At 46.9% G+C, this 139789-nt stretch overlaps 7 protein-coding genes, 1 long non-coding RNA gene, 1 other non-coding gene and 1 pseudogene across 12 annotated transcripts; 4 read left to right on the top strand and 6 right to left on the bottom strand.

Annotated features, from left to right (window-relative positions):
• Positions 1 to 19478: 19478 nt before the first annotated feature.
• Vamp8 (vesicle associated membrane protein 8) lies at positions 19479 to 23402 on the top strand. Its single transcript, XM_045152102.1, has 3 exons — positions 19479 to 19619; positions 21301 to 21459; positions 22984 to 23402. The coding sequence occupies exons 1-3, from the start codon at positions 19617 to 19619 to the stop codon at positions 23125 to 23127; spliced, it is 306 nt and encodes a 101-aa protein (XP_045008037.1). The 5' UTR covers positions 19479 to 19616; the 3' UTR covers positions 23128 to 23402.
• Positions 23403 to 31811: 8409 nt separating this feature from the next.
• Positions 31812 to 47927, top strand: Vamp5 (vesicle associated membrane protein 5). The gene is made up of 3 exons (XM_045152469.1): positions 31812 to 31909; positions 46264 to 46401; positions 47491 to 47927. Exons 1-3 carry the CDS (start codon positions 31907 to 31909, stop codon positions 47659 to 47661), a joined length of 312 nt encoding a protein of 103 aa, XP_045008404.1. The 5' UTR covers positions 31812 to 31906; the 3' UTR covers positions 47662 to 47927.
• LOC123461571 lies at positions 39285 to 54448 on the bottom strand. Its single transcript, XR_006637721.1, has 2 exons — positions 53926 to 54448; positions 39285 to 39597 (listed from the first exon to the last, which is right to left on the bottom strand). It is a non-coding gene; the product is annotated as an uncharacterized LOC123461571 (long non-coding RNA).
• Positions 54449 to 54602: 154 nt separating this feature from the next.
• On the top strand, positions 54603 to 56340 carry Rnf181 (ring finger protein 181). Its single transcript, XM_004660523.2, has 5 exons — positions 54603 to 54754; positions 55328 to 55458; positions 55623 to 55732; positions 55881 to 55955; positions 56199 to 56340. The coding sequence occupies exons 1-5, from the start codon at positions 54669 to 54671 to the stop codon at positions 56256 to 56258; spliced, it is 462 nt and encodes a 153-aa protein (XP_004660580.1). The 5' UTR covers positions 54603 to 54668; the 3' UTR covers positions 56259 to 56340.
• A 774-nt stretch (positions 56341 to 57114) lies between these two features.
• Positions 57115 to 61957, bottom strand: Tmem150a (transmembrane protein 150A). Of its 3 annotated transcripts, none has more exons than XM_045152467.1 (8): positions 61870 to 61957; positions 61130 to 61346; positions 60710 to 60757; positions 60328 to 60414; positions 58846 to 58913; positions 58382 to 58509; positions 58076 to 58253; positions 57115 to 57857 (listed from the first exon to the last, which is right to left on the bottom strand). In XM_045152467.1, the coding sequence occupies exons 2-8, from the start codon at positions 61192 to 61194 to the stop codon at positions 57616 to 57618; spliced, it is 816 nt and encodes a 271-aa protein (XP_045008402.1). In that variant the 5' UTR covers positions 61195 to 61346; positions 61870 to 61957; the 3' UTR covers positions 57115 to 57615. The 3 variants fall into 3 exon arrangements, with proteins under 3 accessions (XP_045008402.1, XP_004660579.1, XP_045008401.1); XM_004660522.2 differs by having other exon boundaries at positions 61130 to 61311; positions 61870 to 61939; XM_045152466.1 differs by having other exon boundaries at positions 61130 to 61580; positions 61870 to 61896.
• Positions 61958 to 66908: 4951 nt separating this feature from the next.
• C6H2orf68 (chromosome 6 C2orf68 homolog) lies at positions 66909 to 71331 on the bottom strand. Of its 2 annotated transcripts, XR_006637705.1 has the most exons (5): positions 71146 to 71331; positions 70945 to 71069; positions 69609 to 69757; positions 68985 to 69251; positions 66909 to 67182 (listed from the first exon to the last, which is right to left on the bottom strand). XR_006637705.1 is itself a non-coding variant. In XM_045151884.1 (4 exons), exons 1-4 carry the CDS (start codon positions 71247 to 71249, stop codon positions 69129 to 69131), a joined length of 501 nt encoding a protein of 166 aa, XP_045007819.1. In that variant the 5' UTR covers positions 71250 to 71331; the 3' UTR covers positions 66909 to 69128. The 2 variants fall into 2 exon arrangements, 1 of the variants encoding a protein (XP_045007819.1); XM_045151884.1 differs by having other exon boundaries at positions 66909 to 69251.
• A 2143-nt stretch (positions 71332 to 73474) lies between these two features.
• Usp39 (ubiquitin specific peptidase 39) lies at positions 73475 to 113144 on the top strand. Its single transcript, XM_045151883.1, has 13 exons — positions 73475 to 73776; positions 75110 to 75179; positions 80467 to 80561; positions 81439 to 81575; positions 82154 to 82306; positions 82802 to 83027; positions 90031 to 90108; positions 93732 to 93799; positions 94246 to 94434; positions 100314 to 100456; positions 104799 to 104934; positions 109619 to 109705; positions 112636 to 113144. Exons 1-13 carry the CDS (start codon positions 73524 to 73526, stop codon positions 112681 to 112683), a joined length of 1683 nt encoding a protein of 560 aa, XP_045007818.1. The 5' UTR covers positions 73475 to 73523; the 3' UTR covers positions 112684 to 113144.
• LOC123461868 lies at positions 98545 to 98647 on the bottom strand. Its single transcript, XR_006637928.1, has one exon. It is a non-coding gene; the product is annotated as a U6 spliceosomal RNA (small nuclear RNA).
• A 3045-nt stretch (positions 113145 to 116189) lies between the features above and the next one.
• LOC101611304 lies at positions 116190 to 117062 on the bottom strand (annotated as a pseudogene).
• An 8898-nt stretch (positions 117063 to 125960) lies between these two features.
• Positions 125961 to 138728, bottom strand: Sftpb (surfactant protein B). The gene is made up of 11 exons (XM_004660570.2): positions 138665 to 138728; positions 138255 to 138382; positions 137782 to 137853; positions 137316 to 137441; positions 136202 to 136366; positions 135919 to 136008; positions 132056 to 132239; positions 131687 to 131847; positions 126921 to 127001; positions 126362 to 126438; positions 125961 to 126034 (listed from the first exon to the last, which is right to left on the bottom strand). Exons 1-10 carry the CDS (start codon positions 138726 to 138728, stop codon positions 126376 to 126378), a joined length of 1134 nt encoding a protein of 377 aa, XP_004660627.2. The 3' UTR covers positions 125961 to 126034; positions 126362 to 126375.
• Between the last annotated feature and the right edge of the window lie 1061 nt (positions 138729 to 139789).

The raw sequence follows: 139789 nt of genomic DNA, 5'->3' as shown, positions 1-139789 counted from the left end.
AGACCTTAACATCAGACCTGAAACTCTGAAATTACTAGAGGAAAAAGTAGGGGAAACCCTTTTAGCAGACAGCTCCAGGTTCGCTGAGATGAACTTTCAGACCAGGCACGGAAACCCATCACCACAACTTAAGATCCACCCAGTGACATTGCCTCCAGCCAGGTAGCCAGCAGATGCAAACTACAAACAAACAACTGAATATATTGGGGGCCATCTATTCTATTCAAACCACCGCACCCTTCAACATATTGGTCTTGGCAAAGACTTTCTGAATATAACCGAAATTGCTCAGGCAATCAAACCACAGATTAACCACTGGGACCTCATGAAATTTCAAAGATTTTGTACTGCAAAGGACACTGAATAAAGCAAAGAGGCAACCTACAGAATGGGAAAAAAATCTTCGCCAGCTATATATCTGATAGAGGATTAATATCTAGGATATACAAAGAACTCAAAAAGTTAAATAATAAGAAATCAAACAAGCCAATTAAAAAATGGGCTATGGAGCTAAATAGAGAGTTCTCAAAAGAAGAAATACGGATGGCGTATAAGCATCTAAAAAGTGTTCTACATCCCTAGTCATCAGGGAAATGCAGATTAAAAGTACACTGAGATACCATCTCACTCCTGTCAGATTGGCCACCGTCATGAAAACAAATGATCATAAATGTTGGTGGGGATGTGGAAAAAGAGAAACTTCTACACTGTTGGTGGAAATGCAATCTGGTCCAGCCATTATGGAAATCAGTGTGGAGGTTCCTAAGACAGCTAAAAATTGATCTACCATATGACCCAGCTATAGCACTCGTAGGCATATATCCTAAGGACTCATCCCATTTCCTGAGAAGTACGTGCTCAACCATGTTTATTGTTGCTCAATTCATAATAGCTGGGAAATGGAACCCGCCTAGATGTCCCTCAACTGATGAGTGTATAATGAAGATGTGGCACATTTATACAATGGAGTTCTACTCAGTGGTAAAGAAAAATGAAGTTATGAAATTTGCAGGAAAATGGATGGACCTGGAAAGGATTATACTAAGTGAGGTAACCCAGGCCCAGAAAGCCAAGTGCCGCATGTTCTCCTTCATATGTAGATCCTAGCTACAGATGATTGGGCTTCTGTGTGAGAAGGAAAAAGCTCAGTAGCAGAGACCAGTAAGTTAAAAAGAAGATATAAAGGGAAGAGAAAGGAAGGGAGGAGGGTACTTAATAGGTTGGTATTGTATATATGTAAGTAGAAGAATAGATTAGTGGGGGGGAAGAGATTGAGTAAAGGAAAGGTGGAGGGAGGGTGTGGTGGTTTGATTCAGGTGTCCCCCATAAACTTAGGTGTTCTGAATGCTAGGTTCCCAGCTGATGGAGATTTGGGAATTAATGCCTCCTGGAAGGGGTGTATTGTTGGGGGCGGGCTTATGGGCTTTATAGCCAGTTTCCCCATGCCAGTGTTTGGCACACCCTTCTGTTGCTGTGGTCTATCTTATGTTGGCCAGAGGGTGATGTCCACCCTCTGCTCATGCCATCGTTTTCCCCTGCCATCGTGGAGCTTCCCCTCGAGCCTGTAAGCCAAATAAACCTCTTTTTCCCAGAAGCTACTCTTGGTTGGGTGATTTCTAACAGCAATGTGAACCGGACTGCAACAGTAAAGTGGTACCGAGGAGTGGGATTGCTGCTAGACACCTGACTGTGGCTTTGGCCTTTTGGAGCTGGTTTTCAAGAGGAATGTGGAAAGAGTTGAAACCTTGGCCTAAGAGATGCTTTGCAGTGCTGTAAGTACAGCTTGATGGTCTATCCTGGTCAGAGCTGAAAGACCTGAAGGCAGTAAGAACTATGGACTGTGAGGTCTGGTTTATGAGGGCGAGAAAGAGCTGTGCCTGGACTGGGCTAGCAGTTTGTGTGAGAAGCTTGCTCTTGTGCCCATGTCCTGAGAAGTTGTGCAGGGTTGCTTTGCGTAGAAATGAACTGGTGTGTGCAGAGGGATATGGCACAGAAAGGAAAATCTTTGGGTGAACTGTTGCCCGTTCAGCTGCAACTGAGAGATTACAACCTTTGAGACTGGGCTAGCTGACCTGTGCTGGGGCAACAAAAAGAATGTCGACTCTTTTGAAAGGGCCTGAGTGCTCAAGGAGTGTCCTGTTCTTCAAAGTCTGCTTTATTCCCCCCTGGATTAACAAATTGGCACCCTACCTGTTATCGTGGAGTATAAGAAATGCTGGAAAGAGAGTCATTGAGTTTGCAACATGGTCTTGGGTTTTGGAAATGGCCATGGGCAGTGTGAAGCAGGTTTGCTGGTTGCCTGCATAGAGACCCCATGGGGCCATGAGGATGAACCGTGGCTTGCAGTGGAGACCCAGTGGAGATGCCGGGACCATGAGATGGCTGCCGAGGAGCTGCCGGCCCCGATGAAGTTTTCCAGGACTGTGAGTAGCCTAGCTGGAGGGGCAGAATTGGAATGCCAGAGACTTGCTGCTGGTTAGAATTATCAGACTTGAAGATTTGTCACTGGCTAGAGTTGCTGGACTTGAAGCTACAGAGTTTGATGTTTGCCCTGGTTGTTTTAAATCTTGTATTGGTTGAATGTTTCTTTGCTATGCCCAATGCCATCTTTTGCAGTGTGAATATTTATTCTGTGTCATTATGGGTTTTTTGAGGTTATATTTTGGTATTATGGCTCAGTTAAAAGATCTCGAACTATGGGGATGTATGAACATCATTGAGATTGATAAAAACTATGGGGACTTTAAAAGTCAGACTGAAAGCATTGTATTTTACATCATGTATGGATATCAGTTTATGGGGGCCAGGGGCGGAATGTGGTGGTTTGATTCAGGTGTCCCCCATAAACTTAGGTGTTCTGAATGCTAGGTTCCCAGCTGATGGAGATTTGGGAATTAATGCCTCCTGGAAGGGGTGTATTGTTGGGGGCGGGCTTATGGGCTTTATAGCCAGTTTCCCCATGCCAGTGTTTGGCATACCCTTCTGTTGCTGTGGTCTATCTTATGTTGGCCAGAGGGTGATGTCCACCCTCTGCTCATGCCATCGTTTTCCCCTGCCATCGTGGAGCTTCCCCTCGAGCCTGTAAGCCAAATAAACCTCTTTTTCCCAGAAGCTACTCTTGGTTGGGTGATTTCTAACAGCAATGCGAACCGGACTGCAACAGAGGGCTAATCAAAATCTAAGAGGATGCAAATAAATCATATGGAATCCTCCAGTTTTGGACAATGGAATACTCAGGAGCCATAGATCGTTGTTAGAAAATTTACAGTGCCAGGGATGGGATACCTCCAGTGAGTTGTTGGCCAGGGAGGTCCCTGATGCCCCCAAAACATTATAGGCCATTGTCAAGACCCTTGGTTTCCCACCAGGAATCAATGGTAAAACCCTATTGCTGAAGACTCCACATACTTGGGCTGCAAGGCCACTGAAAAATCCTGCTGGAACTGAGCTGATGACCTCCTCCATGTAGACCAGCTGACAGAAAGCTGGAAGAAGCCATTCTACATGTAGTTTAATGGGAGAAAGAGATACTACCAGTGAAGATACTCAACCATGGACATTGCAAGCCTTATAAATAGCCAGCCAGCCCAAATGAGCCAATGGGTGCAATAGTGGCACATCTGTCATGGTGGAAACCAACTGCCCTCTAATTGGACTGGAGGCCCGCTACATGGGTGGAAACACATCCCTGATACTGAAAATTTAAAACAGGGGTAGTCATGAGCCCTAGGGGTGTAACATCTGCTGATGTCTGGAAAAATGTATATACTATACTTATCAAACTGCCTAGTAAGCACTTCTCTTAATATTTATACCCTTATATTAACGCTACTCTCACTTTGGGTAGAGAATCTTCTCTTTTTGGGATGACTCAGAAGGTATCATAGTGCTGGAAAGAAATAACTGGAGTACTGAGTAACATCTCAATCACACCTTCCAAGGCTCAGGGTCTAATGCAGAAGAGGTGGCTGTAAGAATATAAGAGCCAAAGGAAGGGTAGGACTCTTTACAACATGCTCCCTCCAGACATAAAATGGCCTGGATATCCATGACCTCACAGTGTCTGACATTACCTACACAAGACCATCATAAGAGGAGGAAAAGACCATGACATCAAAATAAAAGAGAGACTGATTGAGATGGGGAGGGGATATGATGGAGAATGGAATTTCAAAGGGGAAAGTGTGGGGGGTATTACCATGGGATTTTTTTATAATCATGGAACATGTTAATAAAAATTGAGAAAATAAAAAGAATTCTTGGGCCAGGCATGGTGGTGCACGCCTTTAATCCCAGTACTAGGGAGACAGAGGTAGGAGGAGTGCCATGAGTTTTGGCCAAGCTGAGACTACATAGTGAATTCCAGGTCAGCCTGGGCTAGAGTGAGACTCTACCTCAAAAAAAAAAAAAAAAAAAGAATTCTTGGGCTGGAGGGATGGCTTAGCAGTTAAAGCATTTGCCTGCAAAGCCAAAGGACCCAGGTTCAATCCCCAGGACCCACATTAGCCAGATGCACAAGGAGCGCACACAGCTGTAGTTCATTTGTAGTGGTTGGAGGCCCTGGCGCACCCATTCTCTCTCTCTCCCCCTCCCTCTGTCTCTGTCAAATAAATTTAAAAAAAAACTTTAAACAAGAATTCTTTGCTTAGGGAGCTGTGCTCTGTAGCAGAGGACATTTTAGCATTATCTTTGGCCTCTACACAGTAGATAACTGTAGCAGCACCCAGTCAGGACAACAAAAATCTCTGGAGCCATTATCAAAAGTCCCCTTAGGGCTGGGGAGATGGCTTAGTGATTAAGGTGTTTGCCTGCAAAACCAAAGGATCCCAGTTCAATTCTCCAGGACCCACAAAAGCCAGATGCACAAGGGGACGTACACATCTGGAGTTCATTTGCAGTGGCTGGAGGCCTTGATGCTCCCATTCTCTATGACCCCCCCCACTGCCTCTTTCTCTCAAATGAATAAATTATTAATGTTATTAGTTTATTTTGGTTTTTCAAGGTAGGGCCTCACTCTAGCTGAGGTTGACCTCGAATTCACTATGTAGTCTCAGGGTGGCCTCAAACTCACAGCGATCCTCCTACCTCTGCCTCCTGAGTGCTGGGATTAAAGGTGAGCACCACCATGCCCAGCTTTCAAGTAAGTATATAAAATATATATATATATATTTTAAAGTTGCCTTAAAGCCAGACAGAAGCCAGGTGTGGTGGCGCGTACCTTTAATCCCAGCACTCAGGAGGCAGAAGTAGGAGGATGGAGGTGAGCTCCAGGTCACTCTGAAACTGCAAAGTAAATTCCAAGTCAGCCTGAGGGGAGACCTTACCTCAATGCACCCTCCCCCCCAAAAAGTCCTTTTGCGGCAAAATCATGCCCAACAATAACCACAGCTTTAGGAAAAAGTGCAGAGCCAGGGAAATAATGGCCAAGGGTAGACACAAAGAGGAAGAGGGCGTATCTGCAGAAGTGAGGGGTGATTGCATCATAGGGAGGTAGCCTGCAGTGTATCAGGTGACATTCAGAGAGCAACATGGAGGAAGAAAGAGATCTTGGCAGTGGTGTAAACTTACGAACCTGCAATTGAGCCTTGTGAATGTGCCTTTTCCTCATTTTTTTGTTGTTCCAGCCTTTTTCCTGTGAGACACATGACTACACAGTCCCCCTGGACCATAAAGAAGATTGAAATATACACCAACATTTTCTTGGATGGTTTCCAGACTATAATAATCTCCTTCCCCTATTTTCTCATTCTGCTTTCTCACCAAGTCTTTGCTCTCATCTCCCTTCCCTCCCCTCCCCTCCCCTCCTCTTTGCTCTCTCTCTTCCCCTCCCTTTCTTTCCTTTTTTTTTTTTTTTCTGACTTTGAAGTGGCTATGAAGCCTCCCAAATGTTGGGATTGCCATATCATGCCCAGCTTGTTCAGTGCTCATTTAAATTTTTATTTTGGAGGGGGGAAGGGTCTCCTCTGTAGTCCAAGAGATTCCCCAAGTCTTCATAGGCGTCACAAAGAGATTGAAGACGTCTTCATCATACCACCACTGGTTCTTTAATTATAACTGTGTGTATGTATGTTTAACCTAGTGTTTTTATTCCTCAGAAAGTTACTAGAACTTAAACCGAGTGTGATGGCACACGCGGGGGGCAGAGGTAGGAGGATTGCCATGAGTTCAAGGCCACCCTGACATGACAGAGTTAATTCCAGGTCAGCCTGGACGAGAGTGAGACCCTACCTCAAAAAACAAAAAAAAAAAAAAAAAAGAAAGAAAGAAAGAAAGAAAGACAAAGAAAAAAGTTACTAGAACTCAAAAGTGCACACCTTTCCAGGTGTGGCGGCCCACTCCTGTAATCCCAGCATGTGGGGAGTACAGGCAGAAGTCATGCTCAGCTATGGAGTAAGCGCCAGATCAGTCTGGGCTACATGAGAGCCCATCTCAAAACAGCAAAAACAGACAAGTGTGGTGGCATGTGCCTTGGAACCTAGTACTCAAGAAAGCAGAGGTAGGAGGATTGCTGTGAGTTTGAGGCCACCCTGAGACTACATAGTGAATTCCAGGTCAGCCTGAGCTAGAGTGAGACCCTGCTCAAACAAACAAAAAAAAACAATGAATGAAATGTCTAAAATTTCAACAAAAATCATTAGATCTATGTGCAAAGAGATCAAAGGAATCAAAGAAGAAAACCAACTCTGGAAGGAATACCAAGGAAAGTAACTTAATGAAATAAGTAGGTCAATACAAAACATGAGTAAGGAATTAGAAATAATGAAAATATACCAATCATAACTAGAAATTCTCACCAGTAGAATGGGTGAAGAAGAGGACAGAAAAGCCAGGTGTGGTGTCACACACCCTTAATCCCAGCACTCGGGAGGCAGAGGTCAGAGGATTGCCATGAGTTTGAGGCTACCCTGAGACTACATAGTGAATTCCAGGACAGCCTGAGCTAGAGTGAGACCCTACTTACCTACAGAGAGAGAGAGAGAGGGAGGGAGAGAGAGAGAGAAAGAGAGAGGGAGGGAGAGAGAGAGAGAGAGAGACTATAATATGAAGGCATGAATGAGAATTTCAAGACATTCAGGACCCTATGAACAGATCAAACATAAGAATCCAGGGCATAGTAGAAGGTGAAGAAATTCACTCCAAAGGCATAACAGGTATTTTCAGCAAAATCATAGAAGAAAACTTCCCCCAAGTAGGGAAAGTGATGCCAATGCTGATACAGGAAGCCTATAGAACTCCAAACAGACAAAATCAGGAAAGAACCTCTTACCATCATATTATAAGTAAACTACAAAACACACAAAGCAAATAAAATATATTGAAAGCAGTTAGAGAGAAAAATCAAATATACAAAGGCAGGGCCATCAGGATAACAACATAAATATTAAAAGCCAGAACAGCTTGGAATGATATACTCCACATTCTGAAAGGTAACAACTGTCAACCAAGGTAACTTTAAAAAAAAATACCTTTATTTTTATTTATTTACTTATTTGACAGAGAGAATAGATGCACCAAGGCCTCCAGCCACTGCAAACAAACTCCGGACACATGCGCCCCCTTGTGCATCTGGCTAACATGGGTACTGGGGAATCAAACCTGGGTCCTTTGGCTTTGCAGGCAAATGCCTAAACTGCTAAACCATCCCTCCAGCCCCAACCAAGGTTACTTTATCCTGCAAAGCTATCCATGCAAATAGACAGAGAAATAAGGACATTCCACAACAAAAGCAGACTAAAGGAATATTTGAAGACAAAACCAGCTCTACAGAAAATACTTGAAAGAATCCTCCATGCTGAAGAGAAAGAAAAGCACACATATAAGGAACCTGGAATAAACAAACCATACTCAAATACTAGCTAATACAAGAAAGCAAAGGTAAAACCAGAAGAACTACAAAACAAGAAAAATGGAAAAAAAAAAATACACACCTCTCAATAATTATCTCTTAATATCAATGGCCTCAATGCCCCAACCAAAAGACATAGGTTTACAGACTGGGTTCAAAAGCAGGATCCTTCAATTTGTTGCCTCCAAGAAATTCACCTTTCTACAAAGGATGGACACTATCTTAGGGTGAAAGACTGGAAAACAGTGTTTCAAGAAAATGGTCCTAGACCTTGGTTTCCCTTGAGAAACAGATGGTAAGAACCTATTGCTGAAGACTTCACATGCCTGAGCAGAAATGTTACTGAGAAATCAAGCTGGTGCTGAACAGAAAACCTCCTCCCTATAGACCAGCCAACTGAAAGCTGGAAAAAGTTGCACTGTATGCAGCCCTATAGGAGACAGAAATCATCACTGGTGAAAACAGTGGAGGCTGGAAGCTACAAGTTTGGCCAGACAGGCCAAATGACCGAAGGAGTGCAATAGTGGCATGTCTGCTATGGGGAAAACCAGCTGCTCTCTAATTGGACTGAAGGCCCACTCTATGGGAGGGAATACATGCCAGGTACAGAAAACCTAATCAAAAGCCTATGGCAGCCGGGCGTGGTGGTGCACGCCTTTAATCCCAGCACTTGGGAGGCAGAGGAAGGAGGATCTCTGTGAGTTCAAGGCCACCCTGAGACTACAGAGTTAATTCCAGGTCAGCCTGGACCAGAGTGAGACCCTACCTCGAAAAATAAAAAAAATAAAAAGCCTATGGCAGCGAGCGTGGTGGCCTTTAATCCCAGCACTTGGGAGACAGAGGTAGAAGGATCACTGTGAGTTCAAGGCCACCCTGAGACTACATAGTGAATTCCAGGTCAGCCTGAGCCTGAGTGAGACCCTACTTCAAAAAAAAAAAAAAAAAGTCATCACAATAAATAGCATTGTTTGTTTGTTTGTTTCGGCTTTGTTTTTGTTTTGTTTTCCAGATAGGATCTTGCTCTAGCCCAGGCAGACCTGTAATTAGTCTCAGGCTGGCCTAGAACTCACAGTGATCCTCCTATCTCTGTCTCCTGAGTGCTAAGATTAAAGGTATGCATACCATGCCCAGAAGAGAGAAAGACACACACACACACACACAGAGAGAGAGAGAGAGAGAGAGAGAGAATGGGTGCATCAGAGCCTTTAGTCTCTGCAAGGACTTCAGATCCATGCCCCATGTTGTGCATCTTGCTTTACATGGGTACTGTGGAATCAAACTTGGATTGTTACACTTTATCAGCAAATGCCTTAGCTACTGAGCCATCTCCCCAGCACCTTGTTCTGAGACAGGGTCTTGGATCTAGCTATGCAGCCTAGTCTGGCAGGCACTCACTGGAAACCTATCTCAAGTTCTCAAATGCTGGGATCACAGGCATGGACTACCACACTTGGCTTTTTTCTTCTTCTTCAAGTGTCGTGCATAGATGAGGTAACTGAGACTTCAAGTTGTTAGGCAAGTTTGTCCAAGGTCATGCAAATATGATTTGAGAAGCTGAATATAAATGCCTGTAGTCCCAGCACGGGGGAGTCACAGACAGGAGGGATGTGGCAAGTTTAAGGTCAGCTGGTTTATATAGTGAGATCTTACCTCAAAACAATAATTACACATCTGTATGATTTGGCCACATGATAGTTTAACATTTTTGTGGGGTTGGGAGTGAAGTAGGGTTTCACTCTAGTCCAGGCTGACCTGGATTTCACTATGTATTCTCAGGGTGGCCACCACACCCAGCTCATAGCTTAAATTTTTTCAAGTTGATCTGGAGAGATAGCTCAGTAGTAGAATTTTTGTCGAGCATTGGAGATGCCCTGGGCTTAGTCTCTAGCACTGTAAATAAATAAATATACATATACATACTTATGTATATATATGTATGGATAGAGAGATGATAGATAGGTAGATAGATAGATAGATAGATAGATAGATAGATAGATAGATAGATAGATAGATAGGCTGGAGAGATTTCTTAGTGGTTAAGGCACTTGCTTGCAAAGTCAAAGGACCAGAGTTCAATTCCCCAGTAACCAACTAAAGTCAGATGCATAGGTGGCACATGCATCTGGAATTGATTTGCAATAGCTAGAGGCCCTGGCAAACTTATTCCTCTCTCTCTTGCTCAGTCTCTCTCAAATAAATAAATAAATTTTTGCATTAGGGTCTCACCCTAGCCCAGGCTGATCTAGGCCAGGCTGGCTTTGAATTCATGGCAATTCTCCTACTTCTTCCTCCATGTGCAACCATGCCCTGTTTAAGTAGAATATTTTAAAAATAAATAAATAGGGGAACGGAGCATGGTGGCACGCACCTTTAATCCCAGTGCTCTGGAAGCAGAGGTAGGAGGATTGCCTGAGTTTGAGGCCACCCTGAGACTACAAAGTGAATTCCAGGTCAGCCTGGGATAAAGCAAAACTCTACCTGGAAAATCCTAAACAAATAAGAAAACAATTAACAGCCAGACATGTTGGTTCACACTGTAATCTCAGCACTTAAGAGTCCAATGCAGGGCTGGTGAGATGACTTAGCAGTTATGGTGCTTGCCAGCAAAGCCAAAGGACCCAGGTTCACTTCCCCCAGACCCACGTAAGCCAGATGCACATGGTGGTGCATGTGTCTGGAATTCATTTGCTGTGGCTAGAGGCCCTGGTGTGCCCATTCTTTCCCTCCCTCCCTCTCTCTCTCTCTCTCTAATGAAAAAAGAAAATATTAGAAAGAGTCCGAAGCCAGGCGTGGTGGCACATGCTTTTAATCCCAGCACTTAAAGGAGGATCGCCATGAGTTCAAGGCCACCCTGAGACTACTACGTAGTGAATTCCAGGTCAGCCTGGGCTAGAGTGAGATCCTACCTTGAAAAAACAAAACAAAACAAAGAGTGAGTTATAGACCAGACTGATGATCTGCATAACGAATTTCAAGACCGCCTGAGCTACACCATGAGATCCTATCAAGACGGGAAAAGCAGGGTCTACCTTCTTCTGCTGTGACTAAAACAGGCAGTTCCAGGTAAACCTTGTGCGACAGCATGGTTGTCAGCTTGTGCCCATTTTAACTCTTAAGTGCCACTTTCCCAATTGCTGGCTGCCCCAACAGTCTGGGACCAGAGGACCCTTCCTTCCTGAGGAATGGTAGGAATGTGAGCAGGGAACGCCCTTCACTGCTTCACCCTCCACTACTTAGTGGTAGTCTTGGCACCAAGGAAAATTGAGTGCTTGGTGGGAATTTTTTCCATTGTGCCCAGTGAACAATTTTGCTACTGAAATTTCTTATTTATTTACTTTATTATTACTATTATTGTTTTGATTTTTCAAGGTAGGGTCTCACTCTAGCCAGGCTAACCTGGAATTCACTATAGAGTCACAGGGTGGCCTCGAACTCACAGCAATCCTCTGCCTCCCGAGTGCTGGGATTAAAGGCATGTGCCACCATGCACGGCCTTTTTTTTTTTTTTAGAAAGAAGAGAGGCACAGAGAGAGATATATATATACACCACCTTGTGTATCTGGCTTATGTGGGTCCTAGGGAATCGAACCTGGGTCCTTTAGCTTTGCAGGCAAGCACCTTAATTGCTAAGCCATTTTTCCAGCCCTTCTTTCTTTCTTTCTTTCTTTATTTTAATTTGGGCTGGAGGGATTGCTTAGCGGTTAAAGCATTTACCTGCAAAGTCAAAGGACCCAGGTTCGATTCTCCAGGACCCACATTAGCTAGATTCACAAGGGGGCACACATGTTTGGAGTTCATTTGCAGTGGCTGGATGCCCTGAAGCACCCATTCTCTCTTTTTCTCTCTCTCCCCATCTTTCTCTGTCAACTAAATAAATAAATAAAAATACAATATTTAAAAAAATTATTTTACTGGTCATGGTGGCACACACCTTACGCTCAGCACTTGGGAGGATCATTGTGAGTTCAAGGACACCCTGAGACTATATAGTGAATTCCAGGTCAGCTTGAACTAGTGTAAAACCCTACCTTGAAAAACAGAAAAGAAGGGGGGGGAAGTATTTTCTTTTATTTTTATTTATTTATTTGAGAGCAAGGGAGAAAGAGGCAGGTAGAGAAAAAGAATGCGTGTACCAGGGCCTCAGCCAGTGCAAACACACTCCAGAAGCGTGTGCCACCTTGTGTATCTGGCTTACATGGGTCATAGGAAATCAAATGTCCTTTGGCTTTGCAGGCAAGTACCTTAACCACTAAACCATCTCTCCAGCCTATCTAGATCTATATATCTATATCTATATGGACATATATATATATATATATGTGTGTGTGTGTGTATATATATATATATATATATATATATATATATGTATATATATATGAATGATTTGTTTTTGTTTTTTTCTGAACAAGGGTCTCACTCTAGCCCAGGCTGTCCTGCCTGGAATTCACTATGTAATATCAGGATGACCTCGAACTCACAGCGATCCTCCTACCTCTGCCTCCCAAATGCTAGGATTAAAGGCATGCACCACCACACCAAGCTCCCCAAAATATATATATATATATATTTTCGAGGTAGGGTCTCACTCTGGCTCAGGCTGACCTGGAATTCACTATGTAGTCTCAGGGTGGCCTCGAACTCTCGGAGATCCTCCTACCTCTGCCTCCCGAGTGCTGGGTTTAAAGGCGTGCGCCACCATGCCCGGCTCCCAAAATATTTTTTTAACATATGTATTTATTGGATTCATAACTATTTGCTGGCTGACTGTGAAATGCAATGTGATCAGATGCCTCAAGTTCCTCCTGCCATCCCTTTCCCACCATGATGGGCTGTAACCGGAAACTGTAAACTGAAATAGACCCTTCCTACCTTAAACTGACTTTTGTCGGGTATTTTGTCCCAACAAAGAGAAAGGATGGAACTGCAAGCAGGTCGGTGATTTTGCCGAGAGACAGCAGAGATGTAGAGCAGAGAAAAGTGAAAAGACAAGCAGCCCTTCCTCCTAGTTCTTCGTCCCCCGTCTTGCCGGTGTGATGTCACACACAGTGACAGGAGGTCAAACAGAAAGGATGGGATTTGTGCTCAGATGTACATAGTTTAGAAATGCTCAATTTCCAGGCACACTTTGGTCGTCTTCATTCCATCCCACTTAGACTGGCATGACCACAGCTGCCATTTTTCTCTTTCTTTTTCTCCAAGGCAGAGAAAAAATACAGTCCTAGGTTCATGAAGAGTTTAAAGAGTGAGTTCTGCCAGGGACCGCACTGCCGCCTCCTTTAGACGGGATTTCCGCCGGATGCTTTCTGTCATTTCATCTGCTCTCCATTTGGTCCTTTGCTCTATCAAGAGGCCCCTGTTTTCCTGTAACCAGCACTTCCAGCCAATCAAAAGGCAATGAAGGCTCACCCGCCCGCCCCGCCGCTAATTTCCTGGGCTTCGCGATCTCTAACGGCGCTGCCTAGGAGCGCAGCCTCCGCTGTCAACGTTCACCCAGCTGGGTTGCGGCCGCCCCGGATTCCGAAGGCGAGAAAGCCAGACTGAGAAACATGGACGTGAGCATCTGCCCTCGCTCCGCGCCTGGGACGGTTTCTTCCTGGGCTCCGACCGCTTCGCCTGGCCGGACTTCAGGGACTTTTCCAAATGGAACAACCGCATAGTGAGCAATCTGCTCTATTGCCCGACAAATTGCCTGGCAGTGGTTGCCCTGATGATCCGGTGGCGTGAGCCACTGTGAGGTCATGAATATCTGGGCCACTTGGTATCTGGATGACAGACAGCGTTGCTGTATAGCTCTTTCCAGTATCCTGACGGCTAGTCAAGAAGAAAGAGGCTTCCAGCTCAGCTCCATCTTGATTTCTCAGTGACCTGCAGCCCAAGCATGCACAATCTTCAGCAGTAGGGTCTTAATCTGGTTCTGGTGGGCAATCAAGAGCCTTGGCAATAATTTTTTTTTTTCAAGGCAGGGTCTCACTCCAGCTCAGGCTGACCTGGAGTTCACTCTGTGTTCTCAGGATGGCCTAGAACTCGTGGTGATCCTCCTACCTCTGCCTCCCAAGTGCCACCATGCTGGGCACAGCTCTATTTTTTTTTAAAGCTTTTAAAATTTTTATTTATTTATTTATTAGAGACAGAGAGAGGGAGAGAGGTAGTGAGAATGGGCACGCCAGAGCCTCTGGCCACTGCAAACGAACTCCAGACGCATGTGCCACCATGTGCATCTGGCTTACATGGGACCTGGAGAATCGAACCAGGATCCTTAGGCTTCGCAGACATGTGCCTTAACCACTAAGCCATCTCTTCAGCCCCCCCCCCCACTTTTTAAAGATGGCTGGGTTTTAAAAAAAATATTGTTCTTATTTCAAGCAGAGAGAGAGGAAGAGAGAGAGGGGGAGAAAATGGTCACATCAGGGCTTCTAACCACTGCAAACAAACTCCAGATGCACATGGCACTTTGTGCATCTGCCTTTATATGGGCTCTGGGGATTCAAACCAGAGTTGTTAAGTGAACCTCCTACCTCTGCTTCCCTAGTGCTGGGAATAAAGGCAGGCCTTGCCAGGCTCTATTTTTGTTTGTTTTTGTGAGGTAGGAGTCTCACTGTAGTCTAGGCTGACCTAAAATTCACTATGTCGTCTTAGGGTGGCCTCCAACTCAAGGCAATTCTCTTACCTCTGTCTTCCAAGTGCTGGGATTAATGGCGTGAGCCACCATGCCTGACTCTATTTTTGTTGTTCTTCTTGTTGTTTGTTTTGTTTTGTTTTTTGAGGTAGGGTCTCATTTAGCTCAGGCTGACCTGGAATACACTGTGTAGTCTCAGAGTGGCCTTGAACTCATGGCAATCCTCCTACCTCTGCCTCCCAAGTGCTGGGATTAAAGGCATGGGCTACCATGTCTGGCTCTTTTTTTTTTTTTTTTTTTTGGTTTTTCAAGGTAGGGTCTTACTCTAGCCCAGGCTTATCTGGAATTCACTATGGAGTCTCAGGGTGGCCTTGAACTCATGGCAATCCTCCTACCTCTGCCTCCCAAGTGCTGGGATTAAAGGCATACGCCACCACGCCCAGCTAAGGTAATTCCCAAAACTCAGATACAGGGACAGGTTTGACACCAAACTTTTCTCCACCCCGCGACCCCCCCCCCCGCCCAGAGGTATGCTGTCCAGACAGCGCAAGCTCTGGCAACCTTGTAACCTTTATAGAATCCATTTTTACAGTAAAGGCCAGATCCAATCCCTTGACCAAGACCATATGGTTTTAGGTCTGGGACAGTCTGAGGGGTGTTGGTCCTCTCTTTCTATTTCAGATAAGAAGTGTTGACATCTATGGAGAATACAGTGAAAAGTACTCGTAAAATATGTATTTATTTATTTGCACATGTATGTGCACACACATGCACATGCCTTTATGCACACCAGGGTCTCTTGCCCCTGCAAATGAATACCCATTCAGCTTTATGTGGGTTGCTGGGGAATTGAACCCAGGGTGGTAGGTTTTGCAAGCAAGCATCTTTAACCACCAAGCCATCTCTCCAGACCCCTGGTTATAAAATATTGAGGGTTGGAGAGACGGCTTTGCAGTTGGGGCACTTGACTGCGAAGCCTAAGGACCCATGTTCAACTCTCCAGATTCCATGTAAACCAGACCCACAAAGGTGAGGCAAGTGCAAGGTCACACATGCCAACTAGATGGTGCAAGCATCTGGACTTTGATTACAGTGGCTGAGGCCCTGGAGAGCCTATCTCTCTCCCTCCACCTTCTCTCTGTCTCTCTCTAAAATAAAAAAGTCAATACAATATTAATGAGATTAACATTCTTTTTTCATACTAAGTCTGAAATCTGATATGTATTTTACATTTACAACACTTCTCAATTCTGACTAGCCATACATAGTGGAAATGCTTAAATGCTACATGTCATTAGTGGGTGCTTTACTGGACCACACAGGTAGAGAGTAAGGATTTGGGGGCAGGGGTCTGGAGATTGTACCCTGGGTTCCATGCATTCTAAACAAGTGCTGTACCACTGAGTTCCATCCACAGTTTTTTTTTTTTTTTTCAAGGTGGGATAGTTCTGTAGCACAGGCTGACCTGGAATTCACTATGTGACCTTAGGCTGGTCTTGAACTCACAGAAATCCTCCTACAGTCTCCCAAATGCTGAGATTAAAGGCATGCACCACCACACCTGGCTTGTCTTATTCTTTTTTTTTTTTTTTTTTCCGAGGTAGGGTTTCACTCTGGTCCAGGCTGACCTGGAATTAACTATGTGGTCTCAGGGTGGTCTTGAACTCTTGGTGATCCTCCTACCTCTGCCTCTTGAGTGTTGGGATTAAAGGTGTGTGCCAACACGCCTGGCTTTTTTTTTTTTTAATTTTTATTTATTTATTTGAGAGCGACAGACACAGAGAGAAAGACAGATAGAGAGAGAGAATGGGCGCGCCAGGGCTTCCAGCCACTGCAAACGAACTCCAGACGCATGCGCCCCCTTGTGCATCTGGCTAACGTGGGACCTGGGGAACCGAGCCTTGAACCGGGGTCCTTAGGCTTCACAGGCAAGCGCTAAGCCATCTCTCCAGCCCTTTTTTTTTTTTTTTTTGAGGTAGGGTTTTATTCTAGCTCAGGCTGACCTGGAATTCACTATGTAGTCTCAGGTCAGGCTGGCCTCAAACCCATGGTGATCCTTCTACCCCTGCCTCCCAAGTGCTGGGATTAAAGATGTGTGCCACCATGCACGTTGGGTTTGTCGTCTTTTTTTTTTTTTAAATGAGAGAGACAGAGAGAGAATTGGCATGCTAGGGCCTCTGACTGCTGCAATCAAAATACAGATAGGTGTGCCACCCTTTGTGCATGTGTGACCTTGTGTGCTTGAGTCACCTTGTGTGTCTGGCTTACATGGGATCTAGAGAGTCAAAGATTAGGCTTCACAGGCAAGCGCCTTAACTTCTATGCTATCTCTCTAGCCCTGTTTTTTTTTTTTTTTTTTTTTTTTTTTTTGTTTTTAGAACAAGCATCTCACTCTAGTCCAGGCTGACCTGGAATTTACTATGTAGTCTCAGGGTGGCCTGGAACTCATGGCAGTCCTCCTACCTCTGCCTCCTGAGTGCATGCACCACCACGCCTGGCATTTCCAGCCCTGTTTTTTTTTGTTTGGTTTGGTTTGGTTTGGTCTCACTCTCCTTCAGCCTGACCTGGAATTCAGTATGTAGTCTTAGGGTTGTCTTGAAATCACAGTAATCCTCCTACCTCTGCCTCCTGAGTGCCAGGATTAAAAGTGAGTGCCACCACACCTGGCCTTATTTACTTATTTGAGATGGGTGGGGGGGAGTTGGGGAGAGAGAAAAAAAGAGAGAGGCAGATAGAGAGAGAATGGGCATGCCAGGGCTTCCAGGCAACTGCAAAGGAACTCCAGACGTATACTCCACTTTGTGCATCTGGCTTGCATGGATACTGGGGAAATGAACGTGGGTCTTTAGGCTTTGCAAGCAAATGTCTTCACCCCTCATTTGGCATATTTATTTAATTGTTACATTTTTTGACCTCCTTACAGTTTAAGATGACACTTTAAATTATTTGGGGGCTGGAGAGATGACTTAGCAGTTAAGGTGCTTGCCTGTGAAGCCTAAGGACTCAGGTTCAATTCCCCAATACTCACATAAGCCAGATACACAAGGTGGCACATGTGTTTGGAGTTCATTTGCAGTGGCTGGAGGCCCTGGTATACCCATTCTCTTTCTATCTGCCTCTCTCTCAAATAAATTAATAAATAAAATATTTTAAATTCTTTGTGACAATTTAAGCCCTACCACTTGATAGGTGAATCAATGGAACCTGTAGGATCTTGTTTAGAATTGACATGCTCTATTATAATCTTGTTCCTGTTTATTTTAAATTTTCATTTTGCTTCACTGGAAAGGAAAGGTATTATTCAGTTTTAAAGTATGCTAGATAGAGGCTGCTGAGAAGGCTTATTGGTTAAAGACACTTACTTGCAAAGCCTACCATCCTGGATTTGATTCCTCAGTACCCACATAAATCCAGATGCAAAATGTAGCACAATGTCTGGATTTCATTTATAGCAGCAAGAGACCCTGGCATGCCCATTTTCTCTCTCTTTTTTTTTGGGGGGGGGGTTCAAGGTAGGATTTCACTCTAGCCAAGGCTGACTTGGAATTCACTTTGTAGTCTCAGGGTGGCCTCAAATTCCCAGGGATCCTTCTACCTCTGCCTCCCGAACATTGGGATTAAAAGCATGTGTCACCACGTCTGGCTTTCTCTCTCTTTTTCTGTCACTAACAAATAAAATTAATTAAATTAAAATAGATAAAAATAAAAAAGTGTGCTTGAAACCTTGTTGTACTAAAACTAAATGGGTGTTGTTTCTGGATTATAGCTCATTTATAAGATTCTGCGTTCAATTTTCAGCATCCCACAGCACCAAAAGAAAAAGAAAAGAAAAAAATGGTGTACACAAAGGAAAGACAATGTATCAAAATGATGCAGGGGTCCAAAATTCATTAAGGAAAGACATAACGTCTCAAAATGATGCTGGGGTCCTAAATTCATTAAAGCCTTTAAAAAATGTATTTGTTTAAAAAAATGTATTTGTGGGAGAAGCTGATATTTCTCCTTTGGAGCTATTTGTTTGGGAATGGGAAAGAATGTGTTTGCTCTCTGCGTGTCTTTGTTATTGTTCTGCTGTCTTGATAAACACCATCCGGTGAAGGGTAGATTTTCTCTGGCCCATAGCCATGTGGAGTGGAAAAATCCTCTGCCTGGGGTCCCCTTGTAGTCCATCGGATAGTTCTATGACAATGGCCCAGGTCACCAACTCCCACGGTGACCCTTGAAGGGAAATTCAAGGCAGCTCACCTCTAAAACGAAAGGAGAGGTTGTTGAGCCATCACTTCCCATCTTCATCTTGGAAGACTCGGGGCTAGGCTGGCTCATTGCATGTGCAAAGGTTTTGCTTTTCCACCACTGGCTGAGGTCGGCATTAGTGCCTGCAAAACCCAGAGAGGGTGAACAGATTCCCTAAGGGCCACCCAGCTAGCAACCCCAGTTTTCTGACATCACAGCCCTGGGCCAGAGCACTCTGGGCTTCCAGACTTAGAGGATTTTAGGATTTTCTACTTTGCTCACCCAGAGAGTCTCTGGCGACAAGGGTTACCCAATGAAAAATGTTCACATCTAACATTCTGTTTACCTCTGAACCGGGCCTGGTTGATTTGGATCTCCAGAAAGTAGAATTAGTTATTCGAGATATAGAAAGCTCTCTCACCGGGGCATGTTGGCGCACGCCTTTAATCCCGGCACTCACGAGGCACAGGTAGGAGGATCGCCGTGAGTTCGAGGCCAGCCTGAGACTCCATAGTGAATTCCAGGTCAGCCTGGGCTAGAGCGGGACCCTACCTCAAAAAAACAAAACCACAACAAAACTAAAAGCATTCTCTGGAAATCTAGGGGAGTTTTTTTTGTTGTTGTTGTTGTTCTCTTTTTCCTCCTACCTGACCAGTCTGAAGACCTTTGAGTCCCCAGTGGAGGTGATGTGTTGCTTTAAGCTTAAGTCTTTGTTTGGGAGGAGACTGGGGAGGGCAGTGCCGGGCGCCCGCCTACCTGGAGCAACCTGCGCGAGGTGTGGCCGGCGCGGGGCGGCGGGAGCTGCGGGATGGGCCGGAGGCCGGCTGCGAGTGGGAGCAAGCAGGAAGTGGAGCGCGGGCCGCCCGGGGAGGGAGCCGCCCGGCGAGTTCAGGCTGTTGACAGGCCCGAGCGCCCCGCGACATGGTGAGTGACACGGGCGCGCGGGGGAGTGGGGGCTGCGTGGCGGGGGTGGCCCGCGTGGGCGGAGGACGGCGAGGTGGCCGCGGCCAGGCGGGCGAAGTTCCGCGGGCCGGCCCGGGGCAGGCAGCGTTCGCGGGGCCTCGCTCCGGCTCCCAAAACTCGGCGCCCAGCCGCGCGCCGTCGGGCCCGGGCTTCCTGGCGCCCTGGCCTCGGGGCCGGGTCGCAGCCGGGCGGGGGGCCGCGGTCCGAGAGGGGCCCGCGGGGACCCGAGCCAGGCCGCGCCCGCCCCGCCTCCGGCTGGGCCCGAGCCGCGGCGGTGACCCTACGTCGTCACCTGCCCGCGCTCCCGCGGGGCCGGGCCGGGCCGGGCTCCCGTTCCAGGCCGGCGGCTCCCAGCCCGCAGCCCCTTCCCCGTAGACCCGGGGAAGGGGTTGTAAAAGCCCTGGACGTGGGCACGTCGAGATAATCTGCTTTCTGCCCTCACTCGAGGAAGGGGTTGTAAAAGCCCTGGACGTGGGCACGTCGAGATAATCTGCTTTCTGCCCTCACTCGAGGAAGGGGTTGTAAAAGCCCTGGACGTGGGCACGTCGAGATAATCTGCTTTCTGCCCACACCCATGGCCGGTGTCGAGGGCCCCTGGGTCCCAATAGGATTTCTTCCCTCCTGGTTCAAAAAAAAAAAAAAAAAAAAGAAAAAGAAAAAGAAAAGAAAACACCTTATCAACAAGAGACCTCCTTGGGTAGGGAGGTACCCTGCAAGGAGGATTTGGTCTTCATCCCTGCCCTGCCCACCTCCCACCAACGCCCTAGAAGGCGGGTGTTTTCTTTTCTTAATTAATATCTGCCAGCAAGTGCCTTCAACCACTGAGCCCTCTTCGTAGCCTTTAAAAACAATTCCTATCTGCATATTGGGTGCTGTGGGGCCGGTCCCCAGAGAGCGACGTGGTGGCGAAAGCAGAAGTGCGGCCCAGGCGAGCGTGGTGCTTGGTGGGGGACCCGCTGGCCCTCTGCTCCCAGTGCCAGCACCGAACTGCCAGCTAGCTGCCCTGCTGCCGGGGCTGGGGAGCAGAGTAGCTCTTCAGCAGCTGTCTGGAAGCAGCTGGGTTAGGTTAGAGCCCAATTACCGAGAACCCAGCAGGATCAAGGAAGGGGGTGGTTGTAGGGATTGGCAAATAAGTTTAGCTGTGTGCTGTGGGGAACGGTGCCGGTTCCCAGCTCGGCGATCTTCAGAACCTTCTCTGGGGAGTGTAGAAATAAGTCAGCTGTTGCTTTTCCCTCGTTAGGGGCCCTGACGAAGGCTGATGATCATTCAGCATCTAATCTCACCTTCCGGGGCTTTAAAATGCACTGACGTGGGGCTGGGAATGTAACACATTTGGTACAGTGCTTGCTTAACATGCCCGAAGCCCTGGATTCCATCCCTAGTGTCTGTAAAACCCATACAGTGTCACCTGCCCGTAATCCCAGCACTGGGGAGGTGATATAGTAAGTTCGAGACTAGCCTGGACTATATGAGATCATGTCTCCAAAAAGAAGTATTTGTGCTTGGCTGAAGGGATAATCCAGCTAGCATTCGCTTTGTGAACAATGGAAGCACTGCCAACAGTTAAAAATTCACTTTAGACCTCCCCACCCCTGGTCTCTTGAATCTTCCACAACTTGGCCTAATTAACTGCCATGTCCAGGAGGAGGCCGGCGGAAGCGCAGGAAATGACCGCGTGCGGAATCTGCAGAGTGAGGTGGAGGGCGTCAAGAATATTATGACCCAGAATGTGGAGCGGATTCTGGCTCGTGGGGAGAACTTGGACCATCTCCGCAACAAGACAGAAGATTTGGAAGCTACGGTGAGCCTGGAGCCCACTGGGGCTGGGGCGAATACAAGGGAGAGGTGCTGGAAAAGACCTTTCTTTTTGCAGGACAGTGGGGGTGAACTGGGGGGATGGAAGGCTGCCATTTCAACAGTCTTTTGCCTATTTGAGGAATTGCTGAGTTCCCACTTCCGGTTCCTTTCTACCCTACTGGTTGGTACAGAGCCACCCAGAGAGTGGGTCAAGTGGCTGTGGCTTGGGTGGTGGCCCACCCACGGAGGCATTTCTGAGACCGTGCAGTCAGCCCTGCATTCTTGGGCTTTTTTTGGTATGAAACTATTTTTCTTTTTAAATCCTGCCCATGACAATCCTTTGGACTTGATCTTCCCCAGAGCAAAAATATGAGCCCCTGGAAAGTCCTCCTTAGGCCTTTGGCCCTTTCCACAGGTTATTAGGTGGGATAGGGGGTGGTAATGGAAAACTAGCCTTGCTTAGTCAGCCTTAAAAAGAAGCTGGGAAGAGCAGTGACATTCTTTGATCCCTGGGTCATCTGCCAGCCAAAGGGTAGAATAATATTTCCCACACGTCTTGTCTTGCTGGGCCTCCAGCTAGAGACCCAGGCCAGCTGTTCAGGGAGGAAGGAAGTCTATCATTCAGCTGAGGCTAGAGCCTGGTATTCCATGTCCAGCGAAGAGTCTGGCTCTGGCTGTTTGAATTCTGTTTGTGTTGGAACTTAGTGCCTCCTGTCTCTGCAGCTTAAGCTGGGTCTATGTCTTTGGGAGACTTACTGTCTTCAACTTGAGTTGGGGGAGCAAGAGTTTCCTTCCCTTTTTACCCCCCAACCCTCTGTAGTACCTTGGCCCTTCTAGCTTCCACAGTCCCTGGAAGACAAGGTATCATGGAGTGGGGAGATGTGCCCACCTGAATCCTGTACTCCTCAGTCCAAAGCTCTGCCAGTTTTGAAAACCTGGGTATGAGCATGTGTGAAAGAGCCCTCAGTGTGTGGGATGGCACAAGGATAAGAAAAGGGGGCATCTTGGCTTCCCACCACATTCAGATGGGGAGCTCCCAGGCGCTCAGAAATTTTAAATTAAAAAAAAAAAAGTTTGAACTTGGCCCACATATTGTTGTGAAGGAGTATTTGTCAAGGTTGGAGAATAGAGTATTTCTCCCTCTCTCTTTTAAAACAACTTTCCCTTTCCAGTTGTGACAAGAAATAATTACTTTTATTTATTTTGAAGAACTGGCATTTGAACCCAAGGCCTCCTACATGTTAAGCAAGTAAGCTGCTACTGAGCTATATCCTACTTAGTTCAAGCACCTTTCATTTCACAGGTTGTTACTTCAACTTATAAATATTTCAACATAGCCAGGTTTGGTGAGTCATGCCTTTAATCTCAGCACTCTGGGAGGCAGAGGTAGAAGGATCGCTGTTAAGTTCATGGCCAGCCTGGAAATAAAGATAAATAAAATTCAACATATGGCATTTAGGCCTCTGTAGTTTTGTTCTGGGGAAATAGCCGCTGGATCACTCACTCTATCTTATCTCATCTCCAACAGTCTGAGCACTTCAAGACAACGTCACAAAAGGTGGCCCGGAAGTTCTGGTGGAAGAATGTGAAGATGATTGTCCTCATCTGTGTGATTGTTTTTATCATCATCCTCCTTGTGGTGCTCCTTGCCACTGGTGCCATCCCCACTTAGGGAGCCCCTCCTGCTCCACTTTCCTCTTCAGGGGAAACCCTACATAATGAATGCCAAGAGGTGCCCTCTCCTATCCTCCTCCACAGGAATGCTGCTTGGTCCCATGAGTAGCCATTGTACACCATAGAAGCACGTTGATCTCCTGCAAGGAGACAGATGAACTGTGGCTCTATCTCATGGGTCCTTCGAGTCGGTTGGAGAGACCCAGAGGTCCCTGCGTGTGGCTGGGAGACTGTTGGTGGCTGGTGGGCAATAAAGATCTTTCAGTACCCCAATGTGTGTGAGTGAGGCACTTCCTTCCTTGCCTTTGCCCTTGGCCCTTCTGTTTCTTTTCCTCCTAATTATACCCTATGGCTAAGGTTCTCCCATTCCAGGACCAGGATACTGTGGGAGTAGAGAATGCAGGGTTTTTGTGTGTGTGCAGGGGTATGGAGGCCCGGGGACAAGCACCAGTGTTGTTCCTTATGTGCTATCTACCTCTCTCTCTATCCCCCCCTCTCGTTTTTTTTTTTCTTTTTGAGTTTTTCAAAGTAGGGTCTCACTGTAGCTTAGGCTGACCTGAAATTCACTATGGAGTCTCAGGGTGGCCCTCAAACTCACAGTGATCTTCCTAACTCTGCCTCCTGAGTGCTGGGATTAAAGGCATGCACCACCACACCTGGGTTCTCTCTCTCTTTTATTTTATTTATTTTTTTAAAAAATTTTTATTTATTTATTTGAGAGCGACAGACACAGAGAGAAAGACAGATAGAGGGAGAGAGAGAGAATGGGCGCGCCAGGGCTTCCAGCCTCTGCAAACGAACTCCAGACGCGTGTGCCCCCTTGTGCATCTGGCTAACGTGGGACCTGGGGAACCGAGCCTCGAACCAGGGTCCTTAGGCTTCACAGGCAAGTGCTTAACCGCTATGCCATCTCCAGCCCTCTCTCTTTTATTTTTAGAACTTTTTAAAGGTTTTTTTAAATTTTTATTTCTTTGAGAGTGACCGACAGAGAGAGAGAGAGAATGGGTGTGCCAGGGCCTCTAGCCACTGCAAATAAACTCCAGATGCGTGCGCCCCCTCGTGCATCTGGCTAACATGGGTCCTGGGGAATCGAGCCTCGAACCAGGGTCCTTAGGCTTCACAGGCCAGCACTTAACTGCTAAGCCATCTCTCCAGCCCAAAAAATACTTTTTTTTCCTTTGAGGTAGGGTCTCACTCTAGCCCAGGCTGACCTAGAATTCACTATGGAGTCTCAGGGTGGCCTTGAACTCACGGCGATACTCCTACCTCTGCCTCCCAAGGGCTGGGATTAAAGGCATGTGCCACCATGCCCAGCCTTCTCTCTCTTTTAAATAAATATTTTTATTGTCATGGTGGCGCATACCCAGCACTTGGAAGGCAGAGGGAGGAGGTTCTCAGTAGTTCAAAGCCAGACAGAGACTATATAGTAAGTTCCAGATCAGCCTGGGCTAGAGTGAGACCCTACCTTGAAAAAAAGTGTGTATTTATTTGCAAGCAGAGAGAGATAGATAATGGATGTGCCAGAACCTCCAGCCATTGTGAGTGGACTCCAGACACATGTGTCACTTTGTGCATCTGGCTTTATGTGGGTTCTGGAGAACTGGACTCAGATTGTTAGGCTTTGCAGGCAAGTACCCTAACTGCTGAGCCATCTCCAACCTTTTTTTTAGGTTTTTATAAGTTTTTAAACAAATATTTATTTATTTAAGGGGGGTATAGAGAATGGGTGCACTATTCATAGTCACTGCAATTAAACTCCAGATGCATGCACCACCATGTGCATCTGGCTTATGTGGGTTCTGGGGAATCAAACCTGAGTCCTTAGGTTTCCCAGGCAAGCACCTTACTTAACCCCTAAGCCATTTCTCCAGCCCTAGTTTTCTTTTTTTTTTTTTTTTTTGGTTTTTTCAAGGCAGGGTCTCACTCTGGCTCAGGCTGTCCTGGAATTCACTATGTAGTCTCAGGGTGGCCTCGAACTCACGGCGATCCTCCTACCTCTGCCTCCCGAGTGCTGGGATTACGAGTGCTGGGATTAAAGGCGTGCGCCACCACGCCCGGCTTTAGTTTTCTTTTTTTAAGTTTATTTATTTAAGAACAACAGACAGAGAAAGAGGCAGATGCAGAGAGAGAGAGAGAGAGAGAATGGGTGTGCCAGGGCCTCCAGCCACTGCAAATAAACTCCAGACGCATGCGCCCCCTTGTGCATCCGGCTAGCGTGGGTCCTGGAGAATCGAGCCTCGAACCGGGGTCCTTAGGCTTCACAGGCAAGCACTTAACTGCTAAGCCATCTCTCTAGCCCCCCTTTTTAAAAAATTTGTTTTTTACTTATTTGAGAGAGGCAGGTAGCAAGAGGGAGAATGGTCACACCAGGGCCTCTATCTGCTGCAAACGAACTCCAGACACATGTGCCACCTTGTGTATCTGGCTTACGTGGGTCCTTTGGCTTTGTAGGCAAGTGCCTTAACCACTAAGCAATTTCTCAATCCCCCTCCCCCACCTTTTTTTTTTTTTGGTTTTTTGAGGTAGGGTTTCACTCTATGTATGTCTATGTAGTCTCAGAATGGCCTTGAACTCATTGCGATCCTCCTACCTCTGCCTCCCAAATGCTGGGATTATCTCAAGCCCTTTTTAAAGTTTTTTGTTTGTTTGTTTTTGTTTTTCAAGGTAGGGTCTCAGTCTGGTCCAGGCTGACCTGAATTAACTATGTACTCAGAGTGATCCTCCTACCTCTGCCTTCTGAGTGCTGGGATTAGAGTACACCACCACCTTTTTTTTTTTTTTTTTAAGAGTCTCCCCTCTGTCTGGAGCTCATTAGGTAGAGTGGCTGGTCAAGCCCCAGGAATACACCTGCTTGGTCCAACACCCTCCCTCCCCACCCCCTGCACTATAATTATTAGCACTTACCACCATGCTTGGCTTTTTTTACATGGGTGCTGGGGATTGAACTCAGGCCAATTTTAACAACTGAACTCTCTCTCCAGCTGATTGATTGATAGATAGATAGATAGATAGATAGATAGATAGATAGATAGATAGATGTGTGTGTGTGTGTGTGTATCTTTTTGATTAATATTTTTATTTATTTGAGAGAGATTCAGAAATAGACAGGTAGAGAGAAAGAATGGGTGTGCCAGGGCCTGCAGCCACTGCAAATGAACTCCAGATGCGTGTGCACCCCCTTGTGCATCTGACTTATGTGGGTCCTGGGGAGTTGAACCTGGGTCCTTTGGCTTTGTAGGCAAGTGACTTTAGCCCAAGGTGACCTGGAATTCACTATGTAATCTCAGGCTGGTCTCAAACTCCTGGCTATCCTCCTACCTCTACCTCCCAAGTGCTGGGACTAAAGGCGTGTGCCATCACGCCTGGTTTAAAATATTTTTATTTAGTTATTTGTATATGAGAGAGTATTGGGCTTGCCAGGGCTTCTTGCTGCTGCAAATTAACTCCAGACACAATTGCTGCTTTGTCTGGAGTTCTGTGGGTACTGTGGAATCAAAGCAAGACCTGCTGTGGAATTGAATCCAGGAATGCAGGCTTTGCGAGCAAGTGCCTTTAACTACTGAGTCATTTCCCCAGCCCTAATTTTTCTTTTTTCTTTTTTTAATTTTTATTTATTTATTTGAGAGCGACAGACACAGGGAGAAAGACAGAGGGAGAGAGAGAATGGGCGCACCAGGGCTTCCAGCCTCTGCAAACGAACTCCAGACGCGTGCGCCCCCTTGTGCATCTGGCTAACGTGGGACCTGGGGAACCCAGCCTCGAACCGGGGTCCTTAGGCTTCACAGGCAAGCGCTTAACCGCTAAGCCATCTCTCCAGCCCCCTAATTTTTCTTTTGAGACATGGTCTTAAGTAGTTGGGGCTAGCCTTAAATTCCTGATCATCTCTATGTCCCAAGTGCTAGAATTACAGGCATGCGTCACCGCTTGCCTTCCTGTCGTCTTTCCTTTTTTTTAAAAGCTTTTTATTTGTTTGTTTATTTGCAAGGACAGAGAAAGGAAGGAATATGAATAAGTAAATATAGGCAAGTCAGGGCCTCTAGCTGCTGCAAACTCCAGATGTATGCACCACTTTTATTTTCATAGAGAAAATTTTTTTTTTTTTCCGAGGTAGGGTCTCACTCTAGCCCGGGCTGACCTGGAATTCACTATGGAGTCTCAGGGTGGCCTTGAACTCATGGCGATCCTCCTACTCTGCCTCCCAAGTGCTGGGATTAAAGGCATGCGCCACCATGCCCGGCCGAGAAATTAAGTTTTTACTAACCACAAAGGTTTTAAATTCATGTAAGTTCACTTAAATAGGGTTAAGATGCTCAAGGCTGTGTATGCACCACTTTTTAAATTTTATTTTATTTTATTTTTATTTACTAGAGACAGAAAGGGAGAGAGAGAGAGTGAGAACGGGTGTGCCAAGGCCTCTAGTCACTGCAAATAAACTCCAGACGCATGCACCACCATGTGCACTGGCTTATGTGGGACATGAAGAATTGAACCTGAGTCCTTAGGCTGGTAGGCATGTGCCTTAACCGCTAAACTATCTCTCTAGCCTCACTGCTTTTTAAAATATATTTTATTTATTTATTTATTTGAGAGAGAGAGAGACAGAGGAAGAGGCAGAGAGAAGGAGAAAATGGGCACACCAGGGCCTCCAGCCACTCCAAACGAACTCATGCATGTGCCCCCTTATACATCTGGCTTACGTGGGTCCTGGGGAATTGAACTGGGGTCCTTAGACTTTGTGGGCAAATGCCTTAACTGCTAAGCCATTTCCCCAGCCCCTTATGCACCATTTTTTTTTTTTTTTTGCATTTGACTTTATGTGAGTACTGGGGGATCAAATCTGGGTTGTTAGGCATTGCAGGCTAGTGCCTTAGCCACTGAGCAATCTTTTCAGTCCCCCTTCTCTCCCCCGCCTTTTTCAAGGTGGAGTTTCACTCTAGCTCAGACTGACCTGGAATTCACTATGTAGTCTCAGGCTGGCCTTCAACTCCTATCTCTGTCTCCTGAGTGCTGGAATTAAAGGTATGTGAAACCACTCCTGGATTTTCTTTTTCTTTTTCTTTTTGAGATAGTGTCTCACCCTAGCCAGGGTTGACCTGGAGCTCTGTAGACCAAGTTAAGCTTAGTCATGGCAATCCTCCTACCTCAGCATCCCTAGTGCTGGAATTAAAGGTGTGAGCCACCATGCCCAGCCTATATCATTACCCTTTTCCATTCATTTTCACAGGTTTCATGAATGTTTAGGGTCTTTTGAGGTGTCTTTTTCCAGCACACATTTTCCAGATTGCTCTTTTGTTTTATGAGGCAGAGGTTCACTCTAGCCCAGGCTGACCTGAAACTCATTCTGTAGCCCAGGCTGGCCTCAAACTCATGGTGATCCTCCTACCTCAGCTTCCAGGTGCTGGGATTAAACATGTGCACTACACAACCTCTGTTTTGTTTTTAAGGAATTTTTTAGGTGGCTAGAGAGATGGCTCAGCAGTTCAAGGTGCTTGTTTGCAAAGCCTCTCAGCCCTGGTTTGATTCCCTAGTGCCCACATAAAGCCACATGCACAAAATAGCAGGTACAAATGTCTGGAGTTTGTAGTGGCAAGAAGCTCTGGCATGTCCATACTCTGCATGCCAGGGCCTCTAGCCACTGCAAATGAACATCATATGCATGCATCACTTTGTGCATCTGGCTTTACAGGATACTGGGGAATCGAACCCAGGTTGTTAGTCTTTGCAAACAAATGCCTTAATGACTGAGCCATCTCACCAGCCCAGTAAAAATACTTTTAAGGATTTCCTAAACTGGGCATGGTGGTGCACTCTTAACCCCAGCACTCAGAAGGAGGAATAGGTAAGAGGATTGCAGTGAGTTTGAGGCCAGCCTGAGGCTACATAGTGAATTCCAGAATTTTCTAGGGATCTTGATATAAAGAAAATTAAAACCTTCATAGCATTTTAGGGTAGAATGAAAGATTAAGTGTCCCTCTACCCAGCATTTTTGTCTCCCAGCCCCCCTCCCACCTCTTTTTGAAGTAGGGTCTTGCTGTAGCCCAGGCTGGCCTGGAATTCACAGTGCTCCTACCTCAGTCTTGTTAGTGCTAGGATTAAAGTGTATGCCACCACCATGACAGGCTATGCCATCTCTCTTCTATGATGAAGGAACTAGCCTGCTTTTCCTTCCCTGGTATCTCTGTATGACCTTTTTAAAAAATATATTTTATTTTATTTATTTGATAGAGAGAAAGAGGCAGAGAGAGGAAGAGAATGAGTGTACTGGTGCCTTCAGCCACTGCAAACGAACTCCAGATGTGTGTACCCCCTTGTGCATCTGGCTTAGGTGGGTCCTGGAGAACTGAACCAGGATCCTTTGGCTTTGCAGGCAAACACCTTAACTGCTAAGCCATATCTCCAGCCCTCTGTATGTTCTTTTTATTTTTTTTTATTATTTTTTTGTTCTGTCTTAAAAAAATATTTATTTATTCATTTATTTATTTGAGGGGGGAGGGGTAGCTAGACAGAGATAATGGGTACACCAGGGTCTCTAGCCACTGCAGACAAACTCCAGTTGCATGCACAACCTTGTGTATCTGGTTTATGTGGCTACTGGGGAATTGAACCTGGGTCCTTATGCTTTGCAGGCAAGTGCCTTAACAGCTAAGCCATCTCTCCAGCCCTCTGTTTGTTTTCTCACTCCACCTCCAGCCCTGGCCCCTGTTCTCCTGGGAATAATTGAGTATAATAATTGAGTATAATAATATAATAATAATTGAGTCCCAGGTCTCAGCTGCCCTGAGGGGGTGAGCATCTCTCTCCACCTCTCAGCTGGCCACAGTCAGTGTCACAGGACAGTCCTCCTTCCTCCTCTTGCACAATGAGCTTTCTGTCTTCTGGTATTCCTCCTCCCCAGCAGGTTCCACAGTCATGCCACCCTTTCTGTGCAGGGACAAAGGTTTGGTGATGTCATTGCCCTTTCCAGAGTTTGTGGGGAGGGTTCTTGCCCCTCTGTACTTGTTTCCTCCTCAGGCTTTTCAGAATTGGGAGGAAGTAGGAATGGGAGAGTTTGCAAGACAGGGATCGGGACTGGAGCAGAGGTCAGATTCTGGAATCATGTTCTGGAGAGGGCAGGGAAAAGCACCAAAATATCCCTGCAGGTTCATTTTTTTTTAATTTTTTTTGGTTTTTCGAGGTAGGGTCTCACTCTGGTCCAGGCTGACCTGGAATTAACTCTGTCATCTCAGGGTGGCCTTGAACTCATGGCAATCCTCCTACCTCTGCCTTCTGAGTGCTGGGATTAAAGGCGTGCGCCACCACGCCCGGCTCCTGCAGGTTCATTTTGACATGACTACATTCATCTTCCTTCCCCCTGGCCCACTCCTGGATGCAAAGTTCAAGCGTGAGAACCAGTCTGTCCAAAATGGAATAGGATCTGGGCTTGATGAGGTTTAGTCCCAGGGAGGGAAGTTCCTGATCCTGGGCTAAGAGTGGCCTCATTTGGGATGTCAAGAGTAACCTGAGGATGGAGTTTAGTGATTCCTATGCAGCACAGAGAAAACTCAGGGAAGTTCTGTAGTGGCAAAACATAACAGCATCTCCAGAAGAGGAGCAGGACAGGGCAGGGCTGCAAGTCACTCCTAGAGTCAAAATACAGAGCCAGTAGCCGGGCATTGAGGCGCACGCCTTTGAGCCCAGCACTTGGGAGGCAGAGGTAGGTTGATCTCTGTGAGTCCAAGGCCACCCTGAGACTGCACAGTGAATTCCAGGTCAGCCTGGGCTAGAGTGAGCCCCTACCTCGAAAACCCAAAAACCAGCCAACCAACCAACAACAACATAAAAAGAGAGCCAGTACCCTCCTCATGTGGGGGTCCTACCTCTGCTCCTGCTGGATCTGGCAAGGAATTCCTTCCCCTCACCCCCAGGTGACCTGGAATTCACTATGCAGTTTCAGGGTGGCCTCGAACTCCTCCTATGTCTGCCTCACTGTGCTGGGATTAAAGGTGTGGGACACCATGCCTGGCTCCTTTTTAAATTGGCAGGAAAGTCACAAAACATGTAATTTACCTCCCCCCTCTTTTTTTTCTAACTCACTATGTAGCCCAGACTGGCCTTAAATTTGAGGCAGTACTCCTATCTTATCCTTCTGTGTTGGGATTACAGGTATAAACTACCACACCTGGCTCAATGTATCATTTTAAGGTCCACAACTTGATCCCAACCTGTGTATTGGGAATGCTGTGTGCATCTTCGATTTAGTTTCAGAACTTTTGGGAAAGATCTGCTTTTGTGGGTGAGATGCACTCACCATGGTGGCCCAGATCCCTCCTGGTTGGTTCATGACATCTCGCCAGCACCTTAGCCCAGTGCCTGACAATGGCAACAGCTGCTCCATGCCTGAGTGAATGACACCTCCCCCGCCAATCTCACCTACCTGCCGCCCCCCACCAGCTCAGGGCGCACAGCACTCTGCCCGGTCACAGACTGAGCTCCCAGGAGTGATCAGCGTGCAGACCTTGGCACCAGGCATGGATCATTCCGTTAAATTCACCAGGCCAAGGTGTCATCCGAAGTCGGGCGTCTGTGGCCCAGCAGGAGGCGCCCCAACGACCCTGTCACTGTCGCCGGCCGCTTTCGCTTTGGCCGGGTCTGGGGCACCGCTCTCTGAAGGCGCGCCCCCCGCCCCCGTCGGGCTTCGGGCTCCGCCCCGCCTGGCGGCTTCCTCCGGGCCCCGCTGGCACCGAGGCGGCTGGCAGACAGCGGAGCCGGGAGCCCGGGAGCAGGCGGTGGCGGCAGCGATGGTGAGAGCCCGGGCAGGGTCGGATTGGCTGTCCCCTGGGGCAGAGAGCCGGGCGGGAGTCCCTTGCCCCGGGCGCGGGCCTTGCACGTTTGATAGGGCAAGGTGACCCCAGCGGGGCAGGACCCGGGCCAGGTCCCCTACCCCTCGCGCAGCCTGGGAGGGACTCTGCGTGGTGCGCCCCATCGCGGCGGAGTGAGCCGGGCTCTGTGGGTTCCCACGCTCCAGTGGCCAAGTACCGGCTTCGGAGTTTATTTAGGGCTATGATCCCTGCTGTGACCCCCAGACAAGCCACTTAACCTACCCGAGCCTCCTTTTCCGCAGAGTAGTAAAGTGGGGGCAGCAATACCTGCCTATTGGGTCCTTGAGAGGTTAAAGGAGAGTTTATGGGCGCGGAAGCCAGGCACTCAGTAAGTACCCTTTGCTAAGAGGTGGTATGACCTCTTTAGCCCTTCCCGAGCTGGCCCAGAGGTGGAAACCTGAGCAGATTGCCAGTGCAGACGGCTCCAGCTCCATGCTGGAGGGCTACTCTTTTCCCTACGCAGAGAGAAAACAAGTTGTTTACTGTAAAAGTTCCACTAAAATTATCAGCGTGTGCCACAGGCTTGACTCTCTCCTAATCTCGCTACCTAGTGACATATTCGTGAGTTGAGTCACCCCCACGCCTGTTGCAGACTCTGGGCTCTTGTCCTCACTTGCCATCTCCAAGGCAAAGGTGTGGGGACAGTTGGTGCCAGGATCCCCCCCTCCTCTGGTGCTCCTGGGAACATGGGCCAGGCAGGAAGCAGGTTTGGTGCTTTAAGACTGGCAGAGGTGTGATGGATGTAGCCTGGCCAGGGCTGGTGATGCCTGGATGGCTTCATCTCCAGGGAGCTGGAGGCAGGAAGGGGAAGTGGGGCAGGAAGGTAGCACTAAGCGCTGAGGCCACACCAGGAAACTAAGGGAGGCTCGGAGAATGGGACGCAGCCAAGAGCCCACTTCCCAGAGCACAGGGCAAGAGATGGGAGGGGGCTCCTCGTTGGCCCTTGGAGGGAAGGGGAAACTGAAGTGAAGGCTGAGGCCAGGATAAAGTATGTGGCTGCAGGGAAGAAGCTTGGAGTGCTTACAAGTACCCTTCAAGGCAAACAAAAGCTCGGGCGTCCTGATCTCGACCTCCCGCCACAATCTCCCAGACCCAGCCTCCCTCTGTGCTTTCATTCTTGTCCCTTTCCTTATCCCATCCCCCCTTTCGACACGGTCCTCCCTCCTTTCTTCTCTCCCTCCTCTTCTCTGTGACTCATTCAAATAATGAGAATCTTTTTGAGTATTCCTTTGTCCCAGTAATGGTGAGAAGTGTAGCAACGACAGTAGGAACAAAGCAGTGATGGGCGATGGAAAATGAGTAAGTCTTAAAAAAATGATTTAGAGCCGGTCATGGTGGCGCACGCCTTTAATCCCAGCACTTGGGAGGCAGAGGTAGGAGGATCGCTGAGAGTTCGAGGCCACCCTGAGCCTATATAGCAAGTTCCAGGTCAGCCTGGACTAGTGTGAGGCCCTTCCTGGAAAAAAAAGATTAGCTGGATGTGGTGATACATGCCTTTAATAAATGGTACCTGAGAGGTGGGCAGTGAGTTCCAAGTGAGCCTGAACTCGAGTACCACGATTCTACCTCAACAAACAAACAAAAATTATGTACTGGCTTTTTAAAAAAGTAAAATAGGGGCTAAAGAGATGGCTTAGTAGTTAAGGCACTTGCCTGCAAAGCCTAAGGATCCAGGTTCAATTCCCCAGTACCCACATAAGCCAGATGCAGAAGGTAGTGCATGAGCCTGGAGTTTGTTTGCAGTGGCTGGAGGCCCTAGCATGTTCTCTCTGTTTCTCTTAAGTAAATAATATTTTAAAAGTTAAAATATTTTATTTATTTTCAAGGAGGGAGCGAGAGCAAGAGCAAGAGAGACAGAAAAAGACAAAAAGAGAGACAGAAAGAGAATGGGTGCACCAGGGCTTCCAGCTTCTGCAAATGAACACCAGATGCATGTACCACTCTGTGCATCTGGCTTTATGTGGGCATTAGGGAATCAAACCTAAGATTGTTAGGCTTTGCAGGCAAGTGTCTTAACAGCTAAGCCATCTCTCCAGCCCATGTATTTTTTTTTTCCCCAAGGTAGGTTCTTGCTCCAGCCCAGACTGACCTGAAATGCACTATGTAGTCTCAGGCTGGCCTAGAACTCACAGTGATCCTTTTACCTCTGCTGGGATTAAAAGTATGTGCTACCATGCCCAGCAATGTATTGTTTTTTTTTTTTTTAATTATTATTATTGTTATTTTTTTTAGAGAGAGACAGGAGAGAGAGAGAGAGAGAATTGGCATGCCTGGGCCCCAGCCACTGAATGGAACTCCAGACGCCTGCACCACCTAGTGGGCATGTGTAAGCATGTGCTTGTCTCACCTTTGCGTGTCTGGTTTATGTAGGATCTGGAGCATCGAACATGGGTCCTTATGCTTCCCAGGCAAGCGCCTTAACCACTAATCCATGTCTCCAGCCCACTATTTTTTTAATGGTTTTTCAAGGTAGGGTCTCACTCTAGCTCAGGCTCTCCTGGAATTCACTATGTAGTCTCAAGGTGGCCTTGAACTCATGGCAATCCTCCTACCTCTGTCTCCTGAGTGCTGGGATTAAACACATGCACCACCACACCTGGCTCCAGCCCAGTTTTTTTTTTTTTTAAATATACTTTTTTTTTTTTAATTTGAGAGCGACAGACATAGAGAGAAAGACAGATAGAGGGAGAGAGAGAGAATGGGCACGCCAGGGCTTCCAGCCACTGCAAACGAACTCCAGACGCGTGCGCCCCCTTGTGCATCTGGCTAACGTGGGACCTGGGGAACCGAGCCTCGAACCGGGGGTCCTTAGGCTTCACAGGCAAGCGCTCAACCGCTAAGCCATCTCTCCAGCCCCAGCCCAGTTTTTAAAAAAAATATTTTAATTTATTTATTTGAGATTAAGAAGGAGAGAGACTATGGGTATGCCAGGGTCTCTTGCTGCTGCAAATGAACTCCAGACACATATGTCATGTTGTGTATCTGGCTTTATGTGAGTACTGGGGAATTGAACCTTGGGGTGACAGGCTTTGCAAGCAAGTACTTCTAACTGCTGAGCCATCTCCCCAGCCACTGCTGTTTTTGAAACAGGGTCTCTCATGTAGCACAGGTTGGCTTGCAAATCACTGTGTAGATGAGAATAGCCTTGAACTATTGATCCACCTGCTTCCACCTCCCAAGTGCTGGGATTACAGGTGTGTAAAATCAAGTATGGCTCTTTCCTCCCCCACCCCCGCCTCTATGTATAGTATAAATAATCTCACTCTATAGTCCAAGATGGCCTTAAACTCAGGGCAATCCTTCCACCTCAGCCTCCCAAGTACTGGGATTACATGTGTGAGCTACTATGCCTAGCTAGAACAAATCTTTTATTTTTTTCTTAAGGTTTTTGTTTGTTTTGGAGGCAAGTTCTCATTATATACATCTGGATAGCTTCAAACTCACATACATACAGTATAGACCAGGTTGCCTTCAAACTTGTGGTAATTCTCCTGCCTCAGCCTCCCAAGTGCTGAGATTGTGTGTGACACTATGTCTGGTTTTATGACAAGTAATTTTTCTTTCAAGATAGGGTCTTGCTCTAGCCCAGGCTGACCTGGAATTCACTATGTAGTCTCAGGGTGGCCTCAGACTCACACTGATCCTCCTACCTTTGCCTCCCAAGTGTTGGGATTAAAGGTGTGCACCACCAGATGCACAAAGTGGTACACACATCTGGAGTTCTTTTGCAGTGGCTGGAGGCCCTGGTGCACCTATTCTGTCTGCCTCTCTTTATCTCTCTCTGTTTGCAAATAAATAAATAAATGAAAATTTAAACAAAAATTTAAAAAGATATAAAATCATGGCCAGATCTGGTGGTGTATGTCTATAATCCCAACACTTAGTGGGCTGAAGCAGGAAGATCAAAAGTTTGAGGTCAGGGCTGGAGGGATGGCTTAAAGGTTAAGGTGCTTGCCTGCAAAGCCAAAAGAGCCAGGTTTGATTCCCCAGGACCCACATAAGCCAGATATACAAGGTGACGTATGCATCTGGAGTTCATTTGCAGTGGCTGAAGGCCTAGCATGCTCAGTCTCTCTCACTCTCTTTCTCTCTCAATAAATGAATAAATACATAAATAAATAATATTTTTATTGACAACTTCCATGATTGTAAACAATATCCCATAGTATAAATTTAAGGGCAGGGAAAAACAGCTTAGAGATTAAGGTGTTTGCCTGTAAAGCCTAAGGACCCAGTTCAATTCCCCAGGACCCACGTAAACCAGATGCACAAGAGGGCACATGCATCTGGAGTTCATTTGCAATGGCTAGAGGCCCTGGCATGCCCATTCCCTCTTTTTCTCTATCTCCCTCCCCCCCACCATTCTCTCTCTATTAAGTAAAATAAAATGAATAATTAAATTATTTTTGGTTTCTCGAGGTAGGGTCTCACTCTGGTCCAGGCGGACCTGGAATTAACTCTGTCATCTCAGGGTGGCCTTGAATTCATAGCAATCCTCCTACCTCTGCCTCCCGAGTGCTGGGATTAAAGGCATGCGCCACCATGCCTGGCCCCAAAAATACATACATATATATATATATATATGTATATATATATATATATATATATTTTTTTTTTTTGAGGTAGGGTCTTACTCTGGCTCAGGCTGACCTGGAATTAACTATGTACTCTCAGGGTGGCCTCGAACTCATGGCGATCCTCCTACCTCTGCCTCCCGAGTGCTGGGATTACAGGCGTGTGCTATAATGCCTGGCCAAAAAATAAATAAATAAATAAATAAATTAAGTTTGAAGCCAGGGCTGGAGAGATGGCTTAACAGTTATAGCATTTGCCTGCAAAACCAAAGGATTCTGGTTCGATTCTCCAGAACCCATGTAAGCCAGATGCACAAGGGGACGCATGCCTCTGGAGTTTGTTTGCAGTGGCTGGTGGCCCTGGTGCACTCACTCTCTCCCTTTCTCTCTCTCTCCCTCCCCCCCACCTCTTTCTCTCTCATAAATAATAAAATATTTTTTAAAAAAGTTTGAGGCCAGCCTCGGCAACTTGGCAGGACCCTGTCTTATGACTGAAAAAGGCACGGCTGGAGAGATGGATTAGTGGTTAAGGCACTTGCCTGTGAAGCCTAAGGATCCATGTTCAATTCCCCAGTACCTGCGTAAGCCAGATACACAAGATGGTACATTGATCTGGAGTTTGTTTGCAGTGGCTAAAGGCCCTGAGTGCCCATTCTCCTTCTCTCTCTCTCTCTCTCTCTCTCTGCCTCTTTCTCTTTCAAATAGACAAATAAAAATAAAACATTTTTATCCAGGCATGGTGGCACACGCCTTTAATCAATCCCAGCACTCGGGAAGCAGAGATAGGAGGATTGCTGCGAGTTTGAGGACAACCTGAGACTAATAGTGAATTCCAGGTCAGCATGTGCTAGAGCAAGACCTGACCTTAAACGACCCCCCCCCCCAAAAAAAAAGCCAAAAAGAGAGGAAAAGGCAGGGGGTGGGAGAAGGAGTGGGAGTGTGGCTTTGTTGGTAGAGTGGCTTGTCTGGCATGTCTGAGAGTTGGATTTCTAAGCATCACATGAAACTGTGTGGTGCTGCATGCCTCTAATCCTAGCATTCTGGAAGTAGAAGCACAAGGATCAGTTCAAGTTCAGGCTGGGGCAATGGCTCAGATGTTAAAGGCCCTTACTTGCAAAGTACTCACATACAAAGTGGTGCATGCATCTGGAGTTCATTAATAGCGGCAAAAGGTCCTGGCATGCTCATTCTCACACTCTCCTTCTTTTACTTTTTTTTTTTTGGGTTTTTCGAGGTAGGGTCTCACTCTAGCCCAGGCTGACCTGGAATTCACTATGGAGTCTCAGGTGGCCTCGAATTCATAGCAGTCCTCCTGCCTCTGCCTCCCGAGTGCTGGGATTAAAGGTGTGCGCCACCATGCCTGGCATCCTTCTTTTACTTTTTTTAAAAATTATTTTTTGAGAGAGACAGAGAGGGAATGCTAGGGGCCTTCTGCCACTCCAAAAAAACTCGATGCATGTGTCACTTTGTGCATCTGGCTTTCTGTAGGTACTGGGGGCTTGAATCCAGGCCATCAGGTTTTGCAAGCAAGCACCTTTAACCACTGAGCAATCTCTCCAGCTCTCTCTCTCTCTCTCTCTCTCCAGTCCCCTTTCTCAAATACATAAAAAAATTTTTTTTTTAGGTCTGTGAGGCCCTGAGTATAGCAAGAATAAATAAAGATTTCAAATCTCATCAGTAGCATGTAGTGACTGCTGGGAATAAATTAGATACTGTTTCTAGATGCTAGGTCTCAAAGGCCCATGGAAAGTTGTTTTTTAACATTTCATATATATGCATACATGTAATGTATAGGAAAGTTCTTTTTTAACATTTCACACACACACACATATTATAATTTTTTTATTTATTTAATTTTTTGTTTTTCAAGGTAGGGTCTTACTCTATCCCAGGCTGACCTGGAATCCACTCTGTAGTCTCAGGGTGGCCTTGAACTCACAGTGATCCTCCTACCTCTGCCTCCTAAGTGTTAGGATTAAAGGCGTGCGCCACCATGCCCGGCTTACATTTCTTATATTTTTATTTATTTATTTTCAAGGAGAGAGAGGGAGAGAGAGAGAGAGAGAATGGGTGTGTCAGGGCCTTCACCTGCTTCACCTCCAGACACATGTGCACTTTGTGCATCTGGCTTTACATGGGTACTAGGGTATCAAACTCCAGTTGTTAGGTTTTGCAGGCAAGCACCTTAACTGCTAAGCCATCTCTCCAGCCCCCTGGAAAGTTCTTTATTTAGGTGAGGAACAATTAAATACATAAGCATACAGTAGGGAAGACCTTACCTGTTCATACATTTTTTTTAATCTTATTTTATTTTATTTTTCTCAATTTTTAAAAATATTTTCCAGATTATAAAAACTGGTCAGACATTTTGTAAACTGGGGAAAAAAAACAAACAAACAGCTGGGCATGGTGGCACAGGCCTTTAATCTCAGCACTCCGGAGGACAAGGTAGGAGGCTTACTGTGAGTTTGAGGTCAGCCTGAGACTACAAAGTGAATTCCAGGTCAGTGTGGGCTAGAGGGAAACCCTACCTAGAAAAACAAAACAAAAACAAAGAGGTAGGAACTGTGGTGCATAACTGTGATCCTAACACTTGGGGGTGAAGGCAGGAGGATCAGGTGTTTAAGGTCCCCCTCAGTTACATAAGCAAGTTCGAGGCCACCCTGGGTTACTTGATACCCTGGAGTGGGCGGGTGGGCAAAGAGAAAGAGAAATTTGGTATCTATTAATCATACCTTCTATTTATTGAACATTGAGTATGTGCCAGGCATTATGCTAGGCTTTTTGTTTACAGTATGTCACATAATCTAAGCTAGTATTGTCAGGTTTATGAGGTAAGGTTTGTCATTACCACCACTTCGTAGAGGAGGAAGTCAAGGGTCAGAAAGGTCACATCCTCGGGCTCAGTCACTAGGTGAGCAGCAGCAGCAGGATCTGAAGGGGCGAAGCACTGCAGAACAGGAGACATCTCCCTCCACGGCGAAGCCAGGCCTGGGCAGTCAAGGAGGGCTGGGGCCTAAAAGAACACATGAGCTCCTGGGAACACAAAGATGCCAAGCTCCAGTCAACCAGAGGTGAAAAGGACCCCAACCATGTACACACGCCTCTGTTTGGAGCATGAGATAAATTGTTGTGCCAAGGAGGAGATGACACAGTGGTACCTGTACCGGTCCATCCTTCCATCTTTCTTTCTTTTTTTTTAATTAATTGGACTTTTAATTTAATTTAATTTTTTAAAAATTTTATTAACATTTTCCATGATTATTAAAAAAATCCCTCCCCCCCCCCACTTTCCCCTTTGAAATTCCATTCTCCATCATATTTAATTTTATTGTTTAAAAAATATTTTTAGCTGGGCATGGTGATAAATGCCTTTAATCCCAGCACTCAGGAGGCAGAGGTAGGAGGATCATCATGAGTTCCAAGCCAGCCTGAGACTACATAGTGGGTTCTAGGTCAGCCTGGGCTAGAGTGAGACCCTACTCTGGAAAAAAAAAAAATTATTTGCAAGCAGACAGAGAGAGAGAGAATATGAGAATGGGAGTCAAGATGGGCTGGGGATCCTCAGCTGCTAGAATTGAACTCCAAATGCAAACGCCACTGTGCATCTGGCTTTATGTGGGTACTGGGGAATTGAACTGAGGTCCTCAGGCTTTGCAGGCAAGCATCATAACAGCTGAACCACCTCTCCAGCTCTCAATTTTATTATTATTATTATGTTTTTACATCTAGGGCTGTTTTTGTTTGTTTTTGCTTTTCGAGGTAGGGTTTCTCTCTAGCTCATGCTGACCTGGAATTCACTATGTAGTCTCAGGGTGGTCTCAAACTCACAGCCATCCTCCTACCATTGCGTCCTGAGTGCTGGGTTTTAAAAGGCGAGCACCATCATGCCTGGCTACATCTAATTTTTAAAAACATTTTGTTTTTCAATTTATTTGAGATAGAGAGATATAGAAAGAGGGAGAGAAAAAAATATGGGCACATCAGGGCTTCTAGCTGCAGCCAACAAACTCCAGATGCATGGCTACCACTTTGTGCATCTGACTTTATGTGGGTACTGGGGAATCAAACCTTGGTTGTTAGGCTTTGCAGGCAAGTGCCTTAACTGCTGGGCCATCTCTCCAGCCTCCATCCTTCCATCTTTTTGTTTGTTTTTTCAAGATAGGGTCTCTAGCCCAGGCTGACCTGGAATTCACTATGTAGCCTCAAGGTGGCCTCAATCCTCCTATCTCTGCTTCCAGAGTGCTGGCATTAAAGGTTCATGCTCCCATGCCCAACTTTTTTTTTTTCTTTTCTCTTTTCTTTCTTTTTTTCTTCTGTGTTTGGAGGGAGAGGTCCCTGCCACACTCCTTCCCAGAAATGCCCATCATGGGAGGAGGGAGCAAAGATGCAAGTTGTGGGGAACATCTTCAGTTGTTTATTTTTCCTCTCTCTCTCTCTTTTTGGAGGTAGGGTCCCACTCTAGCCCAGAGTGACCTGGAATTCACTATGTTTTTCTTTTCTTTTTTTTTTTGTAGGCAATCACAACAGACTGGCCTTTTTTTTTTTTTTTTTTCTTTTGAGGTAGGGTCTCACTCTAGCTCAGGCTGACCTGGAATTCACTATGCAGTCTCAGGGTGGCCTTGAACTCGTGGCGATCCTCCTAGCTCTGCCTCTGGAGTGCTGGGATTAAAAGCTTGTGCCACCACGCCCGGTTTTGGAATTCATTATGTAGTTACAGGCTGGTCTTGAACTCACAGTGATTCTTCTACCTTTGCCTCCCAAGTGCTGGGATTAAAGGTGTGCACCACAATGCCTGGCTCAAATAAGTATTTTAAAAAATATTTTATTTATTTGGGAGAGAGAGAGAAGAGACAGAGAGAGAGAGAGAATGGGCACACCAGGGCCACTACCCACTGAAAACAAACTCCACTCTCCCCTCTACCCCCACCATGCATCTGGCTTACATGGGTCCTGGGGAATTGAACCAGGGCCCTTAGGCTTTGCAGGCAAATACCTTAACTACTAAACTATTTCTCCAGCCCTCAAATAAATATTTTTATTATTTTGCTTTTTTTCAAGGTAGGGTCTCACTCTCGTCCAGGCTGACCTGGAATTAACTATGTAGTCTCAGGGTAGCCTGGAATCACAGAGATCCTCCTACCTCTGCCTCCCAAGTGCTGGGGTTAAAGGCATACACCACCACGCTCAGCATCCTTCCATCTTTTCTTTTTCTTTTTGGTTTTTCGAGGTAGGGTCTCACTTTCGTCCAGGCTGACCTGGAATTAACTATGTAGTCTCAGGGTGGCCTCAAACTCACAGTGATCCTCCTACCCCTGCCTCCTGAGCACTGGGATTAAAGGCATGCGCCACCATGCCCGGCTCATCCTTCTATCTTCTGCCAGCTATAAATGGGCTTCTATGCTAATAAGAGGGTTGGGAAGCAAGGAGAGTTAGCTAAGAGGGGGGTGGTTTGTGTTTGAGCTAAGGGTGGAGCTCAGTGGCATAGCATTTGCTTAGCATTCATGTGGTCCTGGGTTCAATCCCCAGCAAGGTGTGTGTGTGTGTGTTGATTGTTGTACGGGATATTCTATATGGCTAGGAATGGTCTGTCAAGAACATTTCCTGCATAACTGACACCCGTTATCTGACAATAACTTCTTCCCCCTGGCTCAAAACCCCAAGCCCTGAAGGGCCCTGGCAGATCTCAGAAATTCTCTCTCACCCACCATTCCATCCCTCTCTGTGCTGTCTGCTTTCCTCACTAGCCTGTCCTGGTGGTCATCTCCTCACACCCCTGCAGAGGCATTTATCCACCCTTCCGATTAGACTTCACACTTCCATCCATTCCTGTCTATCACAAATCAATGATCTCAAAAGCTCTCTATTTCTTCTCTTGAGCTGTATCTTTTTTCTTTTGTTTGTTTTGTTTTTGGAGGTAGGGGCTCACTCTAGCTCAGGCTGACCTGAAATTCACTATGTAGTTTCAGGGTGGCCTCGAACTCATGGCGATCCTCCTACCTCTGCCTCCTGAGTGTTGGGATTAAAGGAGTGCACAACCACGCCTGATTTAAAAAAATTATTTATTTTTATTTATTTATTTGCAAGCATAGACAGATAGAGAGAAGAGAGACAGAGAAGGGTTATACCAGGACCTTAGCCACTGAAAACCAACTCTATATGTCTGAGCCCCCTTGTGCATCTGGCTTATATAGGTACTGGGGAATGGAACATGGGTCCTTATGCTTCACAGGCAAGTGCCTTAACCGATAAGCCATATCCCCTCCCCCATCCTTTTCTTTAAGACAAGGTTTATATAGTATAAAGTCTAGGCTGGCCTCAGCATGATAGATAGCGTAAGATGGCCTTGAACTCCCGATCCTCCTGTCTCTGCCTCTGGAGTGCTGAGAACATAGGTGCATGCCACCACACCTGGCCTGGCTTTATCACTTTCTCTGAGCTAATTTCCTTCTCCCCTTGGCTTCTGCCACTTGCCCTCTCCCCAAGCTGGCTCTTCACCAGGCTGCCCCAGTGCACCCTATCTCTCATGCTCCTAGTCACAATTCTCACCCTTGCAATTGCACCCGCTTTGTACCCTAGGTCACAGTGGACCTCTTCACCTTCTCTGATGGCATCACATGTATCTCTTCCCAGCTGGAGAGGGGTTTCCCTGAAAACAGGCACAATTCGTTCAGAACATACCTGTCATGGGCCTATCGTTTTTCCAGGCCCTGGGCTGAGGTACAAGGACCTCAGGGCAGCGTGGCCCTTGCCCTCTGCTTGCTCAGCTCTTTTCTTCCAGCTTCCTAGCAATTATCTCTCACACTGCCAGCAAAGACGTGTGCACCTACTTAGGATCCTTTTACCACTGGTTGTGTGGGGACCAAAGGGGGTTGGGACTTAGTGGCTCAGTTCCCTGGAGCACATGTGTTCTTTTAGGCCTCAGCCCAATTTGGCTCCCCAGAGGCCTGGCTTTGCTATGGAGGAAGATGGCTCAAGATTGCAGCTAGAGGCATAACCAGCTGTGACCCCATGTTACCCTCTGTATGGGGATATGAGTAACAGATGTAGCATTCAGAACAGAAGAATTAGCTGAAGATGTAACTGACTCGGTAAAATGCTGGCCTGGAATACAGGGAGCCCTGGGTTTGACCTCTAACACCACATAAACTGGTCATGGGTGGTACAGACATGTAATCCCAGAACTGGGGAGGTAGAGAGAGGAGGATTAGAAGTTCAAGGTCATCCTCAGTTACATGGTGAGTGGAGGCCAGCCTGGGATACATGAGACCCTGTCTCAAAAACAAAACAAAGGGCTGGAGAGATGGCTTAGCGGTTAAGCGCTTGCCTGTGAAGCCTAAGGACCCCGGTTTGAGGCTTGGTTCCCCAGGTCCCACGTTAGCCAGATGCACAAGGGGGCGCACACGTCTGGAGTTCGTTTGCAGAGGCTGGAAGCCCTGGCGCGCCCATTCTCTCTCTCTCCCTCTATCTGTCTTTCTCTCTGTGTCTGTAGCTCTCAAATAAATAAATTAAAAAAAAACACACAGATAATCCAGAAAGATAACATCCAATATCTCACCAACTTCCAGTAGTGATCCCTATTTTCAAATCTTTGTTTATTCCCAAGTTTTTGCCTTAGAATACCGGAATGTAGGGAAGTTCAAAGGGCCAAATAACTGAGCTTCGTTGAGGAATATAGCAGTTCTGGTGGGAACGGTAGGTGACTGGAAAAGTGTTGAAGTATGCACGCAGCCCTTTGCTTTCTTCCTTGTTTCATGTTCCCAGCCTCTGAGCATCTTCCTGCCTCCTCGGTTTGCCTGTCCTGCTCTTGAGACATGTTGTTTTTCTAGCTCTTGGGTAAATATTGACCCATTTGGGTTTCAGATGCCTGGCCCTCGAAACTCTGCCTGTGCTGGGTAAGCACACTGGGAGAACATCTCTTGAGACCGCACGTTTTTCTTGGACAGGATGCAGAACACTGACCCCTCACTGCGTTCTTGCCCTGGTTAGCCCTGTGTTGGCCTCCTGGGCCTTGGGAAGATAGAGGTGGGGTACTGGTCCCTGTCCTTCCCCTGGGAGTTTGTAGTCTAGTTGGGGAGAGAGGACTCAAGAAGACTCATGTACTGGGAATGACCCGAGGCTGTGTGCGAGGCAGCTGTGAGGATGCTTGGGGTGGACTGTTGCTTGAATAGGAGGTGGCTGGTCTGTGACCACCAGGTCTCTTTCAACACTTAAATTCTCTGGTTTTAAGTGGAATTCGGTCAAGTGCCAAATGTCTGCTGCAAACAATGGGGTGCCATATGGGCTGACAGGAAGGGAGGCTGGCTGGTAACTATGTGAGGAGGAGATAGAACAGGGATGGGCTGTGGAGGATGAGGCTCAGGGGAGGCACTGCTGTGGTTTGCTAATCCACTGGTATTCACCTCCCTGAAATGTCCCTAGACCTGTACCTGGGTCTGCAGCCCACACCCGCACAGCAGGCCTCCTGCCCTGGGTCTCAGAGCTGCATGGAGCCAGGGGCCCAGCCAAGGCTTTTCTCAACCATGACCTGCTGCCTTTCTGTCTGCCTGTCTCTTTCCCTCTCTTCCTCTCCCATTATCCTTCCTTCACCCCCTTTCCCTCTTTCACCTTCCCCAGCTTGGAACCTGTGTCCCTCACTTCCCACCACCCCAAAAGGAGCTGGTTGTTTTAATCAGGCGAAACTGTGTTGCCCAGGCTGGGAAAACCAAGGGTTTTGAGTTGGTGTGCATTGAAGACCCTGGCTGACTTGGAAGTCTGGAGCCCGGAGACCATCATGGAGGCTGAGATTTCCTGGCACAGAACAGAAGGGGGCCAATGAGCTGAGGATGGAGATCAGAGGCTCTGGGAGGGAGAAGAGCTTCTTCGTGTGGGAGGGGCTATAGGCAGAGACTGACTGGCCTCATCCCTCGTGATCTTTCTAGTCCTGTGGAGTGAATTTCCTCCCTGTCTGGTTCCCTGGTCTCCTGAGATGAGTGGGAATTCATACATAAGAGAGGTGGTGGCATGCCTTTAATTCCAGAACTTGGAAGCAGAGGGAGGGGACAGCCATGAGTGTGAGGCCACCCTAAGACTACATAGTAAATTCCAGGTCAGTCTGTGCTAGAGTGAGACCCTACCTCAAAAAACAAAAACAAAACAAAACAAAAGGGCTGGAGGGATGGCTTAGCAGTTAAGGCACTTGCCTGCAAAGCCAAAGGACTCAGGTTCGATTCCCCAGGACCTACGTTAGCCTGATGCACAAGGGGGTGCATGTGTCTGGAGTTCATTTACAGTGGCTGGAGGTCCTGGTGCACCTATTCTCTCTCTCTCCTTCCCTTTCTCTCTGTCAAATAAATAAAAATTAAAAAAAAAACAAACCCAAAAAGTATTCAGTGCATAGTGGCCATCCTGGAGCAGATAAGCAAAGTGTCTGCTTTGGGGGAAAGAGGAAACCTGGGAAGCTCCCACCCTGGGATGAAATGGAGGGAAGCTGAGAGGTTGAAGGCCAGGGTTGACTTAAGCCTGGCCTTGATGGACAAATGGAAGATCCTATGAACTCGAGGGTGAGCCCCACCTCCTCAGAAGACCAGTCCTTTACTCTGAACACAAAGGATGCTATTCCTCACATATCCAGGCGCAGTGGAGAAGGGAGGCTAGGTCTTAGGGCCAGATGAGGGCTGGGTGGGGATCTCATGCAGCCCTGACCTTGCACTTGGTGCTCAGGCGGGGAAAGAGCTGGAGCGGTGCCAGCGGCAGGCGGACGAAGTGACGGAAATCATGCTCAACAACTTTGACAAGGTCCTGGAGCGGGATGGGAAGCTGGCAGAGCTGGAGCAGCGTTCCGACCAACTCTTGGACATGGTGTGTGGCCCTGGGGAGCAGGGAAGGGAAGGGAGGGGGCTGCCTTTGGAAGGAGTTCTTGGGCTGGGCTAGGGGATTTCTAGGCCCTTAGTAGTGTGTGAGGCCTGCTTGCCAGACAGTGTGAGGCTCCTGGATTTCCTAGTTATATATGCATTCAGTACTTTTATTATTATTATTATTTTGTTTTTTTTAAACTTTATTTTTATTTTATTTATTTGAGAGTGAGAAAGAGAGAAAGCAGCAGAGGGTGAGAGAATGGGTGAGCCAGCACCTCCAGCCACTGCAAACGAACTCCAGATGCATGCGCCTTCTTGTGCATCTGGCTTTCGTGGGTCCTGGGGAATCAAACCTAGGTCCTTCGGCTTTGCAGGCAAGCACCTTAACTGCTAAGCCATCCCTCCAGCCCCTTATTTTGTTTTTTTGAGGTAGGGTCTCATTCTAGCTCAGGCTGACCTGGAATTCACTATGTCAGGGTGGCCTTGAACTCACAGCAATCCTCCTGCCTCTGCCTCCCAAGTGCTGAGATTAAAGACATGTGTCCACACCCGGCAGTACTTTTATTTTAAAAGGGAAACACACACATACACACACACACACAGAGAGAGAGAGAGAGAGAGACAGAGAGAGACAGAGAGACAGAGAGACAGAGACAGAGAGAAAATGGGTACAGCAGGGTCTCTAACCACTGCAGACAAACACCAGACATACACACCACCTTGTGCACCTGGCTTACATGGGTTCTGGGGAATTGAACATGAATCCTTAGGACTTCACAGGCAAGCACCTTAACCACTAAGCCATCTCTCCAGCCCAGAAGTTTCCACAAAGTAACAAATCCTTGGTTTGAAGCTATGGACCTTCCTCCAGGTCAAGGACTGGCATTGCTAAGTTGGGGTGAGCCAGCAGGACTAATAGGCGAGGGCTCCATCAGGAGTCAGGCTGGGTATCCCAGGGGGCAGCGAATGGAAAGAGAACAGATGAGATGGGAGGTTGTAGGAGATTAGTTTCTGCTGGTGTAGGGTCAAGGAGCTATCTTTGAGGCCCTGAGGGTACTGCTAATTTCCTCCCTGTGTCTATGGGTATCCACAGAGCTCAGCGTTCAGCAAGACAACCCATACCCTGGCCCAGAAGAAGCGCTGGGAGAACATCCGGTGCCGAATCTACTTGGGGCTGGTGGTGGCTGGTGGCCTGCTCATCATTCTGATTGTGCTTCTCGTCACCTTTCTCCCGAACAGCAGTGAGGACAGTGGTGCACCGTAGTCCCAGGAAGCAGGCACTGCCTCAGGGACTAAGGACTGATCTAGCTGCGCCTGAGGGAGAGGCTGAATGGCTACACTGGCTTGTTCTGGTTGCCAGAGGATCCTGGTGTTTGTGCCTGTCTGAGCCACCCCGGTGAACGTTGAAGGGCAGCCCCAGTGTGTGCAGCTGCCATGCCATAGACTGACCTTTAACAGCTGCCTGCTGCACTGGTTCTGCCAGGCCAACCTCCCTGGAGCTCAGTAAAAGCTGCTGTTGGGTTAAAAGCTGCCATGTGTGCATATGTGTGTGCACAAATTCATGAGTGTGTGTCTGTTTGAAGGTCTTCAAGTTGCTCCCCTTTCTCTATTCCTAGGGCTACTTAGAAAGTCAAACAACCGCACCCAAGGAGGTGGACCCTTCCTTTCCTTTCCCTACACAGACCGACCTTCCTGGAGCATAGGGACAAGAACCTACAGTCCTCAAACCAGACTTTTGAGCCTGTTCTCATGAAAATGAAAGCTAACATGTTTGATGTCATGGGGATGCTCAGAGGACCAATGGAAAGAGTTCAGAGGTCTCTTCATGAGGCTTTCCCCCTCTGAGCACTCCCCTCCCTCTCCTCTCAATCTTACCTATGCTCTTCTTTAAACGCTTCACTGCACTGCAGGTACACAGTAAAAACAAGAGTAGTAAAAACCCAGAGGCTTCTATGGTGCTGTAATGCAGTGTCATAAAGTTTGCTCTTTAGGAAAAAATTCAAGGCTTTCCAGTGTTCCAGGGCCACCTAGAGTCACACAGCCAGTGCCTTCCCTTCAGGGCCACAGTAAAGATCACTGGAAAAGGCATAAAAGGGATGGGCCCACAAAGACCTTCGCCCGGCGCATTTAAGTGAAGCTCAAACTTGAATGTGAATGGCAGGGAGAATTCAGGATTGAATGTATGAAATATGCAGTTCTGGGCTGAGCAAGATGGCTGGGTGGAAAAAGAGCTTGCTGAGCAAGTCTGAGTACCCGAGTTTGGAACCCCAGAGCCCAGGTAAAAAGCCAAAAGATGGCAGGTTTCTCTAATCCCAGCACAAGAACAGTGAGAGGAGAGACACAGACAAGAGAATTTCCAAGCTCACAAATCAGCTGGACTGGTGAACATAGCAACAAACAATGGCAGACCCCCCAACTCAAGGGAGATGGAGGGTGAAGACCACATGCATGCTGTGGCATACATGAGCCTGCACTAACACCTATCACACACATGTATGCAACACACCAAAAATAAATGTACAATCAAATAACCTAGTTCCTTGCCAGGTTGAGTGAGGGCTGACAGAAGCAAGAACAAGGCTATCTGAGAACTGTATGTAGTTCATCCATCTAAAGTGCTTTTATTTTAATTTTTTTTTTAAATTTATTTGAGAGTGACAGACACAGAGAGAAAGACAGATGGAGAGAGAGAGAATGGGCATGTCAGGACCTCCAGCCACTGCAAACAAACTCCAGACGCGTGCGCCCCCTTGTGCATCTGGCTAACGTGGGTCCTGGGGAAACAAGCCTCGAACTGAGGTCCTTAGGCTTCACAGGCAAGTGCTTAACTGCTAAGCCATCTCTTCAGCCCACCCAAAGTGCTTAAAAAAAAAAAAACAAAACTTTATTTTTATTTACTTATTTGAGAAAGAGAGAGCGAGAGCGCACGCCAAGGCCTCCAGCCATTGCAAATGAACTCCAGATGCATACGCCTCCTCATGCATCTGGCTTACATGGGACCTGGGGAATCAAACCAAGGTTTCTTGGCTTTGCAGGCTAGGCAAGTGCCCAAACAAACTGCTAAGCATCAAGCCATCCCTCTAGCCCTAAAGCCTAAAGTGTTTTTTTGGTTTTTTTTTTTTTTTTTGAGGTAGGGTCTCACTCTTTTAGCCCAGGCTGACCTGGGATTCACTATGGAGCCTTAGGGTGGCCTCCAACTCATGGTGATCCTCCTACCTCTGCCTCCCGAGTGCTGGGATTAAAGGAGTGTGCCACCACGCCCGGCTTTTTAAAGTGTTTTTGGTTTTTTTTTTGCTTTTTTTTTTTTTAGGTAGGATCTCACTCTAGCCTAGGTTGATTTGTAATTTACTATGTAGTCTCAGGTTGGCCTTGAACTCACAGTGATCCTCCTACCTCAGGCTTCTGAGTGCTGGAATTAAAGGCATGTTCCACAACACCTGGTTAACTATGGAAGTTGGCCAAAAAAAGAAAAAAAAAGGCAGAATAATGGGGCTAGAGAGATGGCTCAGCAGTGAAGGCACTTGCTCACATAGCCTAAGCTTAGACCCAGGTTCGATTCCCCAGAACCCACATGAACATGGTAGTAGTATGTGTGTTTGGAGTTCATTTGCACTGAATGCAGACCCTAGCACCGCCCATATTCTCTCTCTCTCTCATAAATAAAATAAAATATTAAAAAAGGGGGGCTGGAGAGATGGCTTAGTGGTTAAGGTGCTTGCCTGCAAAGCCAAAGGACCAAGGTTTGATTCTCTGGGACCCACATAAGCCAGATGCACAAGATGGTGCACGCACCTAGAGTTTGTTTTCAATGGCTGGAGCTGGAGGTCCTGGCGTGCCCAATCTCTCTCTCTCTCTGCCTCTTTCTCACTCTCAAATAAATAAATAAATAAATAAATATTTTTAAAAGGGCAGAATAAGGAATGAGGATGTAGCTCAGTAGTACAGCAAGTGCCTAGCATGAGCCCAAGGCCCTGCAGCTAATCCTTATGAGAAAAAAGAAAAAGAATAAACCCAATCAGATATGGGATTCTTTCTCCATTTCCCCCCTAGCATTTCTTTATTTTATTTTATTTTTTTTGGTTTTTCAAGGTAGGGTTTCACTCTAGTCCAGACTGACCTGGAATTCACTATGTAGTCTCAGGGTGGCCTTGAACTCATGGTGATCCTCCTACCTCTGCCTCCCAGGTGCTGGGATTAAAGGTATACGCCACCTAGCGCAGCTTTATTTTTATTTATTTGTGTATGTGTGTACCATGGTGTGCATGTGGAGGTCAGAGGACAATCTCAGGCATGGGGTTCTTTCTTCCCACCTTGTTTGAGACAGGGCCTCTCTTGTTATGGCTCACAGGCATAGGGAATCTCTTGGCTCTGCCTCCCATCACTGCAGGCACACTGAGATCACAGGAGCTACTTTGCATGTGGTTTCATGAATATACCAGAGAGGATGGGGCCAGGGCTGGCAGACTGGAAGCAAGCACCTTTAACTGCTGTGTATGTGGTGTGTGTGTATATGTATATATGTGCTGTATATGTGGTATGTGTGTGCACACCTAGGTATATGTGCTGAAGCCTGAGGTCAGTGTCAGGTGTTTTCCTCAACTGCTTCACTTTGTGTTTCCTTTCTCTTTTTCTTTTTATTTACTTGCAAGCAGAGAGGGGGGAAAAGACAGAGAGGAGGAGGAAAGACGGAGGGAGGGAGAATAGGCATACCAGGATCTCTTGCAGCTGCAAACGGACTCCAGATATATGCACCACTTTGTGTATCTGGCTTTACCTGGGTACTGAGGAGTTGAACCCAGGCTATCAGGTTTTGTAAGCAACTGCCTTTAACTGCTGTACCATTTCTCTAGCCCCTTGTTTTCTTTAAAAAAAAAAGTTCTTTTTTTTTTTTCCAGAGCCTGGCACGGTAGCAGAAGTTGAAGGATTGCCATGAGTTTGAGGCCAGCTTGAGACTACGTAGTGAATTCCAGGTCAACCTGGACTACTGTGAGACCCTACTTCGAAAAACAAAACAAAACAAAACAAAACACAATAAAAATTTCAGGGCTGGAGAGATGGCTTAGCAGTTAAGGCACTTGCCTGCAAAGCCAAAAGACCTGGGTTCTATTCCCCAGTATCCACATAAAGCCAGATGCACAAAGTGGCACATGTGTCTGGAGTTTGTCTGCAGTGGCTGAAGGCTCTGGTATGTCCATTCTCTCTGTACTTGTCTCTTTCTCTCTCTCTCAAATAAGTAAACAAAAATAAAAATAAATTTAAGCCCAGCGTGATGGCGCACGCCTTTAATCCCAGCACTTGGGAGGTAGAGGTAGGAAGATCACAGTGAGTTCAAGGCCACCCTGAGACTACATAGTGAATTCCAGGTCAGCCTGGGCTAGAGTAAGACTCTACCTTGGGGGAAGAATAAGTTAAATTAAAGACAAAACAACAACAAAAAACATTTCATCTTGGCATGGTGGTGCATGCCTTTAATCTCAGTTCTTGGGAGGCTGAGGTAGGAGGATCACCATGAGTTTAGGCCACCCTGAGAATACATAGTGAATTCCAGGTCAGCCTGGGCTAAAGCAAGACCCTACCTCAAAAAACAAACAAAACAAATTCAATTTATTTATTTGCCAGCAGAAGAAAGAAAGATAGAATGGGCATGCCTGGATCTCTCATACTGCAAATGAACTCCAGATACATGCGCCCCTTTGTGCATCTGGTCTTTCAGGCTGCCAGGTGTTGGAAGCAAGCTCCTTTATACACTGAGTTATCTTCCCATCTTCTTTTTTTCTTTTTTTGTTTTGTTTTTCAAGGTAGGATCTCACTCTAGCTCAGGCTGCCCTGGAATTCACTCTGTAGTCTCAGGGTGGCCTTGAACTCTTGTCAATCCTCCTACCTCTGCCTCCCAAATGCTGGGATTAAAGACATGAGCCTCCACACCCAGATCTTTTTTTTTTTTTTTTTTTAGTATTTATTTACTTATTTGCAAGGAAAGAAATAGACAGACGAAATGAATGGGTGCACAAGGGCTTCTAGCTACTGCAAACAAACTCCAGAAGCATGTGCCACTTTATGCATCTGGCTTATGTGGGTATTGGGGAATTGAACTTGGGTCCTTAGGCTTCACAGGAAAGTGCCTTAACCACTAAGTAATCCCTCCAGGACCCCCCCCCCCATTTTTGAGACAGTCTCACCATAGCCCAGGCTGACTTGGAGCTTACTTTGTAGCTCAGGCTAGCCTCTAACTTACAGCAATCCTTCTCCCTCTGCCTCCCAAGTGCTGGAATTAAAGGCACGAACCACCCTGCCCAGCCTGACTCTCTTTCTTTCTTTCTTTTTTTTTTTTTTTTGAGGTAGGATCTTGCTGTAGCCCAGGCTGACCTGGAATTCACTATGTAGTCTCAGGGTGGCCTTGAACTCATGGCGATCCCTCTGCCTCCTGAGTGCTGCCTTCCATGAGCCACCACGTGCAGCTGACTCTACTTCTTTATGTAGGTGTATAGTATGTGTATGATGTGGGATGTGTGTGTGTGGTATGTATTTTATTATTAATTGTTTTATTTATTTGAGGGGGTGAGAGAGAGAGAGGAAAAGAGATACGCAGATAGAGAGAAAGAGAAAGAGGAGGAACGGGTGTGCCAGGCCTCCAGCCACTGCAAATGAACTCCAGATGCATGTGACCCTTGTGTATGTGGCTTATGTGGGCCCTGGGGAATAGAGCCTGGGTCCTTTGGCTTTGCAGGCAAGTGCCTTAACAGCCAAGCCATCTCTCCAGCCCGTGTATGTGGTATATGCACGTGTGTAGATATGTGGTTAATCTGCACGCTTCACAAGCCTCCAAGATTCTCCTATCTCTGCTTCATACATGACTGGGGTTACACATGTGCATAGCTGCCGCTGTTTATGTAGGTGTTGGGAATTGAACTCAGGTGGTTTTAGGCCCTGCAGCAAGTGCCCTTAAGGACTGAGCCATCTATCTGGCCCTCCCCGTCTATATATATATATATATATATATATATATATATATATATATATATATATATATATATATAAATTTTTTGTTTATTTATTTATTTGAGAGCGACAGAGAGAGAAAGAGGCAGAGAGAGAGAATGGGTGCGCCAGGGCCTCCAGCCACTGCAAACGAACTCCAGACGCGTGCGCTCCCTTGTGCATCTAGCTAACGTGGGTCTTGAGGAATCAAGCCTCGAACCGGGGTCCTCAGGCTTCACAGGCAAGCGCTTAACCGCTAAGCCACGTCTCCAGCCCCTGTATATATTTTTTGAGACAAGATCTCTCATTGAACCCAGCGCTCACCAATTCAGCTAGACTAGCTAGTTAACAAGACCCAAGGATCCTCCTATCTCTGCCTCCCCAACACTGGGATTTCAGTTACATGTTGCCCCTTACTTTAATGTTGGTGTTGGGGATCCGAACTCCAATCCTCACATTTGCCCAACAAACTACCCACTGGACCATTTCCACAGCCCACCTCTCTCCATTTTGAAACAGTTTTGCTATGTAGTTCAAGATAGTCCTTTACCTTGCAATTCTCTGCCTTCCACCTCCTGGGATGACAGGTTTACAGGCCTGTGGCGCCGCGCCTGGCCATGGGTGTAACTTTCTTCTCTGGCCGGCTTTTCTCTGGGCAATCACTGGTGGGCAGACACCCAAAACCTGTCATTCAAGACACTGGTTATACAGCCGCTGGGGATGACGCTGAGCAGTGAGCGGAAGAGCACACAGATGAACCGGCGAAGGCCAGGTTCTCAAGCTGAAGAGCCCTTCCCTTTCTTGCCTGGGGGAGGATAGCCTTCACCCTTTATTTCTTTGTGCCTAAAATATGCGGGGTAGGCATTTTACCCGGCCAGGAGTAAACTCCTTAAAGAACTGGAGTGTGTATACCCGCGGGGATCTTGGCTGCGGGAAGCGCCACGACGCCAGCCCCGCACGGCGCGTGCATAGCCGAGACCCCCGAAGCCTCGGGCGGGCGCACACACCGCACTCTCACAGCCAGACCCAACTCTGCGTTGCCCAGCGCGCCAGAATTTCCCGGGGGTGGACGCTTTCTCCGACTCGATTGGCTTTCGTCTTTGCCCACCTGACTTGGTGGACCAATAAGAGGTGGCACAACCAGTACTTCCGCTTTCCGTGGGAGTTAACGCGCTACTAGCCCGCCTCCCAGTGCTCTGATTGGTCGTCCTCTTGTAAATCGGCCGCTGATTGGCCAACGCGGCGAGAACAGGCTCGGCGATCTGTGTCAGAAGGTCCGGCCACCGTGAAGCCATGGCGTCCTATTTTGACGAGCACAACTGCGAACCGTTGAACTCCGAGCGTGAGGTCCGAACTAACATGCTGCTGGAGCTCGCAAGGTGACGCGACAGGGGTGGGGGCCGGGGCCTGGGCGAGCATGTGTCCGGGCAGGGCCAGCGCCTTCTGGGGAGGATGGATGAATAATGTGGAGCGTTGGTCCGGGCAGCTTGATGAGTACAGGGGGTGGAGGGAGCAGATAAATTTGGGTGTCTGGTAGGCAGGGCTGGGCAAGGGAGCTGTGGGAAGGACTGAGCTGGAGAGGGCCGGTAGGCTCTGGGGGGGCAGCTAACCCGACAGGGTGGGTTAGTGAATTTGTTGGCAATTTGCTAGCACTAGTAAGCACAGACGCCCACTGCCAACTTGGAATCTGGCTGTACCAGGTCATCCCCCGCGTGACCTGAGCTACTAACTTCCGCGAACCTGCTGCCTCTTGTGTAAAATGTGAATAAGCAGCGTGCTGTAAACCACTTCCTGTGGTGCTTTTTATCTAGGAAGCATCTACTAAATAGAAAGAATAGTTATTATTACTACTAGCCAGGGCGGGGTATTCATCTATTAATGCCCAGTAGATTATTGGTGCCAGACAGGATGGATGTCTTTCCTTGGTTCTGATCTTGCAACCTACTCCTCAGGTCACTCTTCAATAGGATGGACTTCGAACACTTGGGATTGGTAGTAGATTGGGATCACCACCTGCCCCCACCAGCTGCCAAGGCTGTGGTGAACAACCTTCCCAGGACAGTCATCAGCAGCTCTCAGGCTGGTGAGGATGTGAACTCCTTTTGTTCAAGGGCAGATCTGCCAGACCTGCCTCTTCCCCCAGGCTGCTGCAGTCTGGCCCAGGCTGGGAGATTAGTATCCCTCAGGGAGGTGAGAGCTTGGGATGGGTCCTTTAGGAGCTCTCCTGATCAACACTCCCTCCTCAAGAGCTCAAGTGCCCAGTGTGTCTTGTGGAATTTGAAGAGGAGGAGACTGCCATTGAGTTGCCTTGCCATCACCTCTTCCATTCCAGCTGCATTCTGCCCTGGCTAAGCAAGGTACTACCTTCTTCCAGCCCTCACACTGCCCTGGTCCCAATCTCAAGCTGCTGTTTTGGTTATAGATTGTGGAATAGAGAGAACTGGGAACAGGGAGAGTTATTAGCTTATGAATAGCAGGCCTGGAACACTGCCCTCCTTTTCCCAGACAAATTCCTGTCCCCTGTGCCGCCACGAGCTGCCCACTGATGATGACACTTATGAGCAGCACAGACAAGATAAGGTAGGGGCTGGGGGTTGAGTGGAGGGGGTGCATACGTGGTGGGCCGCCCTACTGTTCCCATTTCTTCACCTCAGCAGGCCTGGGTAGGTCTCTGAAGCCCAGGCTTTGGTCTCCTTCTCAGTGACTTGGTTGAAGGGCAAGATCCTTAGACTGAAAACTGAGAACAAGCCCCGTGGCAGGTGCCCTGTGCCCATACTCATGGACCTTCAGGCTTGGCTCTGCCCGGTATTTTCTTTCCTTCAGGCTCGGAAGCAGCAGCAGCAGCACCGCCTGGAGAGCCTCCATGGGGCCATGTACACGTGAGACGGCTAGGGCTGAGTGCTAACCTGCTGCAGCCTCACCTTCCTCATGCACCTCAAATCCTCATTAAACGTTTCTTTACCCATCCTGTGGCTGTGCTGCTCACAGGCTGGGGCTGGAGCTCTGCATTTCCCACTCCACCGCTGATGGAGAAGGTGGTAATGAACTGCGGAAGGCACCGAGCTGCATTTTCCTTCTGTGCTAGCCTGCATAGATTGGGCAGAGGGGCCACTGAGCAGCTAGGGCTTGGGCCTGTGTGCCCATGGCTGGAAGGCAAACTGTGTGGGGACCTGACACTCTAGCTGTCTGTGTCAAGTTGTTTAACAAGCACCACCTCCTCCATGAAGTCTCTAGTTAACCTTAGAACCTTTAGTTAATATTGGAACTTCTGGGGGTTTTCTTTAGATCACAGAGAAGCCTTTAGCATTTTAAAGTTGTTCTCAGTATCCCTCCCCCATCATTGCCCCTTTTAAGGAATCAAAGTTCAAACCAGATTGCCAGACTGGGTAGGAAAAAGAAATGAGACTACCAGACCAGATCTGTTCTTTAGACTGTAGAGACTCAGACAGGGGTCCAAGCCCTGTGGAGGTTTTTTCTTTTCTTTTTGTTTTCTTTTGTTTGTTGTTTTGTTTGGAACTCATTGTGTAGACCAGGCTGACCTTGAATTTGCAGTGATCCTCCTACCTCCTGGATGTTGGGTGTACCACCATGCCCCCACCCCTTGTGGTGTATTTGGATGGCACCTGGCAGCTCTTGAAGAGCAATGAGTACTCAAGGCTCTTCCTAGGGGCAGGGCCTTCATTCCATCCCTGATGTACTGGGCGAGGCCCTCCCTGGCTCTCCAAAACAGACTACAAACTTGCAAATTAGAATTCTTTTAATAGATATAAAAAAAGTACTAAAATACCCTTGTGGTTCTGTGTTATTCGCCCTAAAGGAAGTGAGGGGCAGAGTGAAGCATCCCAGTGAGCCTTCCCTAGGCTAAGGCGTGCTCCCCTACTATCCAGACTTGTATCCTCCCCTGCTGTTCCCAGCCCCCAATTCCTGCAGCAGGAAACCCCAGTGGTCTGGTTCTGACACTGGGAGTAGAAGGCACCTGAAGGGCTGGCTGGGCAAGTGAGGACAGGTGACCTTTAAACACAACAGTACAGTGGTACGGGGGAACAGGACATGCAGCTGAGGCAGCTGGCAGGGCCTACTCCTCTATGGCACAGGTGGGTGTTGGGACAGCCATCTCTCCAGGAGTGAGGAAGCCCAGATCCCAACAGAATACTTGCTAAAAACTGTTTTTGGTACAAAATAAATGCGAAGAAGGTAAGGGTGGGGTACTGCGGAGGCCGGGCCAGCCACCCTCCAGACCTCAGATCATGGCAATGCTCTCAGGGGCACAGTTGAGGTGGGTGGAAGTGCTGCTGCTTCCAGAGGACTTGCAGGCCCGGCCAGGGGCAGGCTGCAATGCAGCCACCAGTGTGTCTGAGGAGATTGCCCCAAACTCGTAGCTGAAGGTGCCATAGAAAATGAGGATATCGATGACAAACACCCATTCACACAGGGCTGCCCCATGCTGGAGTTGAGGACTCTCATGGACAAAGAAGATACCGCCTGGAGTGGGGCTAAGGAAAGGTTCAGTAGGACATCAACAATCTAGCAATACCTGTTCTATCCCAGTATTTAACTGGGCCCCGGAGAAAATAAGGATCATTCTTCCCCAAAGGGAACATCAGACCCCATGGACACTGGTCAAAGGACTCTAGCTTCCCCCCACCCACCTTTGGCTGAGCTAGAGGGTGAGGTCTGGCTACACTGTCCCGGAAGGATACTAAGGACCAGGGTGATGAAGGCGATGGCAGCAAGCACACTCCGCAGGTGGGCCACAGCCAGGTCCATGGGGGCCGTGGCCCCGTGGTAGGATAGGACACAGTGCAGGCAGACAAAGAGCAGACCAGCCAGGAAAGCCACACCAGCTCCAACGTAGTGCAGAGACTTGGCGTGGTCCACCTGGCCCAGACAGAAGCTAATCCATGAAGCAGCCCCACGCCTCTGCCCCTCCATCAGTTCTTTCTTTTTCCCTCCTTATCCTCCCAGCCATTAACCTTAGGGGTAATTCATGGGGAGCTGGGAGGCACCTGAAAGTTGCCAACCACCACAAGGCCTGCAGCGTTGGTGCAACCAGTGATGAGTGCGGTGGTGTTGATCCAGGAATGCCGGTTTTGCTCCAGGAGCTGCCCGTACCGCAGGAGGCAGATCAGACCCACTGGGGGAGGAGAGCATGACTGGGGCCAGGCCTTCACCTTTCTCCAGCCCTGCCCACCTAGCCTGTTTGTCAGCTGCCACCATGGTCAAGCATTCCAGCACCTCTGGCCGTGGGAAGGGGTCAGACAAATGGGTGGTGAACTGGGTTTCTTCAGGCTTCCTGTCAGGGCAGCTGAGAGTTAAGCTACCACTTGGCCTTCAAAGAACAGGAGAGAGGTTGTCCCTCTTGCCTTAGTGCTTGGGTCGGTAGGGGGAAGGGTGGGTGGGGTTCCATGCAGAATGCGGGCTTCTGGGCTTTTCTGGGACTGGCCTGTGGTGAGGCAGGGTTATCACTCACCCATGAAAGCTCCCAGATTGCCAATGAGGCTGAAGAGGCAGCTCTCTGGGGGATACGTGCCACACTTGCTGAGGGGAAGGGTGAGGACAGAGTGAGAGGCAGGGGTACCAGTGGCCCCTCACTCTGGACCCTCCTTTATCTGTGCCTGAACCTCAGCAGGCAAGCCACTGATTTATAAGAAGGACTAGTCCCTCCCCAACTGGCTACAGACTGAGCTCCCCACCAACAGAGTTGTGTGTAGGAGAGATAAGAGGGTGCCCTGGAGTGCTTGGCAGATCTGTGACTCCTCACTGAGGTCTGCAGTTGGTCTGGATTTCCTTGAACCAGAACTTGGCTGGGCCATCTGGGTTTGAACTTAAATCCAGTTACTATCACTTAGTGGCTAGCTGTGTGACCCCAATGAATTATTGTGAGCCTCTGTTTCCCCAGACATAAGCAGTGAAAACAATGGTCCTTTCCCTGCTGGGAGGATTAAACTCAGCAGGATGCCCTGATCCTAGGACTAGCAATTTTTGTTTTTTTGTAGGTAGGGTCTTGCTCTAGTTCAGGCTGACCAAGTGCTGGGACTAAAGGCGTGTGCCATCATGCCCAGCTGGGTTTTTGTTTGTTTGTTTGTTTCTGAGACGGTCTCACGTAGCCCAGGCTGATCTGCCCATCTCAAGTGCTGGGGATTACAGCCCTGTGCCACTTTGTATCATTATTTATTTGGTTTTTCAAGATAGGGTCTTGCTCTCTAGCCCAGGCTAACCTGGAATTCACTATGTAGTCTCAGCCTGGCCTCAAACTCACAGTGATCCTCCTACCTCTTCCTCCCAAGTGCTGGGATGGAAGGCGTGTGCCACCATGCCCAGCTTGGTTGTATTATTTAATGTATGTGCAGGTATGTGTACATGCATGTGGGGACCAGAGGACACCCTCAGAACACTATCCATCTTTTTTCCTGGGGTGGGGAGGTAGGTTTCAAGGTAAGGGTTTTGCTCTAGCCCAGGCTGACCTGGAATTCACTTTGTAGTCTCAGGGTGGCCTCGAAATCCCAGCAATCCCCCTACCTCTGCTTCTCAAGTGCTGGGATTAAAGGCGTGCATCCCCATGCCCAGCTGTCTTTTTTCTTTTGAGGTACGGTCTCGCTCTAACCCAGGCTGGCCTGGAGTTTACTATGTAGTCTCAGGTGGCCTTGAACTCACAGTGATCCTCCTACAGCTGCCTCCCAAGTGCTGGGATTAAAGGAGTGCACCATCACGCCCACCATCTTTTATGAGACTGGGTTTCTCATTGGCCTAAAGTTCACCAATTAGGCTAGACTGGCCTGTCTCTGCCTCCCCAGCACTGGAATTACAAGCTTGTCACCATGTCTGTCTTTTGTTGTATTATTAATTGGCATAATAACTATTCCTGAGGCCCTGGGGACCACCTTTTGAGGCGCTTTCTGGAAATTTGGAGGTACCTAGGGTATGCCTGACCTGCTCAATTTCAAGGGCCTACCTGATGAGAGGAACATCATCCAGGGTGCAGCAGGTCTTGGGCCCTCCTTGCTCAGCAGGGTCAAAAGAGCAGGACTCATTGTAGGACCTACCAGGAAGGACATGAGTTAGGTTGGAGGAAGGGAAATCCCTAAAGTCTTGTCCCCTATAGCCTCTGGCTTCAAAAAGGACCCACTTCCAGACCTCCCCAGGGCCTGCCAGAAGCAGAAATCAAAGAGATGAAGGGTTGGTGGGAAGTGGCTAGATGGGCAGGAAGCTATGCCTAGAGACCAATGTCAGAGAACAGCAGTGAGGCCCAGGGTCTCCATCTGGCTTGTGGCAGCCCAAGAGGGTTTGGAGATGAAGGGAGCATGAGAGTGAGGCCATCTGCAGATGCTCCATACCAGTTCTCCACGGGGCACACGTGGCGGTTCATCACAGCCATGGCATACCTGTGAAAGCAGAACTGTTACCCTGTCTCCGACCCCCCTTACTGACTTATACCTTGGTTTCTGGTTTCATTTAGCCTCTCCTCTTGCTGGGGACTCAGCTGTGGTGGGGTGGGAAGTGGGGAGGTGTCCTCATGGTATACCGTGCCCCCCAACTAGAGGCCTTCTGCTAGTTGCCCTGCCTAGAAGTATGTCTGTCAGAACTGCCTGCTGGACAGCAGTGGTGCCAGCTTGTCCCAAGGGGCGGTGTGCCCAGGCATCAGGCCAAGCTTTGGAGACAGCCAGAATGACCGTGGGTACCATTCTGAGCCCACAGGACAAGGGACTTTGTGTGTGCCATCAAGCTCTGGGTGCTCATCCCGCCCCTTTACTCACACAGTCCATATGCCAGTGATGGAGAAGGCTGACAGGCTTACAGGCAGGAGGATCCAGGTGGTCATGAGGGAGTGGAGCCAGGGTGGTGGCCGTGTGGGGGGCAGGACAACAGGTAGATGGGGAAGAAGGGGCAGGCCCAGCTACCTTGAAATTTATCAGTCACGACCATCAGCTGCCCTGGCCTGGTGGAGAGAGATCAAGGTCCAGGGTCTGGTGACTGACCAAGGCAGAGAGGAAGGGGGAAGGGAGAGGTGGTCAACATCTCATCCAGTGCTCCCCTTGGCCTGTGAACGTCCAAACTTTGGGTTGAGTCCTGGCGGGAACGTGGGCACCGTCTGGCATCCACCGGGGGCCTTCACGATGCAGCCTAATGCCACGGTTGGGCAGGGAGGCTCGGGCAGGGCTGTAACATCTGGAAACGGAGCCACCCTCCGTAGCCTAGGGACGCCGGCTGGGGGAAAGCTGGAGCTGGGGGGCCAAGCCAAGCAAGCCCGGGAGGGTGCGTGGGGCTGGCGGAGCAGCGGCGAGGCGCTGGCGTGCAGGCAACCACCTGACCTCGGCGCCCTGGCCAAGGGGCGGGTTCTCGCGGGGAGCCCGACCCGGTCACCACACGCGTGGGCGCGGGGACTCAGCTTGGGCAGGAGCCCGCAGCCAGCGACGCCACCTCTTTCCTCCGGGACCCGAACCTCCCCAAAGTGATCTCGAGGGGCCCCGGGGGAAGGAAGGAGCCCGGTACGAACCTCCCCGGAGCGCCCCGCAGCCGCCGCGCCCTGCTCGGCCCCCTCGTGGCGGCTTCTCCGGCTGCGGCCCTCGGAGCAGCCCTGAAAGGTTTAAAGGGCCGAGCGGCCCCGCCCCTGGCGGCCCCTGGCCGCCGCGCCGCCCGCCGGGACGTGGAGTCCGCGCAGCCCCGGCCCCGGCGCCCGTGCCCCGCCCGAGACTACAACTCCCGAGCCCCCGCGCCCGCGTCACGGGGGAAACGTGGGCGACGCCCCGGCTCCAGGAGACCTGGGCGCGGGGGTCTTTGGCCCGACACCTCTGGCGCCGGGATCTAGAGGACGGTCGCGTTGACCATTGCTGCGGGGGCAGCGCAGCGGAGCCGGGGCGCTGGGAGGCCGGCCTCCGGGTCCCGGTGAGAGTGTCATCGCACACGTGCAGGCGAGCCCCCTTGGCGCTCGGCTGGCTGTCAGACTCCGGGCAAGCGCTCTCAACGTGGCGCTTCGCGGAGCGAGGCAGGTCCTGGGGAAACCTAGCACAAAGCCTGAGCTGATTCTTGGGAAATAAATTCAAGTGAACCGGATCGGGCTTTGTTTCCCCAGCCTCAGCACACTGGAGGAGGTTTGCTTTCATCATACTTTTTATTTCGGGGCATTCAAGTACACAGAGAACTGGCCTGAAGTCATCGTGTCCAAGATGTTCCCCGACTGACACTTGAAATAAGGTGACTGAGCCCAGAACATACCCACTCTGAACACATGTAGGTGCTAGCGTAGGGTCGATAAGGATTAACATGGCCAGGTGTTAAAAAAGAGGGGATAGCATGCTAGGCATGGGGGCGCATGACTTTAATCCCAGCACTTGGGAGGCAGAGATAGGAGGATCACAGTGAGTTCGAGGTCACCCTGGGACTACACAGTGAATTCCAGGTCAGCCTGGGCAAGAGCGAGACCCTACCCCAAAAAACAAACAAACAAACAAAAAAAGGGGATGGCAGCAGGGGAATCTGGGAAAACAGGATGGTGCGGGAATAAGCTGTCCCTAATGGACACCAAAATGTATAGATCAAGTGTACTCAAGGACATTCTTTTCTTGACTGAAAGGGTAGGGTTACTTCCGTTCACATACCAAAGTGTGTTCCTGACTCTGCCTTAAGGCTACCCCAGCAGTGGAGTCTCCACAAGACTGTCCTTGGGCAGACTGTCCCAAAGGCTGTGGTCACAGGCAGCCAGGAGTGGGAGATAGTCACACTGGTGCTATATGCTCAAAGGACCCAGACTGTAAGTAAACAGTAAAATGTACAATAACTTGGGTTTCAAGTGGAAGTTATAAATGGAACAGGAAACCTGCTGAAGAGCCCCTTCCCATTCCTGTTAGGATTTAGGAGTGAAAGCAGGGCCAAGAAGTACAAGTGCTCAGTGATCTCTGTATAAGAATAGCTATCTGACTGGGATAAAATCCAGCCCAGCTCCTGACCCCAGGGACAAAGATGTACCTCTTTAACCCAGAAACACCATCTTCCTGCCCAGCCCTCCTGGACAGTTTTTTTTTCCCCTTATATCCTTGATGGGGCTGAGAACCATCATTGGAAGCTTCATATAACTTCTTTTGAGCGCCTTAACTATGAAGCCCAGACTAGCCTAGCCTCAAAATGGGGATCCTTCCAGGTGTGGTGGCACACGCCTTTAATCCCAGCAGACCCAGGAAGCAGATGTAGGAGGACCACTGTGAGTTTGAAGCCAGCCTGAGACTACATAGTGAATTCCAGGTCAGCCTGGGCTAGAGTGAGACCCTACCTCAAAAAACAAAAAAAAAAGGTGATCCTCCTGCAAGCTGGGAATACAGGCAGGTTGCACCATGCCTGGTTAGTTTAGCATCTTTTAAAGTTTTTTTTTGTTGTTGTTTATTGTTAATTTATTTACTTGAGAGCTATAAAGAGGCAGAGAGAGAGAGAGAGAGGGGGGGGGAGGGAGAGAGAGGAGGGGAGAGAGAGAGAGAGAGGGAGGGAGAGGGAGAGGGAGAGAGAATGGGGGCGCCAGGGCTTCCCAGCCACTGCAAACTCCAGATGTGTGCGCCCCCTTGTGCATCTGGCTAACGTGGGTCCTGGAGAATTGAGCCTCGAACTGGGGTCCTTAGGCTTCACAGGCAAATGCTTAACCTCGAAGCCATCTCTCCAGCCCTAGCTTAGCATTTTTGTTGAGACAGGAACTCACTATGTAGTACTGGAACTACCCATGTAGATCAGGCTAGCCTTGAATTTGCCACTACCTCCCAATTACAGGGTTGTACCACCATGCCTGGCACCTTTATGGTTTTTAACATGGTATCCCAGAGTCCTCAGGCTCTACTGGCTGTTCTGACATGATGTGGCATAGAGTATTAGCACTCCAGAGCTGCAACACTGGAGATACTTGTGGGCTTATATGTCAACTCGAAGAGTTTCTAAAATAGATTTTTTTTTTTTTTTCGTTTTTCAAGGTAGGGTCTCGCTTTAGCCCAGGCTGACCGTGAATTCTCTATGTAGTCTCAGGGTGGCCTTGAACTCACGCAATCCTCCTACCTCTGCCTCCTGAGTGCTGAGATTAAAGGCATGTGTCACCACACTCGGCTAAAACAGAATAATTTTTAAGATGCAGCTCCTTACAAGGGCCAGATTCCTTGTGGATACTTCTTAAAGGACCCTGATTCAATTCTCCAGGACCCACGTAAGCCAGATGCACAAGGGGGCGCATGCATCTGGAGTTCGTTTGTAAGGGCTGGAGGCCCTGGTGTGTACATTCTCTTCCTTTCTCTCTCAAATAAATAAATAAATAAACTATATTAAAAGAAAACAAGAACGGGAGTGCCAGGGCCTCTTGCATCACTTTGTGCATCTGGCTTCATGTGGGTGGTAGGGACTTGAACCCTGGGCTGGCTTTGCAAGCAAATACCTTTGCCTGATAAGCCATTTCCCCAACCCATCCCCTTATGGATACTTGGTTGAAGAGAAGCCCAAGTCAAGGAAAAAGTAGGACCAGGTATCTTTAAAATCCCTTCTAGCGCTAATGCTAATGTGAGTTTAGCTGTTACACTCCAACCAGGTCAGCTCTTAAAATAGTCAGACACAGCAAGCGATGAGATTTCCAGTGCTGATTCTGTGGCGGAATGACTTTAGGGCAGGCATTTAAACTCCACTTCTTCACGTACACAAGTGATTTCACAACTCTTGGCAAAAAACAGTGCTGTAAAAATAGTTTATTGGTTAAAAGAAATACTGTATTCCAAAAGTACCTTACATGATTTTCAATTGGCATACTTCATTTTATTCATTTGAACACATATGTCGGAAAGGAGGAAAAAGAGCATATGGATTTTTTGTACATTTAGCACCATGACACAGCCAGTGCAAGCAGCCTTTTAAAAATTTGTTTTTGAAGCAGGATCTTGCTAAGTAGCCTGGGCTGGCTTTGCTGTGTGGCAATCTTCCTGACTCAGTCGTGTGTGTGTGTGTGTGTGTGTGTGTGTGTGTGTGTGTATCGCTATACCCAGCACTCCCAGCCTCTTGTTTTTTTGGCTCTGGGAAGGCAGAGTAGCCATTTACTAGGAAGGCCTTCATTTCTAGCAGCACTTCTAGCCTAAAGAATGTTGGGGTGGACATCTATGGCTTCTTGGCCATGTGATCCCTCAGGGACAGGATGAGAATTCAAAGGAGTTAAATATTTCAAATAATGGCCAATATTCTGTGGTGATTTTCCCCAAAGTCTTGGAGGTAGAAAGGTAGTCTGACCTCATTCCTCTTTGCTCACCCGGGAAGCACTACCCTGAATTCATGGACTCTGCCAAATGCACAGCAGACTGGATACTCACCATCCCAGAGTACACCCTGTCATCTGTATGTGCTAACCTCTACTGTGCAGTGCCCCTGCAAAGGACCACAAAGATGGAATATTCCTTCCACAAAGGCTCTCCCATACCCACACTGGACTGCAGCCAGTACATACATCAGTCAGTAACACACCTTTAGCATCTACCTTCTTATATTACACTTTTCAAAGACTGCCATGCTTGACAGTGGGTTACAATTATTTTTGTTTCTTTTCGAGGTAGGGTCTTGCTCTAGCCCCGGCTGACCTGGAATTCACTATATGATTTCAGGGTGGCCTTGAACTCATGGGCAACCCACCTACTTCTACTTCCCAAGTGCTGGGATTAAAGGCATGCACTACCATGCCTGGCTACAACTCTTTTTTTTTTTTTTTTGTTTTTCAAGGTAGAGTTTCACTCTAATGTAGGCCAACCTGGAATCCACTATGTAGTCTCAGGATACCCTTAAACTCATGGCAATCCTCCTACCTCTGCCTCCTGAGTACTGGGATTAAAGGTGTGTGCCACCACACCTGGCTTACAACTCCATTTTTAATGTTTAGCCTTATATAGCACAAGGGCCCTGCAAACCAGCTCCCCTTTTACCAGTCACATTGTGGCCCAGGAATTACAAAGCTATAAAATCCAGGCTCCAAGGGTCTCACTATGTAGCTCAGGCAGCCTCTGGAATGCCAGGATTACAGGTATGTACCACCACACCCAGCTGTTTTTTCTTCTGCTTCTTTTTCTTTTAAAGATAGCCAAAAGCATAAGTAATCCAAGGAGTGTTGGTTCTGAAGCAGCCTGCTAAAATGTTCCGCCTAGTGCAACACTAGGGCCACTCCACCACACTGCCCAGCACATCTCTCTAGACTAACACTAGACTAGAGCCTGTGAGAAATGTTCTACCGTGTTCCATATCTGCAGGCAATTCTGGTGAATAAAACAGAAGGTAATACCTGGGACCCCACAAGAGGGGCAAGAGAACAACGAGGCTAAGCTATAAAACTACCCTCAGAGAAGCATTTCAGGCACATCTGGAGAAACAGCAGCATTCCCTGGCTCCAAAAGATCACTTTTTATTTCAGCACAAGATTTAGCTTTGTTTAGTCATACTATTTGCTAAGAATCTTAGAAAATATTTCTTATGTACTTGATAAGCCAAGTTTCTCTAAAAGAAAGTTTAAAAACTATCATTTCCTGCCTGAGAGGGTCTTTGAGAGACTCACATAATAAACATAAAAAGACAAGAGATACACGCAAACATTGCTTTTTTTTTTTTTTCTCTTCCTTTTTCAAGAAGCAAACTTTTAGGTGCTTGTCTCTTCAGGTATTTTTTTCTAGGTTCTGTAATGGAACCAGGAAACAAATGATCCAGTTCTAAGACAGGCCCCAAAGTATTTCCAGACTAAGTGTTGAAGAATTCCAGTGAATCCTATGTTCCAGGTCACACATTCAGTTGAAGATCTGGAAGACTAAGGAAGCGGTCCTCTAGCCTGCAGGAAGATGGGGATAGTTTGGCAGAACCTCTGTGAGCAAGGAGCCTTTGGAGGGTAGTTGGCAATGACTTCTAAAGGCACTTCTAGCACAGTTGCCTACATAGAGGGCAAAGACTTTCTCCTTTGAAAGCAGAACTGGGCTCAGGACTGGCAAACTTAAGGCACTTAACCCTGGGCCAGCTCTGTGGGTCTGGAGCATTCTATCTCCAGCCATCTTCATAGCCAGGCCCTTCTAACTTACCACCTCACTCGCTGTCCCAGCATTGCAAGCTGTGACAAAACAGCTCTCAGGAAGCCTTTAAGAGAAAAACTGCAGTGATGACTAGCCAGACTGATTTTGAGACCCTCATGTAGAAACACCCCGGGGCAGGGGCTTTGGCTGCAGTCTCAGTGCTCAGGGGCTCTCTTACAGTCCACATTTCAAGTTGCTGAGGGGTAGGGTCACTTGCTAGAAGTTAGGTGCCTCAAAATTCCTGTACACAGGATGTCTTGTGGACTTCAGACCACAGCCTAACCCCTTGATAGAAAACAAAAAATGTTCCTTAAGTGAGAGAAATGCTATTCCTGGGGATCTTTACCCTACAGACAGACCTAAGTTAGCTTCTGTTGGTGGTGAGATAGGGTTGTGCTCTGTAGCCCAAGCTAGCCTCAAACTTGTGGAAATCCTCCTGCCTTGGCCTCCTGAATATTGGGATTACAAGCATGTACCACTATGCTGGGCCCAAGTGACATAAGAAAGGTAAAAGCATGGGGAAAAGGAGAGGGGCTCACTTCACTTCCTTTATGGTCCTCAGGATTTTTCTTGTTCTCCCCCCACCCAATCACTAAGCTCTACACATAGGCAATTATTGTTAATGTTGAGTTTCCCATCACTCCCCCCACCCCGCCCCCAAGGTAGTTTCTCACTCTAGCCCAGGCTGACCTGGAACTCACTCTGTAATTTCAGACCAGCATTGAACTTAGGTCTATCCTCCTACCTCTGTCTCCCAAGTGCTGGTATTAAAGGTATGTGCCTCCACACTAGGCTATGCCACCATGTCCAGCTAACTTCCCAACTTTAACAGTCCAAAACTATTAAGTCATAACTGGCAAGTCAGTTTCAAGCTCATTTTGATGATTCCCCTTTAGTCTGAGAGAGAATATTCTGTTTACAGCTAGGGATGAGGTCAAAAGCTGAAATTCTGTAGCTCTAGCCAAGGCAGGTTTTGCTGCAAGCAACAACTATCAATTAGCTCAGCATCTTTTTCTAGTTTTCTTGTGCAGACAGTGCAGAGAGGTAGGACATAGAGCAACCTAGAAAAGCCACAGAAGGGGAAGGAAACATGCTTCCAAGTAGGCCTCAAAAACAAAGTTCCCCCATTTTATTTGCTTCAGAATTACTTGGAGAACTTGTTAGAGGCAGACTCCCAGGACCATCCCCATCCCACTTCCAAAGTCCTGAGCAGTAGAGAAACAATCATGTTGGGTGAGGAAAACTGATTGTACCTGAGGCAAAAAGATGGGGGAAAGGAAAAGCCAGAACTGGAAAAATCTAAGCAAACATGGGTGGAGGTGAGCAGAAACATGAAAGAACCCTAAGATAACCAATGTGGCTCATGGCGTGGCCAGGTGTACATCTGTGTGACAGCAGCATGGGGGCCGCAGGCTTCTTACACTTCGGCTCTCTCTTGAAGTCTCTGTCCCCAGGACACCAAATTAGCCAAACAAAATGTTCCAGAATGTTAGGCTAAGCAAATGGGCCAATATACAAAAAAGAATGGCTAACAGGGAGGTAGGCTAGATATGGTCCTGCAACATACCCTTGTGGATGTAGCAGCTTTGTGGGGTAGAAGTCTGAAGATGGATAGACTGGTCCTGATAGCCCTAAACTAGGGTGAGCTCCCTGAGCAGAATTCTTCCAAGTGCAGTGAATCCAGCCTGAACACCTTCCGCCTTCAACCTGGTCAGTGTTGGCTCTGGCGCTTTGCAATCTCCTCCTGGATCCGCAATCTGAGGGCCTCTCGCATGGGTGGATCCAGAGGTGTGTGCGCTGAAACTTCCTCACTCACCCTTCCCGGGTCATCATCCTACATGGAGGAAGAGTCAGGAAGCTCAGGGCCTGGTCTTTTTCAGGAAGCTGTCCTGTCCCTACACAGCATTCTCAAAGAGCTCTATTTGACTCAAAGGTTTGTACCAGCATTTCTCAGACATCCCTGGTTATTATGATTCTCAACTGGGGCCACAAGTTCTTCCTGTTTTCCCCATTGAGCATCACTCTGTGATGCAAGAAGTGTGTGTGCCTGAAAGCACTGCCCAGAAGTTCTCTGTCCCCATGTGGAGCAGATACTTCCTACTGGCCCCGAGGTCCATGTGGCTCAGGGTCTGGCAGTAGTTTCCACCATGGCCCATGACCTTCAGGCTGCAGCTATTTCCAAGAGGTGTACCTGATACACGATAACTGTTGTGACCTCTCCACTGTCCGCTTCATATTCTAAGCAGAAGAGCTGGCGGCTGGATGGCTCCAGCTCAGAGCTGCCGCTGCTGCTTTCACCCGACTCCTCACAGTCAAGGTTGCCTGGGCGGCTACAGCTATCTGGAACAATGAACCAGAGAAAGAGAGGGGAGAAGGGGTCACTACTGTAACCCCTGCCCACAGAGATGACTTGGGACAACAGGGCAAACAAAGCCCCAATCTTTTGATGGACCTAGTGTCTGTGTGTGTGAAGGTGTGCATGGGACTTGTATGTATGTGCACGTTTCTTGCGCTGCCAATCAGAGGTTTTACCCCACACCCCTTTTTTTCTGAGATACCGTCTCATGTATCCAACGCTGGCTTCAACTCAGTATGTAGCCAAGGATGACCTTGAACTCTTGATTTTCCTGCCTATAACCTCCTAAGACTACAGGTGTGTGCCACCACACCAGGTCTTATGCAGCGCTGAGGATCAAACCTAAGGCCCTATGCAGGATAGGTAAGCACTCTATCAAGTGAGCTACTTCCTTAACTCTTAACTTCCATTTGTATGCCCACTCCAGAGGCAGCACTGCCCCGTTACAGAATAGGTACACATTTCTCCAGCAAAAAGGACAGAGCTCTACCTGGGTTCAAGTTCAGGTTCTGCCAATTTCCTTTTTTTTTTTTTTTTTTGGTTTTCGAGGTAGGGTCTCACTCTAGCTCAGGCTGACCTGGAATTCACTCGGTAGTCTCATAGTGGACTTGAGCTCATGGCAATCCTCCTACCTCTGCCTCCCAAGTGCTGGGATTAAAGGCATGTGCCTCCACGCCCGCCGGTTTTGCCATTTTCTATGAGATCCTGGACAAGTAATCTCACCTCTTGGAGCCTGTTACCTTACTGTGAGACAGATGTAACAGCTCTCAACCCATGGGAGTCTCTGCGCAAAATATGTTATGTAAACAAGATCTAAAAGCTCTGTAAATAAGGATTGACAAACATTTTCATTAGGTCTTATGATTTCTAGGCCTCAGTGAAGGTGGAGGGCGGAGGCCACTTTCTGGGTTCATTTCAAATTATATATATATCCTAGTCGTTTTTAACTAGACCTTCTCTCCTACTGGGTAGCAGAAACACTAGAATACAGCATAGCAGACCAAGCGGATAGGCAGATGCCTTGCTGGGCTGGGGACCGTGGGGCCTCGGGCAGGAACTGGGAGTGTGGACGTGGCTCCAGCAGGAGCAGGTGCGCTGGGCCCGCGGGCTGGGCAGGGGGCGTCCCTTCGGGGCAGGGCGGCGCCGCAGGAAGGACTGGGTGGGGTCTCACCTCGCCCTCGGTGTCGCGGCAGGTACACCTGCAGGTCGGGCTTGCGGGGCCGGGTGGGCGCGGGCGTGTGTCGCCTCCTCACCTTCTCCTTGGCGGCCTGCTTCACCTTCTTGTCGTAGTCGTCCCTGCGGGGAGCCGAGCGGGAGTCAGAGGTGGTCGGGTCGGCCGGACCGGGCCAGGGGCGGCGGGGCGGGGCGGTACCGGGCGATCTGGTTCCGTCGGATGTGGTGCACGAAGCCGTGGCTCATGTCCAGCCGCCCGCCAGGCTTGCAGCAGAGCCCGGGACGGCCATCCCGCGACTCCATGTGAAGTCCTGGGCGCACAGCCGCCAACGCCAACGCCGCCTCAACGGCCGCTTCCCCGGAGGCCGCCGCTCCGACGGTCCCGGGCCCCAGGCCTAACTTCCGGTCCCGAACTCCGACTTCCGGTCGCGGGAAGGCTGCCGAGACCCAGCGTTACCGCGCGCGGCCTTTGCGGCGCTGCTGGGCGGAGGTGCTTGCTCGCCATCCCTGGCGCGGAGATTTTTTTCCTTTGGAAGCAGGGTACCAGCGCACAGCGATGCAGCCAGAAAACTTCAAAAATGCTAGTCACCCAGGAATATTGCCCTTCTGGTGCTACCGAGAAAACTCCATCACTAGCTGATTTGAGAAAAAATTCCCTGTTTTGTTTTTAGGTAGGGTCTCCCTCTTGCCCACGCTGACCCGGAATTCACTCTGTAGTCTCAGGGTGGCCTCAAACTCTTGGCAATCCTCCTACCTCTGCCTCCCGAGCATTGGAAGTACTGGGATTAAAGGCGTGCGCCACCACTGTCCAGTTTGGGGGGGGGCCGTGTCTGGAAGGACAGTTTTCTCTTCCCTTCCTGACTCCTCTCAGTGAAAGGACCTAATTATATAGCCCAGGCTGGCCTCAAACTTGGGGCAGTTCTCTGGTCACCCAGCTTCAGCCTGTGTGTATAGTTTTCCCATCCTCATTTAAAAAAAAAAAAAGTTCAGGAGCCAGGTGTGATGGCGCACGTCTTTAATCCCAGCATTTGGGAGGCAGAGGTAGGAGGGTCATCATGAGTTCAAGACCACCTAGACTACATGGTGAATTCCAAGACTACATAGTGAATTACAGGTGAGCCTGGGCTACAATGAGGCTCTACCTCTAAAACAAAGAACCCATGTTTGACTTTCCAGATCCTATGTAAGCCAGACGCAGAAAGGTGAGGCAAGTGCAAGGTCGCACATGACCACTAGGTGGCGAAAGCATCTGGAGTTTGATTTCAGTGGCTGAGGCCCTGGTGGGCCAATTCCCTCTTTCTGGCTCACTCTCTCTAAAATTAAAATAATAATAATAATAAAATCCAGCCAGGCATAGTGGTACATGCCTTTAATACCAGCAGTTGGGAGGCAGAGGTAGGAGGATCGCTGAGTTTGAGGCCAGCCTGAGAGTACATAATAAATTCCAGGTCAGCCTGGGTTAGAGCAAGACCCTACTTTGAAAAACAAAAAACAAACAAAAGGGCTGGAGAGATGGCTTAGCAGTTAAACACTTGCCTGTGAAGCCTATGGACCCTCCGTTCGAGGCTTGATTTCCCAGGACCCACATTAGCCAAATGCACAAGGGGGCGCACGCATCTGGAGTTCGTTTGTAGTGCCTGGAAGCCCTGGCACGTCCATTCTCTCTGCCTCTTTCTATGTCTGTGGCTTTCAAATAAACAAATAAACAATTTAAAAACAACCCCCCCTAAAATCAGTAACTTATGATTAGAATGGGCATGATGGAATATTACAGTGCAAAGCAAAGGAACAAATTCTCCATATACTCTACAATGTGAATGGATTCTAAAATAAATACAGAGAAAGAGGCCAGGCTCACTCCAGGCCAGAAAGAGTAAACATTGGATAACACTTGAGCCCAAGGATACTTCTGGTTGTTACAAGTTACTTCTGATTGTGGCCATGGCTTCACAAGTGTTCACACATCAGAATTTAGCAAATCCCATATATTAAACGTGCAGTATTCTATATATTAATTATACTTCCGTGGAACTATTCAAACAAACAAACAGGCAGGGGCATGTGTGTGACTCAGAGGAAAGTTTGGGCTTAGCATGCATGAAGCTCTAGATTCCATTCTCATAAAAAAAAAAAAAACTTCTCCGCCTTAAATTTGGAATTTCATTAGCTTTAGCAAGGTGTTAGCACTTTATGCCAACAACCCCTTAAACGGTGCTTTCAAGTTCCCTGATTCAAGCCTGCCCGGAGATTATTTGGGGATATTGACTCCTTTTACTGTAAAGGTCGTCAGTCTCTGAGGTGTAGGGACCAAGGGACACAATCTCCAGATTGTGTTTTCGAGATATAAAATGTCTGAAATCGTGTACAAGATTCCTATCTCTATAAGTTGAAAAAAAAAAAAATGGGTAAAGCTGCTGAGCCGGTAACTCCTATGGGTTTCCTGCAGCGCGAATTGTCCCTGCCCGCGACTCGTAGAGAGTTTTGGATTTGATACCTGCTCGGCTCCCTATTGGCTATGTGCCGCGCGCTCGAGCGTGCCTGACGCCTGCGCCGGATCTCTTGGACCCGGTAGAGGCGATGTCCAGCCGGTCCAGGCGGGAGTCTCGTGGTTCCACCCGCGGGAAGCGTGAGTCCGAGTCGCGGGCCAGCTCGGGTCGTGTCAAGAAGGAGCGAGATCGAGAGCGGGAGCCCGAGGTAGCAAGCTTCCGGGGCAGCCCGGTGCGCGTCAAGCGGGAGGTCGAGCCGGCGAGCGCGCGCGAGGCCCCGGCGGTGCGCGTCAAGCGGGAGCGCGAGGCGGACGAGGACTCGGAGCCCGAGCGGGAGGTGCGAGGTGCGCGGGGCCGGGCCGGGTGCAAGCTCCCCCTTTACTGGCTTGTTTCGTTTCCACTCTTCCGCCGCTTCTCGGACCCCGGGTGGAATTCAGAAAGGACCGCGTTCTTCTTGACTGTAGTTAGCCTGAGTGTGGCTTCCCTGATCGACTGGCTAACGGGAACCAGACATTACACTGTTCCCCCCTTTTAAGTTTTTAAAAAAATATGTTTTATTTATTTATTTGAGAGAGAGAAAGAGGGAGAGAATGGGCGCGCCAGGGCCTCCAAGCCACTGCAGTCGAACTCCAGATGCATGCGCCACTCTGTGCATCTGGCTTACATGGGTCCTGCAGAGTCGAACCGGGATCCTTTGGCTTTGCAGGCAAACGCCTTAACCGCTAAGTCATCTCTCCAGCTCCCCTCTCTAGTTCTTATAACATCCCAAGGTGTAGAGAGCGCTATGGTAATTTCTGGAATCGGCCCTGGGCACTAGACTAAATTAGTACCGGCATTGTACCAGTTCGGTAGTTTGTAGACAGTTCTCTATCCGCCTTCACCTGGGTTTTGCACAAAGTGTGATGGCCTTTGTTCCACCCTGTCTTGTCTAGGATGTTGCTACAAGGAACAGCCTTTGAAAACAGATTGTACTACCCGTTGTAACAAAAAGCCAGTCTCACAACCATTTATAAGCTTAGGGTTCTCCAGTAAGGCAGCCCACTGTCCGCACAGGTTCTCTTCTCTTGTGGTAATTTACTCGGGGAACTGACAACAATGTTGAATTTTGGCTACTGCTGTTGCTGATAGTATTGCGAATAGTCTCTGTTTTAGACCTGGTGGTCACATGTCTTCTAACAGAATTCTGTTTTTTTTTTTTTTTTTTTTTTTTTTTTTTTTTTTTTGAGGCAGGGTCTCACTGTAGCCAAGGCAGACTTGGAATTCACTGCTTAGTTTCAGGGTGGTCTCGAACTCACAGTGATCCTCCTACCCCTGCCTCACAAATGCTGGGATTAAATGCATGCGACACCACACCTAGGTAACTTGTTAGTTGAGGAAAAAAAAAGGTTTTTGTTTTGGTTTTTCGAGGTAGGGTCTCATTGTAGCTCAGGCTGACCTGGAATTTACTATGTAGTCTCAGGGTGGCCTTGAACTCATGGCAGTCCTCCTACCTCCACCACACCCAACTCATTAGTGGACTTTTTCAGATGTTATTAGACACCTGCCGCCAAGCTGGGTTTATGCAGTGCTCGGGCTTGAAACTGGGACTTCATGCATGTTAGGCAAGCACTCTACCAACTGAATTACATCTCAGCCTCAGGTTTTTCATCTTTAAAGTTTGTAATGGTTTTCTTTCAGCAAAGAATGGCCGTGTGGATTCTGAGGACCGGAGGAGCCGTCATTGCCCATACTTGGATACCATTAACAGGTCAGTAGGATAGTAGAATCCAGGATAACTGCTGACGATGTATCTTTAATTTTTTTTTTGCGGGGGGGGGGGTGGTGGGCTGGAAGGATGGCTTCATGGTTAAGGCATTGCTAGGCTTGATTCCCCAGGTCCCACATTAGCCAGATGCACAAGGGGGTGCATGCGTCTGGAATTCATTTGCAGTGGCTGGAAGCCCTGGCGTGCCTATTCTCTCGCTTCCTCTCTCCCCCTCTCCTTTCCCTCCCTTTTTCTCTGTCAAATAAATAAATAAAAATAAAATATTTAAAATTTTTAAAAAAGATTTATTTATTTATTTATTTGAGAGGGGGGAGGGAGGGAGGGAGAGAATGGGCATACTGAGGCCTCTAGCCACTGCAAACAAACTCTAGACACACGTGCCACCATGTGCATTTAGGTTATGTGGGACCTGGAGAATTGAACCTGGGTCCTTTGGTTTTGCAGGTATGTGCCTTAACTACTAAGCCAACTCTCCATCCTAAAAAAAAAAAAAAAAAATGTTTATTTAATTTTAGTTATTTAAGGGGGGTGGTGAGAAAGAGAGAGAGAATGGGCACAACAGGGCCTTCAGGCACTGCACATGGACCCCAGTTGCGTGCACCACCTTGTACATCTGGCTTATGTGGGTCCTGAGGAATTGAACCTGGGTCCTTTGGCTTTGCAGTCAAGTGCCTTAACCAGTAAGCCATCTCTCCAACCTAGTTTAAAATAATATATTTTACTTTTATGTACTGGGGGGGTGGGGTGAATGTGCATGCCAGGACCACTAGCCATGGTAAACAAACCCTAGGTGCATGTGCCACCATGTACATCTGGCTTACGTGGGTTCTGGGGAATTGAACCTGGGTCCTTAGGCTTTGTAGGCAAGCGCCTTAATTGCTAAGCCATTTTTCTAGAAGGGCTACTATTCATTGTGGTAAGCACAAGCCATATATCTGTCTTTTATAAACACACACACACACACACACACACACACACATTTATTTATTTAATTTAAAAAATGTATTTATCAGAGAAAGAGGGGGAGAGAGAGAGAGAATGGGCACTTCAGGCCCTCCAGCCATTGCAAATGAACTCCAGACGCGTGTGCCCCCTTGTGCATCTGGCTGACGTGGGTCCTGGGGCATCCAACCTGTGTCCTTTGGCTTTGCAGGCAAATGCCTTAACCGCAAGCCATCCTTCCAGCCCATATCCCCTACCCCCAACCTTTTAAAATATTTATTTATTTGAAAGAGAAAAAGAATGGGCATACTGAGGCCTCTAGCCACTGCAAACAAATTCCAGATGCATGCCCCACCTTGTGCCTCTGGTTTTATGTGAGTACTGGGGATTCAAATTCTGGTGTTTAAGCTTTGTAGACATCACTTTAACTGCTTACCTCTCTCTCTGCAGCCCCATATATGTCTCTTTGAGGATATGAAATGCTAGGCACAAACTCTACCACTGAACTATGCTTCCAGCCCAGGAACTGAATTTAAATTTATATTTTTTAGTTTATTTATTTGAGAGAGAGAGAGAGAGAGAAACAGATATAGAGAATGGGTATACCAGGACCTCCAGCCGTTGCAAATGAACTCCAGATGCATATGCCACCTTATACATCTAACTTACGTGGGTCCTGGGGAATCAAACCTAGGTCCTTTGGCTTTGCAGGCAAACGCCTTAACTGTTAAGCCATCTCTCCAGCCCTAAACTTATAATGTTAGTTATTGTAAATGTAGTTGTCATTAGCCACATGTGGTTAATGGCCTCCACAGTGCAGCTGATTGGGATGATTACTATTTAAATATAGTTAAAATTGAGAACACATCTTTCTTCTACATGTGGATTCATTGAAGATATGTTTTTTTGTCCTTTTCTGGCCAGTACTCCCATTGTTACTTTAAACTTTAATCAATAATAGTTGTAGTATTCTCCAGGTTTGTTTTATTTATTTTTTTGTTTTTTGAGGTGGGGTCTCACTGTAGCTCAGGCTGACCTGAAATTCATCTGTAGTCTCAGGGTGGCCTCGAACTCACAGCCACTCTCCTTACCTCTGCCTCCCGAGTGCTGGGATTAAAGGAGTGCACCACCACACCTGGCTTTTTTAGTTTTTCAAGGTGGGGTCTTGCTCTAGCCCAGGCTGACCTGGAATTTACTGTGTAGTCTCAAGGTGGCCTCGAACTCACAGTGATCCTCCTACCTCTGCTTCCTGGGATTAAAGGCATGAGCTACCATGCGTGGTGTGTGTGTGTGTGTGTGTGTGTGTGTGTGTGTTTTAAGGTAGGGTCTTGTGCTAGCACAGTGGTCTTCCTACCTATGCTTCCCAAGTGCTGGGACTAAAGGTGTGATCTACCACTCCTGGCTTCATTTATTATTTTTGTGTATGTGTGTGATTTGTTTTTTGTGCTGGGAAATAAACTCAGGGCCTTGCACTTGATAAGCAAGTGCTCTGCCACTGAGCTAATTTCCCAACTTTTTTCCATTTATTTTTTTGGACAAAAATAATACTTTGGGGCTGGAGAGATGGCTTAGCGGTTAAGCGCTTGCCTGTGAAGCCTAAGGACCTCGGTTCGAGGCTCGATTCCTCAGGACCCACATTAGCCAGATGCACAAGGGGGCACATGCGTTCTGGAGTTCGTTTGCAGTGGCTGGAGGCCCTGGCGTACCCATTTTCTCTCTCTCTCTGCCTCTTTCTCTGTCACTTTCAAATAAATAAACAAACATAAAAAAAAAAACCCAAAATTTGGGCTGGAGGGATGGTTTAGCGGTTAAAGCGTTTGCCTGCAAAGCCGAAGGACCCAGGTTCTATTCCCCAGGACCTGCATTAGCCAGATGCACAAGGTGGCACATGTGTATGGAGTTTGTTTGCAGTGGCTGGAGGCCCTGGCACGCCCATTCTCTCTTCGTCCTTCCCTCTGTCAAATAAATTAAAAAAAAAAAAACCCAAAATTTAAAAAAGTGGGGATAATGGACACCCTTATCAAAATATAATACTTTGATTTATAAATGGGTATATTTACACTTTTGTAATGGAAAGTTCCTGTTTTGCTTTTTTTTTTTTTTTTTTTTGAGGTAGGGTCTCACTCTAGTCCAGGCTGATCTGGAATTCACTATGTAGTCTCAGAATGGCCTTGAACTCATGGTGATCCACCTAACCTCTGCCTCCCGAGTGCTGGGATTAAAGGCATGTGTCACCATGCCCGGCAAGTTCCTGGATTTTTTATTATTATTTTTTCATGCAATTTATTAACTTTTCCAAGTTTCATTTAACTTAGAACAAGTTATAGCAAAATTTTAATCAGGTCTTATGAAAACACTTAATGTGATATTGTAGCCATATTCAGGGACCTTAATGACCTCAACTGTTCTTAAGGTATATAACATGGCATTATTATTGCCAACTTTTTCTATCTTTTTTCTTGTTTTTTCGAGGTAGGGTCTCACTCTAGTCCAGTCTGACCTGGAATTCACTATGTAGTCTCAGGGTGGCCTCTAACTCTTGGCAATCCTCCTACCTCTGCCTTGCGAATGCTGGGATTAAAGGTATGTGCCACCACGCCAGGCTTCTTTTTCCCTCCCTCCCTCCCTCCCTTTCTTTCTTAAATATTTTATTTATTTATTTATTTGAGAGAGTGGAAGAGAAAGGGGCACAGGGAGAGGATGGATGTACCAGGGCCTCTAGCCACACTGCAAACGAACTCCCAACACATGTGCCATCATGTGCATCCGGCTTTCCTGGGTTCTTATGCTTCACAAGCAAGGGACTTAACCACAAAGCCTTCCGTCTAGCCCTATTGACAGCTTTTTGTAAATTTCTGCAGAAACGCATTCAGATAAGCAGATTATTTGGCTGTCTAGGTTCTTGTTTGGTTTGGTTTCTGTAGCCTAGGTGGGCCTAGAAATCTTTTTGAGGTAGGGTCTCTTTTTCTCTCTAGAGCAGACTGACTTGAAATTCATTATGTTGTCTCAGGCTGGTCTCGAACTCACAGCAGTTCTCCTACCTCTGCCGCCTGAGTGCTGGGATTAAAGGTGTGCGCCACCATGCCCAGTTGGCCTGGTACTCTTACATTGCCCAAGCTGGCTTCAAATTTGCAATCCTCAGCTTCCCAAGTGTGAGCCACCATACCTGGCTTTTGACAGGTCCTTGATTGGTTACAAATACTGTTACTTTTTGTCTATGAATAATGGTACAAAGATCCCATATCTAATAAAGTCTTGTTTATCTGTTTGTTTTTAGTCTAGTTCAGGCTGACCTGGAGCATACTCCGTAGAATCAGGCTGGTCTTGAACTCACAGCTATCTATCATCCATCCATCATCCATCTATCTATCAATCATTACCTAGCTGAGTCACCAGTGGTGTATATTTGCCTGTAATCTATGTACATCCTTCTGTTACTTGATCATCTTTAGGTTTTTATTTTTTGTTGTTGTTTTTCAAGGTATAGTCTAGCTCTAAGCCAGGCTGACCTTGAATTCACTAAGTGGTCTGAGAGTAGCCTAACACTCACAGCAGTCCTCCTACCTCTGCCTCCCGAGTGCTGGGATTAAAGCCATGAGCCACTATGCCTGGCCAGGTTTTGTTTTTGTTGTTTTTGGTTTTTCAAGGTAGGGTCTCACTCTAGTTCTCAGGTTGACCTGGAAATCACTATGTAGTCTCAGGGTAGCCTTGAACTCATGGTGATCCTCCTATGTCTGTCTCCTGAGTGCTGGGATTAAAGGCATGCGTCACCACGCTCAGCATGTTTGTTTTTTGAGGTAGGGTCTCGCTCTTGCCCAGGCTGACCTGGATTTCACTGTGTAGTCTCAGGCTTGCCTCACAGTAACCCTCCTACCTCACCTCCTGAGTGCTGGGACTAAAGGCATACACCATGAGGCCCTGCCCATCTTTAGGTTACTAATAATCTCTAAGGCAATGTTAATACTATGTAAATAGTTGTCATACAGTATTGGCTTGGGAATAATGACAAGTTTCTATGTGTTTAGTATGTATGTAAGGTACCTCCCCTCCAAATACTGATCCATAGTTGAATCCACTGATGCTGACCGCATGGATAGGTATAAACTAATGAAAAAGAGGCATTTGTGTTTGGTACAGACACTTGGACTCTGTCACGAGGTGTTCTGGGTGGAGATGGATGGTTTATATGTGGTCGTCAGGTCTTCTCTAAAGGATGCTGTATAATGTGGAACATGGAGCCAATACTGCTTCATTTGGGAGCCTTGTAGACTTCCATCCCTGTTAACTGTATTTTTGTTTTTTTTCTGTGTTGTTTTGGTTCTTTTAGGAGCGTGCTGGACTTTGACTTTGAGAAACTCTGTTCTATTTCCCTCTCACATATTAATGCGTATGCCTGTCTGGTGTGTGGCAAGTACTTTCAAGGTAAATAAATGTTATGAGTTATAAACATGGTAAGTTTGCAGAGCCATATGTATTAGTCCATCCCCTGCCCCTCCCCCAGAAAATTGGGATACTCAAGCCCAACAGAAGGTTCTCTCAATGATCAGAACTTGAATTCATTTGAAAAAGATAAAGAACTAGTTCTGTGAACGACAATGATCTCAGAAATCCTGGGTTCTAAATTGCTAGTGTTTTACATATATTTATGTGCATATATATATGTGTAAATATATACACATAGATTTGTTTTTGGTTTTGGTTTTTATGAGAGAGAGAATGGGCATGCCAGGGCCTCCAGCCAATGCAAATGAACTCCAGATGCATGTGCTTCCTTGTGCATCTGGCTTACGTGGGTCCTAGAGAACTGGACCAGGATCCTTTGGTTTTACAGACAAATGCCTTAACTGCTGCCGTCTCTGTAGCCCCAGCCCTATTTTTTTTTAAAGTATTTGCAAGTAGGGGTGGAAGGAATGGGTATGTTAGGGTCTTTTGCCACTGCAGAACTCCAGATATATGCCCCACCCTGTGCATCTGGCTCCACCTGGGTACTGAGGAATTGAACCCCAGCCATCAGTGTTTGCAAGCAAGTGCCTTTAACCTCTGAGCTATCCCACAGCTCCCCAATGGGTATATTTTATTGAAATTAATTTTCCAAAGAGTATGTGAATGCCATCTAGAGAATGAGGTTAATAGATAAGCTAATGCTGATAATAAGTTTATGGGGGAATTTGATTTCATGAATGGTGTAGTAATTTATTTTGCTCTTTCAGTACATTCTAGTATAAATTAATGAAAGAAAGCAAATCTGATTTGGACCTCTCTAGGCCTGTCTCTGATAGTCCATCACCCTTCCCTACAGGCCGGGGTTTAAAGTCTCATGCCTACATTCATAGCGTCCAGTTCAGCCACCATGTCTTCCTCAACCTTCACACCCTCAAGTTTTACTGCCTTCCAGACAACTATGAGATCATCGATTCTTCACTGGAGGATATTACGGTGTGTGTCTCAGGGCTGGTTTGGGACACATTATTTTGTGAGTCATCCAGAGGTCCCTGGGAACTACCCACATGTGGTCAGAAAATAATCTGGAGAGAAAGAAAAAGTGGGCTAAATTCAAGGTTCTATAATGCTCCCTATTGTCTGCAGACAGAATGATTCTCTTCTTTCTGTGACTGGGAAGATTCAGCCCCAGAAAGTCCCTGAGTTCAATTTAAGTCCTGCCCATGACATGAGGTTCTGTACTGCTGAGCTAGGTACTGTGCTACCATGGGCCACATTCCCCCAGAGACTCAGATTTTTGCTATTTTCATAGACCTGTGGATACTACTGTGTCTGGCAGTCATTGATTGTGGAGTTGACCAAACCTGACGGCTGAAGACAGATCTGGGGTTCAGTGGTTTGGGGCTGGACACAGAACACCTTGTAGATGGAGGGGTGGGGTGGGCTTTATGGTTATGTGGTAGGTTACTTATGACCACTGTACTTTTTGGTTTTGCCATTAATTGCTATTCCAAACATAACTCATGAGCTCTGTTTAAAACTCAAACAATTTGGAATTTTCCTTTGATTTACAGTATGTGTTGAAGCCCACTTTCACAAAGCAGCAAATTGCAAACTTGGACAAGCAAGCCAAACTGTCCCGGGCATATGATGGTACCACTTACCTGCCAGGAATAGTGGGGCTGAATAACATAAAAGCCAACGACTATGCGAATGCTGTGCTTCAGGTAAGCAAAGCACTGAGGAGGAAAGGGTAGCAGAAGCACTGTGAGGGTTGGCCAAAAAGTCACTGCTTTCTGTGGAGTACAGTCAGGGTCCCAGACACCAGGTTTGGCTGCAGACTCTCCGTGAGTATTAGTTCTGTAGCAGGTGAATATTTCTATTTGGTTGAGAGGCTGCTGCCAACTGCTGAAGATATTTCAGCCTCTAGGCTTATGGCTTCTGCAATTTCTAGGTAATGAGGGATAGTCTGCTAAATAAGAAACAGTTGCACTTTTTTTTGTTTTATAAGTATTTTATTTATTGGAGAGAGAGAAAGAGGCAAAGAGAGAGAATGGGCACACCAGCGCCTCTGCCTACTACAAATGAACCCCAGAAGCATGCACCACCTTGTGCATCTGGTTTATGTGGTTTATGCAAGTACCTTAACCACTAAGCCATTTCTCCAGCTCCACGGAATCCTTCAAAGTGGCTGTGTGTTAACTGTAGTCTTCGACTTCCAGGCTCTGTCTAATGTTCCTCCTCTCCGGAACTACTTTTTGGAAGAAGACAATTATAAGAACATTAAACGTCCTCCAGGGGACATCATGTTCTTACTGGTCCAGCGTTTTGGAGAACTGATGAGAAAGCTCTGGAATCCCCGAAATTTCAAGGCACACGTCTCTCCCCATGAGATGCTTCAAGCTGTTGTTCTTTGCAGCAAGAAGACTTTTCAGATTACTAAACAAGGTAAGAACAAGTTGCCCGTGTGTGTCTGGTTTGAGGACACCAAAACAAGTTTGATGAAGACATTGATTTCTATCTCACACTTAGTGTTGCAGTCAGGCTCACATTGTTGGCAGAAAACACCCAACTAAGCACAGCTTTTGGGGGCGGGGAGGCGGTTATTTTGGCTTACAAACTTGAAGGGACGCTCCATGATAGCAGGAGAAAACAATGGCATGAGCAGAGGGTGGACATCACCTCCTGGCCAACATCAGATTGACAACAGCAACAGGAGTATGTGCCAAACACTGGCAAGAGGAAGCTGGTTATAATACCCATAAGTCTGCCCCCAACAATACACTGACTTCTAGGAAGCTTTAATTCCAAATTGCCATCAGCTGGGACCTAGCATTCAGCCCACTTAAGTTTATGGGGGACACCTGAATCAAACCACGCTGAGTCTGGACACGAACCACAAGGGACTGTCCAATAGGTAATGTGATTGCATTTCTCACTGTTCTCTTATTAGCGGGCTCTCCTCAGAGACCCAGAAGATTGCAGTTGAGTACAAAGTCTGTCGGTCTAATTATGGCTTATGGTAGACCAGGAGCCTGAGAAAGGCCTCTGTCACCTGTACTCACTTTGCCATGTCCCCACTCAGATGAACCATTTTGCTCATTCTTAACTCCCTGAGCCCAACTTGTCATTGCCCCTGAGTAAAGTGGCCACTAATTCTTAGGAATTAGTATTTTTATTTATTTATTTATTTGACAGAGAAAGAGGGTGAGAGAGAACGAGAGAGAATGGGCACGCCGGGGCTTCCAGCCACTGCAAACGAACTCCAGATTGTGCCCCTTGTGCATCTGGCTAACATGGGTCTTGGGGATCGAACCTGGGTCCTTTGGCTTTGCAGGCAAATGCTAAGCCATTCCTCCAGCCCTAATTCTTAGGAATTAAATCTCACACAGTATCTGCTAGCATCCACATCCATTTCTTTGGCATGCATTGATGTTGCTAGGTTTTGGAGCTGCAGAGTTAAGAAATATGATTGCCCTCTTTGAGAAGCTCCCAGCTTAGCTAGGAAGGTAGTTGGGTAGGAGGGACATCAGAGGGCATTAAAGTGCTGAGGGAAGAGGAAGCAGAGTGCTGTGCATGGGAGCATGGAGCAGACTTCCAGTTGAACATGTGGGAGGGGAGAGCCTTGTGTGTTAGAAGAGGAGGCAGGTTGGTAATGGACATTTCAGGTAAAAGGACCTAACAGGCAGAAGTATGAGGTGCACCTTGAATTTTAGGCTCAGCGGAGAACAGAGGTGGTGGCTGGGAATAAGGAACCAGAGTTCTTAGTTTGTATGTCATTATAAGGAGCTTGGATTATATCTTATCAAGAATGAGAGTCAGTAGGGGCTTTCTAGTGTCTTCTGCAATTTCTCGCCTGAGTGTTTTAAAGTTCTCATTGTAGAGATTCTTTACTTCCTTGGTTAGGTTTATTCCAAGGTACTTTATTTTATTTTTTGATCCAATTGTGAATGGGAGTGATTCTCTGATTTCAGTGTCTGTGTGTTTGTTGTTAGCATATATGAAGGCTACTGATTTCTGTGTATTTATTTTGTATCCTGCTACATGGCTGTAGGTTTTGATCAGCTCTAACAGTTTGCTAGTAGAGTCTTTAGGGTCCTTTATGTATAGAATCATGTCATCTGCAAATAATGATAACTTGATCTCTTCCTTTCCAATTTGTATCCCTTTTATGTGTGTCTCTTGCCTTATTGCTATGGCTAAGACTCCCAGAACTATATTAAATAGAAGTGGGGACAGTGGACACCCTTGTCTTGTTCCTGATTTTAGTGGAAAAGCTTCCAGTTTTTCCCCGTTTAGTAATATATTGGCTGTAGGCTTGTCATAAATAGCCTTTATTATATTGAGATATGTTCCTTCTATTCCCAGTCTTTGTAGAACTTTTATCATGAAGGTATGTTGGATTTTGTCGAACGCTTTCTCTGCGTCTAATGAGATGATCATGTGATTTTTGTCCTTCAACCCATTTATATGATGTATTACATTAAATAAAATAATTTTTCTTTTTTTAAAGTCTTGGGTAGCTGGGCATGGTAGCACATACTGTTCATCCCAACATTTGGAAGTCAGAGGTAGGAAGATCATTGTGAATTTGAGGTCAGCTTGGGATTGCAGAGTGAGTTCCAGGTTAGCTTGGGCTAGAGTGAGACCCTGCCTTGAAGAAACAACAACAAAAGTCTGGGCTGGAGAGATGGCTCAGTGGTTAAGGAACTTGCCTGCAAAACCTAACAACCCAAGTTTGATTCCCCATATAATCCCATATGTACAGGATGTTTGAGTACTTGTATAATGCCATATGCACAAGATAGTGCATGCATCTGGAGTTTGCAGTACTGGTGTACCCATTCTCTTTGTTTTCTTTTCTTTTGTGTTTTGAGGTAGGGTTTCACTGCAGCTCAGGGTGGCCTCGAACTCATGGTAATCCTCCTACCTCTACCTTCAAAGTGCTGGGGTCAAAGGTGTGTGCCACCATCCCTGGCTCTCCAGTCTCTGTCTTTCTGTCTGCCTGTTCCTTTTCTGTCTGTCTCTCAAATATTTTTTTTTTTAAGTGTCAGTTAAGGAAAGGAAAACTAAGGGATGGTAAGACAAGTAGGTAAAGGGTAAGACCCTTGGGGTTTAGGGTTTTAGGATAATAGGAAGAAAGAAATGCTTGGGTGTAGATACTTATATATTGATCAAAAGGCCCATCATGTTATAGAGTCTTCTGTTCAAATGAGCAGGGGTTATTAAACTATTTGAACATGGTGTTTCATAGTTTGCAACATGGCCAGTAACATCTTACTAGTCTTCTGTGCAGGGGACAGCCAACTTTTGAGCTGGGTGGGATCAAATTCCAGCAGTTGGGATGGCTGGAGTGTGTTCTTTTATAAAATCTTTTTGGGGATTGGAGAGATGGGTCAGCGGTTAAGGCACTTGCCTGCAAAGCCTAGTGACCCAGGCTTGATTCCCAAGTACCGACATAAAGCCAGATGCACAAAGAGGTGCATGTGTCTGGAATTCATTTGCAGCAGCTGGAGGCCCTGGCATTCCCATTCTCTCTGTTTCTCTTTTGTCTCTGCCTGCTTGCAAATAAAAATATTTTAAAAAAAAATTTTTTTTCTGGACCAGAACTCTATGTGAGGTCCCAATTTTTTTTTTCTTTCTTTCTTTTTTTTTTAAAGTATGGTCTCTTGTTGAGGCTGATCTGGAATTTACTAGGTAGTCTCAGGCTGACCTTGAACTCACAGCGATCCTCCTACCTTTGCTTTTTTTTTTTTTTAGGGTAAGGATATTTTTAATTTCAAATCTTTTTATTCAAATATAAGCACAAACTATGACTCAGAAACCCTTGGTTTGTGTCATCAGTAAGATAAATACACAAGGCCAGTCATGGTGGTGCATGGCTTTTAATCCCTGCACTTGGGAGGCAGAGGTAGGAGGATCGCCATGAGTTCGAGGCCACCCTGAGACTAGATAGTAAATTCCAGGTCAGCCTGGCCTAGAGCAAGACACTATCTCCAGAAAAAAAAAAAAATCATACAATAATGCCATAGAAAACATATGTCATTTTTTTTCTTTTAATCACAGGGACTTATAAATCAACACAAATCAATTTCAGGCACTTCGTGAATACACACTATGAGAAATTTCGGCCAGAGAACAGCATAGCTAGCAGGCGATCCCGTAGGGACTTACACTTTCAATTTTAGAATACATGAGGGGTATCCTTTCACATTTCTTCACTATTTCAAACCATTTTAAAGTTGACTATAAGATCTCACTTTTTATTGTTTTTATTTATCTATCTGAGAGTGACAGAGAGAGAGAGAGAGAGAATGGGCGCGTGCCAGGGCCTCTAGCCACTGCAAACAAACTCCAGATGCATGCGCTTCCTTGTGCATCGGGCTTATGTGGGTCTTGGGTAATCCAATCTCGAACTGGGGTCCTTAGGCTTCACAGGCAAGTGCTTAACTGCTAATCCATCTCTCCAGCCCCCAAGCACTCACTTTTTAAGGACCTAAAGTGCTAAATCCTTCTACTCCATTAGCATGGTCCTAAAACAATCCATCATGCCTGCTCTGAGGGAGCATGTCATAGAAGTTTTATAACTGGAGCTCTGAAGACTGATTTTCTATATTACCTCTAGTTCTACACAGATGACTTGTGATGGTTCAACACTCTGATGTCTCTCCTACCCCTCAAGAGTCAGTGTTCCTAGGTAGCTCCAGATGGTCTAATACTACTTGGGCCCAGGTTTGCCTTACACAGTCCTACCTCAGCCTCCTTTGTGCTGGAATTACAGGCTTGGGCCACCATTCGTGACTTATTCTGATGTCTTTTAAAGCCAAACTAGGCTAGGCTTCATATTATTATTCTTTTAGACAACCTGTGCTAATTACTGTTCTTTAAGAAAACATGAGGGAAAATGGAATGTGGGAAATAGTTTAAGGGTGTCTTCAGGTAACAAACACTACATTCAGATTTGGTTTGGCATCTTTTACAACTTAAGCGACACTGGTATCCTCTAAAACACAACCATTCTTGGTTATGTGAAGATAATACACATGTGGGGCTAGAGAGATGGCTTAGCTGTTAAGGCATTTGCCTGCAAAGCCAAAGGATCCTGGTTCGATTCTACAGGACCCACTTAAGCCAGATGTACAGGGGCCATGTGTGTCTGGAGTTCGTTTGTAGTAGCTGGAGGCCCTGGTGCGTCCCCCCCTCCCCCGTCAAATAAATATATAAAATATTTCTTTTTAAAATCTAATAAGGGGCTGGAGAGATGGCTTAGCGGTTAAGCGCTTGCCTGTGAAGCCTAAGGACCCCGGTTCAAGGCTCGGTTCCCCAGGTCCCACGTTAGCCAGATGCACAAGGGGGCGCACGTGTCTGGAGTTCGTTTGCAGAGGCTGGAAGCCCTGGCGCGCCCATTCTCTCTCTCTCCCTCTATCTGTCTTTCTCTCTGTGTCTGTCGCTCTCAAATAAATAAATAAATAAATAAATAAATAAATAAATAAATAAATTTTAAAAATATTAAAAAAAAAATCTAATAAGGTAAGCCGAGTGTGGTGGCTCATACCTTTAATCCCAGCACTCAGGAGGCAGAGGTAGGAGGATTGCCATGAGTTCAAAGCCATCCTGAGACTCCGTAGTGAATTCCAGGTCAGCCTGGGCTAGAGTGAGACCCTACCTTGAAAAACCAAATAAATAAATAATAAAAACTAAAGAGGTAATATACATGTAACAATATCCTGTGGTCCTACCTCTGCCTCTTGAGTGCTGGAATTCAAAGGTGTGTGCCACCATACCTGGCCCCAATTTTTTAAAAATTTGTTAATGTGTGTGTGTTTTAATAAAGAAGTTATACATATAGAGCCCCCCACCCCAATTTTGCTGGATAGTCTTTGGTGACGTTACTGATACTCACTGTGGCAATACACCATTTCTTTTTTTTTTTTTTTCCGAGGTAGGGTTTCACTGTTGTCCAGGCTAACCTGGAATTTACTATGTAATATCAGGGTGGCCTCAAACTCACGGCAATCCTCCTATCTCTGCCTCCTGAGTGCTGGGATTAAAGGTGTGCTTTAGCATGCCTGGCTACACCAAATTTCTATATTAAGGCTGCAACAAGCTAGGAAATTTTGGAAAGAATGATTTCTTTTGTGGGCCATGGCCGGATGTACCTGTTTCAACCTCCTCAGTGCTCCACAGACTCCTGGCCTGAAGGTGGTTATTGATGCCACTCAGCTCTTGACAGCTTTGGAAGGTTAAAGCATGATTGATGGTAGAACTGCAGGAAAATGTTTCATAGTCACAGTTTATATTGTCATATAAGCAGTTCCTTCAGTTTCAGACCTAGGCTGTTGTCAAATGCCTAGTGTGTAGATGTAGGGAGAAGTTCTTGCAATGATCATTATCACATACAATATTCGGTGTATGGTGAGGGTGCAAGGGTCAGAGTCATTCTCTGGAGTTGTCAGGCCTTTAGAATTAGGAAAATAAAATTTAAAAAAATGACATTCTTTTTAAATTTTTTAAAATATAATTTATTTATTTGGGAGAGAAAGTGATAGAGAGTAAGAGAGAATGGGTGCCTCTAGCCACTGCAAACAAACACCGGATGTGCATCCTTGTGCATCTGGCTTACGTGGGTCCTGGAGAATCAAATCAGATCCTTTTGCTTTGTAGGCAAGCACCTTAACCACTAAGCTATCTCTCCAGCCCGACATTACATTCTTTACACTTTTTTTTTTTTTTTTTTTTTTTTAGGTAGGGTCTCCATCTAGCACCAGCTAACCTTAAATTCACTGTGTAGTCTTAGGATGGCCTCAAACTCTTGATTTTCCTACCTCTGCCTCCCCAATGCTGGGATTAAAGGCGTGTGCCACCATGCCCAACACCATTCTTACAGATTTTAATTAGATAAGCAGAGAAGGAGTAAATAGAAGCAACTCTTAGTTGGTAAGGAAGTAGCCATTATTCCAGAAATTTGTGAGTGACAGTCTACTTAGGCACCATACTCATGATCAGGAATGTTACTCTTGGGCTGTTCCCAGAATCTCTTGCTCTAAATGTTTAATTGATGTCCTTTTAGTACTAGCACTAGGCACCTTCCCATAGGACAAGAGCCTTTGTAAGCTAGAGAACAGTAGAAAGAGTTACTCTGGAGAAGTGGATATTACAGGTCATTATTTCAGTTGTCATCACTGGGCAATGAGAGACAGTTTGGGAGGAAATGACAATGGAAAGTCCTGCTATGGACCAAAGTGCCTAGGAAGGGGTAGAGATTACAGAGTAAGTGTTTGACCTTGAGGGCTGGTGTTTGTGACCATAGAGGAAGATATACAAGGAATGAGGGATGTTGGGCCAGAAAGGAAGTGGAGAGAGCCAGAAGGGTGGAGGGGGCCATCTGGTATGTAGGTCAGGTTCCCTTCCTGCCTGTGAGCTTTAACCTAGTCTTTTCCCTTTTCCCCAGGGGATGGAGTCGACTTTCTGTCTTGGTTTCTGAATGCTCTGCACTCAGCTTTAGGAGGCACAAAGAAGAAAAAGAAGAGTAAGTCATTTTGCCTGTAAAAAAAAGAACCTTATTTTCTTTGCTGCTTTCTTAAACTTTACAACTTCCTGTCCTTTCATTCTTGCCTTATTTTTATTTTATTTTACTATTTTGCAAGGCTTTAGTATATATTAAATACAGACCCTCTACCCTTTTTTGAGATAGGGTCTTGCTACATAGAGCTCAGATTAGCTTGGAACCAACAATCCTTCTGCATCAGCCTCAAAGGTACTGGGGTTACAGATGTGAACCACCATTCCTGGCCTTTCTTCCAGAATGGGCCCCTGTCTGTATTTTTGTTTGTTTGTTTGTTTTGTTTTATGACGTAGGGTCTTGCTCTAGCTCAGGCTGACCTGGAATTCACTCAGTAGTCTCTGTGGCCTTGAGCTCATGGCGATCTTCCTACCTTTGCCTCTCAAGTCCTGGGATTAAAGGCGTGCTTCACCATGCCTGGCCCTATTTTTAAAATTTTATTTATTTTAAATTTATTTATTTGAGAAAAGTGGCAGAGAGAGAACAAGAAAGCAAGAGAGAATGGGCACAGTGGGGCCAAGTGAACTCCAGACACATGTGCCACTTTGTGCATCTGGCTTACGTGGGTACTGGGGAATCAGGTCCTTAGGCTTCATAGGCAAGTGCCTTAACTGCTAAGCCATCTCTTCAGCCCTGCCTGTTTTTTTAAAAAAATATATTTATTTATTTGTTTATTTGAGAGAAAGAATGATTGAGTGAGTATGGGCATGTCAGGTCCTGCTGCCATTGTAAACAAACTCCAGACACATGTACCACTTTGCATCTGGCTTTACATGGGTGCTGGGAAATTAAACCAGGTCTTTAGGCTTTAGAAGCAAGTACCTTTAACTGCTGAGCTATCTCCCCAGATCTCTGTATTTTTTGTTAAAGTATGGTAATATTCCTACTTTTTTTTTTTTTTTTTGAGCCAAGCCCAACAGACTGGGCTCTGGGTTTTTTTTTTCTTTTTTTTTTTTTTCCCAGGTAGGGTCTTGCTCTAGCCTAGGTTGACCTGGAATTCACTATGTAGTCTCAGGGGGGCCTCAAATTCACAGCAGTCTTTCTACCTCTGCCTCCTGAGTGCTGGGATTAAAGGCGTGTGCCACCACGCCCAGCCTGTTGGTTGTTTTTGAGTTTCTTATTTTATTTTTATACTTTGACTTTTTTCAGTTTTTAAATTTTTAATTATTATTTATTCATTTTAATTATTATTTATTAATTATTATTTATTCATCTATTGGTGGGGTGGAGAATGGGCACATCAGGGCCCCTAGCCAACTGCAAACAAACACATGTGCCACCATGTGTGTCTGGTTTACGTGGGTACTGGGGAATCAAACCTGGGTCCATAGGCTTCCCAGGCAAGAGCCTTAACTGCTGAAAGCATCTCTGCAGCCCTAGATGTTATTTTTTTTCAAGTGATTTATTAGATTTTAGTAAGTATATGCTTTGTATGGACACATCATGTCTCCCTCCTCCCTGCCCTCTTTCCACTGAGGGCTCTCCTCAGCATTGCTGGTATTCCCCATGGGTTGAGAGAGAGAGAGAGAAAAGCAGGCAGAAAGTGAGATGGGTAGGGAGGGTGGGAGGGAGAGAATGGGTGTGCCAGGGCCTCTAGCTGCTGCAAACGAACTCCAGATGCATGCTCTACCTTGCATGTGGCTTTATGTGGGTACTGGGGAATCAAGCCTGTGTTCTTAGGCTTTGTAGGCAGGGACTTTAACTGCTAAGATATATCTCCTATTCCCCCCCCCCCTTTTTTAGTTTTTTTTGAGGTAGGGTCTCTCTCTAGCCCAGGTTGACCTTGGAGTTCACTATGTACTCTCAGGGATGGCCTTGAACTCCTGTCTCTGCCCTCCAAATGCTGGGATTAAAGATGTATACCACCACGCCCAACTTTGACCTACCTTTTTTAATCTTGCTGAGTATCTCAGGCTGGCCTGGAATGTGTGATCCTCCTGCTTCACCCTTCTGAATGCTAGGGTTTGTGGGTATTTGCCACTGTACTCAGCCCCACTGGTGTTTTAAGCAGAAATTTTGGAAGTTACTATGTTAGTGAAATAGTCATAAGACAAGTGCTGAGTGTTGTTATTCATGTGGAAGCTGAACATGTTGATCTTCCAGAAGATGAGATGAGAATACTGGTTACCAGAGGAAGGGAAGGAGAGAGGGAAATTACCTGGTTCAGTTGAACTGAAACAATAATGTTAACACAGTCAGGTAACAATGATTGGCAGCCAATCAGTATGTGGTTTTTTTTTTTTTTTTTTGGTTTTCAAGGTAGAGTCTCACTCTGGTCCAGATTCAATATGTGATCTCACAGTGGCCTCGAGCTCTCGGCAATTCTCCTACCTCTGCCTCCTGAGTGCTAGGATTAAAGGCGTGCACCATGTCCGGCTCAGTATATATTTCAAAATAGCTGCTAGAGAAGATTTTGAATGTTTCCAACACAAAGAAGGAGCTGTTGAAGAGATGCCAGTTATCCTCATGTGATCATTGCACATTGTTTTGAACTATTCTACTCCATACACACTGCATAGTTACTGTGTGTCAATTGAGGCATTTTTTTTTTTAAGATTTATTTTTATTTAAGAAAGAGAGAAAGAATGAGAATGGGCACATCAGGGCTTCTAGCCACTGCAGATGAACTCCAGACGCATGTGCTATCGTGTGTATCTGGTTTATGTGAGACCTGGAGAATTGAACCTGAGTCCTTAGACTTTGAAGGCAAGTGCCTTAATGACTTAAGCCATCTCTCCAGCCCGAGGCATTTTTCTAAAACTCAGAAGTGTGCCATAGAAGTTCTGACCCAGTTTCAAGTGGAGGAGGCATCGTGTTGCAAAGCCCCAGACTCCTGCCAGCCCAGGACCCAGTGCAAGGGCAATGCGGTCATGTTTGCCTGAGCTGAAGGTAAAAGCTGCTGCTTCATTCTGGGTCTGTACATGAGAGGCATGAAGCTGGCCCCCCAGAGTCTCAGATTTGAAGCCCCCCTGCCTTCAAACTCATGATCCTCTTGGTTTCACTTCCAGAGTCTAGGTGTGTGGCCGGCTTCTCTTTCCACTCCCAGTCCTGCCCTCTGTACCCAGCGTTACAGCCTGTGATCGCCCTCTGAGCTCTCCAACTCGTGTCCCCTGGGTTCCTAGAGTCCCATTGTGTTTTCTCTCTCATTGCTTTGGCTTTATTCTTGGCCATCTCTAGGTCTGCCATTTCCCTTTTGTGCTTTGTGTCCAGTGTAGGCTGGGCATCATCTCTCTTTGCAGGTGGTGTACGGCTATGGGACATGCCTTGGTTATGCCTAATTTGGATTTGTGGGCATTCTATCTCTGTATTTCTAGGCTCTGTAAATCAACACTTTTTTCCCCTCTCATGGGTCCAGGCATTGAGTGTTGGAAGATCAAAGGGTATCTTGTAGGGGAGATAAAATGTATTTATTTATGCAGATGATCATAAAGGTATGGTAGTATTTGTTACAAAGAGAAACTTCTGTGCTTAGTGAGAGCTTTGGTATTATGCTAGAGGATGCAAGTTTATTCCAGAAATGCAGAAGTCATGAATATGTTTCTGACATGCTTTGTGGCCTCACAGGATTTGTTTTCATTTTGCTTGTGCAGCTATTGTGACTGATGTCTTCCAGGGCTCCATGAGGATCTTCACTAAAAAGCTTCCCCATCCTGATCTGGTGAGTTGGTGGAGCCAGGTCTTAGAATTGAACCTCAGGCCATCAGGCTTTGCAAGCATGCATCTTTAACTGCTGAACCATCTTCCCAGCCTTTAAATGAAAAAAATAAGTTAGCATGCAAAGTAAGAGTTTATTGTGGTGTTTTCATACATATACGTGCCATTCTCCCCCCAAATAGTTCCTCCTGCTTTTATGTCACGTAACGTTATTCTCTCCCCCTTTAAGATCTCTTCCTCCCTTCTCTTCAACCCTTTTCTCTTTTCACCTAACACCCACACAGCCACTCACAAAAGGACAAGCTGTCATCAGGTAGTGCTGCTGCCTGTGCCCTGGGCACCTCTCTGCTCTGACAGTGAAGGAAGTGTGACAAAGCATCATCTTTCCCCATGGGTTTGCTCTGTGCTGCCCACACTCCTTTCCTGCTTTTTCTTCCCTCTCGTTTCTAGCCGGCGGAAGAGAAAGAGCAGCTACTCCATAATGACGAGTACCAGGAGACAATGGTGGAGTCCACGTTCATGTACCTGACTCTGGACCTCCCTACCGCCCCCCTGTATAAGGATGAGAAGGAGCAGCTCATTATCCCCCAGGTGCCACTCTTCAACATCCTGGCCAAGTTCAACGGCATCACCGAGAAGGTAGCTCAGCTGCACACCTGCCCTGCTGATGCTCACCCTTGTTCTCCGCTTCCCTTAGTTTTCACTTTCTTCAGTACTCGGGGTCAAACCAAAGTTCTGCGGGTGGGAGGCTGGTGCTCTACAGTGGGCTGTACACCCTTAGCCCCTTTGCATTTTTATATTTGGAAGTCCTTACATAATTGTGATGTGTGTATTATAAAGTGTCTTTTGTCATACCTCTCAATGCTCCTGAACCCCTCCCAAGTGCTGGGATTACACTGAGTGCCACCATGCTTGGCTCCAGCTATTATTTTGAATTTGTTTATTTTCCTCTTTTTTGTCAATATTTTTGGAATTTACCTGTAATTTAATCTCAGGAACATGTTGCTGGGGCAGTATCAGAAATGCTAACATCCTGACCTCCTGGGAAGATGTTCTTTTGGGAGTTGGGGGAAGGGGTCTCCTCTGGAATGGAATTTCCTTTTCATTGAGCTGCAAGGGATAGTTAAGGTTCAGATATCACAGACTCTTTGTAACTTTATTGTATTTTAATAGCATTAAAATATATTTATTTGAGAGAGAGAAAAAAAGTGAATGGGCACATCAGAGCCTTTTGCTGCTGCAAACAAATCCAGATGCATGCACTTTGTGTGTCTGGTTTCACATGGATACTGAGGAATTGAACCCAGGCTTTGCAAACAAGTGTCTTTAGCCACTGAGCAATCTCCTTCAACCTTTTTTAAAAAAATTTTTTTGTTCATTTTTATTTATTTATTTGAGAGTGCCAGAGGCAGAAAGAGAGAAAGAGAGAGAGAGAATGGGCGCGCCAGGGCTTCCAGCCACTGCAAACGAACTCCAGACGCGTGCGCCCCCTTGTGCATCTGGCTAACGTGGGTCCTGGAGAATTGAGCCTCGAATCGGGGTCCTTAGGCTTCACAGGCAAACACTTAACCACTAAGCCATCTCTCCAGCCCTCTCCTCAACCTTTTAAAAACATTTTAGGGAAAGCACTAAGCCACTTTCCTTTGTAAATTTTTCTTCATTTGCTATATGGCCCTACAATAACTCTTACCTGTTTGGTTGGGAGCAGGTTTTGAATTCCCCTTGTGGTAATGCCAGAACCAAACCTTTTACTTTGTATTTTAAAGGTTATTATCTAGATGGTCTTGGAATTTGCAATTTGATTTGATTTGATTTTATTGAGGTAGGGTTTTACTTGAGCCCAGGCTGACCTGGAATTCACTATGTAATCTCAGGGTCGCCTTGAAGTCATGGCAATCCTCCTACCTCTGTCTCCTGAGTGCTGGGATTAAAGGTGTTAGCCACCATGCCCGACTGGAATGTGCATATTTTAATTTTATTTTGTGTGGGGGGGTGGGTATGTGTGGTATGGGGTATGTAATGTGTGTGTTGATGTAACACCCCATGTGCTTATGGCACCCTGTGGGTTTGCTTGTGGTGTCTGGAGAACATCAGATATCTGTCTCTCTATCATTTACCTGCCTGCTTTTCCTTGTGATGGTATCTTGGTGATTCTACAGCCTACATTGAGCTCTAGTGATTCTCCAGTCTCTGCTCCTTATAGACTGGAGGTTAAAGATTCAAACTTGTATGTTGTCAGGCCCTCATGCCTGTGTAGGAAGTGCCTTTAACCACTGAGCCATCTCTCTAGCCCCTATTTTATTTACTTAATAGTTGCTAATATTTGTTGAGCACACATGATATATCAAGTACTATTCTGTTTCTTATGCATTATATTCTTATAAGATTTAAGAGGTTAAGAACATGTGTGTGTCCTCCCATGGGCCACAGCCCTGGAATTACAGAAACTAACCCTTGGAGTCATTTATCCAAGAGCAGGCTAGCTACTTGTTATAGCAGAGCCTGAGAGATAGGAGACTAACCCTTGGAGTTACCCAAGCATGTGTTAGTTGCCCCTAGCGCAGCCTGAGGAAAAGGAGTCCCTGGAGTTATTTAAACCTTGAGTGAACCTGCTGCATCCACCATTGCTGCTGTTCTGTTGTTTCTGTGGCTGTAGCTTTTGCACACAGACACTCATTAGTGTTTTTATTGACTAGCCAAAGATCAGTAAAAGTGAACAAGTTGAACATTGTATAGGCAAAGGGCAGTAAACCTGTTAAAAATATTTATTTATTTATTTAAGAGAGAGTGCATCTTGGTACACTAGGCACTTGTGCTGCTGCAAATGAACTCCAAACACATGTCACTTGGTGCATGTGGGTTTACAAGGGTACTGGGGAATTGAATCCAGATGAACAGACTTTATAAGCAACTGTCTTTTTAAAGAAATTCTGTATTTATTTATGAGAGTGACCGCTAACCACTAACTCATCTCTTCAGCCTTATTTATTTACTTATTTATAAGAATGAATGGGTGTGCCACCACTGTAAACGAACTCCAGACACATGTGCCCCCTTGTACATCTGGCTTACGTGGGTACTGGGGAACCAAATTTGAGTCCTTAGGCTTCGCAGGCAAGTGCCTTACTGCTGAACCTTCTCTCTAAGCAAGTGTCTCTAGCACTGCAAAGAACTTTCTTTTTTCCCTCCCTCCCATTCTCTCCCTCTCTCTCTCTCTCTCTCCCTCTCTCTCTCTCTCTCTCTCTCTCTTTGTTTTCTGTTTTGTTTTTCAAGGTAGGGTCTTGTTCAAGCCCAGGCTGACCTGGCTTTCATTACGTAGTCTCAGGGTGGCCTTGAACTCATAGTGAACCTCCTTCCTCCACCTCCTGAATTAAAGGCATGTACCCATGATGCACAAAGTGGCACATATATCTGGAGTTCATTTCCAGTGGCTAGAGGCCCTGGTATGCTCATTCATATTTTCTCTATTTTTTTCTCTCTCTTGCTCATGCTCTCCCTCAAAAAAAAAAAAAAAAAAAAGTCTAACCAGACCATTGAGGAAATTGGGCAAAGAGCACAGCTAAAGTCCAGTCAGCCTCTAAACATTGCTTGTCAATACTGGTCATCTGTGCCATTCTAGTTGAAGGTCCAGCCACCAAGGCAAAGGAAAATAGTCGTCATGTTGCTTTAAGCATTTGTGTTACATGAATGTAAGATTAACTTCAGGGCAAATTACAAGTAAGGAATTTAGTAGAAAAGCACCTCACAGCACTATTCTCAGACAAGATATTTATAAGATCCATAAATATTCTCACTGTTCTTTTCCATAGTTCTTATAGTTCATTCCCATATACATGTAAATAAATAAAATTAAAAACAAAAAACAACAGCCAGGCATGGTGGCAGACACCTTTAATCCCAGCACTCAGGAGACAGAGGTAGGAGGATCACTGTGAGGACAAGGCCACTCTGAGACTACATAGTGAATCCCAGGTCAGCCTGGGCTAGTGCGAGACCCTACCTCAATAGAAAAGAAACGAGGAAAGGAAAGGAACAGCAGGGATTGGAGAGATGACTTAGTGGTTAAGGCAATTGCCTACAAAGCCTAAGAATCCAGGTTCAGTTCCTCGGTACCCATTTAAGCCAGATGCACAAGGTTGTACATATGTCTGGAGTTCGTTTGCAGTGGCTGGAGGCCCTGGCACAACCATCCATTCTCTCTGTTTCTCACTCTCCCCACCCCCTTCCTCTGTCAAATAAATAAATAAAAATAAAATTTGAAGGAGGAGAGACAGCTTGTTCTTTTAACTTAATGCTTTAGGAGCCAAATCCAACCACTTTCCCTCCCTCTGTAACTATCCACACTCCTAGACTGGGGCTGCATGGACTTAGGACAAAGGAAAGACACACGGGACTCCATCTCTCCTCGAGGACACAGCCTGGCTCGGGCTGACAGGCAGCCACCATGGGCTCGGGCAGCCTTTCCTCTGCTCACAGGAGCTACACCCTCCACCCGTGGACCTGCACACCCAAAACTCCTGGGGGATTATACACTGAGGAGGTCCACATTGAGGCACAAGTGTTATTTCCAACTCCACCCGTTTCCCCACATCACAAATCACAGAATATGAATAACTTAATTATCTTGACTCACAATACTTCCTTTATGACATTTATTTATTGAATTTTTATTTTTGTGACTTGCTTATTCATTCCATGCACCACCATACCTGACTCCCTCTGTTTTATTTATTTACTTTTTTTGTTTTTAAATATCTGGGACCCTTCACAAATTTGCATGTCATCCTTGTACAGGGACCATGCTATTCTCTGTATCAGTCCATTTTTATATATGTGTTGCCCAAGTGAACACATCTAATACATGCATGCATGCATACATACATACATACATACATATATATTAGTAGTTTTTTTTTTTTTTTTTTCCCAAGGCAGGGTCTCACTCTACTTCAGGCTGACCTGGAATTCACTATATGTTCTAACTATGTGGCCTCAAACTCACAGTAATCCTCCTACCTCTGCCTCCCAAGTGCTGAGATTAAAGGTATGCGCCACCATGCCTGGCTTTAAACACATCTATTTTTAAGACTGTCTCACTGTGTTGCCTTGGTTGGCCTTGAACTCCTGGGCTCAGTCCTTCCAATAGGATTACCAGCTTGTACTGTTGCACCTGTCCTTGATATACAACTGTTCACAGTCAGTATAACACGATTATATAACTTACAATTCCAACACAGAGGGATTCAATATTTCTTTTTTTTTTTATTTATTTATTTGAGAGTGACAGAGAGAAAGAGGCAGAGAGAGAGAATGGGCGTGCCAGGGCCTCCAGCCACTGCAAATGAATTCCAGATGCATGTGCCACCTTGTGCATCTGGCTTACGTGGGTCCTGGGGATTTGAGCCTCGAACTGGGGCCCTTAGGCATCACAGGCAAGCGCTTAACCGCTAAGCCCTCTCTCCAGCCCCTAGTATTTCCTTTTATTTATTTATTTATTTATTTGAGAGAGAGAGACAAGGGGAACACCGTGGTCTCTAGTCACTGCAAATGAACTCCAAGCGCATATGTCACCATGTACATCTGACTGATGTGGGTACTGAGGAATCGAACCTAGTTCCTTAGGCTTTGCAGAAAATGCCTTAACTGCTAACATCTCTCCAGCCCAGATTATAGTATTTAACAAAAAGTTTCCCTGGGCCTGTCATGGTGGCACATGCCTTTAATCCCAGCACTCAGGAGGCAGAGGTAGGAAGATCGCTGTGAGTTTGAGACTACCTTGAGACTATACAGTGAGTTCCAGGTCAGCCTGGGGTAGAATGAAACCCTATTTCAAAAAACTGAAAAAATAAGTTTTTGGGGGGCTGGGAAGATGGCTTAGCAGTTAATGGCATTTGCCTGCAAAGCATAAGGACCCAGGTTCAACTCCCCAGTACCCATGTCAGCCAGATGCACAAGGGTGCATCCATCTGGAGTTCATTTGCAGTGGTTGGAGGCCCTGGTGCGCCCATTCTCTCTGTTTCTCCCATCTTCTCTGTCAAATAAATAAATAAAATATTTAAAAAAATTATTTGCAGCCCAGTATGTTGTCACATGCCTTTAATCCCAGTACTCAGGAGGTAGATGTAGGAGAATAGCCTAGAGTTTGAGACTACATAGTGTATTCCAAGTCAGCCTGGGCTAGAGTGAGACCCTGCTTTGGGAGAAAAAAAATTATTGGCCTGGGGAGATGGCTAAGAGGTTAAAGGCAGTTAAAGGCGCTTGTTTACGAAGCCTGCTGGCCTGGGTTTGATGCTGCATTCCTCATGTAAAACCAGATGAACAAAGTGGTGCATGGATCTGGAGTTTGTTTGCAGTGGCAAGAGGTCCTTACATGCCCATCCTCTCTCTCTTTTTGTCATTTCAGTTCTTGAAACTTGAAAATTAATAAAATATTCAAATTAAAATAAAAAGCAAAACACATGACCCTACTCTAATCCCTTCTGACCTCTAGCACTCGTGACAATTTTCTCTCTCTCTAGGAATACAAGACTTACAAAGAGAACTTTCTGAAGCGTTTCCAGCTCACCAAGCTGCCTCCATATCTAATCTTTTGTATCAAGAGATTCACTAAGAACAACTTCTTTGTGGAGAAGAATCCCACCATTGTTAATTTCCCTATCACGTGTGTATAACTGCTTTGTTTTGTCATAGAGGATGTATATTTGTGCTTTTTTTTTTTTTTTTTTGGTGGGGTGGCTGTTTGGTTGGCTGACTGGGAACTCACTCTAGTCCCAGGCTGCCCTCGAACTTATAGGGATCCTTTCACCTCTGTCTCCTGAGTGCTGGGACTCAAGGCGTGCCCTGCCACACCTGGCTTCTTACACTTTGTGCTGCTACATAGTTCAGGCTGGCTGCTCTGCTGCACCTGGTGAGGGCTTCCAGCCTTTACATGATAGCTTAGGGTGGAATTTGGTTATTCCAGCTTGAGCATCAAGTTTTTTTTCTAAACGTCGTGCAGTGTAACTCAGGATGGCCTTGAATTGTGATCCTCTTGATTTGCCAGGATTATGGGGCTGTACCATAAGGAATGGTTACTATGGCCTCACTGGAATATATATGGGATGATATATTAGTCAGTAAAAACAAATTGCTCTCACTGACAGAGATAATTGAAGTTAATTGAAGCTGTATAGCTGTATTTTTTTAAAATATGTGTTTCTTTCTTTTTTTTTAATAGATTTTATTTACTTATTTGAGAGAGAGAAACAGGGAGAGATAGATAGAATGGTTGTGCCAGGGCCTGCAGCCACTGCAAAGGAACTCCAGATACACGCACCCCCTGTGCATCTGGCTTACATGGGTCCTGGAGAGTTGAACCGGGATCCTTTGGCTTTGCAGGCAGACGCCTTAACTGCTAAGCCATCTCTCCAGGCCCAGCTGTATTTTTATGTATTACAGCTTATTACCTTTGACACTCCATGTTTTTGAAAAGCTAATATAGTCATGAACCGAAATGAAGATATGTAATTTGACATGGCCACTATATAGGTTTTTACAGATGGTGTGAAATTATTGTTTATCAATTTATAAGTGGTAGCATACCAGGTAGTTTTACAAATACTTATCTTTTTTGTTGTTTGTTTGTTTTTGTTTTTTGAGGTAGAGTCTCACTCTAGCCCAGGCTGACCTGGAATTTACTATGTTGTATCAGGGTGGCCTTGAACTCATGGCAGCCCTCCTACCTCCACCTCCCAAGTGCTGGGATTGAAGGCATGTGCTGCTATGCCCGGCTATCTTGAAAAATCTTAATATTCACAGTAAGCATTTATTATAGCACCTTGCTTTTCAATAACCAGTATACATTTATACTTCAGCTGATGGGTAGAATTGAACACATAAAATGTATATTAAGGTTTTTTTTTTTTTTTTTTTTTTTTTCTGAGGTAGAGTCTTGCTATAGCTCAGGCTGACTTGAAATTCACTATATAGTATCATGCTGGCCTTGAACTAAAAGCAATCCTCCTATCTCTGTCTACTTAGTGCTAGGATTAAAGGCATGTTCCACCAAACCCATCCATGTAAGACTTAAAAAAATATATTTTCATTATTTGAAGTAGAGAGACAAAGGGGCAGATAGAGAAAGAGAGTCCCAGGACCTCTTGCCACCAGAAACTCCAGATGCATGTTCCACTTTGTGCATCTAGCTTTATGTGGGTATTGGGGAATCAAACCCAGGCTGTCAGACTTTGCAGGCAAGCACCTTTAACAGCTGAACTGTCATCTGTCCAGTTCCACACTAAGATATTATTTTGTGTTTACTTATTTTTTTTAAGATTTATTTATCAGTGAGAGAGAGAGAGAGAGAGAGAGAGAATGGGTGCTCCTGGACCTTCAGCCACTGAAAATGAACTCCAGATGTATGTGCCACCATGTACATTTGGCTTATTTGGGACCTGGAGAATTGAACCTGGGTCCTTAGGCTTCACAGGCATGCGCCTTAACTGCTAAGCCATCTCTCCAGCCCTATTTGTTTATTTTTGAGGTAGGGTTTCACTCTAGCCCAGGCTGACCGAGAATTCACTCAGTAGTCTGAGAATGGCCTTGAACTCATGGCAGTCCTCCTACCTCAGCCTCCAGAGTGCTGGGATTAAAGGCGTGTGCTACCATGCCCAGCTCAAATTTTTTTTTTTTTTAATATGTTGAGAATACTTTCCACCTTTAAGAGTGGAATGTTCAGATATCAAAAATCAAATGTAAAGCTGGGCGTGGTGGCGCACGCCTTTAATCCCAGCACTCGGGAGGCAGAAATAGGAGGATTGCCATGAGTTCGAGGCCACCCTGAGACTCCATAGTGAATTCCAGGTCAGCCTTGGCTAGAGTGAGACCCTATCTCGAAAAACCAAAAAAAAAAAAAAAAAAAAAAAAAAAATCAAATGTCCTGTGCATTTCAAATGTACCAGAAACAAGCTTGAAGCCTGTGCCAGCCAGTCCTGATGTGCCTTGCCATGCCCTGCCTGCTTGCCTGCCTCACATTCCTCTTTCCTGTGGGTGAGCCAGTTACTCAGACTTAAAGACTGGGAGAGGTCTGGGTGATGGTGATTAGAAAAGACATTAGCAATGAGCTGATGGATGGACTTGGCTTTTTCCATGGGAGGAGTGGGTACTTTAGCCTTGCTGATCACTTCCTACAGATGCCGACCCTTCATCTGCCTTACAGTGGAAGAATTTCGGTCAGCATGGGGCAGAGGGGGACTGAGGAGGACAGGAAAGGATGAAAATTGGCGTGTTTGTAAAGCTTTATTTCTTTGGTCCTTAGCTATGGCTCAGAGAAATACCTGATGCTGTTTTGTTCCGTGGATTCCTACAAGCTATTGTCCTGCTCTGAGCAGGATGAGGGGCACACGATGGGGCATGGACACACAGGCATGGCCCCACCCACTTCTTAGATGCTTTTCTTTGCATAGTCATGGGGTCCATGTGGTAGTTCCTAGCACCCTCCACTTCCTGTATTTTTGTTCTCTTTGAGCCACCATCCTTTATTCTTGTCCACTCCTACCTTTCTACCTTCCTTTCTTTCTTTCAGTGCCTTACCAAGTAAATGTGGTGACTCTGGCCAAGAAGTCAAGGCTAGTCTGGATTACCTAGTCAATTCCAGGCCAGCTTGGGCTATAAAGTGAGGCTCTGTGCCCAAATAAATTAATGAAATTTTAAGATTGATTTAAAAGCTGTTGGTATAGCCTGGTTTTTAAGAACTCTTGATTTTTCAAGGTAGGGTCTCACCTCCAGCTCAGGCTAACCTGGAATTCACTCTATTCTCAGATGGCCTTGAACTCACAGTGATCCTTCCACCTCTGCCTTCCTAGTGCTGGGATTAAAGGCATTGCACCACTGTGCCTGGCTCCCTTTTAGAACTCTTGGTAATAAGTGTAGGGCAAGTATACGTGGGACAGATTCCCAGTACTGAGAAATCAGTCAGTCAAAGTACTAGTGGAAGAATCCTAGCATGTAGTTTTATTGAGCAGTTAGAACTAAGAAATCTAGAAGCTGTTGGCTAGTCAAGGTTACACAAAGAAGGTGAAGATAGGTTGTAAAATGAGAGAGGGATAAAAATGATGTTAAAAGGAAACAAGTCAGGTGGGAAGGTGAATTCCAGTAATCATAGCACTTGGAAGGCGGAGCAAGGAGGACTGCCACAAGCTTAAGGCCAGCTTGGTCTACATAGCAAGTTCCAGGCTAGCCAGCTAGGACTACAGAGCAAGACTCTGTCTCAGGAAGGGGGAAAGAAAAGAATCAGAAAGATAGGCAAGAGGCTGTCTGGACTCCTGTTTCTTCTTCAGTGCCTGCTTCCATAGGCTTTTCTTGGTCTGAAAACATATACGGTAGTGTAAGCCTTTAACTCCAGACCACTATGAGTTCATCTGAGGTTAGCCTGGGACTACAAAATAAGTTGAAGGTCAGCCTGGACTAGAGTAAGACCCTACCAAAAAAAAAAAAAAAAAAGCCAAGATTAAGATTTCTGAAAATAAATCTGGGGTATTGTGCCTGGTTTTAGGTTGAGGTTATTGTGATGCTGACACGCAGTGACAGTGTGTGACATCATGTGATCAGCTTTCCATGAGTCTGGTTGCAGCCTTGAGCTGCTTTGCTTTCTCAGATAGGCCTGTGCTCAGAGGACATGGAGGTAACACTGATGCTGTGCCTCAGAAGAGGCTTGGGTTTTGTAATCTGCTTAAACTCACAGTTATGAGGTGACTTCAGGGTTCTTGTTCAAATCCCAATGAGGCTAGACCCTGCACTTTTAATTCCTGGATATGCTTCTAAAGGGTGCGTTCCTATACAGCCTGTCACTGGTGGCAAATTTTGTGTTTTTTTTTTTTTTTTTTTACTAATCTGTACTTTGATGACTGCAACCACAAAGCTAGGGTCCTGACATAGAGATCAGCAGCTTTGCAGTCTGTTTGCACAGGACAGTCTAACTTCACAGCCTTGGTCTCATGTTGTGGCTTTCTTTTTATCATTTCTAGAAATGTGGATCTGAGAGAATACTTGTCTGAAGAAGTACAGGCAGTCCACAAGAACACCACCTACGACCTCATTGCCAACATCGTGCATGATGGGAAGCCCTCTGAGGGCTCCTACCGGATCCATGTGCTTCATCATGTGAGTGGCTCCTGGTGTGGAGTGCGGTGGCAAAAACAGGTGGCTTTCCTGTGCCCCTTCACTTTGCCCTTTCTTGGCCTGGCTTCAGAGTTCTGCAAGTAACTGAGCAGTCAGTCATTAGTTTAGAGCCTCTCACTTTTGACACACTGGGGAGCTTTCCAAAATTCTGGTTCCTAGTTACCATCCCAGGCCACCTATAGTAGATCACTGGTTTTTAGCTGGTGTAGAGGCCAGGAATATTGATGCAGATCCTATACTGCATGAGCACCTGAACTACCTGGTGCAAAACAGCTTTTTTTTGGTATCAAGATTAAGGATCTGGGGCTGGAGAAAAGTTAAAAGTGCTTGCTTACAAAGCTTGATGGCCCAGGTTCGATTCCTCTGTACCCATATAATGTCAGATGCACAAAGTGGTGCTTATATCTGGAGTTTATTTGTAGTGGCAGGAGGCCCTGGCATGCCCATTCTGTATGACTCTCTGTCTCCCTCTCTCTCTCTCTGTCAAATAAATAAAAATATTTTAAAAGGAGGCCTGGCACTGGAGAGATGGCTTAGCTGTTAAGGCACTTGCCTGTGAAGCCTAAGCACCCAGGTTCTTTTCTCCAGGTCCCATGTAAGCCAGATGCACAAGGTGGCAGATGCTTCTGGAGTTTGTTTGCAGTGGCTACAGGCCTTGGCATGCCCATTCTCTCTCTCTTTCTCAGATAAAAACAAAGTAAATAGAGGGACTGGAGAGATGGCTCAGCAGTTAAGGTGCTTGCCTGCAAGACCTAACAGCCCTGGTTCAGTTCCCCAGTACCCACATAGAGCCAGTTGTACAAAGTGGCACATGCATCTGGGGTTGGTTTGCATTGGCTAGAGGCCCTGGCATACCCATTCTCTCTCCCCTGTCCCTCCTGTCTCTCTCTGCTTGTAAATAAATAAACTAAAAAAGGAAGAATAGGGAACCGCTTTAGATGATCTGGAGGAAGAATGAGGCATGCTGCTATTATAAAGTTCCCTGGGAGATTCATTAGAAAAGAATCTCTGTTTCTGGACCATAGCCCAACCAGAGTGGGATCCTCAGACCAGCAGCAGCGGCATCATCTGAGGGCTTGTTAACAGTGGTTAGTCCCAGCCTTCTGCAGACCTACTGTACCAGAAACCATATTGTAAATAAGACTCTAGGACGTGCATGAAATGAAAGTTTGAGAAGGCTCTCTTTTTTGTTGCTTTGAATAGGATCATACATTGTAGACTAGGCTTGCCTCCAATTCACTGTGTAGCCTGGAAGCTTCCAACTCATGACACTCCCCCTGCCTCAGACTCCTCAGTTGCCAGGATTACAGGTGTGCCACCATGCCCAGCTCGAGACTCTCTTACTCAAAAATTTTGTGTATTTGTTTCAAGCTGAAAACAGAAAACATGTCTTTGCAGTATACTTGTCACACAGATTTTTAGCACAGGTTGCTTTAATTTGATTAGTGTATTCTAGGACTGTTGGCTTAGTAATAACTAGGTTTGTTTACCAAGGGCTTTTTTTTTTCTTTTGGTTTTTCAAGATAGGGTCTCACTGTAGCCCAGGCTGGCCTGGAATTCATTATGTAGTCTCAGGCTGGCCTCCAAATCACAGTGCTTCCTATCTCTGCCACCCAAGTGCTGGGATTAAAGTTGTGTATCACCTTGCCTGGTAGATAGAATGAGTGTACCAGGGTCTCTAGCCACTGTAAAAAGATTCCAGATACATGCACCACCTTATGCATCTAGCTTTGCATAGGTACTGGGTAATTGTTAGATTTTACGGGCAAGCACCTTTACTGCTGATCCATCTCTCCAGCCCACAAGGGTATTCTTATGTTTTAGGAAGAACACTAAATACTTGTTCCCTGTTATCTTTTATTGTGTCCTTAAAATACATGTTCTGGGCAGATGTATCATCTTTTTTTAGGCTCAGAGTTTGAGTGATTTTTCTGAAGTCAGTGGAAGTAGCATTTATATCCAGAAACATGCTTTCAAAATCCATGTTATTAGCCTTTCCTTGAACTAGGAATGGGGCCTGCTCATGGGCTTTCTTTACAGTCCCTGGGTGTGATCTCTTGGAATATCCACAATGCCTGCACTGTCTGTGTTCTGTGATTGCAGCTTAGTCGCTTGTTGGGGGTTTGGGTGGGCGTCTGTGCCTTACTTTAGAAACTTCTTCCCCTTGTTCATGGCAGCATGTTGGGAGGTAGTGTGGACACATCCACTTATCTGGGTTTGCAGCCAAGGGAGCAGTCTAGGGTGCTGTCCCGTGCCCATGGTCGGTAGGTGCTCTTTCTTTAGCGTTTGCGGCTGCTTTAGTGGGCACGGCGGAGGGTGTGCCGGGAAAGACTATCTCCCTCCCAGCAGTAAGTGCACTGCTCTCGTTAACCATTTCTGGAGAAAGAAACATCTTGGGTGAGGATTGGAGCACTTCCTCTTTTCTCCTGTCAAATGCCCACCTATATTCTCCTTCAAAAAGTGCAGAAGTGGGCTGGAGAGATGACTCAGCGGTTAAGGTGTTTGCCTGCAAAGCCAAGGGACCCAGGTTCAGTTCACCAGGACCCACATAAACCAGATGCACAAGGGCTTTGATACACCCATTCTCATTCATTCCCCCCCATCTTTCTCTGTCAAATACATAAATAAATAAATAATAAAATATTTTTTTAAGTGCAGAAGTGGGCTGGAGAGATGGCTCAGTGGTTAAGGCAGTTTCCTGCAAAGCCTGTTTGCCAGGATCCACTTACAGCCAGATGCACCAGGTGGCACATGTATATGGAGTTCATTAGCAGTGGCTGGAGGTCCTAGTGCTCCCTCACTGTCAAATAAATAAAATGTTTGGGCTGGAGAGATGGCTTAGCGGTTAAGCGCTTGCCTATGAAGCCTAAGGACCCCTGTTCGAGGCTCAGTTCCCCAGGTCCCACGTTAGCCAGATACACAAGGGGGCGCACGCGTCTGGAGTTCGTTTGCAGTGGCTGGAAGCCCTGGCGCGCCTATTCTCTCTCTCTTCCTCTATCTGTCTTTCTCTCTATGTCTGTCGCTCTCAAATAAATAAATAAAAAATGAACCAATAAAAAAATAAAATGTTTTTAAATATATATATATATATATATATATATATATATATATATATATTTAAATTTTTATTAGCATTTTCCATGATTATAAAAAAATATCCCATGGTAATTCCCTTCGTTCCCCCCCCCCATACTTTCCCCTTTGAAATTCCATTCTCTATTTGGGGGGGGGGAGAGAGAGAGAATGGGTGCATCAGGGCCTCTGGCCACTGCAAACAAACTCCAGACACATGCACTCCCTTGTGCATCTGCCTTACGTGGGTCCTGGAGAATTGAACTGGTATCCTTTGGCTTTGCAGGCAAAAGCCTTAATAAGCCATTTCTCCAGCCCTCAAATAAATGAAATAAATAAATAAATAAATAAATGTGTGTGTGTGTGTGTGTGCGCGTGCGCATACACACACACACACACACACACAAATGCATATGTGAGGGCTGGGGATATAGCTTAGTTGGTACAGCACTTTCCTAGCATACTCAATCCCTGGGCTCAAGACCCAGCACCACATAAACTGAGCATGATGGTATATGCCCATAGTCCCAGCACTTGAGAAGTAGATGCCAGATGATCAGAACTTCAAGGTCATCCTCAGCTACATAGTGAGTTTGAGGCCAGCCTGGACTACTTGACATACTGACTCCCTAAGTGAATGAATGAATGAATGAGAGAGAGAGGAAGAGGCTGGAGAGATGGCTTAGCAGTTAAGGTGCTTGCCTGCAAAGCCTAATCACCTGGGTTCAATTCCCTAGCGCCCGTGTAAAGTCAGATGCAGTGCCGCATGCATGTGGACTTAGTTTGTAGCATCTGGAGGCCCTGGCACCACAACCCATTCTCTGTCTCTCCCTCTTTTTTTCCCTTCCTCTCTCTCCTCTCCTCTCCTTCCCTCCCCTCCCCTCTCTCTTTCTCTGATCCTGATCCTGTTGCCTCCACCTCTTCAGCAATTTCCTACTGATGTGTACCACCACAACTGGCGTGCACTCTCTCTCTCTTTTTGCAAATAAATAAAAAATTTTTAAAGTAGGGCTTAACAGTTAAGCTACTTGCCTGTGAAGGTTAAGGACCCAGGTTTGATTCCCCATTATCCACATAAGCCAGCTGTACAACATGGCACATGTGTCTGGAGTTCGTTTGCAGTGGCTAGAGACCCTGGCACTCCTATCCTTGCTTTTTCTATCTCCCCCTTTCCAAATAAATAATATATAAAGCAAAAATGTTTGGGACTCTATTGTACTTCAAAGACTCCTCGACAAGAATTGAGGTTGCCAAAACGATTACTTGACTCATGCCTAGTATAGTCCACATACCTCCCGCCTGATGACACTTTCTTGTTGTTGGTTTTTTGAGGTAGGGTATTGCTTTAACCCAGCAGACCTGGAACTCACTGTATTCCCAGGCTGGCCTCAAACTCACAGATCCTCCTACCTCTGCCTCCTGAGTGCTGGGATTAAAGTTGTGTGCTACCATGCCTGGTGTGACACTTTTTTGTTGGTTGATGTCTGGTGGCTGTTCTGACTTTTCTAACTCTTGTTGTGACCCTTTCTGTTTATATATACCCTGTGGTTTTAGACATCATATTTACCCAGTCCTCTGTATTTTCTTTCTGCAGGGGACTGGCAAATGGTATGAATTACAAGACCTTCAGGTGACTGACATCCTTCCTCAGATGATCACACTGTCAGAGGCATACATTCAGGTGGGTGTGGGCTGAGGCAGGGAGTGGGTTTGAGTGGGAACCTTGTTTGGAGGTCCAAGTGACTAGAGAGTGATGTGAGGCCAGATAGATGATCCTGAAAATCTGCTGAAGAGCAGAGTAGGGAAGCAGGGTGATTGACAAGCAGTCAAGCCTGAGTTTGTTGTATTTGCAAAGACTTATGGGCCAGTTTTGAGGAGGAAGAGCCTGGACTCTGAGGGGGGGTGCTGGAAGTCAGCTCTGGTAGAGTTAGTCAGCCCTCTTCTTTGTGGCCCTGTTGCTTTCTGCACATCTTTTTTAGAATGCCAGCCATCTTGACTGTCTTCTGTGCTGGATTGAGAGCCCGAGGAGCACTGTAGAGAACAGCCTGATGCACGAAGGAGGGTTGAACTAAGAGAAGCCACAGCTTTGCCAAAGAGCACAGCGAGAACCTGTTTCCTGAGGCAACTCTTTCCTCAGTGGCCTTGTCTATGGCTGTATGTTTGGCCATGCAGTGTATTTTCTTAATCTTAATTTAATTTTCTGGAATGCTGAAAATTGAACCCAGAGCCTCATTGCTTGTGGCTCTTTGGCAAAGATCAAGTATGGGCCCAGGGTTGTCCATGTATGCAAAACATGTGTTATGTACTATTGAGCTACACCCCTAGCTGTCTAGATTTATTTATTTTATTTATTTTTTTTTGTTTTTGTTTTTCGAGGTAGGGTCTCACTCTAGCCGAGGCTGACCTGGAATTCATTATGTAGTCTCAGGGTGGCCTCGAACTCACAGCAGTCCTCTACCTCTGCCTCCTGAGTGCTGGGATTAAAGGCATGTACCACCATGCCCAGCTTTAATTTCTAGATGTTTTTTAGAGGTAGGGTCTGACTGTGTAGCTCAAGCTGACCTGGAATTCACTATGTAGTCTCAGGGTGGCCTTGAACTCATTGTGATCCTCCTACTCTGCCTCCCAAGTGCTGGGATTAAAGGCGTGTGCCACCACGCCCAGCTTGTTACACAATTTTTAAAAAATATTTATTTATTTGAGAGACAGAGGAAGAGAGAGAGAGAGAAGTGGCGTGCCAGGGACTCTAGCCACTGCAAACTAACTGTAGATTCATGTGCCACCTTGTGCATCTGGCTTATGTGGGTCCTGGGGAATCGAACTGAGGTCCTTTGGCTTTGCAGTCAGGCGCCTTAACTGATAAGCTATCTCTCCAGCCCTGCTTTTTATTATTATTATTAAATGAGAAACTCATTTGTTACATTGTCACATTGGTAGTCAGAGATTTTGTTTTGTTTTGTTTTTTGAGGTAAGGGTTTTTCTCTAGCTCAGGATGACCTGGAATTCACTATGTAGTCTCAGGGTGGCCTTGAACTCACAGTGATCCTCCTACCTCTGCCTGCCAAATACTGGGATTAAAGGCATGTACACCATGCCTGGCCAGAGATTTTTTTTTTTTTAATGTTTTGGTTTTTTTCAAGGTAGGGTCTCACTCTAGCCCAGGCTGTTCTGGAATTTACTCTAGTTCTAGGCTGCCTTCAGACTCACAACAATCCTCCTACCTCTGCCTCCCAAATGCTGGGGTTAAAGGTGTGCATTACCATGCTTGGGTTTCTTTTTTTTTTTTAAAGACTAGAGGTTTGCAGCTGGAGATCTGACTAGGCAGTTGCCTGTGAAGCCTGAGGACCCATGTTCAATTCTCCAGGTCCAGGCACATAAGGTGACACAAGCACACAGGGTTGCACATGTGCCCAAGGTAGTACACGCGAATGGAAGAATAAGGGTTTGGGGCTGGAGAGATGACTTAGCCGTTAAGGTGCTTGCATTTCAACCTAAGGCCTGGGTTTGATTCCCCAGCACACACATAAGCCAGATGCACAAGGTGGAGCATGCTTGGAGTTCATTTTCAGTAGCTAGAGGCCCTGGCGCACCTATTCTTTCTCTCTGTCTCTCAAAATAGTTTTTTCAAAAGGAATAGAGAGCTGGAGAAATGGCTTAGAGGTTAAGGCGTTTGCCTGCAAAGCCAAAGGACCTCTGCTCAATTCCCCAGGACCCCCGTAAGCCAGATGCACAAGGTGGTGCATGCGTTTGGAGTTTGTTTGCAGTAGCTGGAGGCCTTGGCACACCCATTCTCTGTCTGTCTCTCTCTCTCTTCCTATCTCATCTCTGCCTCTTTCTCTCGCAAATAAATAGATCAAAATAATTAAAAAAAAAAGAGAGAGAGTGAGTCGGGTATGGTGGTGCATGCTTTTATTCCCAGCACTAGGGAGGCAGAGGTAGGCGGATTGCCATGAGTTTGAGGCCACCCTGAGACTACATAGTGAATTCCAGGTCAGCCTAGGTCAGTGAGACCCTACCTTGAAGATCCAAAAAAAGAATAGAGGTTTGGGCTGGAGAGATGGCTTAGCGGTTAAGCACATGCCTGTGAAGCCTAAGGACCCTGGCTCGAGGCTCAATTCCCCAGGACCCCATGCACAAGGGGGCGCATGCATCTGGAGTTCGTTTGCAGTGGCTGGAGGCCCTGGCACGCCCATTCTCTCTCTTTCTCTCTCTCTTTGCCTCTTTCTCTCTATCGCTCTCAGATAAATAAAAAAAATAAACAAAAAAAAGTAAAAAAAAAAAAAAAAGAATAGAGGTTTGGAGTCAAGCAAAGGAGAGGAGGGGTGGAAGAATGAAAGGGAGTATTTTGGAAGAGTATGAATCATTTTCCAAGGATGTAGCACTTATATCAGCAGAGTGGTAGGTTTGTTGATGGCTGACTGTGGATTGAGTACTTCCTTTTTTTTTTCCTTTTCGAGGTAGGGTCTCACTCTGGTCCAGAGTGGCCTTGAACTCATGGCAATCCTCCTACCTCTGCCTCCAGAGTGCTGGGATTAAAGGCGGGCGCCACCACGCCTAGCTGATTGAGTACTTTCTGACCAACTTATGGATGTCTGTTTTTATTTTTGACAGATTTGGAAGAGGCGGGACAATGATGAAACCAACCAGCAGGGAGCCTGAAAGGGATGTTGAAGGCTTTGCTCCTAAGGGCTCTGGCTGAGGATAACAAACAAAATATTGAAGCCATATCTGAACTCGGACGAGCTGGCAGATTCATTCCCTGGCCAGTCCAACTGTTTTCGGTTCTGGCTACACCAGTGCATCCTGTTTGCCTGTGGTGGCCCTGTGTTGTCCTCAACTGTTCTTTGAGCAGCTTGTTGTGGATGATGCTCCTTTCTCCTCCATACCCCATCTCCTTCCAGCCTCAGCAGCAGAACTCTGAAAGAGGAATATAATTTATTTCAGTTGCTGCAAGTAATCAAGGACAGTTAATTCCCTTGCAAATGTCAAGTGTTAGCATTCTAGGAATAAGAGCAGGGAGCCAGCTACATCTTGTCTGGTATAGATAGATGGCTTTCCTACAATTACCTTCATGTTCTGATTTGGATTTGGGGATAGATTAAATATTCTCCTGTTTTAAACCCGCCTCTTGTTTCCTATACTTCACTCTGGCTTGCTAAGAGAAAGTTTTGTTTTCCTTTCCCATCTTACAAATTCTTCCTGCAGTCTGTCATCTTGTGGACATCTTTCTTGTTAATTCCTGTGGGCTTGTGGGTGGTATGTCATTTGGGATATAGTTGCCTCTGGGTAACCATATCTGACTGAAAGTGATTATTACTGTGCCTAAGGAGAAGGCTGGGAGTGGGCAGTTTCAGGTGCAGTGGAGCTCTGGAAGAAACAAAAGGACCAGGTATGGCTGCAGCATTTCGGGAAGTTCTGAGGACATCTCAGCCTTGATTTCTTGATCTTGAAATCCAGCTGCCTCCTGCTGCAATTGTTGCTTTTTTGTTTCCTTTGGAATGTGTGTTACATGTACCTGCATATGCATTTGCGCACACCCAGGCCAGAGGATAGTATTGAATGCCCTCCTATATTGCTCATCTGTATGTTTTCTTTTTTATTTTGAGGTAGGGTCTCACTCTAGCTCAGGCTGACTTGGAATTAACTATGTCATCTCAGGGTGGCCTCAAACTCATGGCAATCTTCCTACCTCTGCATCCCAAGGATTAAAGGCATATGCCACCAGACCCAGCCTGATACTTTCTTTTAGAAGGAGTCTATTTCAACCTAGCTGCTATTTTCAGTCAGTGATCCCCAGCCATTCTTTGGTCTGTGCCCCTTGCTTGACTAGGGTTACAGATGTGAGTGGACACACCCAGCTTTTGATCTGGGGGCTGGGAAGTCAAACCCAGGTGCTCCCAGGCCCTTATACTTAAGAGCTATATTAGACCTTTGCTGAAAACATACCTGACAAAAACCAGTTTAAGGGCCGGGCATGGTGTTGCCTGCTTTTAATTCCAGCACTTGGGAGGCTAAGATAAGAATTATTGTGAGTTCAAGGCCAACCTGAGATTATATAGTGAGTTACAGGTTAGTCTGGGCTAGGCTGAGAGCCTACCTCAAAAAAAAGGGGGCGTCCTGGAGAGATGGCTTAGTGGTTAAGGGGCTTGCCTGCAAAGCCAAAGGACTCAGGTTTGAGTCCCCAGTACCCACATAAGCCAGATGCACAAGGTGGCACATGAGTCTGGAGATTTGTTTGCAGTAGCTAGAGGCCCTGGTCTGCCCATTCTCTCATAAATAAAATAATTTTGGGGGAAGGGTTTCAAAGTAGAGTCTCACTCTAGCCCAGGCTGACCTGGAATTCACTATGTAGTCTCAAGGTGGCCTCAAACTCACAGCAATCCTCCTACCTCTGCCTCCCAAGTGCTGGGATTAAAGGCATGCACCACCACACCCAGAAAATAAAATATTTTTTAAAAAGATAGCCTGTGAAGAAAATAAAATTAGGAATTTATTAGTAAAACAAGAAAAATTATTTATTTGCAAGAAGAGAGACAGAATGGGTGTGCCAGGGCCTCAAGCCACTGCAAAGGGTCTCCAAATACATGCTCCTCTTTGTGCATCTGGCCACATGTGGGTACTGGGGAATCAGACCCAGGTCGTTAGGCTTTTCAGGCAAGCGCTTTAATGGTCGAGGCATCTTTCCAGCCCCAGATCAGGGCTGACTTCCTGATGGTTTGAAAAGGCACAAGTTACGTTGAAAAATCAAGAACCAAACAAAAAAAAGAAACCCCTGCTGGGTGGACACTGCAGGCTCCAGTGTAATGGGAAGGTGATGGGCAAGTTTCTGTATTTGAGGTGTTCTGTGGAGTCATGATACCAAAGGAAATGAGCTGGGGGTGTGGCTCAGTGGAAAAGTACTTGCCTAACATGCTCAAGACCCCTGGTTCTATCCCTGGCACTCCACAAAAGTTGCATGTTTTTGTAAATGAATTCAATTATTGTTTACAATTCCTTATTTCTGCTATGATTCCTCTGCTCAAAGTTCAGTTGAGTGAGGTGCATGCCAAAAATTAGTTCCCATGTAACAGAGTGCCTGTGTTCCTGCTAATAAAGTCCTGTTTGCTCATGCAGAAAGGGGGACATCACCCTTTAGGATAGCATAGGAGTTGCAGCTTCACCCTGAAGTCGGTGGGGCCAAAGGCTTGGCTCTCTCCTTGTAGAGAGGAGATCCTCATCTCTTCCCTGTCCCTGCTTCCTGCCTGGCCCTCCTCTTGGCCTCTTCTCTCCCTATAAATTCACATGCTGGGATGCGGTGAGGGTACCAAAGCATCAAAATACGTAAATAAACAAATGCACTATTAGCACTGGAGAGCTAAATGCTAGGCATGCTGCTTCATTTATAAAGCAACATTTTAAACCAGGTGTGGTGGCGCACGCCTTTAATCCCAGCACTCAGGAGGCAGAGGTAGGAGGATCGCCATGAGTTTGAGGTCACCCTGAGAATACGTAGTGAATTCCAGGTCAGCCTGGACTACAGTGAGACCCTACCTCGGAAAAAAAAAAAAAAAGTTTATTGTAGAAAATCCAGAAACTACAGGCAAAATAATAATAGTAAACCTCACCCCATAATCCCAGGAGAGATCTATAGTAAGAGGCATACCATGTCACTGAACTCAGGACTGCTTCAGTCCTTTCCAAAGCCTCTGACTCCACCACCACCAGCCATGCACCAGGACAAACTTTCTGAGAGAAGGAATGAAGGATACATCCTTAGGCTCTGAATTTGGACTTAAAAAAATTTCTTGGGCTGGAGTGATGGCTTAGCAGTTAAAGCATTTGCCTGCAAAGCCAAAGGACCCACGTAAGCCAGATGCACAGGGGGGCGGGGCACACGCATGTGGAGTTTGTTTTGCAGTGCCCGGAGGCCCTGGCCTGGTGCCTGCTCTGTCTTTCTCTACCTTCCTATTTCTTTCAAATATTTTAAACCGGGCGTGGTGATGCATGCCTTTAATCACAGCACTTGGGAGGCAGAGGTAGAAGGATCGCCATGAGTTCAAGGCAACCCTGAGACTCCATAGTGAATTCCAGGTCAGCCTGAGCGAGAGTGAAACCCTACCTCAAAAAATAAATAAATAAATAAATAAAATAAAAATTTTCTTCTGTGTGTGTGTTTGTGCTTAATCTCAGTGTCCACTGCTGATTATGGCTGAAAGGTGATCACGAGGTTTTGGCTTTCTCCATGGGCACTGTCTCCTGCCTGTACTCGTTTTCTCTGCTGCGGTCCTTTCAAGGCGGTTTTCCTCTTCACTAGAGGGCTTCTTCTCCTGGTCTTCATTACCGCTGGCATCCAATTTTTCCATATCCTCAAAATCACTTAGGTCACTTTCATCTGCCTTATAATCTCCCACAAACTCTCTTTTTCCCACGTTCTCTTCATCTTCTTCCTCATCCTCTGAAGAGTCACCTTCTACCTCCTGTTGTTCCAGAGCTTTGTCAAAGGCACGGATGGGGAAGATGTAGATGTCGCCACGCGCATCCTGTTTCAGTCTCTCCCGCAGCCCCTCAATGGCGTTGTCCAGCTGAGCAGACCAGGGCTTTTTCCTCTCTTCCTTGTGCTCTTCTTTCGACCTTCTCACTCAAAGGAACAAGTTTTCTCTCTTGCTTTAGTGTAAGCTTTCTAATTTGAATTAGGTACTGTGTTATCTTGCTAAATCTCTGTTTATATTTGTGTCCAATAAAGTGGGGTCACTAAATTAAATTTTCATCTGTTTGTTCCAGTGCTTTCTACTAAGTCGTACCTGTTCTCAGAGACGCCTAGGAAAAACTGCTTGTTCTATGACCTTCATGTGCAGGTAACACTGTCCTTTCTCTTCTTTGATTGTGGCATGCTGACTGTTTGCCAGAGGACAGGATGACCGATTATACAGGCCAGTCAGGCTGTATTCATTTCTGCAAAAGCCCTGAATCTTGGTTCTTATTTTGAAGGAGCAGAATTGCTTGTATCTTAGTGTATTCTAGATAATATTATCTGACTGCACAGTGCCCTGGTTCAGCATGCAGTGCGAGGCCGGATCAGGAAAGTGGACACGCTCCTTTGGGTCACTTCTGGTAATGTGTGTGGATGCGTGTGTGCCATGGCGTGCGTGTGGAGGTCAGAAGACAACCTGGGGCGTTTCTCCTCTCCTTCCGCATTCTTTCCTGACGGAGTCTCTAGTTTTGCTGCTGCTGCTTGTGAGCTTCCTGGCTCTGCCTCCTGTTGCCTTGGGCATGCTGGCATTGCAGCCTCCCGTTGCCTTGGGTATGCTGGGATTGCAGACATGTCACCACTTGAATCTGCTCTATGTGGGCTCTGAGGAGGATTAAACTATTGGCAGGTGTGGTGGTTTGATTCAGGTGTCCCCCATAAACTCAGGTACTCTGAATGCTAGGTTCCCAGCTGATGGAGATTTGGGAACTAACGCCTCCTCGAGGCAGTGTGCTATTGAGGTGGGCTTATGGGTATTATAGCCAGTGTCCCCTTGCCAGTGTTTGGCACACTCTCCTCTTGCCATTGTCCACCTGATTTTGGCCAGGGGGTGATGTCCACCCTCTGCCCATGCCATTGTTTTTCCCATCATGGAGCTTACCCTTGAGCCTGTAAGCCAAAATAAACCCTTTTTTCCCACAGGCTGCTCTTGGTTGGGTGGTTTCTACCAGCAGGCTTGCACTTTTAACCACTGAGCCATCTCCCCAACCCTGAATTTGAACTTCTAAATAGACTTTTTGTAAATTTACAGCCATTTTTTTTCCATTAAGCTCCCAGCTGGTATAGTCAGCTTCCCAGTTGCTGGGCCAAACATCCAACCAGAAGCAGCTTATGGAGGGAAGGGGTTTATTTCAGGCTTATAAAATCCAAGGGAACCCCATCAATGGCAAAAGAAGCTGGCTTACTTTCATAGATCCAAGCAGAGAGATACCACCAACAGCCAGCACCACCAGCAATCATGAACCCCAGAGCTCACACTGCTCTCAGCAACCTTAGGGATGGAGCCCAAGATCCAGTGATGTGGCCCCTTTAGCAGGGATCTGCTTGCTAGGGGCTCAGTTTTAATAAAACACCTGAGTTGGGCTGGAGAGACTGCTCAGCAGTTAAAGCACTTGCCTGAAAAGCCTAACAATCTGGGTTTGATTCCCTGGTACACACATAAAGCCAGATGTACAAAGTGGCAGGTGCATCTGGAGTTCATTTGCAGCAGCTGGAAGCCCTGGTTCTTTCACTGCTTGTAAATAAATAAATAAAATATTTGAAAAAAAAAAAAAAAGAAACCTCAGACTATTGTGTCATACATTCAAATTACCATACCAGCTAACCAAGAGAAAAGGGTTTTAGCCGGGCGTGGTGGCGCACGCCTTTAATCCCAGCACTTAGGCAGAGGTAGGAGGATCACCGTGAGTTCGAGGCCACCCTGAGACTACATAGTGAATTCCAGGTCAGCCTGGGCTAGAGTGAGACCCTACCTCAAAAAAAAAAAAAAAAAAAAAAAAAAAAAAGAGAGAGAGAGAAAAGGGTTTTAAATAAGCTTCAATTTTTTTTCCTCCCAAGGTAGGGTCTCACTCTAGCTGAGGCTGACCTGGAATTCACTATGGAGTCTCAGGGTGGACTCGTACTCACGGTGATCCTCCTACCTTTGCCTCCCGAGTGCTGGGATTAAAGGTGTGTGCCAGCATGTCTGGCTCTTAAAAAAAAAAAAAATCATACATATATATGTCAACTTGACTGGTCCATGGGGTGCCCAAGCATTTAGTGAAACACTGCTCTGGATGAGCTTAACACCTGGACCTATAGGCTGATCTATAGAATGAGGATCACAACACTCTCCCTGTGGTAGTTGAGCCTCAGCCAGTGGCATGGCCTGAACGGAGCACAAAGCTAGCCCCTGAGAGCAAGATGGAGATCCCCCCTCTAGCAGCGGTCAAGCTTGACATGAATATTCCCTGCCTCAGGGCCCCAGTGGAAACTTGTCTCTAGCTGAGTCTTGAGCCTGCTGTCTTTTGTTTTTATTTATTTATTTTTATTTGAGTGAGAGAGAGAATGGGTGTGCCAGGGCAAGCAGCCACTGCAAATGAACTCCAGACATATGCACCCCCTGGCTTACGTGGGTCCTGGAGAATCGAACCGGGATCCTTTGGCTTTGCAGGCAAACGCCTTAACTGCTAAGCCGTCTCTCCAGCCCTTTAAAATATTTTTTACTGGAAACTTTAATATATGAACATACTGCAAACTGATCATATTCCCATCAGATTATTTTCTTTTACCTTTTCCCCTTGCCCCTACTCGCTGAGGTCATTCCTCAGTGGGAGTATCAGTAATTACTATGGGGTCATAAATGTTAAATAATTTTGTTTAAAAAAAAAAAAAAGCAGCTGGAGTGTCACAGGAAATTTTTTTTTCCCCCTCTGGGGAGTTGCAAACATATGTCTTCACCTCAAATGGGCCTTAGATGGCAGACCAAAGTACAATATCAGTTTAGTGAACCAATGAGTTTATTGTGGGGGAGGTCACTTACAGAGCATGAAGAAGGGTTATCTATAGGAATGGGGCCCCCAAAACAGCCACTTTGGTGGAGCTTCCTGTGTCAAAATTACTCCTTGTGAGCTGAAGACATGGCTTAGTGGTTAAAGTACTTGCTTGCAAAGCCAAAGGACCCAGGTTCAATTCCCCAGGACCCATGTAAGCCAGACACACATGACACATGCATCCGGAGTTCATTTGCAGTGACTGGATGACCTGGTGTGCCCATTCTCTCTCCTTTCTCTCTGTCTCAAATAAATAAAATATTTTTTAAAAATTATTCCTTGGATGCTCCTCCCCCAGCCTCAGCATGAGGGCTTACGCACAGAGCGTCAGGACCTCAGAGCAGCCGCACCATGGAGAAGTCTATCCCACCCTGAATGACAACTTCCCTGTGGCCACTTTGAGAATCTTGTCCCTGTCCAGGAGAATAAGACTATGGAGTTGTACTTCGGTGGGGCTCACTATATCGGGATGACCCCCGCGGATGCTCCTGTCTTAGTCTCAGGGTAAGGGCTTACTTACAGAGCATGGAGACTCCAGAGACACCACCTCAATGGAGCTCATGTTTCTTGATCTTTTACTCTGTCTGCTCTATCTCCAAGGTCATGAGATCTTGTACATTATTGTATACAGCTGGCACAGGTTTTGTTTTTTTTTTTGTTTGTTTTTTGTATTTATCTATTTACTTGAGAGAGAGAGAGAAAGAGAATGGGTGTGCCAGGGTCTCTAGCCACTGCAAATGATCTTCAGACACATGCACCATCCACATTTGGCTTATATGGGTACTAGGGAATCAAACCTGGGTTCTTAGGCTTTGTAGGCAAGCACCTTAACCACTAAGCCATCTCTCCAGCTTCCAGCTGCTTTTGATAAAGCTGGCAATAGTTGTTTGCATCTTTCAATGCGGAGGAAAGTTGTCATACAACAAGGAGTCAAGGCTTAATATGAGGTGAAGTTAATAGCATAGCCCAAAACAACTGAAAATGGTAGCTTGAAAAAAAAATGGCAGTGTCGCTCAAAAGAAAATAGAGTAGACCAGCTGGTAAGAAGAGAGACTTGGCAGGAAGTGGCTTCACATGAAATTCAGAAAGTCTCTGAGAAATGTCCTGCATGCTATACTCCTTGGAGAGAAGCCCCAGAAGGGATTAGGGTCTAGTAAGAGGGAATCATTAACAGTGTGGAGGTTCCTAAAGCAGCTAGAGATTGATCTACCATATGACCCAGCTATAGCGCTCCTAGGCATATATCCAAAGGACTCATCTCATTTCCTTAGAAGTACATGCTCAACCATGTTTATTGCTGCTCAATTTATAATAGCTGGGAAATGGAACCAGCCTAGATGTCCCTCAACAGATGAGTGGATAATGAAGATGTGGTACATTTATACAATGGAGTTCTACTCAGTGGTAAAGAAAAATGAAGTTATGAAATTTGCAGAAAAATGGATGGACCTGGAAAGTATTATACTAAGTCAGGTAACCCAGGCCCAGAAAGCCAAGCGCCACATGTTCTCTCTCATATGTGGATCCTAGCTACAGATGACTGGGCTTCTGCGTGAGAATGAAAATACTTAGTAGCAGAGGCCAGTAAGTTGAAAAGGAGACATAAAGGGTAGAGAAAGGAAGGGAGGAGGATACTTAATAGGTTGATATTGTATATATGTAATTACAATGATTGTAATGGGGAGGTAATATGATGGAGAATGGAATTTCAAACGGGAAAGTGTGGGGGTGGGGAGGGAGGGAATTACCATGGGATATATTTTATAATCATGGAAAATGTTAATAAAAATTAAAAAAAAAAAAGAGGGAATCATTGTCCATAGCCAGGGAAGCCTACCTCTAGCATAGCATCAGAGAGGGAGAGGAGGTATTCCAGAGGCTGAGGTAGGAGGACTTCAAGTTCAAGGTCTTGCCCGGGCAAATAGCAAGTTCAAGTAAAGTCTTGGTAACTTACTAAGACTGTGTTTCAAAATAAAAAGGGAAAAACGTTGGGACTGGAGAGATGACTTAGAGGTTAAGACACTTGCTTGTGAAACCTAAGGACACAGGTTTGATTCCCCAGTACCCAGTAAGCCAGATGCACAAGGTGGTACAGGCATCTAGTTCGTTTGTAGTAGTTGGAGGCCCAGGCATGCCCATTCTCTCTCTCTCTCTATCTGCTTCTTCCTCTCTCTGTCTCTCAAATAAATAAAGAAAATATTTTTGTAAAATCTTTAAAAAGGGAAAACTTAAAATTTATGAAAGGGAAATGGGGCATGGTGGTGCACGCCTTTAATCTCCTCACTTGGGAGGTAGAGGTAGGAGGATTGCTGTGAGTTTGAGGCCAACCTGAGACTATGAAGTGAGTTTCAGGTCATTCTGGGCTACAGTGAAACCCTATCTCAAAATAAATAAAAAAAGAGAACTAGAGATGGTAGCATACAACTCATCCAGCAGTCAGGAGGCTGAGGAAGGAGAATTGCTGTAAGTTTGAGGCCAACCTGGGACTACAGAGTGAGTGTCAGGTCAGTCTAGTCTAGAGTGAGACTCTACCTCAAAAATAAATAGCCAGGCATGGTGGCACACACCTGTAGTCCCAGTACTCGGGAGGCAGAGGTAGGATCACCGTGAGTTCAAGGCCACCCTGAGACTACATAGTGAATTCCAGGTCAGCCTGGGCTAGAGACCCTACCTCGAAAAACCAAAATAAATAAATAAATAAATAGCTGGGTATGGTGGCACATGCCTTTAATCCCAGAGTTTGGGAGGGAGAGGTAGGAGGATTTCCATGAGTTCAAGGCCATCCTGAGACTAGATAGTGAATTTCAGGTCAGCCTGAGCTAGAATGAGACCCTACCTCAAAAAAACAAACAAACAGAGCCGGGCGTGGTGGCGCACGCCTTTAATCCCAGCACTTGGGAGGCAGAGGTAGGAGGATCGCCATGAGTTCAAGGCCACCCTGAGACTACAGAGTTAATTCCAGGTCAGCCTGGACCAGAGTGAGACCTTACCTCAAAAAAAAAAAAAAACAAAAAACCAACCAACCAAACAAACAAAAAACACCTAAATAAATAGGCCGGGCATGGTGGCGTATATCTTTAATCCCAGGACTCAGGAGGTAGAGGTAGGAGGATTGCCATGAGTTGGAGGCCACCCTGAGACTACAGAGTAAATTCCAGGTCAACCTGGGTTAGAGCGAGACCCTATCTTGAAAAACTAACTAACAAAGAAGAAAGCAGGAGAGATGGCTCAGTGGTTAAAGGTACTTGCTTACAAAGCCTGATAGCCTGGGTTTGATTTCCCTTACCCACATAAAGCCACATGCACAACATGGTGCATGCCTCTGGAGTTCTTTTACAGGGACAAGAGTCACTGATATACCTATTCTCTCTTTTTTTCTCCTATTCCCTTTTGCTCCATTTCTCTTTCTCAAATAAGTAAATAAATAAATAAATAAAATGAACAGGGAAGTAGCTTAGTGAAAGAGTGCTTTGCCTGGTATACACAAAGACCTGAGGTCAATCTGTCATACTGGTTGCTGCTCAGGAGCAGGAGGAACCCAAGGAGAGACCCTTACAATGATGTGAGGAGCTCCACTGCCTTACAGATGGTCAGACTTCACTCTGGCCATTATGATGGGCCTGCAAGAGCCCATAGTTGGTGTGATGGTTTACATTGATTATCAGTTAGACAGAAACTAGAATCACCTAGGAAACATGCCTGTGAAGGATTTCTTTATTTATTTACTTATTTTGAGAGAGAGAGAGAGAGAGAGAGAGAGAGAGAGAGAGAGAGAGAGAGAGAGAATGGGTGCACCAGGGACTTTAGCCTCTGTGAACAAACTCTAGATGTGTGTGCCATCTAGTGTGCATGTACAACATTGCACGCTTGCATCACTGTGTGTCTGGCTATGTGGGAGCTGGAGATTTGAATATGAGATCTTAGGCTTCGCAGGCAAGCGCTTTAACCACTAAGCCATCTCTGCAGCCCAAAGGTTATCTTGATTAGGTCAATTGAGGTGAGAAGACCCACCTTAACTTATGGATGGTACTATTCCATGGGCCCTTGATCCTAGACTGCGCAAAAAGGAGAGAACTGGAGAGATGGCTCACTGGATAAAGGTGCTTGCTTGCAAAGCCTGCCAACTTAGGTTTAATTCTCCAACATCCGTGTAAAGCCAGATACACAAACTGGCACATGTGCCTGGAGTTTGTTTGCAGTAGCAAGAGGCCCATACACTTTCACTCATACCTGTGCTGCAGGGTTCCTTGAGCAGGGGAAATGCATGGCTGGTTCCATGACTAACTCTTTACAACCGGCTAGGTGAGTGGGGTGGTTCCATGACTAACTCTTTACAACCGGCTAGGTGAGTGGGGTGGGGGAAGATGCAGCTGGGCTCCCAAGCTCTACGCGGCCTTGGATGCCTCAACTTGGGAAAAGGTACAAGTTGAAGATTTTCTGCCTGTATGATCTGCTCTTCCTTTCTTCCTTTCCTCCCTCCCTCTCTACCTTCCTTCCTTTATTTTTTTTAAATACAATTTTTATTTATTTATTCGAGAGAAACAGAGAGAGAGACTGGGCATACCAGAGTCTCCAGCCACTGCAAACTCCAGATGCATGTGCCACCTTGTGCATCTGGCTTATGTGGGTCCTGGGGAATCAAACCTAGGTCCTTTGGCTTTGTAGGCAAGCACCTTAACTGCTGAGCCATCTCTCCAGGCCCCTTCCTTCATTTTTTTATTTTTTAGGTAAGGTCTCGCTCTAGCCCAGGCTGACCTGGAATTCACTATGTAGTCTCAGGATGACATCGAACTCACGGTGATCCTCCTACCTCTGCCTCCCAAGTGCTGGAAGTAAAGGCATGCACCCTATGCCTGGCTTTCTTCCTTCTTTTTTTTTTTTTAAATTTTATTTTTATTTATTATTTGAGAGAGAGAGAGAGAGGCAGAAAGAGAGAAAGAATGGGCATGCCAGGGCCTCCAGCCACTGCAAACGAACTCCAGATGCATGCACCTTGTGCATCTGGTTTATGTGGGTACTGGGGTGTCACACATGGCTCCTTAGGCTTCACAAGCAAAGGCCTTTACCACTAAGCCATCTCTCCAGCCCCTCTCTTCATTTTTTTGAGACAGGGTCTCACTCTGTAGCCCAGGCTGGCCTGGAGCTCACTGTCACAGGTTGGCCTCAAACTCTGGGGTGCTCCTGCTTCAGTGTGCCAACGTTGGGCGTACAGAAATGAGCCACCACATCTGGCTTCAACTTTTTTTTTTTTTTTGTTCTTTTACTCTTGGTCTTGAGGATTCAACCCAATGCCTTCCTAGCGAAGCACTCTATCACTGAGCTATATCCATTGCCCATAGAGTACTTGATGTTCCCAGATTTTATTCTTCCGCCTTTGGAATTTCATAGGAGTGTTATCAGGGGGTTGATGGGAGGCTGGGTTCAACTTTTCTCCCCTGTCTTCTTGCTGCGGGGGCAGTTTCTCCTCAGCCTGGTCACCGGGACCTTTAGAAGCTGGGCTTGGCTCTGGTGGGCGGGAAGGCCTGCAGGTCTCTGGCGAAAGCTAGTCTTGCTACATTTCACCCCTACAAAGGACAGAGTGGTTCTGGTGTTGGGCTGGGGTTACAGCCGAGACAGACAGGGCGACACAGGACTAAGGGTACAGGCCCGCGTTTGTCGTCCTCCAGTGAAAAGGTTCTGTGAGTAAGAAGGTGGGGAGGATGAGTGTGGGAGATAAAGGAGGGCAGCTGGCAGGGCATCCTTGCTGTCATGGTTACAGCTCAGGAAGAACAGAGTCCCTTTACTGGTCATCTTCTTGCAGCTGAGAACAGTGACATTCCTAGAGCAGCTGTGTGTCTCTGCCAGGTAATAGGGTTGGGATCACGGCTCAGGTGTCCTGTGCTCTTCCTGTTTCTGCAAGCAGGGCTAGGAGTCCTGAGAGCTGGGGGAAAGGTGGCTTCCTCTGTGGGGTGGCCCCTTTACTCCAGGGACCCCAGTAGATCTTGTTGGGAAGGGACACACTAAACTTGTCCCTGTGAAACAGGTCTAAGTTGGGGCAGTCATCCTTTTCTCTCTGCCACTGACCAAGGGCGCTGTGGTTTGGAGGGCTTCCGGGCAGGGCTGGGCTCCTTCCCTTACGTAGGTGAGATGGCTGCAAGCCACAGGATGACAGGCAGGCTCTTCACACCACCAAGGGGTGTAGCCATAGACACTTAGGGAATTAAGGAAAAGGAAAGTCTGAACACATGAGTAAATGACCATCCTGGGAGGGGCTGGCACATTGTGACATGGACCCAGTTTGTTGTCAAGGTCACTTTAAGACGACGGTTGCTGTGTCCTTCCTTCTCAGGGTCATTTTCTGAGCCTGGTCATGGAGTCTAGATCCGATGCGTTGCTCTACCCTACAGCAATACCTCTGACTTAGAAAACGATGGGCAGGAAGCGATGAGGGTCTTGTGAGTATGGACTCAGGTCAACATGGCATTTCTCGTATCTGCGGGGGAGACAACTTTGATGGCAAAGTGTGTCTTCTCTGAGGGTCCAGGAAATGTTGGCTTCAGCCTAAACACCTGAACCTGTCAGTCCTCTAGGTCAGCCAGTCTACAGGTAAGGAGGGTGAAGGAGAAGCCCCAGGCAGAATGGAGGAGGACTGGGACAGGAACCAGTGACTAGGGCCCCCAAAAGAGCCTTTTCCGGATGGTGCCACTGGAGGCCCTCAGGCCCACGCTGGAGCTTGCCTGGGAGAGAGAGGTAGGATGGAGCAGCCCACAAGTAGGGACCGGGAAGATCCCTTCACAAGTCAGGTGGGGCTGACACTCACCCAAGGCTGAGTCCTCAGAGCTGGGGGCTTTGGAAACACTGCAGAGGGCTGGATGGGGTCGCACACACTCCCAGGGCCTGCCGCAGAGACAACAGTGGGGTCTCCGCTCTCCACTCGCAACTCTGAGGTGGTCGTGGAGAGCCCTCCTCCACCCCCAAGGAGCAGCTCTCTCTCCCTGCTCCCCAGTGGGTGCTCTTAGCGTGACCTTGCAGATCCCTCCCACCGCTCCAAGCCATGGGCTTCTGGAACTTAGAAGTGAGGATGTGGGCCACTCACCACACTCTGTGCCCACCTTCTAGCCCTGTGAGCATCAAGGCACAGTCTCTGGCTGCCTTTCCCATCCCACACTTCCTCTTCCACTCTACTGTGATGTTTTTTTTTTTTGTTTTTTTTTTTTTACCCCTGTGAGACCAAGGCCTTTTCTATAGGCAAATATGGGGGCACTTAGTCCTGCATCTCTGTACCTCAGGCTGCATGAACACTGAGGATCATGGACCTGGGAGTGTGAGGCTGTGTGAGCCAAGACTAGTCCTGGGTCCAGCTGGAGAGGTGGACGTACCTGGCAGGTGGCGTGGGCATCCAAGCCCCTGGGCAGTAGTGCCAGCATCTGAGGCATGTGCCGTTCCACAAACTGTTCACACTGCGGAAAGACAAACATAGTGAGTGGGATGTGGACTGTGATGAGGCTTTTCTGCCTTGAAGTCTTGGTCTTTCTATGTTCCTGGAACACTCCAGAATCCTGGACCCTGGCTGCAGTTCTAGTCATCAGCCCCAGGAAGCAGCTCTGACTGATTTGAAGACTCTGCCCCAAGTCTGACGATCTGAAACAGGTTGCTGTAGGAAAAGCCAGGACACTGGAGTTGGTTCCTGGCAAGAGAACAGCTGGCTTGCCTCACACCATCATCTCACTTGTTGCTGGGGATGTACATCAGTTGGTAGAGTGCTTGCCTAGTCCGCACTAGGCCCTGGGATTGCTCCCTAACACTCCTTAAAACGACCTACTTTCCTGGCCTGGGGAAATGGCTTAGTGGTTGAGGCTTTTGTCTGAAAAGCCTAAGGACCCCGGTTCGATCCCCCAGGACTCACGTAAGCCAGATGCACAAAGGGGCGCATGCATTCTGAGTTCTTTTGCAGTGGCTAGAGGCACTGGTGTGCCCATACTCTTTCTCTCTGCATCTTTCCCCCACACTTTCTCTCAAATAAATAATAAATAAAATAAAGGCAAGAGCCACCATTCCTGCCCTTAATAAAAACTACGTACATGTCTGTAATCCCAGTATTTGGGAGATAAAGATAGGAGGATCAGAAGTTCAAGGTCAGAGAAAGCCTTTAATCCCAGCACTAGAGATGTAAAGGTAGGAAGATCACTGTGAGTTTGAGGTCAGCCTAGAACGCAGCCTAGGACTACAGAGTGAGTTCCAGGTCAGCCTGAGTTAGCCTTACCTTGAACCTCCCTCCATCCCTTCCCCAAAAAGGCTCAAGGTTGGCTTGGGCTACATAAGACCTGTCTCAAAATAAATAAATACATAAATAAAGCAGGTGTTTGCAATTTTCACTTCTTTTTAAAAATATATTTTATTTTTCTATAAGAGAAAGAGAGAATAGGAATGCCAGGGCCTCCAGCAACTGCAAACAAACTCCAGACACATGCAATCCCCTGTGCATCTGGCTTATGTGGGTCCTGGAGAATTGAACTGGGATCCGTTGGCTTTGCAGGCAAACACTTTACCTGCTAAGCCATCTCTCCAGCCCTGCAATTTTCACTTCTGACCCTGCCTGCCTTGTTTTCTCTTTTTCTTTTTTTTGGTTTATTTTTATTTATTTATTTTAGAGCTACAGAGAAAGAGGCAGAGAGAGAGAGAGAGAGAGAATGGGAGTGCCAGGGCTTCCAGCCACTGCAGATGAATTCCAGATGCATGTGCCCCCTTGTGCATCTGGCTAACATGGGTTCTGGGGAATTGAGCCTCAAACCGGGGTCCTTAGGCTTCACAGGCAAGCGCTTAACCGCTAAGCCATCTCTCCAGCCCTTTTTTTTCTTTAAAGAGAGATGTAGTTTGTTTATTTGTTTACTTGCAAGCAGAGACAAACCAATAGGGAGACAGAGAAAGAATGGGCATGCCAGGGCCTCTAGTCACTGTAAATGAACTCCAGATGTATGCACCACTTTGTGCATCTGGCTTTACGTGGGTACTAGGGAACTGAACCTGGATCATTAGGTTTTGCAGGCAAGCACCTTAACAGCTGAGCCGTCTTTCCACCCTTGCCTACCATTTTGAGTTCTAACTCAAAAAGTATAATCCTCACTGGTGAATTTTATCAGACCTTCATGGAAGAACTAACACCAATGCTTCTTAAACTTTTCCATAAAATAGAAAAAGAAGGAATCCTACCAAACTCCTATGAAGCCAGCATCACCCTGATACCAAAACCAGACAAAGAACAAAAAAGAAAAGAAAATTACAGACCAATCTCCCTCATGAATATAGATGCAAAAATTCTCAACAAAATATTGGCAAACAGAATACAAGAATATATCAGAAAGAACATTCATCCTGACCAAGTAGGCTTTATCCCAGAAATGCAGGGATGGTTCAACATATGCAAAATCAATAAATATAATACATTATATAAATGGACTGAAGGACAATAATCACATGATCATCTCATTAGATGCAGAAAAAGCATTTGACAAAATCCAACATCCCTTCATGATAAAAGTCCTAGTGACTGGGAACAGAAGGAACATATCTCAATATAATAAAGGCTATTTATGACAAGCCTACAGCCAACATATGACTACATGGAGAAAAACTTGAAGCTTTTCCACTAAAATCAGGAACAAAACAACGTGCCCACTGTCCTCAGTTTTATTTAATATAATACTAGAATCTTAGCCATAGTGATAAGGCAAAAGATACACATAAAAGAGATACAAATTGGAAAAGAAGAGATCAATTTATCATTATTTACAGATGACATGATTCTGTACATAAAGGACCTTAAAGAGTTTACCAGCAAACTGTTAGAGCTGATAAACACCTATAGCCATGTAGTGTAGCAGGATACAAAATAAACATACAGAAATCAGTAGCCTTCCTATATGCTAACAAGAAACACATAGAGGATGAAATCAGAGAATAACTCCCATTCACAATTGCATAAAAAAATAAATAGCCAGGTGTGGTGGTGCACACCTTTAATTCCAGCACTCGGAAGGCAGAGGTAGGAGGATCACCATGAGTTCGAGGTCACCCTGAGACTCCATAGTGAATTCCAGGTCAGCCTGGGCTAGAGTGAAACCCTACCTCGAAAAAAAAAAAAAACAAATATACATGTGTGTGTGTATATATATGGTAAAAAATATATACATATATATATATTTAAAAACACTCAAGTGAGAAATTGCAGAAGACACTAGGAAATGGAAAGACATCCCTTGTTCTTGGTTCAGAAGAATCAATATTGTGAAAATGTAAATCTTACCAAAAGCAATCTGCACATTTAATGCAATCCCCATCAAAATTCCAATGGCATTCTTCACGCAAATAGAAAAAAAGAATCCAAAAATTCATTTGGAAGCACAAAAAACCTTGAATATCTAAAACAATTTTGAGCAACAAAAATAAGGCTGGTTTTATCACCATACCTGATTTTAACCTATATTACAGAGCCATAGTAACAAAAACAGCCTGGTACTGGCACAAAAGCAGATACATAGATCAATGGAACAGAATAGAGGACCCAGATATAAGTCCAGGAAGCTATAGCCACCTGATCTTCGCCAAAAATACTCATTGGAGAAAAGAACAGCCTCTTCAGCAAATGGTGCTGGGGAAACTGGATATGTATGTGTAGGATGAAAAAGTCCAAATGGATCAAAGACCTTAATATAAGACACAAAACTCTAAACCTGCTAGAGGAAAAAGTACAGGAAACCCTTCAACATATCAGTCTTGGGAAGGACTTTCTGAATAAAACCCCAATTTCTCAGGCAATAAAACCATAGGGACCTAATGAAATTACAAATCTTTTGTATGGCAAAAGACACTGTGAATACAGCAAAGAGGCAACCTACAGAATGGGAGAAAATCTTTGCCAGCTACACATGTGATAGAGGATTAATATCTAGGATATACAAAGAACTCAAAAAATTAAATAATAAATCAAACAACCCAATTAAAAAAAATGGGCTATGGAACTAACTAGAGAGTTCTCAAAAGAAGAAACACAGATGGCATATAAACATCTAAAAATAGGTTTGACATCCCTAGTCGTCTGGGAAATGCAGATTAAAACTACGTTGAAAGCCGGGTGTGGTGGCACATGCCTTTAATCCCAGCACTCAGGAGGCAGAGGTAGGAGGAGGTTTGCTGAGAGTTCGAGGCCACCCTGAGACTACATAGTGAATTATAGGTCAGCCTGAGCCAGAGTGAGACCCTACCTCAAAACAAACAAACAAACAAACAAAAAAGACTATGTTGAGATTTCATTTCACTCCTGTTAGATTGGCTACCATCATGAAAACAAATGACCATAAATGCTGGCAAGAATATGGAAAAAGAGGAACCCTTCTACACTGTTGATGGGAAAGCAGTCTGGTCCAGCCATTGTGGAAATCAGTGTGGAGGTTCTTGAGACAGCTAAAAATAGATCTACCATACAACCTAGTTATAGCATTCCTAGGCATATATCCTAAGGACATGTCTCACTACCTTAGAGATACTTGCTCAACCATATTTATTGCTGCTCTATTCACAATAGCTAGGAAATGGAACCAGCCTAGATGTCCCTCAACTGATGAGTGGATAATGAAGATGTGGCATGTTTATACAATGGAGTTCTACTCAGCGGTAAAGAAAAATGAAGTTATGAAATTTGCAGAAAAATGGATGGACCTGGAAAAGATTATACTATGTGAGGTAACCCTGGCCCAGAAAACCAAACGTTGCATGTTCTCTCTCATATGTGGATCCTAGCTACAAGTGACTGGACTTCTGTGTGAGTAGGAAGAAAAGTCAGGAGCAGAGGCCAGTAACCTAGAAAAGAGACAAGGCTGGAGAATAGCGTGGTTTGTCCCTGGCCACCTAACAAGACTCACCTTGCGTTTGGCCAATGAAAGACTGCTTGTCTCCAGAGCCCAGAGCCTTGAATCTACAGATGTTTGCCAGCCTGACTCTTGCAGGTTTTGCCCTGAGATAGTGTGACAGTCAGTCCGTTGTTTGACCCACGTCCTGTCTGTCTGATTGGTTACCAACTCGACTAACTGGCAAGTTTTCTGGCTCGGACCCCACCACTCTCGGGCCCTGCGTCCCATAGTCCCCATACCTTTGGCCTATTGAGCCAGAAGCGGAGGCAGGCCTTGCTCATGGCCCGGGGCAGGGCCTGCTCGCTAACGTTCCAAGACTGTGTGGTTATAGACTTGCAGAGGTGACACTCGGAGTCTTGCTGGGACCATTCTTCATCCGGGGGCCCCAGAGCAGGGAGGGCTAGAAAAAAAAAATAGTCAAAGAGATCCTGCAGGCCAGGCATGAATGACACACATCTCTAATGCCAGCACTCAGGAGGTTGAGGTAAAAGGATTGCCCCAAGTTAACCCACCTCCAAATCCTGCAGGGACACAGGATGGGGAGAGGGACAGGGAGATGGAGAGCAGAGGAGCATGGCTGGGGGAGGGATAGGTGACAGCGGGCTCACCTGGGCCGATGGCATCCTCAGTGGCACATCGGAGGACGAGACCACAGACCAGCTGGGGCAGCACGCGGCCCAGCAGCGCATCTAACAGGAGGACTGTGTAGCGCTCAGCCAGACACTGGCAGATGCCACCCACCACCAGGGGTACCACGTGGCACACCTGGCCCACAGCCACAGCCAGCACACCCTGGGGTGGAGGTGAAAAGAGGGAAGCATGGGACCTTTTCCCCCGGCAGGCTACGTAGACACTTCACGTACGTCCCTTTCCTCACTTCCAGGTTGGGAGGGCAATGCTGTCCCCAGATAAAGACACTGAGCAATGGAGAGCCCAGGCTGCACCCTGAGCCAGTGGGTAAACAAGCTGCGGCCGGGAGCCAGATGGGACTCCCTCGCTGGGTGGGACGTGGCAAGCCAGAGAGGCAGCCTGGGTGGAAGCTAGAACCAGAAGCCCATCCTCTCCTCACTCGGGGCTGCTCTTGTCTCCCATGGGTCTCTATGAGGAAGACAAGACAGTTCCTGCCATTGTCTTCCAAAGCTGACAGGTCCTTGGCTTTAGGAACCCCTGGGGAAACCCAGCAACTCCTCCGCCTCATCCCGATTCCAAACAAGCTGAAAGGCAAGGGGCCAGTCCTACGTGTCACAAGCTGGTCCCAGTGGCAGCAGGTTGAGGCGGGAAGCGGACAGGGTTGCGGACTCCCTTGGTGTGCACTACCTCCCCCATGGGACACTGAATGCACCCACGTGGGCTCCATCACCCCACCTGTTCCTCTCCTGCTATAAAGGCAAAGGTGAGAGGCCGCGCAGTCAACCCCCAGACCCCACTCCTGGTCACCTCCACCAGTGCCGCCCCGGGCCTTGTTGGCTCTCTGACCTCAGCTGAATGGAGAACATGGGAAAGTTGCTCCTGTCCTGTAGAAGCCTCTCCGCACTCACTCCTCTGCCCAGGACCCTCCTTCACCAACATGCCTTCTTTCCTTGGCTTCCCTGGTGCCACACCATGGTTGCCTACCTTGCTGGCAGTTTCCTGTCAGCTCTCCTGCTGCTGTCCCCACCTGCCCACACTCTGTCCCTTCATGGTCCTGCCATGGCTTGGGTCTTCAGCCAGTGGTGTGCAGGGTGACATCGCTGCCTTGGCTTTTCCCCAGGACTCGGTGTTCAGTCCCCTGCTTGACACCTCTCCTCCAGCTCTGTTTTCTTTATTTTTAAATATTTTTTTGTTCATTTTTTAATTTATTTATTTGAGAGCGACAGACACAGAGAGAAAGACAGAGGGAGAGAGAGAATGGGCACACCAGGGCTTCCAGCCTCTGCAAATGAACTCCAGACGCGTGCGCCCCCTTGTGCATCTGGCTAACGTGGGACCTGGGGAACCGAGCCTCGAACCGGGGTCCTTAGGCTTCACAAGCAAGCGCTTAACCGCTAAGCCATCTCTCCAGCCCCCAGCTCTGTTTTCTATTTGAACCCGACTCTTTTCAACTGACCCCATCTCAGCTGGCGGCGTTACCAGAGAGCCAGAGTTCAAGAGTTGTTGGGACTCTCTTGTCCTTACAACCCGAGTCCATCCGTCATCAAGGACAGTCAAACCCACCTCTCAAGCATGGTCCTGTCCCCCCACTAAGCTCCATCCCTGGCCCCATGACCTCTCATTGATGTTTCTGTGGTGATGTCAAACATCAACTCCATCTTTTTTTTTTTTTTTTCAAGGTAGAGTCTCGCTCTAGCCCAAGCTGACCTGGAATTCACTATGTAGTCTCAGGGTGGCCTCGAACTCATGGCAATCCTCCTACCTCTGCTTCCCGAGTGCTGGGATTAAAGGCGTGCCTGGCACAATGCCAGCCCAAACTCGGTCTTTCCTTCCAGCTTCCCACATGTCCAGTATACCCGCAAACACCCGGGGTCCCTCTCTCACTTGAAACCCAGTAACAGCTGCAGATCACACTCAGAATGCAACTTTTCTTTTTCTTATCTATTTTTTTTTTCCCATTCTTTTTCTTTCTTTTTTTGTACTGGGGATGGAATCCAGGGCCTCATGCATACCAGGCAGGTGTTCTACCTCTGAGCTACACCCTCCAGCCCAAGCCCTTTGTTTCTTAGCATGGCTAATCATGTTCACCTTTCCGGTCTTCTCTAACCGTTATGCTAATTCCCTCTCTGTCATGGCACTGGCTCACTTGTTCTCAGACTTGCCTAGCTCATTCTTTGTGTTTCTTTTTCCCTTTTTTGAGGGGGCTTAGGCTCATTCTAGCTCAGGCTGGCCTTGAACTCACAGTGATCCTCCTACCTCAGCCTCCTGTGAGCTAGGGTTAAAGGTCTGTAACACCATACCTGGATTAAAAAAATAATAATTATGATTGTTTAAAAAGTATTTATTTAGCAGAGGATGGTGGTGCATGCCTTTAATCCCAGTATTTGGGAGGCTGAGGTAGGAAGATTACTGTGAGTTTGAGGTCAGCCTGAGACTACATAGTGAATTCCAGGTGGGCTGAGGCTAGAACAAGACCCTACCTCAAATTCCCCCACTAAAATATTTATTTATTTGCATTTGAGTATGTGTGTGCACGTATGTGTGCGTGTGTATGGGCCCACCAGGATCTCTTGCTGTTGCAAAGGAATGCCCATCTGACTTAATGTGAGTGGCTGGGGAATTGACCCTAGCCTAGCAGGTTCTATAAACCAGTACCTTTAACTGCTGAGTCATCTCCCCAGCCCCTTGTTTTTGTTTGTTTGAGGTAGGGTTTCCTTACACAGACCAGGCTGGCCCCAAACTCTCAAACTCCTCAATCCCCTGCATCAGCCTCCAGGATGCTGAATCATAAGCATGGGCCACCACACCTACACAAAACTCATTTCTTTTCTTTTTTCTTTTTTCAGTTTTCTGAGGTAGGGTCTCGCTCTAGCCCAGGCTGACCTAGATTTCACTATGTAGTATCAGAGTGGCCTCGAACACACCGTGATCTTCCTACCTCTGCCTCCTGAATGCTCGGATTAAAGGCATGCACCACCATGCCCAGCCCAAACTCATTCTTTTTGTCAGTATCATATATGATATGATATATGAAATACATGACATATGAAATATATATATATATATATATATATATATATATATATGTATGTATGTATTTCACACACACACGCCTTCCTGTTAGGCTGACCTAGAACTCATTTTGTTGCTGCAGGCTGGCCTTGAACTCACAGCGATCCACCTACCTCTCCTGGGACTAAAGGTGTGCATCACCATGCCTGGCTGTACACTCATTCCTGATCAATGGATGCCCTTGACTCATAAGGGCCTTGTTAAGTCCCCTAGGTTTTTGTTTAATCATCACCTCCTCAGAACCTCTTCCTAGCCCACTCGTTTCATCTCCTCACCTCATTCGTGTGAACCGTCTGCCCTGCATGTTCAACAATGTGAAAACCGCCCCATGGCACAAGCTTGGGGAAAGCTGGAAATGTGTCTCCTGCCATGAGCCTCAGTGGCCACATGGCCTGCAGGGGTCCATTTGGGCAAGTCTAACGGACATGGCCTTTGGGGGCAGGGCAGAGCAACCTTGGGCTTTGGGGGCCATCAAGCAAAGCCACCATAGATTTGGATGCCTCCAAGTTGGATGCTAGCAGGGATGGGGAGTGTCCCAGTGCACATTCTCCCTTGGAGAAGTGAAAGCGTCTTCCGCAGAGACAATACAGCGACTCTTGTCATGAGAGGGTGGAGGGCAAGCCTGGGCCTGACACATTCTACTATTCCTGAGCTTCAGGGTTCCTTGAGCAGGGGCAATGCACGGGTGGTTCCCTGACTAACTCTTCACGACTGGCTGGGTGAGGTGGGGTGGGGGCTCCCAAGCTCAGTGTGGCCCTGGATGCCTCACCTTGGGAATCATGACTTGGACCCGCTTGATCAGTGTCCTGCAGAGCCAGCAGAAGGGCAGAGGGATGGGAAGCTGCTTCTCCAACACATCCTGGGGGTGAGAAGAGAGGGGAGTCTGGGCTGGGAGGTGTCCTTTGGGCCCTGTCTTTCCCTCTTTCACCTTCAGGGCTTCCTGGCTTAGGTCCTGGCTGGACCTTCTGCTCACTGCCCAGCCCCTCCCAGGGCCCCAGTGCTCCTGCGCCTCAGTGAGCGCTCTAGCTTCTGGCTCCCTTCATTACTCTCACCTGTGTGTGTGGCCCAGACCTCGCTAAGCTGTTGCCTGGCAGCACTGGAAGGATCAACTTGTCCCATGGAGGTTCCAGCAGGGTGTCTTGCATTCCTGGCTTATGTTCTGGCTCAGGCTGCCCCAGTGGGCACAGGCCCAAGCGCTTGCAGATAACATTTGGGCTCTAGGGAAGGGAACAGGTGAGGGGCTGTTAGGATCAGGAGGTAACGCCTCTCTGCCTACGTTGCCACATGGGCTCAGTTAGGGGCAAGGGCCACGATCTTTGGGCCTGGAATGATGGGAGCAGGTCAAGTGGGAGGACTATGTTTTATGGCTCTAGGGAAGGGGACAAAAGACAGAGATGGAGTCATGTAGAAAGACATACGAGAATCAGTATTAACATTGTATGAGAATGAATAAGAGAACAGGGTTGTGTGTGAGAGTGAGGATGGGACAATGTGTGTCTGAGCACATGTATGTGTCTTTAAGTGTGTTACTGAGCAGGTGGTCTCTGACCTGGGTGCCTGGCTGCAGGTACTTAGTATTTTTTTTGGGGGGGGGTTCCGAGGTAGGGTCTCACCCTAGCTCAGGCTGACCTGGAATTCAATGTGTCGTCTCAGAGTGGCCTCAAACTCATGGAAATCCACCTACCTCTGCCTCCCGAATGATGGGATTAAAGGTGTGCACCACCACACCTGGCCTTGAAGGTACTCAGTTTCCTGCAACCCTGCAGCTGTAGTAGGTAGAGTCTGTGTGTGTGTGTGTGTGTGTGTGTGTGTGTGTGTGTGTGTGTGTGTTTGTCTAGCTGAAGTGCTCTGTGTGTGCCTCTGACTGGGGTGCTCTGGGTGTGTGAGTGTCTGGCTAGAGTGCTGTGTGTGTAAGCCTTTGTGGATGCTGCATATGTGTATGTGTCTGGTTAGGGTGTCCTGTGTGTGTCTGGCTGGGAGCTGCGTGCATCTGGGTGAGGTACCCTGTGTGTGTAACTGTCTGTTTTGGGATCTGTGTGCTCGTGTTTCTGGCTGTGTGTGTTTGGCTTGGTGTCATGTGCGTCTGCCTGGGTACTGCATATGGATTACTGGCCACCAAGGCCCTGGGGCTATGTGTAGGTATGGGAAGCAGGTCAGGGCCCTCACAATCTGGCTCTGGATATAGTCGATGGCCAGGGGGAGGTAGACATCAAGCACTTGGCGACACCGGGGCACAAGCAACTTCAAGGGGAGGACATCACATTCTTGCTCCAGGAATTTCTGGATTGTTTCCTAGGAGGTCGGAAAAGAGACAGTCAGCTTTGCCTCTCTGAAGTCTGCCTCACCAGAGTCCTTTGATGCAATGGCATCATCAGGGCAGACGGGCTTCCTTCCAGAGCGCTGGAGTTTGAGGAGTACCAAGGACTTCAGTAGCTTGGCCCACACAGGGGCCTCTCCTCTCAGGAGTGACATGTGTGGCTACAGCTGAGCTCAGACCTGGGGATCTGCTCCTGGCCAGGAGGAATATGGAATCCTCAGCCTGGAAATGTCCCTACAGGGGGCATTCCCCCCCACCTCTGCTCTGCCTCTCACCTCTTGTTCCCCAAAATGCATCCAGGATCTGGGTCTCTACCTGGAAAACAGCCTCCTTGGAAATCTTTGTGAGGATGCGGACAATGTCCTCGCATTCTTGGCACAGGTCATCCTGGAAAGGGGGTCACGTGGATGAGGGGCGTGTTCATAGTTCCAGGGAGTGAAAGTCTCCAGGGATAAGCTGACAGGCCCCTCCAAGGTACAGGCACCTGCCTACCATCCCATCCCATCCCATTTCATCCCATGTTTTTATTTTTCCCCCAGGCCAATCCTGTCAGTTTTATCCTGACCCATCTATTTTATCACACCCCATCCATCCCATCTATCTATTCCATTTCATTCCATCCCATTCCTCCCGCTTTGCATCATCACCCTTCATCCATTCCACTCATACTGCCCTCCCATTCTCTGTAGTACTATGTCATCCCATGTCTTGTGGGAGCTTCCCTCCATTCAGAACTCACTCAGCACCCTCATTCCCAGGTCCCCAGTATATTCTTGGGTGGTACTCACGGCTCCCACATTTCCCCAGACTTCCTGTAGACAGTGTCCCAGGGCTCCGCACCGCAATGCTTGTTCCAGGCTTTGGCACCAGAACTCGGGACCCTGTGCACAGGCCAGGGATGTAGCGGTCCAGACAGCTACAGTTTGGGACCAGGACAACCTTTGTCAGGATGCAGACTCTACCTGGTACCCTGACCTCACCCAACCTCCGGGCCAGGTTTGCTGTAAACGCATGGCTGCCACTCCTATTAGACAGCTCTAGGTCCTCCTGCTCCTGCACGCACTAGCTGTGAGCTAGAAAAAAAGCCCAGGGAATCTCTGGGCCTCTGCTGAGTTGTCTTTAAGATCGGAATTATATAGGTGAGGCCAGCTCTGGGTATAGGCAGCTCTGCAAATGAGGGAGATGCTGGAAGACTCACCTGCCCCTGGGTGACAGAGTATGGGCGGCAGCAGCAGCCATGGCAGCAGGTGTGACTTGGCCATGACCCCTGGGTAGCCTGGCACCCTGCTTGAGGCAGGGGCTCTTATAGTGGAGGAGAGGGCCTGAGGGCAGGGCTCTGTGGGAAGAGGTTGATCGCGGTGTTTGCCTGTATCCAGAGAGCCCTCCAGTTGCTTTGTTCCTGCCTCTTCCCAACAAGGATACTCCGCCTACCTCCCCTGTCCTGGCTCACTGCCCATTTCTACTCCCTCCCTTTGCCCCTGCCCCAACTCCCAGGGACCCTGACCATCTCCAAGCAGCAGGCTTTGTGGCTGTACGCTCGGTCCCAGCTGTGCTGCGGGAGGGATGTCGAGGCAGGGCAGGGCAGGACAAGGAGGATGGGGATCAGTCCACCCCCCAGCCCCACTCCAGGCCCCTCAGTCCTCCGCTCTTGAGAAATGCTCTTAAGGGCTTCCTGCCTGGCTCTTGATCTAAGATGAGTGCCAGAAGGGCAAACCCAGGACGCTCCTGGGGCCACCTACCTCTCACTGCATCTTTCCCCCTAGAAAGATCCTGTGGCTCTGTGGGGTCTATATTGGCTTTGATGAGAAAGGTTTTGCATAGAACAAGGAAGAGAACAAACACAGGCTGAGGTGGCAAAGTGGGGACTAAGATTTCTGTGGCCCCTGAGTTATCCCTATTCAGAAACTGCTGCCTATGTCTCAGATACTCTACCAGCATGGGAAGTAGGTTCAAGATGATGGCTCAAGAGAGGAGACATGGGGCTAGAGAGATGGCTTAGTGGGTTAAGGCGATTGCCTACAAAGCCAAAGGACCTCGGTTCGATTCCCCAGGATCCACATAAGCCAGATGCACAAGGTGGCACATGTGTCTGGAGTTCATTTGCAATGGCTGGAGACCCTGGTGCGCCCATTCTCTCTCTCTCTCTCTCTTTCTCTCTCAGATAAATAGAGAGGTGATATGGTCCTCAGAAACTACAGAACCCTCAGATCTCTCAGACCTGCACCTTACAAGGCCCACTGGAGAAAAAGCTCCCAGCCTGCACCAGGGCAGACATTGTTGTAGTAGTATTGCAGCGGGCAGCGGCAGGGGGGCAGTGGGGACC

The sequence above is a fragment of the Jaculus jaculus genome, chromosome 6 (genome assembly GCF_020740685.1).
Source record: "Jaculus jaculus isolate mJacJac1 chromosome 6, mJacJac1.mat.Y.cur, whole genome shotgun sequence".
Lineage (NCBI taxonomy): Eukaryota > Metazoa > Chordata > Mammalia > Rodentia > Dipodidae > Jaculus > Jaculus jaculus.
The sequence above is the reverse complement of the archived record's forward strand: the minus strand, read 5'-3'. Positions and strand labels throughout refer to the sequence as shown.

Bases quoted from the DNA above. Each gene is read 5' to 3' on its own strand.
- Vamp5 (XM_045152469.1), top strand. The intron at 46,402-47,490 runs GTGTGTGGCCCT...GGGTATCCACAG, and splicing joins CCGACCAACTCTTGGACATG to AGCTCAGCGTTCAGCAAGAC.
- Rnf181 (XM_004660523.2), top strand. From the start codon at position 54,669: ATGGCGTCCTATTTTGACGAGCACAACTGCGAACCGTTGAACTCCGAG. The intron at 55,733-55,880 runs GTACTACCTTCT...TCCTTTTCCCAG, and splicing joins TTCTGCCCTGGCTAAGCAAG to ACAAATTCCTGTCCCCTGTG. The intron at 55,956-56,198 runs GTAGGGGCTGGG...TCTTTCCTTCAG, and splicing joins AGCAGCACAGACAAGATAAG to GCTCGGAAGCAGCAGCAGCA.
- Vamp8 (XM_045152102.1), top strand. The intron at 21,460-22,983 runs GTGAGCCTGGAG...CATCTCCAACAG, and splicing joins CAGAAGATTTGGAAGCTACG to TCTGAGCACTTCAAGACAAC.
- Sftpb (XM_004660570.2), bottom strand. From the start codon at position 138,728: ATGGCCAAGTCACACCTGCTGCCATGGCTGCTGCTGCCGCCCATACTC. The intron at 138,383-138,664 runs GTGAGTCTTCCA...CCCAAACTGTAG, and splicing joins ACTCTGTCACCCAGGGGCAG to CTGTCTGGACCGCTACATCC. The intron at 132,240-135,918 runs GTGAGGCATCCA...CCTCCACCCCAG, and splicing joins TCCAAGTCATGATTCCCAAG to GGTGTGCTGGCTGTGGCTGT.
- C6H2orf68 (XM_045151884.1), bottom strand. From the start codon at position 71,249: ATGGAGTCGCGGGATGGCCGTCCCGGGCTCTGCTGCAAGCCTGGCGGG. The intron at 71,070-71,145 runs GTACCGCCCCGC...GGCTCCCCGCAG, and splicing joins CGACGGAACCAGATCGCCCG to GGACGACTACGACAAGAAGG. The intron at 69,252-69,608 runs GTACACCTCTTG...TCCTCCATGTAG, and splicing joins CAACAGTTATCGTGTATCAG to GATGATGACCCGGGAAGGGT.
- Usp39 (XM_045151883.1), top strand. From the start codon at position 73,524: ATGTCCAGCCGGTCCAGGCGGGAGTCTCGTGGTTCCACCCGCGGGAAG. The intron at 75,180-80,466 runs GTCAGTAGGATA...TGGTTCTTTTAG, and splicing joins TACTTGGATACCATTAACAG to GAGCGTGCTGGACTTTGACT. The intron at 104,935-109,618 runs GTGAGTGGCTCC...TTCTTTCTGCAG, and splicing joins GGATCCATGTGCTTCATCAT to GGGACTGGCAAATGGTATGA.
- Tmem150a (XM_045152467.1), bottom strand. From the start codon at position 61,194: ATGACCACCTGGATCCTCCTGCCTGTAAGCCTGTCAGCCTTCTCCATC. The intron at 60,758-61,129 runs GTGAGTAAAGGG...CTGCTTTCACAG, and splicing joins ATCACTGGCATATGGACTGT to GTATGCCATGGCTGTGATGA. The intron at 58,510-58,845 runs GTGAGTGATAAC...CTCCTCCCCCAG, and splicing joins CAATCTGGGAGCTTTCATGG to TGGGTCTGATCTGCCTCCTG.